General features: G+C 39.6%; 2 protein-coding genes across 2 annotated transcripts; both read right to left on the reverse strand.

Annotated features, from left to right (window-relative positions):
• Nucleotides 1-8,079: 8,079 nt before the first annotated feature.
• Nucleotides 8,080-15,991, reverse strand: CAVIN4 (caveolae associated protein 4). Its single transcript, XM_068553305.1, has 2 exons — nt 15,487-15,991; nt 8,080-8,760 (listed from the first exon to the last, which is right to left on the reverse strand). Exons 1-2 carry the CDS (start codon nt 15,892-15,894, stop codon nt 8,080-8,082), a joined length of 1,089 nt encoding a protein of 362 aa, XP_068409406.1. The 5' UTR covers nt 15,895-15,991.
• Nucleotides 15,992-16,766: 775 nt separating this feature from the next.
• On the reverse strand, nt 16,767-109,666 carry TMEFF1 (transmembrane protein with EGF like and two follistatin like domains 1). Its single transcript, XM_068553035.1, has 10 exons — nt 109,444-109,666; nt 84,175-84,284; nt 66,535-66,664; nt 63,323-63,349; nt 61,046-61,142; nt 46,160-46,308; nt 43,834-43,899; nt 31,919-32,042; nt 20,995-21,153; nt 16,767-17,507 (listed from the first exon to the last, which is right to left on the reverse strand). The coding sequence occupies exons 1-10, from the start codon at nt 109,637-109,639 to the stop codon at nt 17,423-17,425; spliced, it is 1,143 nt and encodes a 380-aa protein (XP_068409136.1). The 5' UTR covers nt 109,640-109,666; the 3' UTR covers nt 16,767-17,422.
• Nucleotides 109,667-121,896: the final 12,230 nt, after the last annotated feature.

Below are 121,896 nucleotides of genomic sequence, written 5' to 3' on the forward strand. Positions count from 1 at the left end.
GAGATGCTCAATAAATACCGAATAAATAAATGTCCTTAATTCAAAGATATTAAGAAAAGATGTCATACTTCAAAGAATCATTTGTTATCATTCAATAACTACTTAGTAAATACCTAATATAAAGAGAGCACTGAATTATGGGAGGTACAAGATAAGACATTATCCTTTTTTTTTTCAAGCTTTGTTTGTTTTGTTTTGTTTTGTTTTTAATTAATTAATTTATTTATTTTTGGCTGTGTTGGGTCTTCGTTTCTGTGCGAGGGCTTTTCTCCAGTTGCGGCAAGCGGGGGCCACTCTTCATCACGGTGCGCGGGCCTCTCACTATCGTGGCCTCTCTTGTTGCGGAGCACAGGCTCCAGACGCACAGGCTCAGTAGTTGTGGCTCACGGGCCTAGTTGCTCCGCGGCATGTGGGATCTTCCCAGACCAGGGCTCGAACCCGTGTCCCCTGCATTAGCAGGCAGATTCTCAACCACTGCGCCACCAGGGAAGCCCAAGACATTATCTTATTGGTGGGAAATACAGTCTCTTGCTCTTAACTCATAAAATCCCAGTGAGCAGGCATGCACAATATTTTAAGAGGCTTTACAAACAGAACAATATGAATATGACAATCATGGCTGCACATTGTAAGAAACTATGGAACAACAAAAATATGATGCATGCATTCATCTCTAGGCACTTCATTTACTACCCTACCTCCAAACAGAAGAGGGTTCAATTCTTAAACCCTCTGAAAATGTTTCTGCACAGTAGGAGCCTTTCTTTGTGGAAATCCCCTGCATTTGAAACCCATTTATTTTGCTTTGTCCTCAGTGACAATGGAGACCACCCATTTACCCTTATTCCTCAAGGTGCACTATTTCAAAGTGTTCCTGGCTTTGATCTTTAATTTGTAGCTGAGAGAGTTGGTTTTTTGCCCAGAAGACTCATGACTAAGTTTCATGATTTCCATGTCCATTCTCTCCATTCCTATATCGTCTGCCCCTGGGAAAAAAAAAAAAAATGTAATAATCATTGCCTTTTGGGCACAAAATTTTGAGAGAAAGTCAAGAAACATAATCCACCATATGTATATGTGGCCTCCATCAAACCATAGGAGTAAATTCAGGCTCCTTTGGTCCCTATAACCAATGATTTAGTCTCTTTCCGGCCCCTCTACCCTCACAGATGCTGTCATTCTGGAGAGGAAAAACAAGGAGAGAGATGTTTAAGTAGATTATCACTGGAAGATGATTATTTAAGAATATGGGAGAATAACTAGTAAATCTTAAGTGATTTTACTCTCCAACACAGGTTTGCCTGTAATGTTGGTGATTTTTTATGTGAGACAGATGTATGAGTTTCAGGCAGAGAATATTTGCGTGCACTCTCCTCATGCATCTACAACCTATGGTTTAATAGGATATTTTCTCTCCTCTTGAAGAAAATTTAGTCCTATTTCTTAACAGTTGACAAGCATACAAATGTTTCCCTCTGAAATCTTCTCTGTTGCTTTGAACTAGAGCCAAGTACAACCCATGCATAATTCTGCTAATTTATTTCTTCTCCTTACAGAAACTTTCCAAATAAATGTGGCCACTTGAAAGGTACTAATACAATTAAAGTGAAAAACTCATTTCAATGGATTTTATTTCACCCTAAAACAACATTATCTACATAACCACAGTCTGAGAATTTGAAGCTTATTCAGATAAAAGGCCTAATGAGACTCTGATAAGTTGTGAATATTAGCCCATGAGATTATAAGGGTAACTTGGCTGCTTTGTAATATTATGCTGTAGGCAAACTTTAGCCATTAAGTAATACCTTAATGGACTAACAGCAAGAAACTGAACGAAACCCTCCAGACTGTGGTGCTCATTGTAGTTCTAAATTTAAGGTTAGAACAATATTTAGTGCTTCTCTTATCCTAAAGTGAATTGTATCAGGGAGGTTTGGAAACCAGACAGCGTTTAACAGAAAATTCTTGCCCTTACAAAAATAGTTAATAGACTGACCAGGAGAAAGTTCTTCTTGAAATAAGAGCCCACGAAGAATTGTTCAGAAGAAAAGCTTAATTTACCAGTTAGCCAACTTCTTTACCCATTCCTTTCTTGAAAGATCTTTATCCACTGTTTCTCTCAAAGTCAAACTGCCAGAACTTTCTCATGAAAACCCACAATTTCACTTACCTGTGCTTCGTCTAACAAGTGTGTTTCTCCAGCCCTCTCCTTTGGTCTGGGATCTGTAGTATCCTACTTGCCTGCCCTCTTCGTGGTCCTCAGTGAAGATCAGCACCTCAATTTAGTGTGTCCAAAATAGGCCTTAGGGGTAATGGCTACCTTCCGTGGGCTAGGTTTAACTCTGCACGTTAGGCAACAGCACAAACCAGGCTATGGCTTCAAATCGGACCCTTCGTTCTGGTATGGTGGGTTTTCTGGGTCAGGAGCCCCAGCCTCCCTGCCTCCCATCTCCTTACTACCTGCCCACCTGAGCCAGGGGGCAGAAGGGGTCCCCCCATCCCCTGCTCCCCCTGGCTGAGTATGTGAGGCTGGCCTGTGGGCTTCATTGCTAGCTGATAAAATGGACCCTGCTTCTGCTTGACAAACCTTGCTCCCTCTACAGCCACACCAAAGTATGCAGGTCCCCAGGGACACAGCGGGGTCTCTCTCTCTCTCTCTCTCCCATCTTAGGTCTAAGCCACATTCTCCAACAGAATCCACCAGATGCTCTGCACTTGGGGGAAGTATTAGACATTTGCCCAGCCAGTAATAAGATGACACCTTGGTCTCCATTTTGCTGGTGATTCTTAAATGAACTCTTCCATCAGCCAGAACCTTGGAAAAGAAGAAAAATGGGTTGCATCAAAGCCCATCTTGAACCCCTAATACATTTGTGATGCCATGACTCAGATCTCATGTGACAGACACCAAGGGATGAGGTTTGAAACCAAAGCACCCATGATGAGATCGAGGCTCTTACTGTAGCCACAGCAGCCGAGTAGCTACATGAACCTGGGTGACTGGCCTTGGCCAAGATACCAGGTTACAGCAGCGTTTACTGTAGTGTCAGCTGCAATACCAAGCACAGCTTTGGCTAGAACCCTTGGGTGCCAAACAACAGCTGAGATTAAAAAAAGAGTAATAAACAAATCAAAAGCATCCATTCTAAGATCAAGGGCAGCTTTTCTTTGGACCATACAATGAGCAAGCAAAAATCTGGCCTTGAACAAAGATACTGATGGGAGAGAAGCTCTCACAATGGCCTTAGATCTGAAAGGCAATGCTGCTTCCCAAGGACTTTTGAGTCCTGGTGGAGAGGGCAAGGCACTTGCTAGAACCAGGAAAGGATCACTCCAAATGAGGCTTTCTTCAAGCATGGGTGAGAGCCACAATGGCTAGACTAGGCAGACCTCTAGTGTGGGAGCTTCTGGAGTATACGCATGGATCCCCTTTGTTTCTCAGGCTATGCAAGGGACCAGCAACAAAGGCTGTCAGAGCAGAGAGTAAGAGGGGCGTCAGGAGAGTACTAAGAGTCCCCGGACAGGATACCACATTTCCTGTCTCAGTGAATGGCAGGACCACTCACCCAAGTCAGAAACCTGGCTATCATTTGCTCCCTGCCACAAGCCACATCTAAGTTTATCCCCTGCAGAGCTCTGTTAATGCTTGAGGTCAGGTGCTACTCTCATCTGGAAAAATGTAAGGGGCCTAGTAACTGGTCCCTCTGCCCCTGCTGTGTTAACAGAGCATCCTTCCACAAACGTCAGTCATGGCACTCCACGGCTTTCGATCTCAATGGCTCTCTATGGCCTTTGACATAAAACCCAAAACATCTTCATACAACCTCTCCAGCTGCATCTTGCCTTGAATTCTGTTATTTAGCTGACTCTTGATTGGTCTTCAAATGGCAAGTGAAGCACCATTTTCTCTAGCTTTCCCTGACACCCCCTCCCCAGCTTGTTAGACGCTCTTCCTCTATGCTCCCATCATCCTTTCTTAGACATGAGGCTCCAATCACATTATGCAATGATGTTGGATTACATGTGTCTTCTCCACCAGAGGAAAAGCTCCTTAAGTGCAGGGTCCATATTTTTCATATTTTTCATATCATGATACCTAATGATGCCTAGCACTTGGAAGGCTCCCAAGTGCTGGGGACCCAAAGATGAATAGAATAGAGTTCCTGCCCCTGAGCAGCACAGTCTAGTCTAGGAGACAATCACACAAATGAACTAAAATGTAATGATAAGTGGTATGACTGACGTATAGTCAAAATTCTATATCAACATCTTCCATCTCTACAGCTCCATCATATTATACACAGCACTAGTCACGTTGCTGAACGGTGGCTTGACGGACTCCTAGAAACAGTGAGTCTGAGGTAAGGGCTGGGAAAGGGGAGGGAAGAAAAAGGGAGAGGGGGAAGGGGAAGGAACAAGGACTACGTTCTATTCATCTTTGAATTCTCAGTGCCTCACACAGAATCTGGCAGATCAAAGGTGCTGTGTATATTGACTATATGGAGTAATTAATCACACCCTTCCTAAGGGGTGGTGGGTAACCAAGGAAAGCTAAAAGAAGGAAATGGACATTATCACTGAACTCGAAACTCATCTCCCAAACCACAAGAGAGACAAACGGCATGAGCAAAGGCATCAAGTGGCAGAGCAGTCTAGCACAGCCCCTGACAAGCACAGCTGATTTTAGGAAGATGCCCAGAGTAAATTCAAAGCCTGAGGATATTCTGCCACTCCATGCTATCCTCTTGGGGATCCTTGGATGTCCTAAGAGGCTCACAGTGAAGAGCTAGTTACCCTAGATCTCCTATCCACCCAAGAAATACCCTGAAGGATTCTGACTTGCTAAGGACAGCTATAAATCCTCAGAAATCACATAACTCAGAAGTGGTCACACGAATGACACACAAAACTCAGCACTAAGGCTTATTCATTTTTCATTCACTACAGACCAGATACTAGCATGCCCCAAATTCCAACAGAACTGAGGATGAGACCACAGTGGTCATTCTCCCTAGTCTTGACTCAGATACGCCACAGCAATTATTTGGGGATTGTAACCTATAATATTTTTAGTAGGGTTCAATAAAAGCTATAGAAAACATGTCTCAAAACAAAAACAGGCCCAGTAATTTCATGTATGGGGACTGTAGAGTTAACAGTGATTCTGTGAAATATTTTACATAACATGACCCATGCTCTCTAGCTGATAGAATCACAGTGAGCTTCAGACTGTTCTGAACCAAACCCTATACGTACATGGAAGGCAAACGATAAAGTCAAAATGAAACACTGTAGTTTGGTTTGTATTTTTAATTTATGAAAACTTGTTCAAGGGAGTTTACACACACCACAAATATGCTCTCAACAAGCTGAATTTTCATGCTCCTCTTATCACTATTTCACATTGGGCCCTTTCCTCTAACCTATGACCCAGAACCAGGCCACCATAGACCCTGAGAGGAAAGCCTCTGGATCCATCACGTGCAGGAGACAGAGTTGCACTTCCCTCTTCTCGCCTGTCTATTCTGTAGTAGAGCCTGAGAGCGGGCTCCATGCCCTGGGTGTCTATGGATGTTGCACTGTTCTGCCTCACAGAAAGAAAAGGGGACAAATCCTGCTAATGGTTTTATTTCAATAAGCTGTTTAAAATCTAACATATAATTTCAAAAACACAGAAGAGTAAAATGAGCAGAAAATCTGTGTTGTCTGAAACTTTAAAAATAGAGAATGTTGACTAGACTATTCCTTGCATTAAATTAAGATGTATGATTCTGCAGCCTATAATAAACAGACATTCTTTACGTCAAGAGAATGGGGTGAAAGGAGAAAAAATCATGAATGTGGAATTGAGGAATGCTCTAAACACGGGGGGAAATGTTGAGAGACAGAAGTGACACGGAGGGGAAAATCCTAGTGCCAAGAAAGCAGTGTAAGTTATAATGAACCTCTGGGAACATGAAATTGTTCAGCGCCTACCATGATGAAGAGCTGACCAGGCTATAATGCCTTCTAAATCAAAATTCAAACATACCTATGTGGGAAATGTTCCATAACATATCAAGTCTGCTTATATAATGGGTCAGTAAGCAAATGGACTTTACAAAAATTCCTTGACAGTGATATTTTGCTCAATTGATATTTATCCTGTGTAGGGCCAGAAAAAAAAAAGCATATAAGTTCTTTACATTCTGCTTAACCTAGAGACATATCTATTATGAGTAGGGTTACTATATCAAATACATGCCATACTGTTTGCATTCATTATTAGTAAAAATATTTACAAATAGGACACTGACATCAAACTTTGCAATAATGTCTTTTTTAAATTCAAATTTATTATGGCTTTAAGGAAATGTGTGATTAGGCATCCAAGCTCTTTCTAAACTGTAACATTTTAAAAATTATTCCTTTTAAAGTATTGTTCAAAGCTGTGTACACTTTAGTTTTCAATAAAAAAAGATAATGAGATTAACAATTCATGATTTTATGTATTCACGCAGAGTGAAGAGGAAATGATGCTGAATCAAACTCTCAAACCCAAACAGCTGGGTAACTGAGTTAAATATTTTAAAGCTGATTTGTGTGTGTGTCTGTGTGTGTGTGTGTGTGTGTGTGTGTGTATACATTACAATTTTTAATTACTACTTGAGCATCCAAAACTGACTGAAAGCTGACTGCTGTCCAAACTCTTCAAATTCCACAATTCCATCATTTCTTCCCTTTTACAAACCAGAAGATTTAAACATACACAAGTGCAGGACCAGTATGACCATTTCTCTTTCTTTAGCAATAATATCTACTTCTAGATTGGCTAGATCTACAGCTAACAAATCAGTGGAATCTGGCTTCCTCCCAAAGCAGTTATGATGAACTCCTAAGAACACTGTTTTGGACGGATGGGCCCTGAGGGGTTCACTCTGGAAATCTGAAGCATCTGAGGTCATTTCCAAGCACTGCACAAGGGCTGACTTTGGAAAGGCCTCTAGAAGACACAGCCACAGTTGCAGGCTTCATGCTGCTCAAAACAATGCTGCTCCGGTCCACCAGAGATCGGAATCAGAAGAAAATCAGAAAAGAATTTTCCAGGAAACGTTTTAAGACCCAACTCAAACCCAAGGTCTGGTTTTAGTCTTTGACAAAAAAGATGTCACCCAAACATTGACGTTTGATTCCTGATTCTGTGAAAACACTTCTGAAGACCAACTTTAGTGTCTGTCCGACCTAGGTCCTCACTGCTTGGAGCTCAGGACTTTTCCAGAAGATGGAATTATTTCGATTCTGCTTTTGAGGAACCAGTGGGGTTTGTTTTCTCTGGAAATAGCTCTTGTTCTCCTAGAATGTATAACATTTCCTTATCTTCACAACAGTCCTCTGAGATGGGTAGGACAGGCGAACCCTCTCCGTTGTACTGACCAGACCATTAGACGACTTGCCAAGTGGCTCCCTGTAAGCAAAGCTGTGATGCCAGAACTGAATGCTCAAGTCCAGCACTTCAATGTTTTTAGGTAAAGCCATCAAAAAGGAGTGTGACTGCTAATTTACTAAAAAATCTATTGATTTGAACATATAGATAAAATCCACATGTGACTTATTCCCCTTTGAGCTTGGCCACAATATTAATCTAGACCAAAATCGAGAGTTCACTTGCAAATAAATGATGGCCATAAATTTGGCCTTCATTTATTGTAGACTACTACCAAACACCTAATTGGGCCTCACTAGGAAACTATTTTTCTGATGGGCAAGAGAAAGGAACTTAAAAATCCACAGCTGCCATGAGAGGCGACCTAAGAGAGAAAGCTGATAGAATCATGTAAGTCCTGGGGGAGGGGAAAAAAAAAAAAAAGAATTCCCCAGGGGAGGGAAAAAAAAGAATTCCCCAGGAAGTGTATATTAATTAAGGAAATGTATATTAATAATTGTATTACCTTTAAAATTTTAAACCTCAGAAAGGAGACAGCCATACCATTTATGTTTTCCTATATGGCATATACATGTAAATGACTATACTAATTAAACTAAAACTGTGTGATTAAGGAGACTTACAATTATAATATACTTAATTCCTCTTTGTAATTACTGCTTTAAATCTAGCAAAAGAGATTCGTCATCCTCTACTTTCACCTGGGGTTTAAAAGTAACTTTTAAAGGCTCGGGGGTGGAGATTTCCCCGCCTTCTCGGGGAGGATGCGAGGCTCTGGCCTCCTCGGGGTCTGTTTCACTGAGCACCTCGGTGTACAGCTCACTGATGGGGCCCAGAGACTCGCTCCTGGCAATGATGTCCACCCCTATCTCCCTGACCTCTTCGGGACCTTCGGCCACAGTGCGGTCTTTAGTTTTCCGAAGGCTACGCATCTTAAAAGCTTCCTTTGAAGGAGCTGCATTAGAAATAGATTTCTTAAACCTTTCCCCTGACTGCTTCAGCCTCTCCCCTGACTGCCTTAACCTCTCCCCCGACTGCCTTAGCCGCTCTCTCCTCTCTGGTGTCACTATTCTAGTCCTAATTCTGTTCACTTTCTTGTCAAAATCCTGCCGTGTCTTCTGCATGTTTTCTTTGGAAAAGGCCTTTTTGATATTATCAATGCGCTCCCTGCCTGACTTTTTAAGCCTGGCAGATCTGCTCTCTTCAACATAATATTCTTCATCCGAAGACAGATCAACTGGGGGATCGAAGATATCGTCCTCCTCCTCTGGACCCTCAGCAGTCAAGCTTCTGTCTTTCATGATAGACAGGGACGTTGGACACTGAATATCCTCCTGAAGGAGAGAGAAAGCGAGCGTGTTAGCGATGGGTTCTTGGACCTTCCAGCCACGCCTTTTCAATCTCCTCCATGGGCTGCTTATCCTACCCCCACTCCTTAAATGCTGGCATTTCTCAGGGTTTTTTTTTTCTTCATCTCCCAAGCTCACCCTGAGCAAACTTATCCACTGCTCTACCTTCAAATCCAAGGAAGCAGACTCACTAATCTTTTACCTTCAGCTCTCCCCTTCCCCTAAGATGAAAACCCATTTCTAAATGTCAGACAGACTTCTCCACCTAGATGTAACACAGGAACCTCTAACTTCACATATCCAAAAATCAAGGCCCAGCCATCATCCTTTCCTGGACCTCTCAGCACCAATACCTCCAGGGGCTACCCAGAGAAACCTCAGAAGCATGGTCCCAAATATTCCCTCTCTTCATCCCATATCCAACTGGTCACTAAGCGCTGTCGATAATATTGCTTAATAACTACTAACTCCTCTGTTCCCACCTCCTTCCTCCTTGCCTCTACCAACGTCTTAATTCAGGCCCTGTCATCTCAGGCCTGAACTCGTGCAATAGCTATACCTCCAAAACATCACCAAAGTATTTCCTGAGAAATGTTTCTAAAACATAGCTCTGATCGCATGCTTTCTCTACTTTAAAACATTGGGGAGCGCACCAATACTCAAAGGATAGAGTTCAAATTCTTCAGCATAATTAGAAGGCTCTTCAGTTTGAGCAAAACCTACTTTCCCACTCCTCCAATCCAGCAACACAACCCCTCTGAGTTCCTTAAACACATACTGTTTTCATCCCTGCATGCCTTTATAAACATGGTTTTTGCTACCTTTCACCTCTTTCCAGCTTCGTGAATAAAATCTTTCTTCGAGTCAATTCAAATATCCCCAACTTCCCCCAGAGGTCAAACCTGTCTCCAATTTATACCAAAATGACACATGCATTCCTCTACTTATAACATTTATCACAGTCTGAATTGAATTAGAACTCTACTCATTTATATATGTCTCCCTGAGGCCTTCACTAAATAATAGCTTCCATGAAAGCAGAGCTGTATCTTATTTATGTCTTATGCCTGGCATCTATCAGAGTGCCTTGTACATAGTAGGTATACTCAACAAATGACTGTTGGAACAAATAAGAAGCATACGCCTTCATTCAACAAATTGTTACTAAGCACCCACCACGCACCAGTCACTAGTCTAGGAACTGAGAACCTCCCGTGAATAAAACAGAGTAAAAGAACTTGTATTCTTGAAGAGAGAAATAAACAAGTTACTTACATAGTATGTTGGATGGTGATAAGCGCTAAGGCGAAAAATAGAGCAGGGCAGGGGGATACACAGTGACTGGGGAGGATGCTTGGAAAGGCCTCACTAACAAGGTGACATCCAAGCCTAGACCTGAAGGTAATGCACGTAACTGGGAGGAAACGAGAAACAGCAAGGAAGGCAGTGTGGCTGAAGCAGAGTGACCAAGGGGCAAGAGGAGGAGAGAGGGTAAGAGAGGTAGTGGGAGGGCCAGCTCACGTAGGGCTCTGTATCTGATCATAAGGACCGTGGCTCTTATTCCGAGTGCGATAGGAAGACTTCTAAAAAGTTTTCAGGAGGATAGTGACATGATTTGACCCATGTTGTAAAAGGGTCACCCTGTTGAAGCGAGGCTATCGAGGGCAAGATGAGAAGCAGGGACAGCAGTTAGAGACCACTGAGCTCAATCAAGTGAGAGATGGATCAGGGTGTTGACAGAGGTGGCGGTGAGAAGTGGCCTGATTCCAGATCCACTTTGAAGGTAGGAGCCAACAGGATCTGCTGCTGCTAGACTGAGATGTGGAGAGTGTCAAGGATGATTCTCTAGTCCAGGGCCTGAGCAGCTGAAGGACAGATTAGCCATTCACTGAGATGGGAAATGATGGGATCTGAACATGCTGACTTTGAGATGCCCACTGTACATCCAAGCAGAGATGTTGAGTGGGCAGCTGAGTACATAAGTCTGGGATTCAGGAGAGAGATCTGGACTAGAGATAAATTTAGGTATCATTAACATAAAGATGAAACTAAAAATCATGAGACCAGATGAAAGAGATCACCAAGAGATTGAATGAATGGGTCTACACTCCATTATTCAAAACTCCTTGGAACCAAGCTACCTTTCAGAAATCAGAATATTTCAGATTTGGGGAAAATAATATATTACATAACATTCCCAGTGAGATCTTGGGAAGAAACCTTTTTGTGGCAAAAAAAATACAAATATTCACTCTAAGGTGGGACAAAGAGTATAAACAGCCTCATGCTACTTGAGGTTGGGTTTTGGCATCCATTGAGTTCAGGTAAAGCTAGGTCTTGCTGCCAAATAAGTTACGATAAAAACTTTATTTTTACAGATTTTTGAATTTTGGTGTTATTGATAGATAAATGGATTTTGGACCTGAAGATAAGAAGGAAGAGATGAGGGACTTCCCTGGTGATCCAGTGGCTAAGACTCTGCACTCCCAGTGCAGGAGGGCCTGGGTTCAATTCCTGGTCAGGGAACTAGATCCCACATGCCACAACTAAAAGTTCACATGCCACAACTAAAGACCCTGCATGCTGCAACTAAAGATCCCTCATGCTACGACAAAGATCCCGCACGGGGCAACTAAGATCCCGCATGCCGCAACTAAGACCCAGCACAGCCAAATAAATAAATAAATATTTTTTTAAAAAAAAAGAAGAAGAAGAGGAAGGAAGAGATGAGAAAGAACCAAAAAGGAGAAGTATCAGCCAGTGAGGCAGGAGGAAATCCAAGAGCGAGAGGCACCCCCAGAAGCCAAGGGGGAAAAAGTTTCGAGAGGGAGGGACCAACTATGTCAAATGTGTCAAATGGATAAGGACTCATCAAATTGGATTTGGGAACATGGCAGACACTGGTAACCTTGAGAAGCAGGCCAGAAACATGGCTGCTAAAGGACCCCAACTTGCTATTTAGGGGTTATTTCTAAAACTAAACAGGAAAAACTTTAAAGATCATGAGATTTTTAACTGAACCCACGAGATGAAATTTCTAAAAGAAACTGTGCTCCTACTTGAGATCCAGATTAAATCTGTTCAACCAAAAAATTTACTATGTAAGAAATACATTTATACGTATTCCAAAACCTATCATCCTGATAGTCAAGAACGTATCCCCAGAACTTTACTTCTCTGGATCCTTATTTAAAATTAAATTCTTTGGCTACAGGATTGGAGAGTCTAGGAACTTAAAAAAAAAAAAAAAAAAAAAGGCAGGGTGGGTATCTCATAGCTCTCTGATGAATCAGAAGCAGCAACATTATTCCTCTCCTTTCCTGACACCTACTACAGGGAGTAGCTTCAGCAGCACTGAGTGGGTGGGTATGGACCGAGTAGGTATAATTAGAAAAGGAGCCAAACAATAATTACTGTTTCCTAGGGAAAAACCCTCACAATCCTGCTGTGAAGAAATCAGTTATGGCTTAACTCAGGAATCACAAACCCTTCTTCAACTGCACAACAAACTCTACAAAATCAGGCTTAAAAACAAAACAAAACAGGGGTAGAGACAGAGAAAGTACCTGCTATGTAAATCTATTTGTTGCAACTCCTATGAGTCAGAGATACCATGAGTTAGTGGTAAATACACTGTAATAATAATTGAAAATTATAGGGCTGAATTATAGTTGATTTCCAAATACAATTATTATACATTTTTCATGTAAAATTCTAGGTAAAAAGATTATTTTTGTAACAAAATGAGTATTATGAGTCAGAGTATAATGGCCTTGATTATCAAAGTAATACTGCTAAGAGAATTTTGAATATTTAGAAGTCCGGGACTTATCATTATGGAATGGCCAAATACCTCATTTGGGAGGCACGGGCATGTGGTTAGTAAGCAAAATTGTTAGAAGATATGGTAAGCCTCCTGGCTTTCTTTCATGGTGAGGAGGTCACTAAGGTGAAAGCACGTTCAAAGAGAAATCAAAATTGTATGATAAAGAGCAGATAATTTTTTTCAATGCCAATGTCCAGAATTAGGTGAAAGCTCTGCCGTACACAATGGTAGGAGATAAAATAGCAATAAAGACTGCCACCAAAAGATATATCTAGGGAAATCTTTTTGAGGAAAAACCCAAATCGAAATGAAAGTATACTACAGCTGAATTACTCAGCTTCAAGTTAATTTTAGTAGAAGGCGCAATCTCAATATAGCCACTTAAACATATTAACTATAAGAATGAATTATAAGAATTTGGGGAGTTCCCTGGTGGTCTAGTGGTTAGGATTTGGAGCTTTCACTGCCGTGGCCTGGGTTCAATCCTTGGTTGAGGAACTGAGATCCTGCAAGGTGCGCAGCTTGGCCAAAAAAAAAAAAAAAAAATATATATATATATATATATATATGTACACACATATATATATATGACTTTTAACTGTTAAGCAATCCCATATGAATGCTGTATACAGTGTTCTAATATCTAATGAATCATTGAATCCATTGGTATTTACTTTATCTTTTCTTTACATGCTCTCCCATTACAAGAGATAGCCACTGCTTATTGATAAAGTGCTGCTTACTCTGAACAACTTAATTTCACAGACTCTTCACAGCATTATGTCTCTCACTAGTGCCTCTCACTTCCTTTTTCATACCATCTTCTATTTATTCAAGTAACTGTAGGCACTCAAAGAAAAAAATAGCAACTTTCAGGGAATAAACAGGTGAATATAGAAACAACTTAAAAAAAAAAATTATGTCAATAGACAAACAAGGGTCAATTAGAACTTCTCAGAAACTCCTCTGCTTTCTTTAGTCTTTGTAAACCTTGATTGTTAACCTGGTCTACTCTTCGCACAAAGGTTCTCAGGAGAAATGCTGGATACCAAGAATGTTTCCTGGCATGCCCCATGCAAGTGGAGGGTGAGTTATACCCATTACTGTTAATGCCCGTGGAAAAGCGAATTCAAGAATGGATACTACATTCTCCAGTACTAAATTTAGATCCCCATTACATATACTACCACTGGCTTCTGAGAGTAAGATGACTGATTTTTTTTTTTCAAAAATTTAAGTCTGGAGAAGGACTTCCAGGGACCTGGGAGGAGAGGGAAATGGTAAAGGCCTTCAGATGGCATAGTCGAACTTGACTACCCTTGAAATAAGAAACCCTCTCTCTCCTCCCATTCTTCCTCCTAAATAACCAACAGGCTCTTAAATACAGATCCAAAATACCACTCTGCCATCCCCGTGTAACCTTATCAGCCAACAGTGGGCTACGGAGAATTGACTAAAGTGTAAAGAATGCCCCGGGAGTTATGGCCCACATCCCTGGTATCTTACAAATACCTGCCAACTGTGTTCCTATTTCAATTTGTTTTTATTCTTCTAGGCCTTTTCCCTATGCACATGGGCATACATTCATTTTAAAAATACAGTGTGATAACACTGCATATATGTACCCGTGAACATGCCTGCACACATTCCTGATTTTATGCTTACAACAAATTCTTTGACATTAAATTTTGGGTCCAAAAGGTTTGCGAATTTTTAAGGTTCTTAACACATACTACCAAAACCGCCCTCCAGAAATGTACCATTTAATATTCTACCAGCAGAATATGAAAGTGCTTATTATTTCCTACTCTTAAACTCTGCGAGTATGTTTCAGTAACTGCAAGTATTTACATAGGTGAAAATGGAATTTTGCTCATTTACTTTGTCTTTTGTGAACTAACTGATAATGACTTTCCAATTTTTCTACCATGAAAGTTCAACTTTTTCCCTTTTAATTTGTAAGAGTTTTAAAATATATTATAGATATTAGGCATTTGCCATGGATGTGTTCCTATTTCAAAAAATATGAGTATCAAGTGCAGAGTAAGATAGGAACTTATTAGCTCAACACACAACGCCACACAAAAACTATCATGTAAAATCAGCTAAGTAGGGACTTCCCAGGCGGTCAGTGGTTAGGACTCTGTGCTTCCTCTACAGAGGGCACAGGTTCGATCCCTGATCAGAGAACTAAGATCCCACAAGCTGTGCGGTGCAGCTAAAAGAATTCAGCTAAGTAAAGACTTGGTAATCAAATATAAGGAATTACTTATGTGACTCCTACATTTATATAACTATAAGAAAAAGAACAACTGTCTGATTGTTCATTAAGAAATAGACCGTTTGTCTTATTATTGTGACTTATACATTATTATAGGTAAAAATTCCAATAGACAAATTATATTCTGAAAAGTTTACATTTTACTGTTTAGGGCTTTCTGGGCTCTCCATAATAAGGGAAAGAACCACACTGCAGGGCTACAGGTCCTCAGTTTCTTTTTCTCTACAACAAAGAGGTGTTTTAAACTGGAGGCTTCTTAGATATCTTCCTAGTCCTAACCTTCTCAAAGGCTTTGAGAGGGCATCATGCTAATATGGCTAATATGCCAAAAGCAGCTTACCAATATTAAGTTTCAAAGGCAAGAAATAGACTCAGCTATGATCCACAGTTCATATTACATGAAACGGTTGAGAAGCTCAAAACACTGACATGATAGTATACCAATTAACACAGAAATGGTTTTATCCTGAGATCTCTGATGATACAGAACTCCACCACACGCATATACACAACAGTTACCATGTGACAGGTCTGATAGGACCTGTTGGCCATTAAAGGATGCAAGAGATAGCAGTAATCGAGCTAAGCACAGGTGCAAGCTTACCTGGAATATTACCACACGGAATTTGTTCTTCTTCATTATTTCCTCTTGCTTGGTTTCAACTTTTTTGACGTGAGTTTGTTGCTTCTCCACTCGGGCCCTCACTTCTTTAATGTGAGCACTGATCTTTCGCGTTTTCTCCAACAACTTGTTAATGACATAACTTGTGTTGCTGTGTGACTGTGAAAACTTCAGCAGGTCAATCTGGACGGACTTTATGGCATTTTCCATCTCCCTGTGTCTCTCCTCTATCCTCTTCTGGCTGGCCTGCACGCTGTCCACGATGGCAGCTACTTTGTCCAGCACAGTCACGATGGTAAAAGCAGCGTCTTGGTCTTCATCTTCTGTCACACTCGACAGGCGATTCTGGTGGATTTTATCAGCATTTGAAGCAGACCCATTATGTTCCATTTTATTTATTTCTCAGTGAAAGATGTCTTAGCACAATCAATTCTGGCACTGAGAGCAAAAAGTTAGCTTGATAACAGGGAACAGGGTTGTTTAAAGGGTTGGAAACCCCACCCCTGGAGACTGGTCAAGTATTTGTAACTACAAATACCCATACGTGACTGTTCTGCAATATGAACCCTTGCAAAAGCACTGGGTGCTGTTCCAAACATGCTTACTGATGACTAAGGGACTCAAATAAGACTGTGTGGGTAGAAGAGGAAAGCTTTTTAAAAAAAAAGTTCCCTAAAGCCACCATGTTACTAATATTAAGCCTAGAAGCCAAATAACCAAAAAAGCAAACTCCAAGCGCTGGGTGAAGCTTCTATCTTTAGAGAATTTCAAGCAGTATTTGTAAAAGCAAATGGGAATTTTGAACTGAAATCTGCTTTTTCTAGTAATTTCACATATTAAACGTACTGATATGTCAATATCAAAGAATGCAGTAAATAAACACACCAAAACAGAGGCCGTATAGTGAAAACATTATATTATAACATGCTTTTCCAAACCAAATATTAAAATTAATATTTTGAACATATTCTTAAATTCTACATGCATACTTCTGAATACCTAAACTACATGTTAAACAGCTGAATACATTCTATTCACACTTCAGATCTTTAAACACCAACAATCTATTAGTATAGCTATTACTACAGGACAAATTTGGATAGAGGTCTTAGATGATTTTTAAGCTCATGTGAAGAGCACCAATCGTTAACAATCATTTTTGCATTTATTCACAAACACTGATACAATTGGTTTATTTATGTTAAAACAAATATTTCTTTAAAAATGAATGTGTATAGAAGTAATTTAAATGATAGAGTAGGCTTTATTCCAATCTGTTTGTTAAACAGACTATTTTCACGACATCTAAATCTACTTTTCAGTGATCCGTTCCATCATTGCTACCATATACTTTTAAAAATTCAGAATTATTTTTTCAAAGAGAGAAAGGATCAAATCCAGTCCACACATCTTATAAATATTTTACATCTAACACACACAGCTTTACAATTCATGCGATAGGCAGTGTCTAAAAAATCGGTTAATAAATCTCAAAAACATTGAAATGTCTAAACACAGAGTCTTCTAGATTTTTTTTTGTAAGAAAAGTAATCTGTAAACATCTTTACCTTCAGTTCATGCTTGGTCATTTGCTGTGGTCATTGTGGAAGAAGTGGGTCTGACTTTATAACCATTTGTGAAGTGGTCCATCTTTGCAAAAATATTACATTCCATGGGTAAAGAACAAGTCTTAGAATTACCATGTGGTACAAATTTGTGAAATCAATTTCTGTATTTAAAAACATAAAACAAAGACTACTAAACAGTCCAAAACTGTTGTAGCTGAATATTCTAAATACAAGCCAACAGTACTACACTAAAAATGTCCAAAAATAAGGCCTCTGAAATAAATATTTCCATTCTTTAAAAAAAGACAAATGTACATCACATGGTCAGTGTACATATAAAAGTCATCAGTTTAAACCATTCTGGATGATGTATCTGAAGTAAAATGACCTAGGTTTTGCTTCTGTCGTCGTCCTCTATTGTTTTTAGGGCATTTTCTGTTGAATTAAGGAAAAAAAAAAGAAAAATGTCATTTTGTTTAGGATATTTCAAATGTTTCCAGAGTAACACACACTTCACACGTAAAGCCATATTGCATGTGACCACATGAAAGGGAAACAGACGCTATTTGATGAGAGACCAACATGTCAGACTGCCATCTTCTCCATAAAGCTGGGAGGTGAGAGGGTTAGATATATGATGCAGGTATGAATACAAATGAAACTCACTCCTGGGGTCTCCCCTGTTGCATGTGCATCCCCGAGAGGAATCCCCACCCTTCTTCTGGGCTGGCGGCTCCCAAGACACAGTGACTGCTAACATATAAACAGAAAGGCTCCTGGCTTATGTACTTTCCCTGAGCATGATGACACGCCCAAAAATGACAAGGACAGCTTCAATGAAGGAGAAATCAGGAAGAAATGTGCTTATTAACCTCAGATCAGAATACACAGGAAATGCCTAGCGATTTTAGACAGTAACTAAGAAGAAGTCATTCCACACCCTGCTAGGGCACACCACAGAACCCAGAATAGAACTGCCCTCCGGGGCATGAGGGATATTCCTCGACTCTGCTCTCACTGTTCCGTACATGTTCCTCCGCGGGGGTATAAAGCTCATGGTGCCGTCACTGCTCTTGTGCCTGCCCCCACTAGAATGCAAACATATCAGCTCTCACTGTGCACAAAGTGCTATGCTACACAACATGGAATAAAGGGACTGAGATGAGTTCCAGTAATTCTGAGTTTGGGCTCTGCTAGAAACTAGCTGTGCAACCTCCTCTTCCTATAAGCAAAATATTAAAGTTGGACGAACCTCAAAAATCTCTGCCAGCAAGGAACTTATAATCTAATGGAAAGAAAGTCTTGAGAGAATGAGTGCTTCTACTGTAAGGTTCCAGGTTTTTATTCAGTTTCAAAGAGCACTACTTTGTCTTGACTTAAAAGCCTTGATGGTAACGCTTCCATCTTACATACTGTTTTTCACAAATTTTATCTTACTCATCCTCATAAAAACACTTGGAGGTAGACAGTGATGGAATCATCTCCATTTCATAAATGGGGACACTGGTTGAGAGGGCAAGCAACCCTCTGCAACTGTCACAAACTCACCTTGACACTGGACAAGTTCCAACTTCCCAGGACCACGGTTTTTTCATCTATACAATAAAGGGGTTTGGCTAAGGTGATGTTCAACATGAAAGGAGATTACAAGCATAAAAGAAGAAAATTTCACTTATGCAGTCTTGATAAGTGGGTCAGTGAGAACATCCTTTTAAAGGAAGATTCCTCATATGTAACAGCCACCCCAGGATAAGCGAACAGCTGTCCCGTAATGGACTATGTGGGAGAGGCACTCCTTAAAAATGCAATGCAGATAAGTCCAAGTGCATAATTATAATATCCTAAATCCACATGAGCAAGACATTCTAGAGGAGAAAATGCCACAATAAAAAGCCCTCAGGGAGAGATCTATGATAAATTCAATGAGATGACCCTTCAGACATAGAGATGGAGGGCAGTGAAGACACTGTAACGCAGTTAAAAATAAATATGTGGCAATGCTGACATGTCTGTGAAGGCAGCAAATGCATTTGGGGTATAAATTGGGGGGGTTACTACCTTGAAAACTACTTGCCGGGTATCTTTAATTTAGTCGTTGAGGATTACAGCACAGTGAGAATCAAAGCAGAGAGTTGGACAAAACGCCGGACAGGATTTGTAAAACGGCTGAACTATCTCTGTGATCTTGGCTAAGATACTTCCCATCCCAGGGCTCCAGTTTCCTCACTTCTCTAGAATGAAGGGGTTGAATGCAAAATAACTTCCTGCTGACTTTAACATCCTTTGATCTTAAAGATGGCACTATCACTGGGCCTCAAAATCTTCCCTTACCTTTACCTTATTACCTTATTTCTTTCGTTCATCTTCCAAATCATCTATTACTCCACTCCTGCTTTACTCTAATAATGTCCCAAATGGTCTCCCCCAACCTCACATTTTCTCTCCTCTGGTGAATTTTTCAGATGACACTCAGATTAATGCTCTGGAAAAATGGGTCATACCAAGTCCCTCCCCTGTTCAAAAACCCTGAACCACTACAAAATCAGGTTTGAACCTTGCTCCCATGCAATGGTCATACTTGGCAAATATATTTCCCAAGATGACTCAACATAGACCCTCCTCCTCTTGGTGGTTCAGTGGAAAGAGGAATGATTTAGGAAATGAGGCAGCACCAAATCCAAATCCAGACACTTCCACTTGCTATCTGGATGACTACAGGCAAATTACTTAATCTCTGAGCCTATGTTAAATAGCCAGAGGCAGCCCTGCTGTTACATGGTAGTTTTTTTTCCTATTTTCTCTTTGTGCTGTCATTATTTTTTATAATATTATGTCTCTACTTTAATCTACTGTCAAATTTTATACTCAGTAGTCCTGCCTAAGGGCAGATCATCTGTTCTACAGAATAAAGTCCACTGGCTTTAGTGCTTAAATCTTATGAAAAATATCTGCTACTCAGAGAATATTTTTTATCATTTCTAGATTTATAATTTTAGCTCCAGATGGCTGAGACCACTGAAGATCTGCTTCTATCCAGACTTTGGATAGAAAAGCCATAAATCCATTATGGCCTGCCAATATCTGCACTTGATAAATTCCAACCCTCTGCCCAGAATAATACAGAAAAGTATAGAGATGATGTTTATGGGACTCTGAACCAAGCCTTAAACGAGGTAGGACAAAGCAAGCAAGAAGAAAAGACATGAGACTGGGAAGCATAAAGACAAGATGAACTTAATTTGCTTTGACTTCTCCCAGGTCCAGTTCCGTTCTGACTTACATATTTCCACTCAGCCTGGAAAACACCCATTTTTAGGCTAACTGCACTCCAAATATGTCCTTTAGTTTGGGGGTTAGTTATGATAAACTCCAACAGTTTTAGTTATGATAGAGAATTTTGAAGTTTAATATTTATGACTGTATTCCAGAAAATGAAGTAATGTTAAGACAACATATAAAAAAGCAGTTTTCTTTAACCTCTGATTTCTTCCCTTATTATATTTACTATGGATAAAGTATATTCTTAGGGCATAAGACCTAATCAGTTCTGCAGGACTTAAAAAGTTTCTGCATGGCTCTTACGTGCATGTGCAGACCATTCTGCTACCATCGCTGTCCCTAAATTCAGTGCTTGAAGCACACACATAGTTCTAAGATCTCGAAATTCCTTTAAGCCACTGAATATCCTCACGCTTCCTCTGCTTGCAGCCTGTAACCCTGGGAGTGAGTTCTTGACCAAATTCTAAAGCAGCACGACACTGAGAGGTCAGACCTACATGGAAACCTTGGAGAACTGATCCTAGGATTTCTTCCTAATAGGCTGGTGGACGTAAAGTCCCTATCATTTTGAGTGTTTCAAGGTTTTTCTTTAACAGCCACCCACCTCTAATTGAAAGTTGGTGTTTCTTAGGCCATTACCTACCTTGTTATGCACATGACAATTGCTACTATAATGGCAATCTGTACAGCTCCAATAATTGCTGCAATAAGAACATGAGTGAGCTTTTGCCTACTTGGCACTACATAGAGAATACTAAAGTCTGTCTTTTCACAGTGCTGTCCAGTGTAACCAGATTCACATCTGAAAAAGGGAAAAAAAAGGATTCCTATAAATTTCAATAATTCCAGGTTTTAAAATTAAAACATACAAAAGAATGACACACTTAAACAAAAACAGCAAATCAGGCACTCTCCCACCATCTAAAAAAAACACTGCCATCATTGTATTTCTTTCTACTCTTTCTAATATGACTATTTTATAAAGTGCTTCTTCCACTTATCATTATATCACATTAACTTTAAAGCTGCTAAGTAGTCTTTATACTACTTTATTACTGCCATTTAAAAATGGATTCACAATATCCCATTCAGTGGCTATAATACAGCTAACTTATCTATTTCTTGCTCTTAGACATATCAGTTATTTTCCATTTTTCAGAATTATGAATTAGGTGTGGTGGATATTATGATGAATGTTCACTTTTCTGTATTTAGTGTTATCCCTTAGGCTAGATACTTGGAAGTGGGATTATTGAATAAATAGGTATAAACATTTACAGTTCTCTGAACATAACACCAAATTATATTCAAGTTACTTTTCAGTACACATAATATAATCATTTAAAACGCAGAGGGGGAGATGAAAATAAGTTATTAATGACAGAAACACAGCCAAGCAGTCAAATAGGTGCGAATCTTAGAAATTATCTGAATTCCAATTAAGAGTAAATAAAAAGGCGACATCAGGTGATGATAGTAATTTGACAGGGGGAAACATTTAAAATACTTAATAGAAAATTCACATTTTTTAGTTGACAGAAGCAAAATGTGTAAATTAGCCAGCCTTCAGTTAGAACTGATTAATAAAACATCTGACGTATAAGGATATTTACTAATGACCCACACTTCATTACAAAAAAAAATTTTTTAATAAAACACACATAGCAAGAAAGAAACCTGGAAGCAAGTAAACAGGGGAAGCCAGGGGTGATGTGAGTCCACCAATCCTACCCTTGAGGTTCCTAGCCGCCTGCCAGAAGGTTGCACACTCGGTTCTAAGCTTCCTAGCAGACAAAAAATAGTAGTACAGTAGATATACAGATCAGAAAACATAATTGAGAGCCCATAAATACACCCATACATCTATGGTCAACTGATTTTCGACAAGGGTGCTAAGACAACTTGATGGGAAAAGAACAGTCTCTTCAACAAATGGTGCTGGGACAATTGGGGGCATCCACATACAAAAGAATGAAGCTGGACCTCTTTCTCACAACATACACAAATTAACTCAAATGGATCACAGACCTAAATGTAAGAGCTAAAACTACAAAACTCTTGGGGGGGGGGGGAAAGGAAAGTAAATATTCATGACCTTAGATGAGGCAATGATTTCTTCATATGACAACAAAAGCAACAACAAAAAAGTTAAATTGGGCTAAATCAAAATTAAATCTTTTGTACATAAGGACACTATCAAGATTGTGAAAAGATAACCCACAGGAGAAAATTTTTGCAAACTATATATCTGATAAGAGACTGTATCTAGAATATATAAAAAAACTATTACAATTCATTAACAAAAAGACAAAAAAATACAAAATAGGCAAAATATCTGAATAGACATTTCTCCAAACAAGATAGATAAATGACAAATAAGCACTAACATCATTAGTCATCATGGAAATACATATCAAAACCACAGTATGATGAGGTATCTAATATACCCATTAGAAATCAAAAAGTCAGATAATAACAAGTGATGGCAAGGTTACTGTAGAGAACATAAAATGATGCAGCCACTTTTGATAATAGTCTGGCCGTTCCTCAAAAAGTTAAACACAGAGTTAGCATTTAGCCCAGCAATTCCACTCCTACGCAATTACCCAAGTGAAATTAAAACATATGTCCACACAAAAACTTGCAAAAAATTATTCAAGGCAGCATTATTCATAATAGCCAAAAAGTGGAAACAGTCCAACTATTCATCAACTGGTAAGTGGACTAAAAAATGTGGTATTACCCATCCAATGAAATATTATTCAGCCACAAAAAGGAACAAAATACCGATATATGCCACAACATGGATAAACCTTGGAAACAGTATGCTAAGTGAAAGACACAGAAGACCACATATTATATGAATATAATCCACTTAAATGAAATGACCAGAATAGATAAATCTATAGAGAAAAAGTAGATTATTGGTTGTCTAAGGCTGAGGAGGATGGGGAGATTTGGGAGTAATAGCTAAAGGGTATAGAGTTTCCTCTTGGGGTAATGAAATGTAAAACTGACTGTGGTGACTGCACAATTCTGTGACTATACTAAAAACCATTGGATGAAGGAAAGAAGGGGAGAGGAGAGGAGGGGAGAGGAGGGGAGGGAAGGGGAAGGGAGGGAGGGGAGGGGAGGGGAGGGGAGTGACGGGAGGGGAGGGGAGTGAGGGGAGGGGAGGGGAGGGGAGTGACGGGAGGGGAGGGGAGGGGAGAAGTAAAGGGGGGGAGAAGGAAAGGGGGGGAGAAGGAAAAGGAAATGGAAAAGGAAGAAGAAAAGGAAAAGAGATAAAATCACTGATACAAAATACAATCTCCACAAAATGAAATCAAGCCAGTTGTTCAAAAGAATCACAGTAACTGGACAACTACATGTAAAAGAATAAGATTAGAACATTTCCTCACACCATATGCAAAAATAAACTCAAAATGGATTAAACCTAAGCATAAGACCTGAAAACCATGAAACACCTAGAAGAGAACATAGGCAGAACACTCTTTGACATAAATCGTAGCGATATTTTTTTGGATCTAGCTCCCAAGGCAAAAGAAATAAAAGCAAAACTGAACAAATGGGACCAAATGAAACTTAAAAGCTTTTGCAAAGCAAAGGAAACCATAGACAAAACGAAAAGACAACCTACTGAATGGCAGAAAATATTTGCAAATGATATGACTGATAAGGAGTTAATACCAAAATATAAAACAGCTCATACAACTCAATATCAAAAAAAAAAAAAAAAAACAATCAGAAAATGGGCAGAAGGGACTTCCCTGGTGGTCCAGTGACAAAGAATCCGCCTTACTATGCAGGGGACGCAGGTTCGATCCCTGCTCAGGGAACTAAGATCCCACATGCCATGGGACAACTAAGCCCGCATGCCACAACTACTGAGCTCACGCGCCTCAACTAGAGAGACTGCGTGCCACAAACTACAGAGCCCACATGCCCTGAAACCTGCGTGCCACAACTAGAGAGAGAATACCCACACGCCACAGCTAGAGAGAAGCCGCGCACTGCAACGAGGAGCCCTCGCGCCACAACGAAAGATCCCGCATGCCTCAACGAAGATCCCGCGTGCCGAAACTAAGACCCAAAGCAACCAAAAATAAAAATAAATTTTAAAAATTAAAAAAAAAAATGGGCAGAAGACCTGAAGAGACATTTTTCCAAAGAAGACATACAGATGGCTTACACATGAAAAGATGCTCAACATCGCTATTTATTAACAAAACGTAAATCAAAAAAACAAAAAAAAAATGAGATATCACCTCACATCTGTCAGAATGGCAATCATCAAAAAGTCCACAAATAGGGCTTCCCTGGTGGCGCAGTGGTTGGGAGTCCGCCTGCCAATGCAGGGGACAGGGGTTCGAGCCCTGGTCTGGGAGGATCCCACATGCCGCGGAGCAGCTGGGCCCGTGAGCCACAATTACTGAGCCTGCGCATCTGGAGCCTGTGCTCCGCAACAAGAGAGGCCGCGACAGTGAGAGGCCCGCGCACCGCGATGAAGAGTGGTCCCCACTTGCCACAACTAGAGAAAGCCCTCGCACAGAAACGAAGACCCAAGACAGCCAAAAATAAATAAATAAATAATTCTTTAAAAAAAAAAAAAAAGAAGTCCACAAATAACAAATGTTGGCAATGATGTGGAGAAAAGGGAACCCTCCTACACTGTTGATGGGAATGTAAATTGTGCAGCCACTATGGAAAACAGTATGGAGATTCCTCAAAAAACTAAAATAGACCTACCTTATGACACAGAAATTCCACTCCTGGACATATATCCAGAAAAAAACAAAAACACTAACTTGAAAAAATACATACATCCCGATGTTCATAGCAGCACTATTTACAATAGCCAAGATACGGAAGCAACCCAAGTGTGCATCAACAGACAAATGGATAAAGAAGATGTGATATATATATATATATATATATATATATATATATATATATATATATATATATATATATATATATATATATATATACATACACATACAATGGAACACTCCTCAGCCATAAAAAAGAATGAAATTCTGCCATCTGCAGCAACATGGAAGGACATAGAGAATATCATGCTTAGTGAAATAAGTCAGAGAAAGACAAATACTGTATGATATCACTTATTTGTGGAATCTAAAAAATAAAACAAATGAATGTAGATAGCAAAAAAGAAACAGACTGACAGATATATAAAACAAACTAGTGGTTACCAGTGGGGAGGTGGAAGGGAGGAGGAGCAAGATAGGGGTATGGCATTAAGAGATACAAACTACTATGCTTAAAATAGATAAGCAACAAGGATATATTGTACAGCACAGGGAATTATAGCCATTATTTTGTAATAATTTTTAATGGAGTATAATGTATAAAAATACTGAATCACTATGCTGTATACTTGAAACTAATATAATATTATAAATCAATTATACTTCAATTTAAAAAAATAAAGAATCACAGTTACTATTTTCAATAAATTTAAGGGAACTTTATCTCATTAGTCCTCACTTAAAGAGGGTACTTTCTGGGAATTCCCTGGCAGTCCAGTAGTTAGGACTAGGTGCTTTCAGTGCCAAGGGCACAGGTTCAATCCCTAGTCGGGGAACTAAGATCACCACAAGCTGTGCAGTGTGACCAAAAAAAAAAAAAAGGAAGGTACTTTCTCATATAGAGAACATCATCCTCAATAATATAGCTGCAATAAATTCAATAATGAAGTCTCATAGGATTATTTAAAATAATGTCTTTCATGGTAGGCTAACAGCCAAAACTCAAAGCTCAGTGAAATAAAAATAGTTCCATAGGGAGCTATAACAATGTCCTAGTTATTCAGCTCTGACACTTTAGCTTAACCCAAAGATTAAAAATCAGAATATCAAAAAGAATGTATAGGCCATATATGATTCAGGCAATCCTCCCTGGACATTATTTTCTGCACCTGACTTTAGGGTTATACTCTCCAAATACCCAGAGTATTAACTTCTAGGTTAGCACTACTTCTTCTGTTGCTGATTAAAGGCAGATCCAGACATTTGGTCCTCTACTGCCTATTCTTTCATCCCCATACCCTCCATAGTAATCTCATTCACTCCCATGGCCTCATGGGCTGACTCATTTACTCATCCATTTAACACACTGATTGAGCACCTGACATGTGCCAAGTACTATAACAGGCATTTGGGATACATCAGTGAACAAAGATCTCTGGCTGTCTACCCTCTAGTCAGGGAGGGAGGGTCAAGAAACACGATAAGCAAATTAAATGGTTATGTTAGAAGGTGACATGTACTACACAAGAGAGAGAAGAGAGAGAACTAAGGGATAACATGAGTGCCAGGTATGGGCCAGGAAGGGAGGACTGCAACTTTAAGTAAGGTGGTCAAGGTAGGCTTCAGTAAGAGACATGTGAGTAAGGATGTGAAAGAGGTCAGGGAGTTTGCCATGTGGACAAGTGGGAGGACAGCATAACAGGCAAAGGAAGAGTCAGTGCAAAGGCCCTGAGGTGGGAGCATGAGTGCATGGTGTGTCCAAGAAATAGCAAGTATGGCTGGAGTGGGCCAGCCGAAGGGAAGCAGGGGACCAAGACAGAGAGGTGAAGGGGCCCACCTGTGAAGTTCTCCTCATTCAGAAGATGGAGGAGTTGCTGGAAGGGCGTTAGCAGAAGAAGGACATGAACTGACTTTCATTTTAAAAGTCTCACTCTCGCTGCTGTGGTGAATATGGACTATTTAGGATACAATCAGGAAGGCTACTGCATAATGCCAGAGGGGGAAAAATGGTGCCTGGACTAGGAATGGCAGTGACAATGATGAGAAGTAATCAAATTCTGGATATATTCTGAAATAGAGCGAACAGGAGCCCTCAACTGACTAAATATGGAGTATGACAGAGAGAGAAGTCAAAGATGTATCAGAGGTGTTTTGTCTAAACCAATGAAAAGACGGAGTTGGCATAAACTGAGATGGAGAAGTTATAGATGGAATAGGTTTACGGGAGGGTAGACAGATCAGGAGATCAGCTTAGGTCCTGTTACCTTGGGGTGTCAGACAACCAAGTGAAAATGGCAGTGAGGGAGAGAGATCTGTGAGTCCCACATTGAGGAGAGAGGTCTGGGGGTCATTAGCATATGTCATGTAAAGCCCTGAGGCTGGATGGAATCACTAAGGAAAAGGACCAGGACTGGATCCTGGTGGTACACCAACACTGAGAGACCAGGAAGCAAAAGAGGACCCAGGCAAGAAGGCTGAAAGGAATGGCCAGTGAGGTAGGAGAAAACCAAGAGAGTGTCGTCCCAGAAGCCAGGTGAAGAATGCCTGTCACACAGGAGATCAAACGCCACTGATCGTTCAAAAGTAATTTAACGGCTTCCCTGGTGGTGCAGTGGTTGAGAATCTGCCTGCCAATGTAGGGGACACGGGTTCGAGCCCTGGTCTGGGAAGATCCCACATGCCGTGGCGCAACCAGGCCCGTGAGCCACAACTACTGAGCCTGCGCGTCTGGAGCCTGTGCTCTGCAACAAGAGAGGCTGTGATAGTGAAGAGGCCCGCGCACCGCGATGAAGAGTGGCCCCCGCTTGCCGCAACTGGAGAAAGCCCTCGCACAGAAACGAGGACCCAACACAGCCAAAAAATAATAATAATAAATAAATAAATAAATAAAATATGTTATAAAAAAGTTGTTTCAGTAAGGTGGGCAAATCTATTCTCTTTCACTCCATCTTGGTTGAAAGCTGAAGTCTTGGATTGCCTATCATCTTAAAAAAAAAAAAAAAAGTAATTTAAGACTGAGAATTGACTAATGAATTTAGTAACAAGAACAGTCTCAGTGAAGTGCTGGGTGGCAAAAGCCTATTGGGGTGGATTCATGAGAGATGGGAAGTGAGAAACTGGAGACAGACTATAGACAACTGTTTTGAGTTCTTCTACAAAGGAAAGGACAGAAATGGGACAGTAGCTGGGAGAGGTAAGAATGAGAAATATCTTTCAGGATAAAAGAAATAAAAATATATTTACAAATATATTAAAAAATATATGTACACAAGAATATATGATAAGAAGAAAAAGGGGGAGCACTGCTGGCAGTGATAGTAAAAAGTCTGTGGGCATTCTCCTCATCTTGCTTCAGTTTTCTCAGTGAACTTGGAAACAAGATCATCAGCTGAGAGTGAGGATGAGAGAGATGTTGACAGTCTGAAGAGAGCGGTGACGGTGTAAAGCAGTCACCTTATCTAGGAGAGGAGGATGAATGGACCGCAGTTATAGAGTGACTGCCGGCAGCATACAGGGCCCACGGAGTATAAAGTTCAGTGAGACCAGTCAGTCTGGTGGGTGTAGGTATACAGCAGGCGGGAAGCTGGAATGAACCTGGATTATAGTTTTGTCAAGTGAGTATATGATGAAGCAAGAGAGGGACTGCAAGGATTGACCACGAGTTAAGCTGAGTAAGGAGGCGAAGAGGACATGCAGGGTGAGAGATCAATCAATTGGAGGCCCAGTGGGGTGGAAGGACTGCTGAGTAGGAATTAGAAGGGATATGCTAGAGATGGAATGATTCCCAAACACACCTTCAGTGTGCATCTGTCTCATGAGTTCCAAAACCACAGCTACCCAGTAGCCTACTAGGTAAGAGGATACCCCACAGGCAACTGAGACCAAGCACTATGAAGCTCAGTACATCATGTCCCCACAAACCTCCTGCCCCCATTCTCTTTCCCCACTCAATTTTGCATCACCCAGAAACCTGGGAGACTCTCTTGATTCTTCCTTCCCATGACCCTCCACCAACTCCCACATTCCCATCTTCATACTCAACTGGTCACCAAAACCTATGGATTCAGCCACCTATTTTCTCTCTGCAACTTATCTTCTCATCTCATTCCCACTACAACTTCTTTACTTGGTTCAGGCTCTCACTCCTCACTCATACACAGTCTCCTAACATTAAGTCTTCTAATCCATTTTTCACCAAGCCACCAGGGTGGCTTTCAGATCTGACCACATCGTTCTTATTTAAATCCTTAAATGGCTTCTCACTGCCTTTAAGACAGAGGACAACCTCCTGGGTTGGCACAACTGTCCCTGTAAGACCTGCCCCTCCTCCTGCAATGTCCTCCATGCCCCCTTCAGGTTGAAGTGCTTTTTTGAAGTCCCAAATCACCTCATGCGTATCTGTGTATGATAGCATTTTTCATATTATATTTTAATTGCGTATTATTTGTCAGTCATTGCCACCAGACTGTATGTTTTTTTGAAGGCTAGATCCATGTCATATTTGAATTTGAGACCCCAGTGCCAGGTAGGATTTGGTACAAAATAGGCAATAAATAAACAAACTAATGATGGGATAATGCTAAAAGATTTTAACCTAATAATAGGACTGTGCCTAAAGGGCGTTTATCCCTGCCTGTTTACTGCTACTCAAACACATACACCTACCAGTGGAAATGCACGTGATACTATGGCCTGGTTCTTGTGGACACTATAAATGCTTAGACTAAAAAAAAAAAGATCACCTGCTTTTTGGAGTTACAAGAATGCAGAAAAGAGATTCTGTAGCATTTAAGAAACACCTCTGGTCTGAAGAAGAGGGAAAAGTTGGCCATCATCACATGTCATTCAAAAACTATTTACTGAGTAGCTACTGGAAGCGGCCCTATGCTAGGCACTAGGGAGAGAGTGGTTAGCAGAGCAGAGTCCCTAACCTAATGGTGCGTACAGTCTAATAACATCAATTGCTATTTCTTAAACACACATTGTGTAACAGGCATTGTGCTCAGCACTTTGCATACACTAGCTCATTTAATTTTAACAACACTAGGAAACAAGTACCATTACTATTTTTTCTACAAATAAGGAAAATGAGGCTTAGAAATTTTAAGTAACTTCCAAAGGGCATAGCCAAAAACTGGCCAGTCTGATATATCTGATTCCAAAGCCTTTAACTACTAAACCATTCAGTCTTCTTTTTTTTTTTTTTTTTTTAACAAATTTGGTCTATTCTTCAGTTCTCTTTTCTGTTTTTGTTTTTTTATTTTATTTTATTTATTTTTATTTTTGGCTGTGTTGGGTCTTCTTGCTCCATGAGGGCTTTCTCTAGTTGCGGCAAGCGGGAGCCACTCTTCGCCGCGGTGCACGGGCTTCTCGCTGTGGTGGCTTCTCTTGCTGCGGAACACGGGCTATAGGCATGCAGGCTTCAGTAGTTGTGGTGCACGGGCTTAGTTGCTCTGCGGCACGTAGGATCCTCCCGGACCAGGGCTCGAACCCATGTCCCCTGCATTGGCAGGCGGATCCCCAACCACCGCACCACCAGGGAAGCCCCCATTCAGTCTTCTTACTGTCAATGAGTAAAATACTACAAAGTGACCTGGTATCACTTCATTATCAGGACATCATCCTCTCTCATCCCTCAATGTTAGGTATCTTAAAAGACACTCTATCCTAAGAGGACAACACGATCTGATCTTCTTTCAAGGTATGTATGTCACTGTGAGACAAGTACGAGGAATCCACTGTATGATTTTATTTTAAAACTGGTCTGTTCTCCCTTGCATGGCTGTATTTTCAATGTTCAGGAAAAGGGGTGGGGTGGGGGGGAGGCTGGTGCTAGCTCCTTCAAAGACAAGAAAACCTTTCAATCAGGAAGAAGCGGAAAGCTTAACAAAGAATTCTTAATAACCATTAAAACAGTTTATAGTGTTTTGTTTTGTTTTATTTTTTAAGGAGGAGGAGAGTGGGGCAGCGGGGGAAAGAGTCAGGAGGATGGAGCTAAAGGAATAGAGGAACCAGGAGACCTGGTTTCACACAGCTTTCTTTTACTTCTTGAGAGAAAGATTCACTGGCCAAACTGCAGGGGGGCAGGAGTGAGCAGAATGAGAGCGATCTCCTTCAGTCTGGAAACACTGCCTGGCCCACTAGACCATCCTGAGGTGGAGGACAAGCTCCCAGAAGCAGCGGCAAGAAGTGTTATCAGCACAGACACAGAAGAGCAAAAAGCACAAAGATCATCAGGTTGAGTATCAGGAAATTTGAGACCTAGTTTTGTCTCAGCTCTATTCCTAACTTGCTACTGAGTTTGAACAAGTCACATAGCCTCTCTGGAATCACACAGCTGAAGATTCACACCCTTTCTGTTACCATCTCTCATATCACACCTGATTCTACATCCACATTCCCTTATTTTTAGAAATCTATTTTACTATAAATTTTATTTGAGTTACATGTCCTCGGTTCTTAACACATTCTCTAGTCCCTCAAACCACTCCGTGATAGATTGCCTAAAAACCAAAATAATGTTGGTTTATGGCATATTTTTATATTAAAAAATACATAGCATAATATTAAAAATGTTAAGTCCATCTCAAAACCCTAATAGAACATCTGTTTTTGTTTTTACATATTACTTGCCAGTTTTTTCCAAATGATGCTGCTAATTTATTTTTTAACTCACCTGCAAATAAATACTACCTCTTAGTAATATTTTTAATCCACATTTCATTGCATTCTATAGAGCAGTGACCAATGATGGAAAAAATGTCTCACCTCTGATCTGGAGGTACTCTGACTTACCTACAAGAAGCCTTCTGAGTAGAATAAATGAATTCACATTTTCCATGGATGCAGTAACCGTTGAGGTTTTCAGGGCAAGGCATGTGGTTTCCAATATAAACATCTTCCCTTTGATCACTAGCATCTTACAAGAACATAAAACAGGTCAATAAACAGTGAAAGCAAACTGAAAAATATGGACTTTTCAAAGGTTCTAAGGCAACAAATAAATTCACCCCTTGCTGGGTAATTTGGAAAGGAAATGTATCAGATAGGAGGCTGGACAAGAACCAAGGTCTCATTATGCCACAAACACAGCAGGTAGGCTCTTTAGACTCAAAGCATTTAAAAATACTTGCAGGATGTGACCACTGTGAGCTACTGCTGTTTAAAAACAATCTGCCAAAAAAAAAAAAAAAAAAAAACCTTCAACATCTTTGCTATAAAAATAAATGTTACTTCCAAAAGAAATCTCACCTCTGTGACAGAGAGATGGTGTATACAGCATTGGCTTTTGGAACACTGACTTACTGTACCCATTCACCTTGAGGCTATGAAACTGAGGCCAAAGAACACTGGTATGGCAGAGAACAAGTATGAGATTCTGAAATTTTAGGGTAAAAGGTTTATTTTGGAATGAAAACTATCCAGCATACTGATTTTTTCCCAAATGAAAATGGTTTTGCTGTTCTTTTTATATAGCTTTTCTTCGTATATGTTACTATAAAAAAATTCAAATAATACAGAGAACAAATAAAAAAGAAATTTAAAATCACCTGAAATCCCTCTAACCGAAGAGAACCATTGTAAACATGTTAATGAACATCTGTTTGGACTTAGGCATACTGATTTGAACTGAATTGTGTTGAACTGAAGAAAATACGAAGGGTGGTGAGTAATACCACTATCAGAAATGGGAAGAGAGTCAGGAAGGAAAGATAGAAAAGGGCAGGAAACATGAAGGCATGGAGACCCAGTCTTCTAAATAAATGATATTCATTCATTCATTCATTTCTCTCTCTATCCTTATTTGTCTCTTTCTCTCATCTAGTTACATACACACGTACACATTCACATACTCACACAATCTGGAATGGATTTTTTTTTTTACTTTTTTTTCTGGCATATACTTAATACTTTAGTCCTCAGCTCTATGGACCCAGAGTTCCCCAATGTTTACAGGCCTGTCCGTGTGTAGGAAAAATTCCCAGGCTTCCTGCCGTTTCGTACAGTTCCAGCTTACAGATTCTGTGCATAATTAGCTGTGTGACGTTGAACATACCACCCTCTCTAAGCCTGAGATTTCACAACTGTAAAGTTAGGACCACAACAGGACTATACTTCATGCAGTTTTGAGAGGATTATGTGAGATAATTAATGCACATACAAGACCACTAAACGAACCAGCTCTCCATGTAGCACATCATGCAACAGCAAAGGCTTATCTCCCCAAAATACAAATAAAGTGTTAATATAAACGGAAGAAAGTTAATGGAGACAAATTAAGAAGGAATAAATAGGAGGCTATGTGTATATCTGTTTATATAAGTGTGGGGAGAGGAAAAGCAAGGGAGAAATGGGAATAGAAGTACCAAATGTGAAAAAACTGAGAACTGAACATGTAGATTTTTCTGGAGATCAAAATTTACATACAAAAGGAAAAAAATTTTAATGATTATTAAGCTCAAAGATAACTACAGCAGAGAGTATCACGTCATCCTTAACAAGACAAAACTTAAATCACTTTACCTCAAATTTTATATATTTACATTACACTAATTTATGCCTAGGAAGAGAACTAAACTAGGAGAAATCCAACGCATAAAGTCTCAATTTTAAGGGCATCTCTGCTATTTTGTAACCTTAGTCAAATCATTTCTAAGAGAGTTGAATGAGATCAGCAAAGTCTATCAGAAGTATAATACAAGACATGTACATAATTTTTTATTTTCTAGTAGTCATATTTTTAAAAAGTAAAAAGAAATAGATAAATTAATTTTAATCATATATTTTATTTAACCTAATATATCAAATAAATAGCATTTCAACATATATAATCAACACATAAAATTTTGATAGTTTACATTCTTTTTTCTCAAATAGGTCTTCAAAATCTGATGAGCACTCCACACTCACAGCACATCTCAATTCCTACTAGCCACATTTCAAATACTCAATAGCGTCACATGTGGCTAGTAGCTACCGTATTGGACAGCACAGAATAGATGACTTACTCATTTATCATCATGCATCACCTTCCATATGCCAGGGACTCTGCTAGGTGCCAGGGATAGAAAAACGGTTAAGATATATCCTGTCCTCAAAGGGCGTATAGGGTCTCCTCCAGCTCCCAAACTGTAATTCTGCCGTGGCAAAAGAAATCAATCCCTCCTTTGGGCTGCTATAACTCTAGCACCCACTTCTGTACTACAATACTCACGATATTGTCTTATAACTATTTAGGTTTTTTAAATCAGTCTCTACCATAAGACTGTGAGCTCCTTGAGAATCTAGATGCTTGTATTACTCATTTCTGTATAACTCCTGACACCTAGCATGTAGTACTTTCTTGCTATGGTATCAAGCCAAAAGTACTATTCTACCTTCGCAATCAAGCCATTAAGTGACTTGAGAAATGCAACTGTCTCCCACAGTGCTTATCACCACCCTGCAACTTCTCAGAACATGATATTTTCATGGTATGGTATACCAGGAAGTATATAATAATGGGATTATAGAGACTGAGGTTATGTACTAACCTATAATAACAAAGTCCTATAAAGTGTATAACAAAAAGACCATATTGGTCTACAGAGGCTGTGGTAATGTACTAATCTACCATAAGAGAGTCCTAGAAACAGCAGGAAATTTCAAGAATAATGCAGAGCTGAAAGCGATCAGAGAATTCACATGCATGATAGCAATAAGAAAAAGTTAACTAAATTAATAATGGGTTTTGAGAAATTAATAGACAAAGTATGACACCAACAGCATTTATTGAATGAATTAATAAAGAATGTGGTCTCAAGCTCTAGACAAAGCAAAGCCATATAAAACATGGACACGTCTATTAAGACTTTGAAACCTGTGTCTATTCCAGAGTCCAAATTCAGCATCCTGCTCAGTGCCAGCACTATTCATTCCTTTATCCTTACATACTATTTCTGTGCACATCCATATGCTCAGCTAAGCTACAGAAGGTATAAAGAAAAAGTGGTCACAGTCCCTGCCCTTAAGAAGCTTATAATCAATTTAGGGAATCACACAAAAAGCTGAACAACAAAAGGGAAGGGGTCCCACATGAGAGTGCACAACAAAATACCAAAAGAAGGTTTTATAATACTAGGTGCTAAGGAAGTTCACATGCAAAGGAGAACTCATTTTAGGCAAAATAACCCAGGGAAGGATTCATAGAAAAGGTAGGACTCAAGTTAGGTCTCAAAGCATAGACAGATTTAGATAGAGGAATGGTGGAAACCAAAAGACAGGTATAACGCACCTGTTCTCACTCTCAAGAACGAGAGTGAAATGGACCTAGCAAGAGCTGTACATTCGGACTGGAGAAAGGTGTAAGTCAAAGCTGGAAAAATAAGCTGAAATCAGAGTACAGAAAAATTTGAACCTCAGGTGAGAAATGTTTTCTTAATCATACGGACAGAGAGGACCCTGAACTCCTCCTAGCTGGAAAGCAACACAATGAAAGCCACGTTTTACAACAGAAGTTAACTGAGAGTGGTTACCTAGGGCTGGTGGTTTGGAGGCAATGAGGAGTGACTAATGGGTGTGAGGTTTCTTTTGAGGGTGATGAAAAATGATCTAAAATTAGATTATGATGTGATGCTAGTACAACTCTGCAAATATACTAAAAAAAACACTGAATTGCAGTCTTTAAACAGGTGAACTTAATAGTATGTAAATTATATCTCAAAAAGCTGTTAAAAATTAATTGGAAGATAAAGGTAAAACCAGGTGACCAATTAGGAGGTTACTACATAATCCAAACTGTGGCACTGAAAAGCTTGAGCTCAGAAGTAGGAATAGATATTAGAAACACAGAAAAAAATAGATATGGCTGGAAGATGCTTTGGAAAGTAAATGAGCTCAGAAACTCAGATCTGAAAGGGTCCTTGGAGGCCATTTGGTCTGATGAAGGAATTTCTTTAGTTATAGCCTCGAGATCCCATTTCTACTTAAATACTTCCAGAGATAAGGAACTCAACATAATACAGTTAATTCCAATACTATCAAATTTTCCTCATGTTAAGTGAAATCTCTCTCTCATTAACTTTGTGTGGATTTCCCCATGTCTGCTCACCACCTAACCCACTGCCTACCAATTTTTTTTCTTAAGGTCAAACTCCCCCAGTTCCACCCTTTATATAGTCTGAAACAACCAACCCACTAACATTTAAGTGCTTAGTACAACAGAACTGTCCTCCTTATTGAAGATGCTCCTAATACAGAATTGTGTAAAACAACTTTACTTCAGAGAGGATAAACAATTGGTCAATAAACATACGAAAAGATGCTCAACATCACTAATCATTAGGGAAATGGAAGTCAAAACTGTAAGATAGCACCTTAACACCCATTAGGATGACTACTACCCCCCCCCCCAAAACCAGAAAATAACAAGCATTGGCAAGGATGTAGAGAAATTGTAACCCTTGGGCACTGGTGGTGAAAATATATAGCAGTACAGCCACTAGGGAAAACAGTATGGTGTTTCCTCGAAAAATTGAAAGTAGAAGTACCTTATGATCTAACAATTCCACTTCTGGATATATACCAAAAAGAACTAAATGCAGGGTCTCAAAGAGATAGCTATATACCCATATTCATGGTAGCATTATTCACAATAGCTAGAACAGGAAGCAATGCAAGTGTCCATCAATGGATGAGTGGATAAACAAAATGTGGTATATTCATACAATGGAACATTATTCCGGCCTTAAAAAGGAAGGAAATTCTGACATATGTTATAACATGGATGAATCCTGAGGACATTATGTTAATTGAAACAAGCCAGTGACAAAAAGACAAACACTGTATGATTTCTACTTATGTGAGGTACACAGAATAGTCAAAATCATAGAAACAAAAAGCAGAATGGTGGTTACAAGGGCTGAGGGGAGGGGGAAATGAAGAGTTGTTGTTTAATGGATATAGTTTCAGTTTCACAAGATGAAAAGACTTCTAGAGATGGATGGTGGTGATGGTGGCACCACACCATACATTTATTTAATGCCATTGAACTATACACTTAAAAGTGGTTAAGATGGTACTAGTTGTTATATATATTTCACCACAATAAAAAAAATTGCAAAAATGACTCTAATGTGAGCCTAACGACAGGAGAGAGAATGTAGTAAACTGAGCTCAAATTCAGACCTCCAGTCCTCCAAAAGGTATTTATTAAGCACCTATCATGTTCCAGGCAAGACGGTAGTTCCTGGAGGTTCAGGCAATGGCAGTTCAAACAAAATGTAAGTGCAAAGACCCACTAGGCAGCTGAACGTATGAAACTAGTTCTTAGAGAAAGATTAAAGCTAGAGAACAAGTGTTCGCCAAGGTGATAGCTGAGGGCAGATTAAATATTCTGAAGAAAATTAGAGAAAGCAGGCATTATTTCCACAAATCCCTACAGTTAAGAAATTCAATATATTCTTTCTTGCTTCCCCTATACCACCCTGCACCCCAAGCTTCATCACTAACACATCCTTCCCTAACCCGAGTCTCCCTGGACCCCAACAGAGAATTATTTACCTAGGTAGAAACTCTTACCTACCCTCCAACACCCCCTATTCTCTCATGTCTAAATCCCACTCTTTTCCTTATCAACCCTAACTCTTTCTTTCCTGGTCTTTCTACTCTGCCCAGTGAAACACCTTTTCTAACGTGCAGAATTCTGGAACAGTTGTGATACAAGAGAAAGAGCACCAGGGCTTAGGGTCAGAAAGTCTGAATTCTGATCATTGCTCTGCCATTCTACATGAGCCACAAACTCTCACAGTTTCAGCTTCTTCATCTGCAAAATGCCAGTAACACGGCTGTGATGAGGATTAAATATGCGTAAGCACCTGGCACACAGTAGGGCGGTGCTGATTAAGAATGGTTGAGTGCATGAACACCCTGTCACTCATGAACCACATGAAACATGCTATAGACAGGCAGACTCACCAATGGCAAGAACTTTTAACACAGCCAGGCTACTAACAATGAAATTAGAAAACAAAAATATTTACAATCACCATAATAACATTGATAAGGAATTCAGTGACACAGCATTTAATACTTAAAGTAATCCTAGGTAGTAGATATCACTGCCCCCATTTTATAGAAGTGATCACTGAGGCTCAGAGAAATCAGGCCACACAGCCTTTAAGTGTAGACCAAGTCTGACTTCAGAGCACAAGCTCTTAACCATCACACTATTACTTCACCAAGCTACGCTGGGAGATGGGTAAGGAATGGACAAAAGTGCTATGTCCAAGCACCTGTTCTCTAGGCCAAGTAAATCAGATAACTTCAAAAAGGAAAGATTAAAAGGCATTAAAGATGTAATAAAGCACAGTTTCAGAAACCACAGCAGAGATGTAGCCTCACACAGCAAGAACTGGGCACAGTCCAGCACAAACAATGCCTTTGGGCAAGTGGTGACAGGCTCCATGAACAACAGCTGCAACTGTTAGTCTCTGAACAATTATAAAAAGTGTGCTTGGTCACCCATCGGCTCCTTCCACCCACAGAGGCATGCAGAAACAAATCTGCCACCAGCGGCAATGTTTTCAAATACAAAGGGGAGTATGGTTCTAAGTGATAGTATTGTAAGAAAGCCCAGCTCCGGATGGCTTATCTGCAAAGCCATGTTTCACTGGCAATCTGTCCTGGTCCATCCATGCTCCACTCAAATAAAGCATCAGGAGTTGCTATTAACAACCAAGACATGCACCTAGAAGGTGCTGCTGAGGCGGAAACAACATCATCAATACTGCATAGGTAACTCTAGGGCTCATTATTTCCACAAATCCCTACAGTTAAGAAATTCAATATACTCTTTCTTGCTTCCCCTATACCACCCTGCACCCCAAGCTTCATCACTAACACATCCTTCCCTAACCCAAGTCTCCTCGGACCCCAACAGAGAATTACTTACCTAGGTAGAAACTCTTATCTACCCTCCAACACCCCCTATTCTCTCATGTCTAAATCCCACTCTTTTCCTTATCAACCCTAACTCTTTCTTTCCTGGTCTTTCTACTCTGCCCAGTGAAACACCTTTTCTAATGCACATAAACTCATCCATCTCCACAGCTGTTTGCTTAGGAAGTACTCCTTTCATCTCCCTGATATACCAAAATCACATTACTCCTCCATCCCCCTTCCTTTCATCTTCCCCTGCTGTGCTCACCACCTGTCACCTCCAAATCAGCATCCCACTCTCATCTCCCAACGACCACCCTCCCGTAGGGGTCTGTACCATCCACCTACGCAGCCTTCTAACCATCCTCCTCGTTGACTCTCCACCACGCTCCACAACACACACTCTCACCTTCCTTCAGTGATTTTAGCAACCTTCTCAGGCTTACCTTTTGATGAGGCAAATTTATCAAGGCCATTTTTAAAAGGGCATATCAAACAAGCTGTATTAATATGGTTAGATTTTAGGCTGTATGAAAACGTCTTTGGATAAAAATGGCCACATTAAAATGTCATTTGCCACAAAGGAACTTTCTGGGTAGATGGAAACGTTATAGACTACGATAAGGTGTAGTGCAGATGGGGTATATCCATTTGTCAAAACTGATAGCTAACATTTGTGCATTTCAGTGTATGTAAATTACACCTCAAAAAAAAACACCTGTAAAATAAGAATAATGATAATCCACTGGGTAGAGACACATAGGCAAAACAAGAAAGACAGAATGCTCTTAACCGTTGATGGTGGTTGGGTACATGAGGGTTCATCATACTATCCTGTTCGTTCATGTTTGAAATTTTCTACAATCAAGTTTTTAAAATGTCACCTACCCAGCTCCCACACACCTCATGCTCTGCCATCATATCCCTTTATGACTTCAACATCTGCAACCAAGCTTCTAACACTGCAATTTCAATATTTACCACAGGTTTTCCAACAGCCCAAGAAAAGCACTAATTCAGCCACCATGCTGGACATTCAAATGCTCCATTTTGGGAGCGCTCTTCTCCAAGAGCTCAGCTTTACAACGTTCTTTTTTTCTTTTTTTTTTTTTTAAATAAATTTATTTATTTTTGGCTGTGTTGGGTCTTTGTTTCTGTGTGAGGGCTTTCTCCAGTTGCGGCGAGCGGGGGCCACTCTTCATCACGGTGCGCGGGCTTATCACTGTCACGGCCTCAACTCACTGGGATCTTCCCAGACCAGGGCTCGAACCCGTGTCCGCTAAATTGGCAGGCGGATTCTTAACCACTGCGCCACCAGGGAAGCCCTACAACGTTCTTACTGAGCACTATCTTCCAATTTTTCTTGCTGATGCTGTGCCCCTGCTTTTCACTTTGTAGCCTCCATTCCTAGACCCTGCTTACCTAGTCTTGGTTGTGTACTGGGGACACGGATATTTACTAAGGGGCTCCTATAAATGCTTGTGAGAACAAAAAAAGCAAAACAAAAGCAAATGGGGTAAACATACAAAATAGAGTTACCTCTGACCTCTATTCCTTACTACTAGCACATGTGTTAACTCTTACAATCTGGATTTCATCTTCACAACTCTATAGAAACTCCTTGGTCCAAGATTACCAATGATCCCCTTGTCTTCAAATTCGATGCTTGTCATCTAAGTCCTTCATGCAGCATTTTAAACTACTAGGCAACCTTTCTGTTTGACTTCTGTGCCACTGTATTCTTGATTTTTTCCCTCTGGATCCGCTTTCTGCTTCATCCTGGCCTCCTCTCCTTTCTTTTTTCTTTCCTTCTTTCTTTTTTTAAAACATTTATTTATTTATTTATTTTTATTTTTGGCTGCTCGGGGTCTTAGTTGCAGCATGCGGGATCTTCGTTGTGGCATGTGGGATCTTTAGTTGCAGCATGCGGACTTCTCAGTTGTGGCATGCAAACTCTTAGTTGCGGCATGCATGCAGGATCTAGTTCCCTAACCAGGGATCAAACCCAGGCCCCCTGCATTGGAGGCGTGGAGTTTTACCCACTGGACCATCAGGGAAGTCCCTAGCCTCCTCTCCTTTCTAAATAACAATGCTGTCCAACAGAACTTTCTGCAACTCTTGATATGTTCTATTTCTGTGCTGTCCAATACGGTAGCCACGGGTCACATAGGGCTACTGAACATTTGAAATATGGCTAGTATAACTGAGAAACAAAACGTTTAATTTTATTTTATTTTAATAAATTTAAATTTAAATAGCCATGTGTCCAGTGGCTACCCTACTAGACAATACAGCTCTATAATCTCTCTCACTTGTTCTCATGACTTCGGTTATCACCTTGACTGACTCACAAATTTATGCTAATAAGCAAAGTCACCTGGGTGAGTTCCACAAGCAACTCAAACTCCAAAATAAAATTAATCACCTCCTCCCTTACCTTACCCCAAACACCTTTCCCCTCCCAACATTCTTACTTCTACAAATAGAATCCATCATCTAAGTCATCTGAGCTTGAACTCTTTATCCCCCATATCTAAGCAGGAATCTATTCCTTTTGAGTTTACTTAACTGATCTCCCTGCCTCTAGTCCAAAGTATATAATAAGCACAATTCCTGCCAGATATAATGCATTCAACTGGTTAACTTTGTTGTCTTGCCTTTTTCAAATATATAATGATTCTGCCACTGCCCACAAATGAAGTTTAAATGCCCTAGGATAACACAGCATTCAAGACTTTACACATGGGAATTCCCTGGCAATCCAGTGGTTAGGACTCAGCCAAAAAAAAAAAAGGCTGTACACAATCTGTCCCCAAGCTACTTTTCCAGTCTTGCCTTCCACTTCTGCCTCTTAAGCCCCCTACTCTCCAGCCAAAAAAGGATTCCTTATCATTCTCCAATACATTCTCTATCACAATGTTTCTTTGCATCCATACCTCTAACTCATGCTCTTCCATCCTCCTTAAATACCCTTTTGACCTCTGTTCAAATCCTAACCATCCTTCAAGGTTCAGCTCAAATTCCACCTCTTCCATGAGTTCCTCAAATCTTCACCATCCCCCACCAAATAGTAATCTCTTCTTTTCTGAGTTCTCACTGCACTTTTTAACAGCACTACATTTATGACAATAACCCATTTCTACTTTGTTAGAATTAGGTTATATTCATTTCTTATTGTATCACAAGCTCTTTAAAGATGGATGTCATGTATTAGATATCTTTCTATCCACCAATAATTTCTGGTAAAATAACCAGTATAAAGTAGGCACTTAGTAAATTATATCTACTGATTATGATAATTTCATTTGCATTACAGACAAATTCTTATGTGTAAAGAATGTTCAGTATCTCAAAAATGGCTTAGGCACTAAATTATCCCTGTAATTTTATCAAAGGCAGACAAGTATTTTGGGTATACACAATTCCCCAAATTGCCTTAAGTAGGAGCTTCTACCTACTGAAAAAGAGCCTTCTTATTCTGGTCATGTACTATCAGTATAAAGAATAAAACTAGCACTGATCTATTATGTCTCCTATGAGAATACAGAGACTTCTTCTTTTAAATATAGTACTTTTTATCAACAGAGGAAACTGATATGTCAGGGGCTCATGGGATATAACTGATTCAAGTGACAGAAATAACAAATTATTCAAAGATAATAACAGCTACCATTTCTTGCACACTTATGAGTATGTCAGATACTATTCAAAGCACTTGACACGCATTATCTCATTTTACTTTTATGACACTCAATGAGATAGGGCCTGTTATTCTCATTTTATATATTTTTTAGAAATTAGCCATAAAAGGTAGATCACATATCTTTAAAAACTTGTCCATTAGTATAACCAAACAAATGCGTAGAAGATGCACACGTGGAAAAGCAATTATACAGAAGCCTTGGTCTAGGATCCCAAGATGGAGACCTGCTTTGGTTCACTAGATATAACCTCACTGAGCCTCAATGTTCCCACTGGTCCTCACCCCTCAGAGTAGTTGTAAGAATCAAATGAAATAATGAATATGAAAATGAGGAGTGAAAGAGCACTGGCCCTGCAGTCGAAGGACCTAAGAATCTGACCTTTACTACACATAAGACTTTGTACAAATAAATCCTACAGCTTCTTTGAGCTGCATCCATTCTTTTGACAAGTGTGGAGCATCTATGTAAGTACCAGACATTCTGCTAAGTGTTAGGAATCCCAAAGTGAACATGATAGATACAGTCTCCTGTCCTCACAGAACTCATAGCCTAGAGGGGGACACAGATGAGTAGAACAGACGGTTATACTTAGAGCAGGTTAAGGGCTTGGATAGGGGAGCATGTAGGAGAGGCACCTAATCTAGATTTAAGGGTCAAGGGACAGTTCCCAAAAGGAAATGACTTCTAAGGTGAGACTGGAAAGATGAATATTAGGCAAAGAAGAGGTCCAGGCAGAGGGAACAAGGTTCAAAGACCCATGCACAGAGGGTAAGCGTTAACAGTAGATTCTAGAGAGGTAAAGAGGATTTTACAAGCAAATATGAGAGAACTTTCCATATAATTTCTTACAACTGCTTGTGAATCTATAATTATCTCAATAAAAATTTCAATTTAAAAAAATCATATGTGAAAGTGCTCTGTAAACTGAGAAGTACCTTAACTATTTCAGTATTATTACTAATATTCAACTGTATATTGCTACAGAGAGCAAAGTTAGAAAGGTCGTTATAATGGAAATAGAACTACTAAGGACAGCTAGTGACCATATTTCAGTAGTTGGCCAATATTTGGGAAATTGTGATTCAGTACCTTTCACATCTGGTCGATATTGTAGTCCATCATCTTTCTTTCCCAACAAACTAGTGTCATCTGTGTCTGTAAGAGAAGAGTTTTCAAATTAAGATACATATGATGTTTAAGTCACATCATGAAACTCCTAAATATTCCAAATGCTCCAGGTCCTTCCCAACTCTCTCCACTTATCCTGCTCACATTTTCTAACACTCTCTTGATCTATTGTGCCACTTCTATCTCCGTCTCAAGGCATCCCAGATATAAATGCACTCTGCGTGATGAACAGTCTAACTTCATTCAGACTTCAGCTCAAATATCATCTCCTTAAAAAGTCTTCCCTGAAAAAAAAAAGTCTTCCCTGTGTTAACTGAAATAACACATACCCTGAAGAGAAAGGATTAGCCCTTTCTCCAAGGGACAATGGTCTCAAGATTTACCTTCTCCCACCAGTTTCCCTGGAAAAATATCAGATTAAGATAAACGTGGAACCTCAACTGTGTTACCAGACAAAATTTACTATAAAAATGACCGCTGACTGATTAATTGTAGTAGGACAGGAAGACTGTACATGAACAATAAACACCTGTTGAGAAGCACAAGCTTCAGCTTCCCAGTACTAGCGGGGGGGAAAGGGAAGGAATACTCAGGTGTAAATGGGAACCAAGACAAAAATTAAGGACCAGCTACTCCAAACTCACTTCTAAATCGGCATGAGTTTCAATTAACAAAATCCTCAAACGACCAACTGTTCTGAATTTGAAATTCCAGACAGTACCATTCAATCATGTACCAGTTCCTCAAAAAAGATATTCTCTCTCTAAGCTACTCTTTAACCTACCTACACTCTAAATGCCACCCCATGAAAGAAAAGCAAACCATACTACTTCTTCCACCTATAAGGGGTCCCTATCAGCAGTTTCCTGTACCATGTGTACACCTGACCCCCACGTGGAAACCCTATGATGAGCTTCTTGGGCATTCTTCGGTAGCTTAGACCACAGATATTGCAATCAGTTGTTCAGTATTTCACAAATAGCTTGCTATCAGTATAAAGTAGCAAACTTTGGCTTGCAACTTGCTTCCCTTAGCTCAGATAAAAACATATCCCTTTAATAAGTCCAAAAAAGGGACAGGGCTTAGAGGGAGGGTGGTTAGACCTCGTAAGCAGGAAAGATGCACAATCCTAGGCCATGAGAATGTGTGGGGCCCTTGTTTGTTACTAGGAAATGATATATTATTTCAGCCCATGGGTGTATTACTGAGGAAAAAGGTTGAAAACCTGTGCCTTTAGTGACTGGATATTTCTAGTAGGAAAAGAAACCAAAATTCATTCTTAGTTGGTATCATGGCTTCTAAATTATGGCAAGAAGAGAAAAAGAATTTTAAACTGAAGGTAATAAATTTTCCTTACATTCTATAACTTCACGCCAAAATCTCTAACAGTGTATAATATGTAGGAGCAAAAGCTACAGAGAAAATGTGAAAACAAAGTAAACTATTATTCTCTAGAAAAAAAGATGAAAAAAAATATGGTTGGGACTTTCCTGGTGGGCCAGTAGTTAAGACTCTGTGCTCCCACTGCAAGGGCCATGGGTTTGATCCCTAGTCCAGGAACTAAGATCTCACATGACACGCGGCACGGCCAAAGAAAAAAAATATGGTAATACTTATAGTTTTACTATAATTAAAATAAGCTAAATCTTAAACAACTAAAATCATTACAAATTTGAGACAACTTTTAAGAACTATAAATATATCTACAAGTCCATGTTAGGATCAGCTTAGTAACTAAATAAATAAACCAAGACCAATGTTTGTATCTTGAGATAATGAAAATAAATGGGAAAAAAAAGCTAAGTTAGTAACAGAACAAAGAAATTCTAAAATATATAGTAATAAAAAAATAAAGCATCAAAGATTTTTCATTTTCCGGGGCTTCCCTGGTGGCGCAGTGGTTGAGAATCTGCCTGCCAATGCAGGGGACACGGGTTCGAGCCCTGGTCTGGGAAGATCCCACATGCCACAGAGCAGCTAGGCCCGTGAGCCACAACTACTGAGCCCGCGCGTCTGGAGCCTGTGCTCCGCAACAAGAGAGGCCGCGATAGTGAGAGGCCTGCGCACCGCAATGAAGAGTGGCCCCCGCTTGCCGCAACTAGAGAAAGCCCTCGCACAGAAACGAAGACCCAACACAGCCAAAAATAAATTAAATAAATAATTTTTTTAAAAAAATAGATTTCTCATTTTCCAAATTTGGAACACTACCAAAATGTACAAATAAGACTGCAGACATGTGATATTCAATATTAAAGACAGGTCTCTAGATAAGTAGAATGAATTTTACCTGTGCAATGACCAAGATGCCTTATATCAATTTGTTCTTGTTTTATACAAGATGCTTCTCGAACAAAACAGGGATTGTTATAGGAACTCCCATCAGAAGCACACACAGGATTAAAACTGTATCCACTGCAATCTATATTACATACACACCTGTTGGAAAAAAACAAAAATTACCTATATTTTACAACAAAAATATTTCACAATGCTGTAACAGCAAAAATGAGCAATTTTTTTTTTTAACTTTTTTATTGAGGTATAGTTGATTTACAGTATTACATTAGTTTCAGGTGTACAACACAGTGCTTCAATATTTTTAGAGATTATTCTCCATTTAAAGTTATTACACAATATTGGCTATATTCCCAGTGCTGTACAATACAACCTTGTAGCTTATTTATCTTATACATAGTAGTTTGTAAGCAATTCTCTTTTTCTGCTTTCTGTAACAGAAGTCAATACATTGTTTTAAGTCACTGATAAAAGTTTAAGCAAAGTGAACGCTCAGCTAACAATTTCTTTCAGGTGAGAATTTAGAGATAATTTCATCCAGATATTATTAATCCAGTGGTTTCTCTAAAATTTTCATATCTAGAGATAATAATCAAGAAATGTCAAATGTCAATGACATTAGTTAAAAAGCAACATGGTATAGCAGAAAGGACACAGAATTATAAGTCAAAAGTCATGAATCTAAATCCTAGCCCAACTAATAACCAGATTTGTGTCCATATTCTCCTTCTAAGTCTTAGTTTACTGATCTGTAAAACAGAGGTAATAATATATGTAACCTTACCAAATAATTGGGAAGATTAAAAACCATAATAGATATAAAACATGTAAAATAGAAGACCCTCAAAATTGTTTCCTAGCTGCACATCCACCTGTAAAACTGAGTGTCCACTTAACACTGAGACTGCATTATAGAGAAGGCCAAGAAAGTCCAAGGTATGGTCACTCCTCTCAAGGACAGTAAAATCTAACTGGGAATATAAAAATAAAAAACACAGAGACTCTCCTGCTTCCAGCAATATGGTGAACTCAGAACCTGTACTAATCCTCCTAATGAAAACAACAAAAAATACTGGACAAAATATTTCAAAACGTCCTCAAATGCATCCGTAAGTTGTCAAGAAAGCAAGGAATTTTAAGACAAAAGTTATATGAAGACAGGAATAGAGAAAGCTCAGTTAAGTTTACTAAAGCTGATTTTCACCTTGAAGGCATTTACCAAACTAGGTAAATTCAATTATCAATTTTTTGGTTTTGCAGGCCTCTGAGAACAGAAGATGAAGAATACTGACCTACCTAAGGTGGAGAGTCTAAAGACCCTAGAAAAAAGCATGAGGGTAGAGTATAAATGAGTTGCCATAGTCCAAGGGGACTGTTTTAAAGGAAAAAAATATACTGCTGTGGTTTACACAGCATTGAAGAGAGGGGGAAAAAAAACATCTCCCCAAGAATTCAAAACTATAAACCAGCCTTCACATGAGTAATTACGACTTAAAATACTACTTGGGTGTTCTGAAAAACCTCAAGTCCAGAATTTATTTTAAGAGTCAAAGACTGGAAGGGGCCCTAGACAACTGACAAAAGTAAATGCAATCCTCTCTGCAGAAACACAACTTTATTATCCTAGACCTCAAACATTTCCAAGATACAGTTCTGAGAAAAACAAGTATATCACACACGTGCTCACTCACTCCCATACCCACAAGAGACAAGGAAATAAAACACCATGTGGGGCTTCCCTGGTGGTGCAGTGGTTGAGAGTCGGCCTGCCAATGCAGGGGACACGGGTTCGAGCCCTGGTCTGGGGAGATCCCACATGCCGCGGAGCAGCTGGGCCCGTGAGCCACAATTACTGAGCCTGCGCGTCTGGAGCCTGTGCTCCGCGACAGGAGAGGCCGCGATAGTGAGAGGCCTGCGCACTGCGATGAAGAGTGGCCCCCACTTGCCGCAACTGGAGAAGGCCCTCGCGCAGAAATGAAGACCAACACAGCCATAAATAAATAAATAAATAAAAATTAAAAAAAAAAAAAAAAAAAAACCATGGGCAGAGCAAGCTGATATGAAAAAGAAGCAAAGAGAACTTCTAATAAATAAAGAATGCACTGTTAGAAATAAAAAATTCATGGGCAGATTTAACAGGAGATTAGATAAACTAAAGGTGAATCCGTGAACTGGAAGACAGGTCAGAGGAAACTACCCAGACCATGGCAGAGTCAAAGAGACAGAATATATGAAGAAAAAATTAAGAGACATGGAAGACAGAGTCACAAGAGCTAATAAAAATCTGACTGGAGTTCCAGATGAGTTAAAAGAATAAGGTGGGGGCAATATTCTCAGCAATTTCTCAAACTTTCTAAAACTAAAGAAAGATACTAATCTAAATAACCAAGAAGCCTAATAAATTCTAAACAGGATTATTAAAAAGGAATCCAGACAGTGAAATATCACAGTGGAATTTCTGTAACAACAGCAACAAAATAATATTTTAAAAGCAGCCAGAAAGAAGAGAAAGATTACCTTCAAAGAAGCAAGAAGAGAGATAGGTGTCTTCAAAAGCAATACTGAAGCCAAATTGTTTATTTATAGCCAAAAGACAGTGAAATAATATCTGCAATGTGCTGGGATAAAATAGAATTCTATGTAAAAAGAACTATCTTTCATGGTTAAGTGTAAAATAAAAATAATTTGGAAGAAGTAAAAATTTAGAGAGTTTGTCACCTGCCAACTGTCAATAAGGGAAATTATAAAGGCAGTAGAAAAATGATCCTACAAGTGAGATCTGAGATGCAAACATAAATGAAGAACAAAAGTGTAAATATATAGGTAATATTAACAAAATACTGACAATATAAAATAATGACAATGCTCTGTGCTGCTAAATTTTTTTAAAACAGTAAATTAAAATATTAATAATGATAGCATACAAATTGGGAGGGACTGAAATTACAGTATTTTAAGAAGAGCAAAGATATTGATGAATTTTAGACTGTGATAAGTTGAATAAGCATGTTAATGCTAAGGTTACCACCAAAAGGAGTATGTATAACACTGAAACTAATAGAGAAAAAAAAATCCAAAAGAATGCAAGAAAGGAGAAAAGAAGGGAAAGCAAGACAAAAGTACAAAATAAGATTTTTTAAAAATCAAAGTACATCAGTATTTGTTATATATATATATATCTTTTTAAATTCTTACCTTTTATTTATTTATTTATTTTGGCCATGCCATGGGGCTTGTGGGATCTTAGTTCCCCAACCAGTGATTGAACCTGGGCCCAAGGCAGTGAAAGCACCAAGTTCTAACCACTGGACCACCAGGGAATTCCCTATAATATATTTAACTGAACCAAACTTTCTAGTTAAAATACAAAGATAGTTAGGCTGGATAAAAATACAAAAGCCAGCTATATGCTGCTTGTAAGGTACATATTCAACTGTAATGATATGGGTAGTTGCCAGGGGCTGGGGGGAGGGGGGAATGGTGGGGTTACTGTTTAATAGATATAGTTTCAGTTTTACAAGATTAAAACAGTTTTGGAGATGGATGGTGGTGATGATAGCACAACATTATGAATGTATTTAATACCACTGGACAGCACACTTAAAAATAGTTAAGATGGTTAATTTTATTATGTGTATTGTACCAAAATAAAAGAACTGTGAGAGATATATCATACCTGGAATGGAAGAAACCTAGTATGGCTATATATCTATATATATGTCAAACATAAGAGGCTTCAGGGCAGAAAAGATTTATGAGAAAGAAGACCCCTCATAATAAAAAATTTTATTCACCAGGAAGATATGGTAATTCTAAATATTTTTAAATAGCCTCAAAATCTATAAAGCAAAAACTGATAAAATCACAATGAGAAACAGCCAAATCTACCACAGTAGATTCTAACATGCATCTCTCTGTAACTCACATATCAAGCAGATAAAATATCAGTAAAACTGAAATAACTAGAGATGAAAGGACATAATGTTGGGATTTTCTTTAAAATATTTCCCCCAAAAAAGGTGGAGGGAAAAAGAGATAAAACAAAATTGGATTTTCTACACTAACTGAAACTGAGTGACGGGTATATGGAGAGGGGTCCACTTTATTTTTTTCTCCTCTTCTACATGTTTGAAGATTTCGTTAATTCCTGGTGAATTAAAGACCTAAATGTGAAAGGCAAAACTACAAAAGACTTAGAAGATCAAATGTAAGAGAACAACAAATTTAACTTTGAAATAAAGAACAGCTCACAAAGAGAATAAAAATGACAATCTGCAAACAAACAAAAAAGCTACAGCCCATGTAACCAGCAAATAATCAGTATCCAGAATACATATAAAAATTAATTTAAAAAATGACATAGAACTTGGAAGCATATAAAAACAATATATGTAAAAAGGTGTTCAATCTGTTCAATAATCAAAAAAATGTAAATTTAAACCACAGTGAGATACCATCACATTCACTAAACAGCAAAAATTAAGAGAACAATACCAAGTGTTGACAAGGATGAGGAGCAAAGGGAATTCTTATCCTCTGCTGAAGGGAGAACTTACTGGTACAACCACTTTGCAAAACAGGCATTACCAGGAAAAGCTAGACGTGCACATGCCCAATAATTCCACTACTGAGTAAGGCTCTTGAAAATCTCTTACACATGTGCACCAGAAGACATGCATAAGAATGTTCACAGAACATTATTCATGAGAACAGAAGACTGGAAACAATCCAAATGTCCATCAACATTAAAATGGACTATAAAAGGATGTGGAAATCTTAAGCAACTGAATTCAGCTAAGCAACTATGAGCATTAACATGAATAAATCTTAAAAACATAATGCTGAGCAAAAGAAGGTACACATAGTATGATTCCACTTATACAAAACTCAAAATCAAACAAAAGCCAAGTAATATATTATTAGGAGGGTTATCATGTGATAAAACCATAAGGAAAGCAAAGGAATGATTTCCACAAAATGCAGTAGAGTGGGTGGATCAAAGAAAGATGCAGTTGGGGAGGGTAACAGGGCTGGGGGCAGCTCTAAAGTATTGACAATACCCTATATTTCTTGGCTTGGAAGGCAGGAGTCACAATTTGTTTCATTTTTGCACATTAAACTAAATGTGTAAGTTTTTCATAAACTTTTCAATATATGCTCTGTTTCACAATTTAAAAATTAAGGCACCATAAAAAAAACTTTAAATTCATAAGAATATTTACGAACAAGTCAAAAATGGCTTTTACATTTTTAAAGGGGTGGGGATGGAGAATATGTGACAGAGACCATATGTGGCCCCCAAACCGTAAAATACTTACCATCTGGTCCTTTATAGAAAATTTTTGCCAACTCTAAGTTTAAGGAATAAATGGTGACCAATGGAAGAAAGTATTACAGAACAGTTTCAGGGATGAGAAAAGGCTGAGCAACAAAGGCAAGATCCTGAACCAATCTAGTAAGGAGAAACGAGTGACTCAGAAGAGGGCACTGCAGCTCAACAGGAACCTCCTTGATCACGTGTAGAAAAGGTCCATGTAAGACCAAGAGCTGTGAGAACAACCATTGCTAATGTTTTCAATAGCACGTGACGAAAGAAAATGAAACCACCATCTCAAGGAACGTCCAGCTCAGTGAAACAGTGAGGAGGGGAGGACAGTATTAGACCCTAGAGGCCGCTGACACTACTGATTACAGCGGTTCCCGGTGTTTGCACACTGGCAACGGCAGCAGAGGGCAGGATGCTCAAGCACAGGAGTGTGCACTAAAATGGAAAGAAATCGCTTCAGCAAACATGTCAAATTCCAAACATTTAACAACCACTTACTCTGTACCTACTGTGCAGGGATAGTCACATTTGCCTCTTTAATCACGACAACAAATTATGAACAGGGAAGCTGAATATGAAAGACGTTAAAAACCCTTAGATCACAAATCTAATGACTGACTGAGATGGTGTTCTCCCCACTCATCACAGCTGTCACATAAAACAGACATCTCAGCAGGGAAAGTGACAGATGAAAGGAGATAAGTAGTTATTTTCCACATTTATATCATGAAAAATCTCTTCACTAAATTGGTCTTACTTTTCTCTCAAACACATCAGGAACACTCCTGCCTCAGGGCTTCCCCTTTTCCCGGAACACTTTTCCCTCAAACATCCACTCAGTTTGATCCCTCACCTTTTTCAAGTTTTATCTCAAATATTAAATGAACAGCCAAAAGTTAAATCACTAAGCATCCATTTAAGAAATTAGAAAAAGAGCAATGGAATAAATCCAGTGAAAACAAAAAAAGATGACATGGATATGGATATAGATTTATAGATACATCTAAACAGAAATAGAAAACAAAGTTACAACAGAGAAGATCAATAAAGCCAAAAGTTGGTCCTTTGAAAAGACTTTCAAATCAACAAAGCAGGATGAGAGAAAAAACAGTATCTGGACTTAAAAAGACTACAGATTATGGTTTAAAAGATAGTAAAAGTTTATTGTAAACAACTTTATGCCAGCAAATTTGAAAACTTCGGTGAAATGAATAACCTTTAAAAAATATTAACTATTAAATTTGACCAAAAAAGAAATAGAAGCTGAATGGTACTGAAATCATTAAAGAAATCAGTTTAAAAAATGTCCCTCAAAAACAGCATCAGATCCAGGTGTTTTTTTAAAAAGAGTCCATGAACACATTCATTCCAGTCATTCAATAAATAGACATTTCTGTTCTTACACAAAATCATCCAGAGAATAGAAAGAACACTTACTAATTCATTTTATAAGGCCATATAACCCCCAAAACAAGTTAAAGTAACAGATTAAAACTCACTGAATAAAAATGAATAAAAGAAAACCTCATCCTTATAGCAGATAGAATACCAATAATGCAAGCCACAAAAAGATACTGCAATCATAAAACAAAAATAGGATGCTATGAAAAAGCACCATGAGAACAAAAATGAGCTCTAAGAAATTAAAAAGTACAGGAGAAATGACAAATTCAAAAAAACAGCAAAAATTTTTCTAAATAGAAAATAGGAGAGAAAAGAAAATTAAAAGACTAGTCCAGAATGTCCAGCATCCAAATGACAGAAGTACCAGAAATAGAAAAGAGAGGAAAGGAAGTCATCAAAGAACTAACTGAAGAAAATTTCTCAAATCAGAAGTCAGTAAGATTCTAGGAACTGTGAAATTTCATTATACTGAGGACCAAAAGGAGATTCTACATGCTTCGAGAGAGAGAAAACAAATCATATACAAAGGACCGTGAATCAGAGTGGCTTCAGACTTCAACTGGAAGCTAGAAGCCAACAGAGCAATGCTTTCACAATTCTGAGGGGAAATTATCTGCCACCTAGAATTATGCACTCACCAAGTTATAAGTCAAGTATTAGGTGTAGGATAAAAACACCTTAAATATAAGGTCTCACCTTGTACCCTTTCTCAAGAAGCTACTGAAAGATATACTAAAATGGGAGAGTAAAACAAAAAAGTTAAAGGTAAAAAATGCAAGAAACAGAGTATCTTATGTAGGAGAGAGGTAAAGGAATTTCTAGGATGCTTGTGGTATAACAAAAAATAAGTTTGGTCTTTGTCCCCTGTTCCTGGCAGAGCTCCTAAAACCCTTGGAACTTTGACAAAAGAGTCTTTTGTATGCTAATGAGATGACTCAGCTCTTTCCTTAATTCTAAGTCATTTTAGCAAATTACAAAACCTTAAGGGAGGTCTTAGGAACCTCCAGATTCGTAGTATCCTGGGCAGGAGTGCAAGGAACCTCATTTGCAGCTGGTGTCTAAAGCAGGGGCAATTTGTGGGTCTAAGCCCTTACCCTGTGGGGTCTGTGCTGACTCCAAGAAGTGCATAAAAGAAATGAACTGTAGGACACCCAGTTGGTGAAGGAGAGCTGGAGAACTGATTGTTGTTGGAAAAGACACAACATTGAAGGAAGATTCCAAGATGACAGCTATATTAAGAGGGCAACCAGTCCACTCTGAAGTTTTTCTTTTTTTTTTTTTTAAATTTTTGGCTGTGTTGGGTCTTCACTGCTGCGCACGGGCTTTCTCTAGTTGCGGCGAGTGGGGGTTACTCTTCATTGCAGTTCGTGGGCTTCTCATTGCGGTGGCTTCTCTTGTTGCAGAGCACGGGGCTCTAGGCACGCGGGCTTCAGTAGCTGCGGCACGGGGGCTCAGTAGTTGCAGCACGCGGGCACTAGAGTGCAGGTTCAGTAGTTGTGGCGCACGGGCTTAGTTGCTCCATGGCATGTGGGATCTTCCCGGACCAGAGATCGAACCCGTGTCCTCTGCATTGGCAGGCGGATTCTTAACCACTGCGCCACCAGGGAGGTCCCCACACTGAAATATTGATAGTTTCACTCTGTGGACAGTCATATTGCTAGATGTCATTACCAAGATGCCTACTGCCCTCTTTTTAGCCAGAGGACAGAATGCCCAGGTAAGCCTGGCTCAGATTCTTAATTGTACTTGCCTTGATGAAGTTCCTGCTGTCCCCTTCATGTCAACTACCTGAACCAAACGAGCACTCTCATTTAACTGACGTACTCCTGAGAGCTGGAGGTAGAAAACACAGAGCAGTCCACTCTCTGACCACATTTCTGCCAATCATCCATACCTGGTGACATGAGAATCCTGCCAGATGTCTCAACTATGAGCCCTATGACATTCCCCATAACTCACTCAGGGTCTTGCCCACCCACTTCCCCAGAAGGGAATCTTGTAAACCAGGAAGCCAAAAGTCAGACTCTGACACAGAGACTGTTCAATGTGTCTTTTTCCGTAAGCCTTCATCTAACAGTGCCGGCTAAGTCAACACTCGGTACTGTGAATTTGGCAATATTCTATTTTGTACCCGAGGTGTTACGTACATAGGTGTAGTATTCTCTAAATTGCATGTGTATGTTTTAAACACATCTGTATGCAAAATGTACATTTTACAGAAAAAGTTTTAAATAAAGAGTAGAGCAGTATGTATAGTGCGCTGCCATTAGTTTAAAAAAAGGAAAGAAAGAGAATACGTGTACATACCTGCTTGTACCTGCAAAAAATACCTCTGGGAGATTAAGAAACAGGTCACAGTGACTGCCTCTAGTGAAGACAATTGGGTGGCTGAGGATCAGGGGTGGGGTGGGAAACAGACCTTTTACTGTATAGCCTTTTAAAGCTTTTGAATTTCTAACACTATGAATTTCAGGCATGAATGCATACATACATACATGAATAAATTCAATGACTTCTCTGATTTAGCTCTAGGATTTTGGCAAATCACAACTCTGAGTCTTTAATAATAGCGATAATACCTCAAACACTGGTGACAGAATCAAATAAGCTTTTGTAAAAAGCCCTTTGAAATCATCAAATACTATGTACATCTGAAAGGTATGATTATTGAAAAATATCTATCCTGTCTCTTCCTTTCTCCTTACTGTACATAGAAAGTGTCATTCCTTCTCCATATGGTAAGTTTTATTTAGCAGTTAGGAAAACACTGGCTTAAACTAATTCATGTGAAGTTATTTAGATTCCAGAAACACCTAATGAAGCCTGCAACAAGTTCACCTGCTACAAATTCCTCACAATACTACTAGTGCTTTTCACACATGTTAAACCATCACAACGACCCTTTGTGCGGCTCTAAGTGAACAGGAAAGCCCTGTGTGAACTGCCACGAGTTCAACAAGACCTATAGAGGGACCCTAAGATACCCAACCTTATGGCAAGTTCATCCAACACAGAAACCAGCAAGACAAAGTCCCTGTACTCAGGGAGCCCACAATCTGTTAGTGATCCCAACAGTGTAAGTGCTATGTGGAGGTTGTTTTTCTCAAGACCAAGGGAGGAACACAGAGTTAGTCACCTAACTCATAGGGACTGCAGAAACAGCAAGGGAGGCTGCTAGGAAGAGGTGCTGAAGTCATACTTCAGCCAAGCTGGAAGGAACAGTAGGAATTAAACAAGTAGGTATACAGGGGTGGGACTTCAGGCAGACAGAATAACAGTGGCAAATCACCAAAGAGTAACAGAGCATTCAGCAAACTGCAGGAGGCCATGGGGATACTGTGTTCTGCATTTCTGGACAAATGAGCCTGTCATTATTAACATCTGGGTTATACTTGGTATAAAATAATGTTTAATAGTGTTTATTTCCTGTTATCAGAGCATAATGGACAACATACAATTATTTTTCCATTATAATCTAAGGGGCCTTGGTAGAAATTTATTAAACCTAAATAGTTTTGAAAGTCTAGATTCCAAATATCCAGAGTCAGGCAATGTTAAATGATGAAAATTATTGTCATCTCTGATTAGGAGGAAATCAGAAGCGAAGAGTAGATAATGGTAGAAAAGTACTCCTTTGGTTGTTCTTTTTTTTAAAAGTATATGCAACTTCCAGAAAGGAGGACATTAATGGAGACGACAGATGTATAGCATTACTCTCTCTGTTTAAACAACAACAAAAAAATTTCATTCCACATTCTGAGGGAGAGATTCATCAGACTGTGATAGCGGCCAGCAACTGTGTCCAAACAGAAAATGGTACCATAAATGACAAAGATGTCCAACAGGTGAATTAACTGCTTCTCAACGTTGTCTGTCATACTGCACACCTACATGATTCTTTCTCTGAGCAACTCTGAGAGCTTACATCACTCAGGGGAAAAGGGAAACAGCATCTCCAAAATGACTGACATCCAAGAGGCAGAAGAGCAGGGACAATTTCCATAAAGCACATGGCAGACAAAGTTCAAAGGAATAATTGGAGGTTTTTTATAACTCGCCTGTATTGACATTATGCCAGATGATTTTACAGACTATTCAAATCGTTCATGTCAGGGATTTAGGTCAGGTATATAAAAGGTCTACCTGGCTGAAGCAGTTCTATGATTACCTGGCCCCACCGTCCAGACAAACAGCTGAGGGCTATCTTGCAGCAATAACCTCAGCCTTGGACAGGTTAGAAATAAAGTTTAGATAAAGAGGGGGTGTGGTTGCTACAATTATGTAGTTTAAGAAATACAATTTTCTGTAAAGCAGGTATTGTTTCCAAGTTTTAAGACTAAGCAGAAAGTCTAGCCACTGTATGTCACAACGGTCGCAGTGGAATACTGAAACCTCACCCATGTGGGAGTCAAATTTCTTGGAACCTCAACTACCTTGCTCTAGGTATAAATTCAAAAGGTAAGCATCAGTGAAGATAGCCATCACAAACCCATGCAAAGTCCCATGATGCCATTAGAGAGACACAGTGTGCTTCAGGAAGAAATAGGAAAAAAGCCTCTCACAAGCAAAAATAATTTAAATTATAAATAAAATAGCCACTGAGCAGACAAGAGAGACAAAATTCATGCAATATCTGAAGTTCATACACTTCACTAAGAACCTATTTAATCTGATTTTACATTTAGAATTTATTCCTACATTTGATATAGTTTCTACAAGCATACTGTTTCCTATTTCAGGGAAGCAGAGAGGCAATTAATAAGTTGGAGTCATCTACAGTCAGAATCACTGACAAGGCATACTGACAGCACCCAGATGCAACAGCGAAGAGCCTGACATGGGAGAAGAAAAATCATTTTTATAAAACAATGTAGAACCCAAAACACAAAGCAGAATGGAGCCTTTAGTAGGCGTGAAACAGCTACCACTAAAAACAGCAGTGGCCTCTGAGAAGATCATCGTATTACACACATGTGTGCACAACAGAATGGATAAATCTCTTGTCATGAGACCTGTGTTCTGGTTCTGCTGCTTGATCACAAGCCATTCAGCTACTTCTGAGCTCAGCTCCCCCAGTAAAATCAGGATAATACTTCCTTGCCCTACCCACTGGACAGACTGCCATAAAGAGCTGAAAAAATAATCTATATAACAGCATTTGAAAAATGTAACAAACTATACAATATATGACTCTAAGAATATGTTAGAATATGTTTTGTATACTCTAAGACAATATATTTAAATCAATTTCTATTTAAATGGCTAAATAAAAAACTATACTTCTCTTAATAGCAGAAAATTAACTTACATGGTACCATTTATCCCCTCCCCCAAATAGCCAGTTTTCTTTCCTACTATTAGCAAGAAAAAAAGAAAAAGTTTTAAATCAAGAGAAAGATTTTAGCATCTGAAATAGGATAGATATATATACGTATAACTGAATCACTTTGCCGTACACCTGAAACTAACACAACATTGTACATCAACCATACTTCAATAAAAAAAGAAATTTTAAAAAATAATAATAAATTAACCAACTACAAAAGGAAAAAAAAAGATTAGCTGCCCTTTGGAAACCAGATAGGTTATATATAGCATTTCTTTTGATAGGAAAGACATTTCAAAATGAGAAAAGATAAAATATTTTTTTAAATGAAAAATGAATACCCATACCTAAAAATGTAATATGAAATAAAATATCTATTATAGTTACATTACAGAGCAATTTTTTTAAACTGTAGGTCATAATCAGTATGGAAAATATTAGAGTACATTATTTTTAGTAAAGGTTAAGTATCATTTTATAGAATTTTGTTTTACTTAATATCTATTATTACTATGTATGTATGTACTTATTTTCTAGGTAAAGGTACAGTTTACTTCCTTAATGTTCTCCTATTATTGCATCAATTTCCTGGCCTGGTCTTGGCTGCCTGTCCCAATCTATCCATGTGCTCCTTAGGAAGCTCCTCAGCCTGCATGCTCCTTACTATCGGTAAGCCCTTCCCTGGTCTATGCCCACTTTCTTATGCTTAGAGCCTGTACCTGCAAGAACAGCAGTTACAAGTTCTCAAATAGACACACACAAAATGAATTTAGTATATACAACAGAGTTGCTCTGATTGGGCATAGGCTACATATTCCATCAAGAGAAGGGGTACATAGAAAGATGTGTATTTTATCATACAGATGTCATACTTCGGGCCACCTCTGAAACTACACAGAATCCATTCTACTTCCCAGCAAAAGATCTCTATCTCTTTCAGTTAAGGGATGAAAAATGAAAGCAGAGAAATGTAAAAAATAGGACTGAAGAGAGGTACTGTCAAAGGAATAACAACAGATCAACAGACCAAGCCAATCAATCACTGACAGCTATTCTGAATCTGAACACTATTATAGAACAGTCCTGAGGAAAAATACTGAAAAGAACTAAATAGCTACAAAAATACACACACACACACACACACAAATGCTGGTGTTTCATCATGCATGTCATTAGTACAAAGAGAGAAGAAGAGAACATAATACCTATTACCTGTTCTCTCTGCAAGTCCACATTGCTATCATTTCTCTCATGTTCTACAGGCCAAAATCTACTTTGGAAAACATGTTCTTACAAATCAATCCACTCTGATTGAAACAGATGGACATGTCAATCCAAGTGACCAATATGCAGAAACAGAGCAAACTCAGGGTTTGCTGAATTCACTTTTTATTGACCGTGTCTTTTGCCAATTCTCACCTACTTTCAAACATCTATCAAGTAAATTATCAGACATTTAATTTTACCAAGTGCCAGACAAATAGGTGATTCTGTACCAAAATACTGAAAATGTGGTTATCCTGATTTGTAAAACTCATTCCAGGCATAAATGCTAATTAAACCATACTACCATTGATCAGTAAAAGGCTCAAATAGGCATTTAAGGGCTGAATAAAACACGAGTCTGGAAATTCACAGTGAAAATACATATGAGTAAGAAAGAAAGTGCAAATCTCTATAAAATAAGTGTTGTAAAATACGCACTAAGGGAAAATTGAGGAAGTGAAGAAGATCCATTTGTGCTACAAAAGGTCCTAAAGACAGCATTAAAGCTTCTAGAATCACCTATGCAAAAAGCAAGCACCACAGAGAAATGAAAGAAGGTTGAGACTGGGAATAAACAAACAGGAACCTGATGAAAGGAAGAAACAAACATGACTGTGTTGATGAGGTCTATATTGTTACTACTCCACCAAACAACACCCTTCTCACAGGGAGTGCACAGGAAATTGGACAAACAATGCTGTCCAGCTACAAAACCCACCTTAGTGAAGGCTGAACATGAGTGAGAAAATAAAACAAAATGTCAATCAGTGCAGCTGAGATTTCCAGAAATAATTTTTACTTATTATGTAATATTTACTTACTATCTCTAAAATTTTGAATGTTTTGAATTTTTCTTAATGCACTGAAATACATGAAAAGTTTGTGTATAAAAATGCAAGTTAAGGAAAAGAAAAACTGTTTATCATTGATACTAGTTAAAAATATAATAGTAAGATAATTCCAAATAAGAGCAATTCTGATGAATAAAATTAGCACTTGGTATAAAATATGTAAAACTGGGCTTCTCTGGTGGCGCAGTGGTTGAGAATCTGTCTGCCAATGCAGGGAACACGGGTTCGAGCCCTGGTCTGGGAAGATCCCACATGCCGCGCAGCAACTAGGCCCGCGAGCCACAATTACTGAGCCTGCGCGTCTGGAGCCTGTGCTCCGCAACAAGAGAGGCCGCGACAGTGAGAGGCCCGCGCACCGAGATGAAGAGTGGCCCCCACTTGTCGCAACTAGAGAAAGCCCTCGCACAGAAACGAAGACCCAACACAGCCATAAATAAATAAATTTTTTAAAAAAAATGTAAAACTATCAGTGAAAAAAAGGCAGCGGTAAAATGAAAAAAATTATAAATGGATTTCCATTCTAAAACACTTAAATAGCTATGGTATTACATCAATTTAAAAGCCAATAGACGAGCATTAAACAAAAAAAACATAGAAGGCACGCACAAAATACACAGAAGCAAATTAGATGATACCTTTCTATAATATAATAATGCTGATAATTAACCTCCAAGTAAGTTTATCCCCTTCCCTCAGTCAACTCACCCAACATTTTCTGCATCTTCATCACACTCAGCTTTATACTTGCAAGGTCCACACTTGGAGTGTTTTCTGTGAACTTCTGCCCCTGACCCTTCCTCTTCTGTTTAAAAAGAAAAATTAAATTTTCAACCAAAAGTTGGGATCCTGTCCAGATATGCTTCATGTTTTCAGCAGCCATTATCCTATTTCTGGGGAAAATGCACCCAAGCTCTTGAAAAAAATCAGTTCCAAAAATCTATCAATGCTTGAGTCCAAAAATGTTGACAATACAGAGTACAACATATTCTGTGGAAAAAAAAAAAGTATTGGGGCTACAAAAATAATCCCTTAACCTATGTACAGTGGAACAGTATGCTAGATTTTGTTGATTCTTTAAAAGAATTACCATAACATTAAATAAGAGAGAGGAAAAAAAAACATGAGCAATAAATTTAGTCCAGTGATTACCCTATCGAAATAGCCTGTGCAATCCTGGTTAGCAAATAAGTGATTAAACAAAGCAGAGTCTAACCACTACCTTTTCCTCACATCAGTTTCACACCTGCCTTAAAAATTATCTCCAAATTTTAAAAAGGAAAGGGGTCTATTTACAAAGGACTGGCCCTTTTCTACTTTACCACCTAGCACAGCCAACAACACCCAGAATACAGAAGGGTACGCGTCTCCCATGACCCAGCACAAAAAAACAGTGCATACCACCAGCCCCCAACTCAGCTCATATCCCACATTTAGGGAACCCTACACTTCTGGGTCTTAACTAGAGTGGATCCTACCCTGATAACCGCAAACTGGGCAGGGAGATCAGTTCTGAAGCCAATTTAGGGATTACAGTTTACTCAAGGGATTTCCCAGTCTGGTTTGGGAAAGCACACCTTATTGAGGCGGTGTCAATCAGCAGAGAAGATGTTATAAGGAAAGCACACAAACCTAAGTGCCTGTTTGGTACTATTACCAAACTTGCCATTTTGTGTTGTCTGCCTACACTTTAAGTAGAAATCCTCCCCAAATTCTAATGAATACTCCCAAAACAATTCCAGGGAGCATAATCCTAAGTATTTCTAAGCCCTCAGAAACATAATGAGATCTAGAAATCATACAGCCACCATGAGCTCACTAAAGTTTGTATATTAATCTGAGCAAACCACTTAGCCTTTCTAACTCACACTCCCTAAAAAAAAATTGCCAACAACCAACATCCTCAGGGCAAGATATCCAGTATTTGTACCATATAAGCGAATGTGGAGATCAACTTCCACTTCTTTAATATAGTAACAATGACAGTTTCCTAACTGAATATCTGACCACAGGGGCTGGACCACATGATCCTTTAAAGTCCTTTCCAGCTCTAAGATCCAGAATTTATGATCTCATCCTTCACACATGATCAAGAAGTTTCTGCTTGAACATGTCCATTTAAATTAAATTCTACTGTTGGACAGTTTAAATCTTTTTTTTTTTTTTTAAGGTCAAACTGTCATCCTTGAAATTCTTTCTCAGAACAGTTCTTCTACTCTCTAGGTGACCTTCAAAGTCCCTTCCAACTCTAAAATGTTAGGATTCTATGAAATGTAGAAGGGTGGAGTAAGGTTTCAGATAGTACTGAAAGGATCACAACTGTAGTTTTCATTTGCATAAGTGTGAATTTTACCAGAGTATGTTTTTTCTTTTAGTGCATCCCCAGAGCACCTCAAACTTACTTTGCATACAGTGGATACTCATTAAGAATTACAGCCTCATTAGACCATGAAATAGATCAGTCATTCTTAATTCTAATAATTCAGAGTAAACTGAATTACCAAATATTAGTTTTTAAAACAGTTTTTAAATATTGTACCTTGAAAATTCCTTATGAGCAAAAATTTGTAAGCAAGGGATGGGAGAGTGTTACATATACTCTGGTCCAAGCTAAAATCATCTGGGGATGATCCTAAGGAGAGGGAACCTTGGTGTAACTTCAGTTTAACAGGTGCAACATTTCCCCTTTGTCTGACAACAAACCTATAATGAAAAATAAATGCAGGAAAAAAAGAATGCTAAGGGCTAAGGGGGATAGAGGGATTGGGGGTGACGGCTGAGGGGTACAGGGTTTCTTTCCGGGGTAATGAAAATGTTCTAAAGTTGGCTGTGGTGATGAATGTACAATTTTGTGAATATACTAAAAGCCACTGAATTACATACTTTCAATGAGCAAACTGCATGGTATGTGAATTTTATCTCAATAGAGCTGTTTTTAAAAAGTGAAAGAAAAAAAATGCTTTTTAACGGGTATTTGAAACTTACCTCCCTCTCCAGATCCAGAACCATTATCTGAGAAGAAAAAGAATGAATATGAATACTTTTCCTGGAAATCTCATCTTATCAAATAGTAAAATTTCTTATCAAAAATCAAACTGTGATATCCATTCTCATGTAGCCCCTTTTCTCATTTTTTCTGGCTATCTAACAGTTTATTCTTATATACTTATTTTGTACCTTTCTTCAAATATGAATTACTTGGACATACATAATCCATACCTCATACATCTTTGTAGCCCATTCAGGAAATACCCAGGTGCCTTGTACAGAGTAAAAACCGATAAGTATTATAAAGTAAATGACTAAATAGAAATAACTTTAAATAACTCACTTAAAAGGTAGAAGAAATTTTTAATTTTGTTAAAGCTTGAAAGGAATAAAGAATAAACTGCTTTTATTAAAAAGGGAGGAAAAGAGCTTTGGGTCTTGCTCCAAAAATCTTCTGCATTAAATCTGTGGATAACAGCCAAAAGCCAAAAGATACGAAAAGCCCCAAGGTTTAGAAGGAAAGACCCTCAAGGCTGAGGTTTTCATATTACTGATGAAATTAACTTCCTCTAGGAAACCTCACCAGAGGGAATCTCACCAAGGTGTAGGTGAGAAACTTGTTACTAGTCAAATTAAAGAGCCTCCCTCAAAGTTACCAGCAAGAAGCCAGAGTAAAATGTAATTAATTTAAAATATGTATTTTATAATCCTAAAAGGAACCAACATATGGTGCAGAGCATGTTGAAAAGAGGGCAGTGGTGCAGTATCATTAAGTGTGGAACAGAGATGGCAAGTGATGAACTAAACACTTTACCCAGCACTTTCTAGGGAGGAGGATTTCCTAGAGAATCCATTCCAGTTCTTCAAATAGTTCTCCAGAGTAGGAGACACCCTCAACAATATCGCTCCCTTCCCCCCTTCCCTTCAGTCTCCTGCAGACTATAATAAAAGTCCCAAACGTGGTAGAAACAGGAAGAACTGGAAAAAAATACATGTTTTATGTAGCATCCACTTCAACTCTTCATGGGATTTTATACAAAGTCTTACATTGTATCCATTTTGATTGATCAACCATAAAAAAATTATATCTTCTCTGAGAAAGTAAAGAGGAAAAGAAAGAGTAAAAGAGCAGAAAAAAAGACAAGGAAAAAGGGAACTCAGAAGTATTTTTATTACCAAACTTTTCTTAGGAAAACTCTCTTTGTCCCTTCTATTCCATATACACTGACTGGGTACTTATTATGTGTTAGACAACATACACATAATAAGTAAAAGGTAGATATAAACTGATAAATAAGACAGTTCCAGTGCATGACATACTTACTCACTCCCAATCTTTTTTCCAACTAATGTCCAATTTTAATAAATATATCTCACACCTTCCTTAAGGGTCATTTAAAATTGTGAAATAAATTAAATATACTGTGACTATTCTGATAATGAGGTTGAGTTCTTCTTGTCAATCATATTTTCGCTGGACACACGCCTTCCCCTGCCCCAACCCTGGGATTATGATATACCTCCCTAGGCAGGACATAGTACTTTCCTGTTGAGAAACAGGATCTGGCCAAAGGCAGATGTGTTGGATAAATGAAATACAGTACGATATTTACATAGAGATATGCACAAAGTGTGAATAAATTCTGCCAGGAGATACCAGAGAAGAAAGATTTCACAGAGTAGAAAAGGCTTAAGCTCAATCTTAAAGCATAAAAAAGTTCTCAAATAAGCAAAGGAGAATGTTGTTCCTAGCACAGGGAATAGGACCAACACCAGACCAAATGACATGAACAACTCTGGCCCCAGTCAGAAGATAACAAAATCAATATAGCACCTTATAGCTTAGCTCATTCAATTCTCACTTAACCCCAGGAGATGACATCCATCTAACAATTTAGGTATGTAACTGGGGCTCAAAGCAGCTAAGTGACTTGTGTAAGGTCATACAGTAAACAAGAGCTGGAGTTACTTTAAAGTCAAGTCTTGTAACCCTAGTGCAGTGCTCTTTCCAGCTCTTTCCACCCTGCCTCCCAATGCTTAATATTCACTGCTTATCAAAGCAGTTGGTGTCTTAAACTTCTCATAAAGGATGCATAATTAATTTGGGATTATAAAGAACACCATATTCCTTTTTAGTTACTAAATCAAGTCTGTGAAACATAATGTACTTAGAGAAGTGTATAAGAACCATATCAAATGATAGTCTATTGGCCTAAGAGCATCTAATTATTTAGTGTATGGAAAAGAATTTGGCCTTGCCCAAAAAGAGTTTTGGCCTTCGCCCTCAGCTTCTGGAAGGCAATCGATGTTTAGGAAGGGTGTTGACCACATCAGACCTTAGGGTGGGACAAGCCACATTCAATACTCTTAGGGCAGGGGCTGGCCACACCAGAAATACCAACCACACAGTTCAGAGTGGGGGCTTTGAGTCATGTGGTATTAGTGTACCTGGAGTTTGAGATCAACCACATGGGCCATCAATCAATTACGCTTATGTAATGGAGCCCCAATAAAAACACAGGCACTGTAATATACAGGGAAAGAAAGGAAATGGAGTAATCATATAAGAATAGTCTCCACCTTTACTGCTAACCTTCATACAATAATTCTATTACAATACCTCACTCTGCATCCCTGCCCCCAAATACAAACGCAAGTAAGATACTAATATTAATGCCTTCTAAAATTAACCATTACCAATTCAGGAAGGAAAAGACAAGGAAGTAAATACAAACAATTGGGGGGGGGGGGGTGGATGACGAGGGCTAGCAAACAGAAATGAGAAGATATAAAAAGAGAAGAGATTGGACAGAGACACATCCTGGGATGCCACTAATGACTTCCTATGGATACTCCCCACTCCTTCCCCACCCCCCAAGATAAAAATCAACAGAATGGATCCCATAGCATTTCCCACCCCAAATCTTATCCTGTCTTATATTCAAACCATAAGGCAAAAGATATGCAAAGTCCCCACCAAAAAAAAGCATTAAGCATTAAAAACATCCTGAGAAGTAACATAGTCGGTACAAGACTACCTGGGGTTAAAAAGCAACATGAAATGGAGGCAAAAAAGAGCTCCCCCATTCCCCACATAATCATCACCAAACCATACAGCAGTTTTGGGAATAAACCTCTGACTGGAAACTTCCTCTTACAAGTATGGCAGAACCATTTCTAACATTTTTTCAGAAGAATATCACACATACCAGAGTAGCATGGTCCCCTTGCTACTACTGTTATCTCTTTCTGGTGCTTACAAGCAGCCCTTCTGAGGAAGCATTCATTTTGGTACGTGTCCCCATTTGATCCACAGACGGGAATATAATTTGTATGGCACTGCAAAAGAAACAAAAATAAATTCTCAGACTAGGCATGAATATTAATAGTTCATTTCATATTCATGCATGCAATACTATAGTATTATGACATACTTCTACTACAAAAGAGTTTGTTCTTTCATTTGGTTTTTAAAAAGAAGAGTTATGCTACTTTCTCATACCTTTTTTCACATTCATAATGAAAATTAACTATCAACTATCCATAAAAATGAGAATGAAAATCCCTATCCTATCTACATCATTTGCTTGTGATCCAGGGAGATAATATAAGAGGAAATGCTTGCCAATGTTTGTCATGAGCACTAATGATGTAATGTCATTTCATTATTATCAAAATTCATTTATTCAATACGTCTAGTACACAAAGTCTCAAGGTAAATACTAGAGTAGAAAAATGAACTCTGTTCTCAGAGACCTTACGATCTTGGTAGCGAACCATATAAATAGGAAATATATATATATATATATATATATATACACATATGATCATGTACTAAATCAAAAGTATAGACAATAAATGTAATATCTAATACCTATTACTGTAAACTGAAGTATTCAAGAAAAGCCTCCTCAGAGAAAGTGAAATGTGAACTGGGTCTTGAAGGATTAGTAGATGAAAAGAAAAAAGATGATTCATGTTTGAGAAATGACACTGAATTGGTATGTTTAAAAAACTTTAACACTTCTAAATGTCAAAAATATCATAAAGAACTAAAGTTTTAAAATCTGGGGAAAATAGTATAATATGACATAACTTATTACTAAAAGAGAGACAGTACAAATTAATACAAAAGACAAATTTACAAAAAATAACAAATGGTCAATTAATATATAAAAAATGCTGAGGGGCTTCCCTGGTGGCGCAGTGGTTGAGAATCTGCCTGCCAATGCAGGGGACACGGGTTCGAGGCCTGGTCTGGGAAGATCCCACATGCCGCGGAGCAACTAGGCCCGTGAGCCACAATTACTGAGCCTGCGCGTCTGGAGCCTGTGCTCCGCAACAAGAGAGGCCGCGACAGTGAGAGGCCCGCGCACCGAGATGAAGAGTGGCCCCCACTTGCCGCAACTGGAGAAAGCCCTCGCGCAGAGACGAAGACCCAACACAGCCATAAATAAATAACTAATTAATTTTTAAAAAAAAAGAATATTAAAAAAAAAAATGCTGAGTTTCACTAGCAATCAGAGTGGTACATGAAAACACAATGCTATTTGTAGCTTATAAAACTGGTTATTAGACAAACAAAAAATTCAGTTTGGTGGGCATACCAATATACCTGTTGTGCTAATTTAAACTGGCTCAATCTTTTGAGAACATAATTTAACAATACATTTCAAGAGTTCTAAAAAAGAAATGTGATTTTTTATCTAGAATTACACACTTAGGGATATATCTGAAGGAAACTATTATAGATGAAAATTTATTACAGTCATTTCAAATAGAAATGTATTCATATCTAAAACATAGAAACAACCTAAATATCCAACAAGGCAATATTTATTTAAACCATGCTATATCTGTTCAAGGAGTCACTGAGCATTACCCTTTATAAGAATACTGTGTGACAGAAAAAGATGTTAGGTGAAAAGTAGGTGATAATACCATATACGTAACTTCTGAGAATTTTGTGCCCTTTTTCTTTTTTTGGATGCGTTGGATCTTTGTTGCTGCGCGCGGGCTTTCTCTAGTTGCAGCGAGCGGGGGACTACTCTTCGTTGCAGTGCGCGGGCTTCTCACTGCGGTGGCTTCTCTTGTTGCGGAGCACAGGCTCTAGAGCACAGGCTCAGTAGTTGTGGCTCACACGCTCTAGAGCGCAGGCTCAGTAGTTGTGGCGCACGGGCTTAGTTGCTCCATGGCATGTGGGATCTTCCCAGACCAGGGATCGAAGCCGTGTCCCCTGCATTGGCAGGTGGATTCTTAACCACTGCGCCACCAGGGAAGTCCCTGCCATTTTTAAATGTATTATCTAGTCCACAAAACTGAATGCAAATTTCTTAAATAATTTGATAATATAAAATAAAAATATAGCAAGAAAATAAATTACATATATATACACATATATATCTCATTTAGAAAAAATGAATATTCATAGAGTAAATCCTGGAAGAAAACACCAGTAAATTTTTCACATTACTTGTCACCATAGTTTTTTATTTCCATGTATATGGTTTTCTGTATTTCTCAATTTTTCTGCAAAGAACAAGGCTTATTTTTATCATTTATTTACTTTTTAAAAAGTGGTCAACTTACTTTATGAATCTTAAATATGGCATGCTACCCCAGGTCAAACATTGGTAAAAACAATTTCTAATAAAATATTTTATAACCAAGTTGATTTGCTATACAATATCAGCAGACTCCTACATCAACTTTAGTTAAAATTAAAATTTTACTTTAGGATGCCTTCCTATACTCCTCTAATTCTTCAAGGATCACTTACTTTATTCTCTCCCCCCTAAAATGTACACAATAACTTGTATGATGTCTGCAGGAATCAATGTTACTCTGTAATTATACAATGTATAATTAGCAAAAAAGACCATAAGCTCCAAGATGTCAAATGCTAAGTCTATGGACTTCTCAAGCCAACTCTTCACTCAACAAACATTTAATAACTTTCTAACGTAGTGCTCGCAAAGGTGCTAATATCGCCCCCTAGGGGTGGGTGCCCCTATGGAGGCATTTTTGGTTGTCACAATGAGAAAGGGACATTACTGTCATTTAGCAGATGGATTCCAATGGTGCTCGGTGTACTGCAAAGGAAAGGATAGTTCCACACAACATACATACCATACAATTTCTGAATGCATCTCTAGCCAGTCATGTAGGAACTACGGTAAGACCATATACAAATAAGACTGTCCTAGCTTCTCCTAATAGCTTTTATTCTAGCATCCACCATACCTCTACTTTTTTGTTTTCAAATACTACTACTATGAAATTGCTACTGATGATCTTTTTAAAAATCCAAATATTCATTATAGGTAAATATAAGCATCTGACTACTATATTGTCTTCTAGTGTAATCATGCCCAAACATTTACATTTTGAAATACTTATTTTACTATAAATTACTTTCATTTCTCCTTTACATTGCAAGTGTATATTATAGTGATTTCTTTAATTATGTGTTTATGTAGGTTACATTATCTACAAATTTCATTTAAGAATAGAAAAGAAATGGAATACAAATTATTGGTTATAAAAAAGGGTTATTAAGTCTGATAGGGCTGAGAATCTATATGGTAATAGCTAAGATTTATTGAAGAGTTTCTATCTAGTAAACACTGGCTACAACTTTAAATGTCCTAAACTAACTTAAATATAACAATCCTGCAAAGCACATGACTTAGTGCTTAAAGCTGGGGCTCTGAAGTAAAATGCTGAGTTCAAATCCTAGGTTGACCATCCATGTGACTATGGGCTAGCACCAGTGCCATTACCCCTATCTATAAAATGGTAATTATAATAGTATCTACCTAATAAAATTGTTATGAGGATTAAATAAGAGAAATCCATCTTTAGCATTTACAGCTAGCCATAGTAAATTCTCAACAAACATTAGCTGGTTCTGCTACTGCTATTATCATTTCTGAGTCTTAAGTCTTGCCCAAGGTCACAGCTAACAAATGGAAGACCCACGACTCCTGACAAGTGATGTTCTCTAACCACTACACACCAGTTTTTCAGCAGGATCTCACTATATGTCACTTGGTGGTAGTGAGTAGGAGGCTTAAAACAGTGTAGGCAATGTCCCTGAAATGCAACCTAACGAGCACATACCAAGGAGTGAGCATGAGATGGGAAAAGCAGACCTACAGTTCTTTGGCCATTCTGTTTCCAGAAGTCTCTTTTAAGAGCCTCTCATTATGCTATGGAAAAATTAAGGGATTTGGGCAATTTTAACAACATACAACTTCTGACTTGGGCACTGACTCTAACCTAAGGTCTGCCTCCTCTATACTGCCACTCTTGCTGGGGGAAAGAACTCTCCCCTACACCTTCCCTTTAGCTGCAAGAGTGATTTGAAGTAGTTTACAAAGGTGCAGCAGTGTACAACTCTGCAGCCACATCCATTCAAGCATTTATTATGTACCTACTGTGTGTCAGGAACTGTGCTGAATGCAATAAATAATATTAACAAAGTTGCGATGGTTAATTTTACGTGTCAACTTGACTGGGCCCCAGGGTGCCTAGATTAAATATTATTTCTGGATGTATCTGTGAGGGTGTCTCTGGATGACATTAGCATTAAATCAGTGGACTGAATAAATGCCCTCTCCAATGTGGGTGGCATCATCCAATCCATTGAGGGCCTGAATAGACCAAGAGGTGAATGAAGGGAGAATTAACTCTCTGCCTGACTGGTGAGCTGGGACCTTGGTCTTCTCCTGGTGCTCAGGCCTTTGGACTCAGACGGGGACTTATATATCAGCTCCCCTGATTCTCAGGCCTTCACCCTCGGATTGGAACCACACCACCAGCCTTTCTGGGCCTCCAGCTTGCGGACTGCAGATTGTGGAACTTCTCAGCGTCCATAATTGAGTGAGCCAATTGCTTATAATCTCTTTCTCTCCTCTCTCTCTCCATATATATATCCTGTTGGTTCTGTTTCTCTGGAGAACTCTGACTAATACAAAGGTCTAATAAGTGGACACAGTACCTAGCAAGAGCAGACACTAAAAAACTCAGGAAAAAAGACATAGGCCCAAGAACTCCAGTCAGAAGAACAAAGAGAAAGAAAGAAGAAAGAAAACAGGGAAAAAGCCACAGGCACTCTTCTTTGTATATTACCCAGGTTTTAATGAAAAGATGCAATACTGATCATTTTTCTTTGTTCAACATTAATAAAAGTAGCTTTGCTTATATATGTGGCAAGATGTAATAGCTCCTATCAACAGGCTGAACAAAACAATTTTAGAATTTAAAATCCTGTTATTATCTGTTAAAATGTGTTTAAATTATGTCCCAGAAAGCTTATATTAACACTGAAAGCATAATGAATCATAAGCAAGGGGTTTTTTTTGAATTTCATTTTATTTTTTTATACAGCAGATTCTTATTAATATCTCTTTTATACATATTACTGTATACATATCAATCCCAATCTCCCAATTCATCCCACCACCACCCCCCTCCCCCCACTTTCCCCCCTTGCTGTCCATACGTTTGTTCTCTACATCTGTGTCTCTATTTCTACCTTGCAAACTGGTTCATCTGTACCATTTTTCTAGATTCCACATACATGCGTTAATATACAATATTTGATTTTCTCTTTCTGACTTACTTCACTCTGTATGACAGTCTCTAGGTCCATCCACGTCTCTGCAAATGGCACAATTTCGTTCCCTTTTATGGCTGAGTAATATTCCATTGTATATAGGTACCACAACTTCTTTATCCATTCGTCTGTCCATGGGCATTTAGGTTGTTTCCATGACCTGGCTACTGTAAATAGTGCTGCAATGAACATTGGGGTGCATGTGTCTTTTTGAATTACGGTTTTCTCTAGGTATATGCCCAGTAGTGAGATTGCTGGATCATATGGTAATTCTATTTTTAGTTTTTTAAGGAACCTCCATACAGTTCTGCATAGTGGCTGTATCACTTTACATTCCCACCAACAGTGCAAGAGGGTTCCCTTTTCTCCACACCCTCCCCAGCATTTGTTGTTTGTAGATTTTCTGATGAGGCCCATTCTAACTGGTGTGAGGTGATACCTCATTGTAGTTTTGATTTGCATTTCTCTAATAATTAGTGATGTTGAGCAGCTTTTCATGTGTCTCTTGGCCATCTGTATGTCTTCTTTGGAGAAATGTCTATTTAGGTCTTCTGCACATTTTTTGATCGTGTTGTTTGTTTTTTCAATATTGAGCTGCATGAGCTGTTTATATATTTTGGAGATTAATCCTTTGTCCATTGATTCGTTTGCAAATATTTTCTCCTATTCTGAGGGTTGTCTTTTTGTCTTCTTTATACTTTCCTTTGCTGCACAAAAGCTTTTAAGTTTCATTAGGTCCCGTTTGTTTATTTTTGTTTTTATTTCCATTACTCTGGGAGGTGGGTCAAAAAATATCTTGCTACAATTTATGTCAAAGAGTGTTCTTCCTATGTTTTCCTCTAAGAGTTTTATAGTGTCTGGTCTTACATTTAGGTTTTTAATCCATTTTGAGTTTATTTTTGTGTATGGTATTAGGGAGTGTTCTAATTTCATTCTTTTACATGTAGCTGTCCAGTTTTCCCAGCACCACTTATTGAAGAGACTATCTTTTCTCCATTGTATATCCTTGCCTCCTTTGTCATAGATTAGTTGACCACAGGTGCATGGGTTTATCTCTGGGCTTTCTATCCTGTTCCATTGATCTATATTTCTGTTGTTATACCAGTACCATATTGTCTTGATTACCATAGCTTTGTAGGCTGAAGTCATGGAGTCTGATTCCTCCAGCTCCATTTTTTTCCCTCAAGATTGCTCTGGCTATTTGGGGTCTTTTGTGTCTCCATACAAATTTTAAGATTTTTTGTTCTAGTTCTATAAAAAATGCCATTGTTAATTTGATAGGGATTGCATTGAATCTGTAGATTACTTTGGGTACTATAGTCATTTTCACAATGTTGATTCTTCCAATCCAAGAACATGATATATCTCTCCATCTGTTGGTATCATCTTTCATTTCTTTCGTCAGTGTCTTATAGTTTTCTGCATACAGGTCTTTTGTCTCCCTAGGTAGGTTTATTCCTAGGGATTTTATTCTTTTTGTTGCAATGGTGAATGTGACTGCTTCCCTAATTTCTCTTTCTGATCTTTCGTTGTTAGTGTATAGGAATGCAAGAGATTTCTGTGCATTAATTTTCTCTCCTGCAACTTTACCAAATGCATTGATTAGCTCTAGTAGTTTTTTTGGTGGCATCTTTAGGATTATCTACGTATAGTATCATGTCATCTGCAAACAGTGACAGTTTTACTTCTTCTTTTCCATTTGTATTCCTTTTATTTCTTTTTCTTCTCTGATTGCCCTGGCTAGGACTTCCAAAACTATGTTGAATAAAAGTGGCAAGAGTGGACATCCTTGTCTTGTTTCTGATTTTAAAGGAAATGTTTTCAGATTTTCACCATTGAGAATGATGTTGGCTGTGGGTTTGTCGTATATGGCCTTTATTATGTTTTTCTGTTTTGTTTTGTTTTTAATTTTATTTATTTATTTTTATTTTGGCTGCGTTGGGTCTTTGTTGCTGCGCACAGGCTAAGCGACGAGCGGGGGCTACTCTTCATTGCGGTGCCTGGGCTTCTCATTGGGTGGATTCTCTTCTTGCAGAGCACAGGCTCTAGGCGTGCGGGCTTCAGTAGTTGTGGCACTCAGGCTCAGTAGTTGTGGCTCACGGGCTCTAGAGCGCAGGTTCAGAGGTTGTGGTGCACGGGCTTAGTTGCTCCACGGCATGTGGGACCTTCCCGGAGCAGAGCTCAAACCCGTGTCCCCTGCATTGGCAGGCAGATTCTTAAACAATGAGCCACCAGGTAAGCCTGGCCTTTATTATGTTGATGTAGATTCCCTCTACGCCCACGTTCTGGAGAGTTTTTATCATAAATGGATGTTGAATTTTGTCAAAAGCTTTTCCTCCATTTATTGAGATGATCATATGGTTTTTATTTTTCAATTTGTTAATATGGTGTATCACATTGATTAATTTGCATATACTGAAGAATCCTTGCATCACTGGGATCAATCCCACTTGATCATGGCGTATGATCCTTTTTTTTTTAATAGATCTTTATTGGAGTATAATTGCTTCACAATACCATGTTAGTTTCTGTTGCACAACAAAGCAAATCAGCCATATGCATACACATGTCCCCATATCCCCTTCCTCTTGAGCCTCCCTCCCATCCTCCCTATCCCACCCCTCTAGGTCATCGCAAAGCACCGAGATGATCTCCCTGTGCTATGCTGCTGCTTCCCACCAGCCAACTATTTTACATTCGGTAGTGTATATATGTCGATGCTACTCTCACTTCACCCCAGCTTCGCCCTCCCACCCCATGTCATCAAATTCATTCTCTATGCCTACATCTTTATTCCTGCCCTGCAACTAGGTTCACCTGTACCATTTTTTTTTTTTTTTTAGATTCCATATATATATATGTTTGCATATGGTTATTTGTTTTTCTCTTTCTGACTTACTTCATTCTGTATGACAGACTCTAGGTCCATCCACCTCACTACAAATAACTCAATTTCATTTGTTTTTATGGCTGAGTAATATTCCATTGTATATATGTGCCACATCTTCTTTATCCATTCATCTGTTGATGGACATTTAGGTTGGTTCCATGCCCTGGCTATTGGAAATAGTGCTGCAATGAACATTGGGGTACATGTCTCTTTTTGAATTAAGGTTTTCTCAGGGTATATGCCCAGTAGTGGGATTGCTGGGTCGTATGGTAGTTCTATTTTTAGTTTTTTAAGGAACCTCCATACTGTTTTCCATAGTGGTTGTATCAATTTACATTCCCACCAATAATGTAGGAGGGTCCCCTTTTCACCACACCCTTTCCAGCATTTATTGTTTCTAGCTTTTTGATACTGGCCATTCTAACCGGCGTGAGGTGATACCTCATTGTAGTTTTGATTTGCATTTCTCTAATAATTAGTGATGTTGTGCATCTTTTCATGTGCCTCTTGGCCATCTGTATGTCTTCTTTGGAGAAATGTCTATTTAGGTCTTCTGCCCATTTTTTAACTGGATTGTTGATTTTTTTTGATATTGACCTCCATGAGCTGTTTGGATATTTTGGAGATTAATCCTTTGTCTGCTGTTTCATTTGCAAATATTTTCTCCATTCTGAGGGTTGTCTTTTCGTTTTGTTTATAGCTTCCTTTGCTGTGCAAAAGCTTTTAAGTTTCATTCGGTCCCATTTGTTTATTTTGTTTTTATTTCCATTACTCTAGGAGGTGGGTCAAAAAAGATCTTGCTGTGGTTTATGTCAAAGAGTGCTTTTCCTATGTTTCCCTCTAAAAGGTTTTTTTTTTAATAAATTTATTTATTTATTTATTTATTTATTTTAAGCTGTGTTGGGTCTTCGTTTCTGTGCGAGGGCTTTCTCCAGTTGCGGCGAGCAGGGACCATTCTTCATCGCGGTGCGCGGGCCTCTATCGCGGCCTCTCTTTTTGCAGAGCACAGGCTCCAGACACGCAGGCTCAGTAGTTGTGGCTGACAGGCCCAGTTGCTCCGCGGCATGTGGGATCTTCCCAGACCAGGGCTCGAACCCGTGTCCCCTGCATTGGCAGGCAGATCCTCAACCACTGCGCCAACAGGGAAGCCCTCTTCTAAAAGTTTTAAAGTGCCTCATCTTACATTTCAGTCTTTAATCCATTTTGAGCTTATTTTTCTGTATGGTGTTAGGGAGTGTTCTAATTTCATTCTTTTACATGTAGCTGTCCAGTTTTCCCAGCACCACTTATTGAAGAGACTATCTTTTCTCCATTGTATATCCTTGCCTCCTTTGTCATAGATTAGTTGACCACAGGCGCATGGGTTTATCTCTGGGCATTCTATCCTGTACCATTGATCTATATTTCTCTTTTTGTGCCAGTACCATACTGTCTTAATTACTGTAGCTTTGTGGTATAGTTTGAAGTCGGGGAGCCTGATTCCTCCACCTCCATTTTTCTTTCTCAAGATTGCTTTGGCTATTCGGGGTCTTTTGTGTTTGCATACGAACTGTAAGATTTTTTGTTCTAATTCTGTGAAGAACACCACTGGTAGTTTGATAGGGATTGCATTGAATCTGTAGATTGCTTTGAGTAATATAGTCATTTTCACAATATTGATTCTTCCAATCCAAGAACATGGTATATTTCTCCAACTGTTTATGTCATCTTTAATTTCTTTCATTAGTGTTTTATAGTTTTCTAAGTACAAGTCTTCCACCTCTTTAGGCAGGTTTATTCCTAGGTATTTTATTCTTTTTGTTGCAACGGTAAATGGGAGTGTTCCCTTAATTTCCTTCTGATTTTTCGTTGTTGGTGTATAGGAATGCCAGAGATTTCTGTGCATTAATTTTGCATCCTGCAACCTTATGGTGTATGATCCTTTTAATGTGTTGTTGGATTCTGTTTGCTAGTATTTTGTTGAGGATTTTTGCATCTACATTCATCAGTGATAGTGGTCTGTAATTTTCTTTTTTTGTAGTATCTTTGTCCGGTTTTGCTATCAGGGTGATCATGGCCTCATAGAATGGGTTTGGGAGTGTTCCTTCCTCTGCAATTTTTTGGAAGAGTTTGAGAAGGATGGGTGTTAGCTCGTCTCTAAATGTTGGATAGAATTCACCTGTGAAGCCATCTGGTCCTGGACTTTTCTTTGCTGGAAGATGTTTTAGTCCCAGTTTCAATTTCATTACTTGTGATTGGTCTGTTCATGTTTTCTATTTCTTGCTGGTTCAGTCTTGGAAGGTTATACCTTTCTAAGAATTTGTCCATTTCTTCCAGGTTGTCCATTTTATTGGCATACAGTTGCCTGTAGTAGTCTATTAGGATGCTTTGTATTTCTGCGGTGTCCGTTGTAACTTCTCCTTTTTCATTTCTAATTTTATTGATTTGAGTCCTCTCCCTCTTTTTCTTGATGAGTCTGGCTAAAGGTTCATCAATTTTGTTTATCTTCTCAAAGAACCAGCTTTTAGTTTTATTGATCTTTGCTATTGTTTTCTTTGTTTCTATTTCATTTATTTCTGCTCTGGTCTTTATGATTTCTTCTACTAACTTTGGGTTTTGTTTGTTCTTTCTCTAGTTCCTTTAGGTGTAAGATAAGATTGTTTATTTGAGATTTTTCTTGTTTCTTGAGGTAGGATTGTATTGCTATAAACTTCCCTCTTAGAACTGCTTTTGCTGCATCCCATAGGTTTTGGATCGTCGTGTTTTTGTTGTCATTTGTCTTTAGGTATGTTTTGATTTCCTCTTTGATTTCTTCAGTGATTTCTTGGTTATTTAGTAACGTATTGTTTAGCCACTATGTGTTTGTGTTTTTTATGCTTTTTTCCCTGTAACTGATTTCTAATCTCAAAGCACTGTGGTCTGCAAATATACTCAATATGATTTCAATTTTCTTAAATTTACCAAGGCTTGATCTGTGACCCAAGATGTGATCTATCCTGGAGAATGTTCAGTGTGCACTTGAGAAGAAAGTGTAATCTGCTGTTTTTGGATGGAATGGCCTATAAATATCAATTAAATCTATCTGGTCTATTGTGTCATTTAAAGCTTGTGTTTCCTTATTCTCTGTCTGGATGATCTGTCCATTGGTGTAAGTGAGGTGTTAAACTCCCCCACTATGACTGTGTTACTGTCGATTTCCTCTTTTACAGGTGTTAGCAGTTGCCTTATGTATTGAGATTTATAACTGTTATATCTCCTTCTTGGATTGATCCCTCCTACAGTTATGTAGTGTCCTTACTTGTCTCTTGTAAAATTCTTTATTTTAAAGTCTATTTTATCTGATATGAGTATTGCTACTCCAGCTTTCTTTTGATTTCCATTTGCATGGAACATCTTTTTCCATCCCCTCACTTTCAGTCTGTATATGTCCCTAGTTCTGAAGTGAGTCTCTTGTAGACAGCATATATATGGCTCTTGTTTTGGTAGCCATTCAGCGAGCCTGTGTCTTTTGGTTGGAGCATTTAATCCATTCATGTTTAAGGTAATTATCGATATGTATGTTCCTATTACCATTTTCTTAATTATTATGGGTTTGTTTTTGTAGGTCCTTTTCTTCCCTTGTGTTTCCCACTTAGAAAAGTTCCTTTAGCATTTGTTGTAGAGCTGGTTTGGTGGTGCTGAATTCTCTTAGCTTTTGCTTGTCTGTAAAGCTTTTGATTTCTCCATCGAATCTGAATGAGATCCTTGCTGGGTAGAGTAATCTTGGTTGTAGGTTCTTCCCTTTCATCACGTAAATATATCGTGCCACTCCCTTCTGGCTTGTAGAGTTCCTGCTGAGAAATCAGCTGTTAACCTTATGGGAGTCCCCTTGTATGTTATTTGTCATTTTTCCCTTGTTGCTTTTAATAATTTTTCTTTGTCTTTAATTTTTGTCAGTTTGATTACTCTGTGTCTCAGCATGTTTTTCCTTGGGTTTATCCTGCCTGGGACTCTCTGTGTTTCCTGGACTTGGGTGGCTATTTCCATGTTAGGGAAGTTTTCCACTATAATCTCTTCAAATATTTTCTCGGGTCCTTTCTCTCTCTCTTCTCCTTCTGGGACTGCTATAATGTGAATGTTGGTGCATTTCATGTTGTCCCAGAGATCTCTTAGGCTGTATTCATTTCTTTTCATTCTTTTCTCTTTATTCTGTTCCATGGCAGTGAACTCCACCATTCTGTCTTCCAGGTCATTTATCCATTCTTCTGCTTCAGTTATTCTGCCACTGATTCCTTCTATTGTATTTTTCATTTCAGTTACTGTATTGTTCATCTCATTTGTTTGTTCTTTAATATTTCTAGGTGTTTGTTCTTTAATTCTTCTAGCTCTTTGTTAAACATTTCTTGCATCTTCTCGATCTTTGCCTCCATTCTTTTTCCAAGGTCCTGGATCATTTTCACTATCATTATTCTGAATTCTTTTTCTGGAAGGTTGCCTATCTCCACTTCATTTAGTTGTTTTTCTGGGTTTTATCTTGTTCCTTCATCTGTCTTTCTGTGAATGTGGTTTTCATCCACAGGCTGCAGGATTGTAGTTCTTGCTTCTGCTGTCTGCCCTCTGGTGGATGAGGCTATCTAAGAGGCTTGTGCAAGCTTCCTGATGGGAGGGACTGGTGGTGGGTAGAACTGGGTGTTGCTCTGGTGGGCAAAGCTCAGTAAAACTTTAATCTGATTGTCTGCTGATGGGTGGGGCTGAGTTCCCTCCCTGTTGGCTGTTTGGCCTGAGGCGACCCAGCACTGGAGGCTACAGGCTCTTTGGTCGGGCAAATGGCCGACTTTGGGAGGGCTCATGCCAAGGAGTACTTCCCAGAACTTCTGCTGCCAGTGTCCTTGTCCTCACGGTGAGCCACAGCCACCCCCCACCTCTGCAGGAGACACTCCAACACTAGCAGGTAGGTCTGGTTCAGTCTCCTGTGGGGTCACTGCTCCTTCCCCTGGGTCCTGATACACACACTACTTTGTATGTGCCCTCCAAGAGTGGAGTCTCTGTTTCTCCCAGTCCTGTAGAAGTCCTGCATTCAAATCCCGCTAGCCTTCAAAGTCTGATTCTCTAGGAATTCCTCCTCCCATTGCTAGACCCCCAGGTTGGGAAGCCTGACGTGGGGCTCAGAACCTTCACTCCAGTGGGTGGACCTCTGTGGTATAACTGTTCTCCAGTTTGTGAGTCACCCACTCAGTGGTTATGGGATTTGATTTTATTGTGATTGCGCCCCTCCTACCATCTCACTGGGGCTTCTCCTTTGTCTTTGGACATGGGGTATCTTTTTTGGTGAGTTCCAGTGTCTTCCTGTCGATGACTGTTCAGCAGTTAGTTGTGATTCATGTGTTCTCGCAGGAGGGAGTGAGCACATGTCCTTCTACTCCAACATCTTGAACCAATCTCCTCATAAGCAAGGTTTTTAAATGAATCGAAAGATACTGCCAAAGCATCCGGCAGAGGAGTGTTTAATGGGCATGTGAGGTCATTGTTCTTAAACTGGCACGAACCTAAGTCTAACTTGAACAGATTTATAAGCTTGTAAGAAGGCAGAGGAGTCAAAGGAAAGTTCGCTCAGCAGCAGGATCAAATCACACTATAAGCCCTTAGGCAGTTTGCTCCTACAAGGCAAGCAACTTGTCTTTAAACATCCTCATATCCCTAGCACCTAGCCTAGTGCCTAGCACAAAGTAAGCACTGGATAAATGTCTACCGATCTAAACTCCTAACTTTTATTTTCCTTTCTTGCTTTGCCGCAAGGTAAGAATACAAGGGATTCCAGACAGATCATGAGAAGATTCTCTAGCTGGTCAAAAGGTCAAAAAGGCTTCATAATCTTAGAGCTGCAGGGAAAGACTTTCAAAGAATGAAAAGCAGAATCATAAAGACAAATATAAATATGAAATGAAAATTTAAAACTTCATTATATCAGAAAATATAAACAAAATGAAAATTAAAGTGATACTAGGATAACTTTTTTAAAATACAGAACTCTTTTTTGTAATCTATATAAACTAAAAGTAACCATCTCTAAGGTAAATACTATGAAGTGATTTAGTACTTAAAAGAGAAATTAAAACACCTCTGTGTTTGTATTAACAGAATATTTGTAGAAGGAAGTATAAGAATTAACAGATGTTGCCTCTGAGAAGAGCAACTGGTATTCTAGAATGGAAGGAAGACATTTTTCATTATATATCTTATATAATGTTCCAGTTGTTTACTATGGGCATATATCACTCTTCTAAAAAATGTGTCAAAATGGCACCTACATCATAGGTTCTCATGAGAGTTTATGAGTTATGTAAACTTATATATATATATATATATAAAATATTTAGAATAGTCAATGGATATAAAATGCTCAGCACAGTAAGCAATATTATAAGGACACAAATAGTATATTTTATATAGTGTATACACATGTCTTCCCAAATCAACACAAGGGAAAAAGAAAATACTAAAAATGGACAAAGAATATGAAATATTAATTCACAAGAAATGGTCAATAAGTTTATGGTACATTTCCAATTTCCCTAGTAATCAAATGCAAATAAAAAAGCTTTTTCCCTTTCAGATTTATATAATTTTAAAGGATTGACAAAATCCACTACCAAGAGGTTGAAAGGAGACAAGCAGCCTGATACATTGCTCTTGGTGAGAATGTTAACCTGTACATGAATATCTCATTGGCCCAACAATTCCACGTCAAAGAATTTAACCTAAGGAAATATAAGACAGTTGGAAGAAGGGAACAGCCCCAGTTTTCCCCATACAGGATGCCTGAAACACCAACAAAAACCCTGCAATCTTTGTGGCATGAAGAACCAAAGCCACTGGAAAGTGAGAGAGAAAATCCCAGAAAGGAGAGAGGGAGCACGGAGTCCCAGATTCTGTGGCTGACCTCTGAACCAAGCACTCAGGGGGCACACTCCAAGTAGCCCACCTAAGACTAAAAGAAATGATATTTGTGTTTCTACCCACAACGGGAAAGATAGAGTCTGCAGTGTAAGTTCAGCCAATTTAACTGTTTCAAAAATGACAATACTCAGAGGAACATAACATAATTCAAACACTCAAAAACATATCATTCACAACATGTAGGATATATTCAAAATAAATATGAAACAAAACACAAGAAAATATAATGCGTTCTCAAATGAAAAGGCAATCAACAGAGATGATCCCTAAGATGTCCCAGATGTTGAAACTGGCAAAGATTTTTAAAGCAGCAATATCTATGCTCAAGGAAAATATTCTTGTAATGAATGAAAAGACAGGAAATCTCAGATAAATAGAAACTATAAATTCTTAATAAAATATCTGAAATTAAAGACTCACTGGATGGGCAGAATGGAAATGACAGAAGAAAGGATTAGTGACCCTTGAGATAGGTCAATAAAACTTATATAATGTGAAGAATAGGAAGAAGTAAAAGTTCATGAGGGCTTGGTATACACCATGTACACCAACACCTTCTTTTAAGGAAAGAAGCCCACTTCAGTTACTATCATTTTTAAGAAGGTTTAGGGAGAAGGAGGGCAGTCAAACACATCACCACCTATTTTTTTTTAACTTAATTTTTATTTTATATTAGAATATAGTCGATGTACAATTTTGTGTCAGTTTCAGGTGTACAGCAAAGTGATTCAGTTATACGTATACACATAACCATTCTTTTTCAGATTCTTTTCCCATGTAGGTTATTACAGAATAGAGTTCCCTGTGCTATACAGTAGGTCCATGTTGATTATCTATTTTATAAATAGTAGTTACACTGGCCTGACTATTGTTACATAAGCAACCATGGAGGGGTGGGCATAAGGTTAGCTAAGTGACTTCAAAGGTGGCTAGTGTGAATAAATAGTGGATTGTAAAGTCCCTTTTGACCAAGAACAACCTTTTTGGCTGGTCGACAGTACACTCCCCAACCCTTCTTCCTTTACTTAAACTTTCTACTTCTTTTAATGAAAATAAACATGATAGTTAATAGTTTTCAAAGAGGCTTCATATTCAAGCTCCCTTTCTGATTTTAATTCTCATTACAATATCATAAGAAAGGGTGGGAAATATGCCTTCTCTTTTCAGATGGATCATACAGAAACATGACTGAAGTTATAGGGTTACTAGAAGTAACTGACTATCCTATGCTTTTATTCCTGATCTGTTCCCTTTCCTACCTTTAAAAATCCAAAATGGTGGGTACAGTTAGAATAAGATTATGAGTTTAAAAAATTCTAGTTCCTTCTTTGTCTCATCTCAAATTCTTAATAAGGGACCGTCTTGTGAACAATATTCTGAAGCCAAATTATAACTTAATCACAAAAAAAAAAGAATTGAGGGAATTCCCTGGCAGTCCAGTGGTTAGGACTCTGCACTTTCACTGCCTAGGGCGCGGGTTCAATCCCTGGTCAGGAAACTAAGATCCCTTAAGCCAGGTGGCGAAGCCAAAAAAAAAAAGAAGAAGAATTGAATGTAACACATTTCATTTCCATTCCTTTTCTTTTTTTAAACAACAAAATCACAACTAAAACAACATTTGAAAAGCAAAGATATTCACACTCTTGGTTTGAGGTTCCCCTTTCTAGTCCATCTCTAACCCTGATCTACCCTGAGGTACCAAATCAGTCATGTTCTTTGGCCTAAAAAGATGAGACAGCAGCAAATAAGAATGGAAGGGAAAGAGATAGACTAGAAAGAGAAGGAAATGGGAAAAAAAGGCCAACATTTTAAATAAGTGACTCTACTGCAATCTGTCCTTTATTTCCTTTCAGTGACAATTATACCTTACATTTGAATAGAACTTTAATATATTTTTCAAGGCATTTTCACATTCTATTAGAGCCAGTCTGCTCCCATAATTCAAGAAAAGAAGCATGGAAGGTACAAATAAGAGCGCTTCATCTGACAAAAAAGAATCTGTGGGCTGTGAACCCAAATTTCTTGTGGGGTTCAAGGTGTTTTAATAAGCTTTTTTTTTTTTTTTTAATTTATTTATGGCTGTGTTGGGTCTTCGTTTCTGTGCAAGGGCTTTCTCTAGTTGCTGCAAGTGGGGGCCACTCTTCAACGCGGTGCACGGGCCTCTCACTATCGCGACCTCTCTTGTTGTGGAGCACAGGTTCCAGACGCGCAGGCTCAGTAATTGTGGCTCACGGGCCTAGTTGCTCTGCGGCATGTGGGATCTTCCCAGACCAGGGCTCGAACCCGTGTCCCCTGCATTGGCAGGCAGATTCTCAACCACTGCGCCACCAGGGAAGCCCCTTAATAAGCTTTTTAATTTGAAAAATGTGGAATTATAAAATATGACAAATATAAAAGTTTTGAAAAGAGGTTTGATTTCCTTACCTGAAATTGACATGCACATTTCAAACCATCTCCATCTTCTTTACAGACTCCTCCATATTTACACGATGATTCATCACAAACCCTTATATCAGATTCCCTCACATTTAATTCTGTAAAAGAGGAAACATTGTTTCATATATATTTGTCTTTTTTATCCAAAGGTACATATATAAATAAAAGAAAAAATCCTTACACCTCATTCACAAGTATAATAATAAGACACAACATACAAAAAAACATGCACCAAGTTCTACAGGACACAAGATGTTCAAGATTCCCCAAAGAGAGTCCTGCATAATATGCCCAAAAGCATATAAAAGCAAAGAAAAATAAAACTCAAAATTTCAGGATTTCACATAATTCCCAAAGATAAATCCAAAGAATCTTTCTATTTTGCCTGCCAAGAGCTTAAGACAGTCTTCTTACTATTGTCTTAACATTTTAGATTATTTTTCTAGTGTTTAAGTTACTTTTAAGGATAAAAAATAATAACTAAAAAGAATCTTGATTCTTCTGGTACCCAAAATAAGTTTTGGATGATCATTATTCACTCTAGAACAAACAAACAGTTTTAATTACAAAAGAATTATGAAGTAAGCTTGAATCTCATACAATAGGTACATATGGAGCATTTACATGCAAAGAAGGATTCAAAATCTTTCTAAACTTAAATTTTTTAAATGACTGATTTAATTTTACTACCACAGGAAGCAGAGCCTATCAATAATACTAGTATTCTGTGGTCATTCTGTGCCTGTTCCAAAACTGTCAGTCTTATTCTGGAACTATCAAAATAATCTCTCTAGGAAACCTAATAAACTGCTTCCAGGTTAGTGCTAAGTAAAGCAGCCAATCACATGGAATTGGGTGAAAACCACTACAAAGACAATTTTCATATCCTCCCTACTGGGAATGAGAGCTATAACAACAAATACACTTACACAAACAGTAAACAAACGGTTGCTTAAAAACTCATCCCAGTGAACTCATGAGTCTGGGAGCAGAGAGGCCTAAGTTAGCTTCTGACCCTGTGGTTCAACAGCTGAGAGACTCTGGAAAGAGCACAAGATCTCCTGCAGCTCTAGATGGAGACAAGGTCTTGGCAAACAGATCTCAGCGAGCTTTTCTCCAGCAATCCTTCATCCCTGGTTGTTTTCTACTTCTAGACTTCAAATCAGGACTCGGTGGACTAAGTCAAGGAGGTTCTACTTCTCTATCTAGTGACATCTGTCCTGGATGACCACCATTTCCTCTCTCTGCCCCACTTGTCCTCAGTGCTCTGCAATGTGTCTCAGGTCTCCTCCTCCTAGCTGACCCTCCAATGAGTTGGCAGTCAAGTGCCTAAATACACAAGGAGTTGATAGTCACAGTACTTATTTGAGAAACCACTCTGCACCAAGCACTGCACTAAAGTAAGCATATGTCTATGTAACTATTGGTTACAAAAATTTTTTCTTCTTTTCCTTAAATGGACCTCAGGTGCACAAAATTGGATTGCTCTAAAGTTCAAGCATATGTGTAAAATTTTAAAAAAAAAAAGATGAGTAGAAATGAAAACTACAGGAAACTAATGCAGCTGTTTTGTTGCTCTCTCTGTTTCTCTCACTATTCAAGGCACAAATGACCATCTTTCTCTTCTTTCATCCTGGCTCTGGAGGCTTTATGTTCTTGGTTTTCCTCATCTCCCACTTTTTGCTTGTTCTTCCCTTCCCCCCTTAACCTCTTGCATTACCTCCTGAGGCTCAATCTTAAGTGTGGGGTTTGCTTTTTTTCAATCTGCCTACATTCCTACTGGGAACCTGCACAAGGTCCGGGTTCCAGTTACTGTCTAATGTACATTTTAAAACCCAAGGAAGATAACTATATATTAATAAAGAACTGCTCTGGAAAAGAAGATAAGAATGCATAATATCTTTGCTCAACCACATCAATTTAAGGGACCATAGAAATAAAAACAACTGCACAATTTGAGAAATAAAATTTAGTGTATTTCTCTTATTTCTTTTCTTTGTAGCCTTAAAGTTCACACTGGGTTCCAATACAATCACACATACCAAACAAGAATAAAGTTTTTATTTTGTCCATGGGTCAAGATCATGCTCTGAGTTAAGACTTGCTATCCTGGCTTGAGATTCTTTTGAGTTGCAGTGTTTTACCTGTTGCATTTTAAAAGCACAACGGGATTGCAATCTAGAGCCTAAACCCTCCCTGCCACTAAGATTCTCACATGTCTGTGAGAGTTGTTCAGGCATCTGTTTGCATGAGGGATGAAGGAACATTTTTAGAGAATAATCATCCTTACTAAAGTAAGGCAGAAAAGCTCAGCCTGATAAACAAAGCCTTGGCTGGAAAGGAGGAGTGATCCCAAGCACAGGGTGGTATCTCATCCAGACTGCCCCAAAGGGTCATCATGACGGAGACAGAGAGGCTAACAATGAGAAACTAAAGAATGCCTTTCACTGAAAACTCTGAAGCACCCAAACAATCCCACTCCTGGGCATATACCTGGAGAAAACCATAATTCAAAAAGATACATGCACCCCAATGTTCACGGCAGCACTATTTACAATAGCCAGGACGTGGAAGCAACCTAAATGTCCATCAACAGAGGAATGGAAAAAGAAGATGTGGTACATATATACAATGGAATATTAGTCAGCCATAAAAAAGAACAGAAATAATGCCATTTGCAGCAACATGGGTGGACCTAGAGATTGTCATACTGAGTGAAGTAAGTCAGACACAGAAAGACAAATATCATATGATATCGCTTATATGTGGAATCTAAAAAAAAAGGGTACAAATGAACTTATTTACAAAACAGAAGTAGAGTCACGAATGTAGAAAACAAACATATGGTTACCAGGGGATGGGGGGGAGGGATAAATTGGGAGATTGGGATTGACATATACACACTACTATATATAAAATAGACAACTAATAAGAACCTGCTGTATATAGCACAGGGAACTCTACTCAATACTCTCGTAAGGGCCTATATGGGAAAAGAATGTAAAAAAAAAAAGTGGATACATGTATAACTGATTCGCTTTGCTGTACACCTGAAACTAACATAATATTGTAAATCAACTATACTTCAATAAAAATTGAAAACAAAAACAAACCAAAAGAAGCTCTGAGGCAACAAGACACAAAGAGCTCCACTTTGATACCCACATGACAAGATATAAGAGGGGTAGAAAAGGGGCTAGGACACCTCACCATCCCCAGCCCAGCACACCTGGGCAGGCCAGCACAAAGCCAAGGAGGTAGTGGTGTCAGGCTCCAAGGTACACCTCTGATATCTAGGGGGAGGTACCAATGCGCAACTTCAGGGGCAGCTAACATCACAAGAAAAACAAGACATGCTGTGTGGCAGCGGCCAGAATACATTAGTGAGCCTACATGGTACACCCCTGGGTAACTCCAAAAATAAACTTGGCAAGGAGGCATTCTGTGGGAGCTAGAGGTCCTACATTAACAGGTAAGGGTGAAAAGTCATGAAATTCTGATTATACTGGTTACTTGTCATGTTTTATTTTACACCTATCTTGCTATCAAATCCATGCTATTTTCATGTGTGTTAATGTGGTAAATGTGATTATGTAGTTAGTTGATCAGGAAGCAATTATGTATCTCCTATGTATCTAATATTATGCTAAGAATTTGGTATACACTGGAAAGAACATAACAGGGAGCTTATGATCTTGCTAACATATGGAACAATAAGCGATTAATTCAATATAAATATAGTCTATAATAAGGGGGAAATTGTGTTGTACAGACTATGTTTGCTCTAGGAGTTTCAAGAAGTAGGAAATAAAAATGGATTTGAAGTATAGGGTGCAGTGTCAAAGACAGCAACACTTGCACTGACCTTGAAAAATTATTAAGACTTTTTCTGATTATAAAACTAATATAGATAGGATCATTACACAAAATTTAGAAATGGCATTGTTTTAATTGCCCACAACATGTGGTAATATTAAAAGAGAGAGAAAAGAATGTTCTTATCTATGAACAACATAAGTGAAAGCAGAGACACAAATAATTTAATAGTACACATAAACATTAATTATCAGTGGTTCCCAAACCATGTTCCTTAGGAAAACTCGTGTCCTAGACTATAGTGTACCTTCATTAAAATCAAGTAGAATTTCAGTTTCTCATTTGAAAGGGAAAAACTTCAATGGAGAGAATTTTCTCATTTTAAGTGAGCTTTTTTTCACTTAGATTTCTTTTTTTTCACTTAGATTTTTTTTTTAAGATTTATTTATTTTTATTGATTGATTGATTGACTGATTGATTGCTATGTTGGGTCTTTGTTTCTGTGCTAGGGCTTTCTCTAGTTGCGGCAAGCGGGGGCCACTCTTCATCGCGGTGCGCGGGCCTCTCACTATCGTGACCTCTCTTGTTGCGGAGCACAGGCTCCAGACGCGCAGGCTCAGTCGTTGTGGCTCACGGGCCTAGGTGCTCCGCAGCACGTGGGATCTTCCCACACCAGGGCTCGAACCCGTGTCCCCTGCATTGGCAGGCAGATTTTTAACCACTGCACCACCAGCGAAGTCCTCCAACAGTGTTTTATGAGAACACAAGATAATGAATGTCACAAGCTCACGAACATACACTTTAAATTGTTTTGTCATTGTGGCCGTCGTGGCTAATTGCCTACTTTGGATCTATTCTCTCCTTCTTACTTAGTAAGGGAACCCCAATTTTGTTCTGGGAAACAAGGTACTCAGCTAAGTAATCTATTTCCCCAAATCCCTTGCTGTGTACCACAGTTGATATATAAGCACTGTCCATTCCTCCTTCCTTCTTCCATTCTTTGTTCTGTTTGGAAAGTAAACCTCTTGCCTAAGGTTGTGGAAACCATCTTACATGCGTGAAGGTGAAAGCTACGAGCTAAAGATGGTAGACCAGACAGACAGGAGCAAGAGTGTGGAGAGAATTATGGAATCACCACACCCACCCTGGATTTCATCCCTCCAGACTTACTGTTACGGGAAATGAACACATAAAGTCCTTATCATTTAAGCCACTATTGGTCAGGTCACTGATACATGTAAGTTAAAGACAATCCTGACATAATGATTGCATGTAAATTTAAGATAAACATTTCTAAGGAAAGTCTTAAATAATCTGGTGCTACATCACAGTTTACATGATAAAATTACATTATCAAGAGCATCATGACTTTCCGGTGCTCTGACTCCTCCCAAATTTGAGAACTACTGCCTTAGCTCAAACTCAGTACAGAAGGAATTCTATATTGGGATCATCTTCTGAATGTTATTTCTTTTCAAGTATTCTGTTCAGTACCAGGCATCAAGAGGGCACTCTACTACCTGTCAGTGATGATGATGATTACACACCTGCCTTCCTGAGCCCAAAATGGAAATTCAGCAAAAAGGATGAGCCATTTCTAAGGCCCTCAAAACTCAGTTCTCCAAATAGAAATATTTTACACAAGGAATCACTCAGCAGAGTGGCTCAAAACAGATATACTTTGCTCTGGTTACAAATGTGCCAGTCATATAATTCTCTAAATGTAAAACTTGTCTCAATTTTCATTAACATTTCAAAGCTGGGGAACAATACACAGTAAGGGAAGGAACCCTACTTACTGTGAACCTGAACTGCCAGAATCCCCAACTTTTGGCAGCACTAACTAGGTTCAGGCTGCAGTTCAGAATGAGACCTATTAGCACTCCAGAATGATGTGACTTTCCTACCACCGTTCCAATTAAACAGAAGGTAGCTAGAGGATCTTATGAGTCAGCTAGTAATTACAGGAGCCAAAAGTGAATTAACTTTGGAAATGTTAGGACAGAATTGAGGGCTTCTCAATCTCGGCACTACTGACATTTTGGGTTAGCTGCTTCTTTGTTGGGGGTGGGGGCTATCCTGTGCGCTGCAGGATGTTCAGCAACATCCCTGACCTCCACCCACTAGATGCCAGTAGGACCAGCTGTAACAACCAAAAATGTCTCAACATTACGAAACGTCCCCTAGGGAACAAAATCACCCCCGGGTTAGATCCACTATAAAAGATAAAATGAAAGGCTTTACATTCAATTCTCTAACACAATCATTATAAAGAAAGTGAGTCAAATAAGCAGCAATCTGCAAGATCTCTGCACATTACTACGGCTGTTTTTCATTTCAACAGGAGGACCTAAATATATTGCCTCCAAGTTTATGTCAAGTCCTGGCTCAAAGTGGGTGTCCCTCCTTTAATAATGTCTTAACCTCTAGCAAGCCTGGCTTCTTCCCCCTTCATATCAAAACTCTATCAAAGGTCAACATGACCTCTATTCTAAAGATCCATACCTTTTTTCTTAGTCTTACAACTCTTTTCTTGACCTTTCTACAGTAGTTGACACACCTGGCCTCCCCTTCCAAACTAATAATCTTGATTATCCCCCCAACTCTCTGACCACTTCCCTTTTAATCACTCCTTTTCCCTTCTCCTACTGCTCAGTCCATGTCACTCTTAGAATTTATTCCCAATTTAATCAACTCTCCAGATTAACCAAAGTGTGCTTTTCTCTGTAAAACATACAAACCAATGCCCATGGCTCAATGAATCCTCAAGGCTACTAGGTCACTCTCTAGAACATTCATGAGTACTTTAGCTCCAACCAGGAGAGCAGCTCTTGTGCTTCAAGAGTCAGTTATGTATGTTATATAGCTTGTGTATGCCAACTGTATTTGTTATTGTAATTCTGTGGTTTCAACTCTTCATAAGAGTGAAAATAAATTGTTTCTATGAAAGCAAAATTGAATGCTACAGAAAGACTTAAGATGAGCTGCTTTTTACAAATAGCTATTGCCTTAGGTGTAGGCAAGATAAAAATCTAGATTTTTGTATACACAAGTCTTTAAGTTCCTTTTTAAAGACATTAAAACTGGAATGTGTACTCAATGCATTATGAATCTGGTTTATTCAAGAAAGGGGAAATTCCAGCTATTCTCAAAGAAAAATTCTGGGCCGTCTTTCAAAATACTGTTTAATAAGTATATATTTTTAAGTTAAAATGTTACATGCATTTATGAATTATTTTGTGACTCCACACTTAAAAAACTTTGATTAACCAACTACCAGAATCTTAAAGCACTGAGACAAGACGGCTCCTACCATATATAAAAATATTCTGCCCTCAGCCATCCCGTTGTGATATCTCATTTTACTTCTTCTCTCTCAGCATTCTCATGCACTCCCACCACTCAAGTCTTCAGTTGCTTTTCCCCAACTTTATTAAAGCCATTTCATCTGCTTTTGCCAGTGCTATTTCCAGCCTTCAGAGAGCACTGTTAGGCAAAGTCCTATAAATGAATACTTAAATAATACTTAACGATAAGTATTCTTTAAGTACTTATCAACACGTGGAAATTTTCAGTTCATCGCCAGTTGATTCCTTATTGACTCCCTTTCAGGACATGTTCAAACTTTGTACCTTGTTCTTAAGAAAATTTCAATGGGTTTATTCTCATTCTCTAGATGTTAATAGTATTTGGGAAAACCTGTATACCAATCCAGTCTTACAGGACCCCTGTAGGATGCTTTCACTCCCAGAAAAACCCCAGCTTGTTCATGACCCCATATCCAACTGCCTACAAGACAGTTCCATGATCTCTACACTGAAAACAGTGGAAATATTAAGAATATTTAATGTTTAAATATTAAATATTTAAACATTAAAATATCACCAGGAAATGGTGTGACACAGCCACAAAACATTTAACAGCTGTTTAAAAAGGCTGTGTATATTATATAGCAATGTGGAAATAGCTGATGAATGTCAAGTGAAAAGGCAGAAAACAAAGCTATACACCAAGATAATGTATAAAAAACACATATAGGGGCTTCCCTGGTGGCGCAGTGGTTGAGAATCTGCCTGTCAATGCAGGGGACACGGGTTCGAGCCCTGGTCTGGGAAGATCCCACATGCCGCAGAGCAGCTAGGCCTGTGAGCCACAATTACTGAGGCTGCGCGTCTGGAGCCTGTGCTCCGTAACAAGAGAGGCCGCGACAGTGAGAGGCCCGCGCACAGCGATGAAGAGTGGCCCCCACTTGCCACAACTAGAGAAAGCCCTCGCACAGAAACGAAGACCCAACACAGCCATAAATAAATAAATAAATAAATAAATAAAAATTAAAAAAAAAAAAAACACACATATAGGAAAATCCAGCCAGGAGAAAACAAAAATTGGTTAACAGGGGTTGTGTTTGCACCAGTTGAACATGGATGATTTTTTCTCTTTAAAAGGTTCTATACCAGTTATATTTAACGGGGGAAAAGACTCAATGTGATTTCAAACAACCCCAGAGACAGCTTGCCATACAATGCACAAAGCATGAGTTTGGGGGACAATACAGGCCAGGTTCACATGCTGGTGCTTCACATTGTAGAGTATACCACCTTCCCTAGGTATTGTAATGATTAGATGAGATAATGTATTAAAAAGCAACAGTGCCTAGAACAAGTAGGTATACAACAAAGATTCACTTCCTCTCTTTCCCCAGACCAGTTTGAGAGATACCTTTAATGACACAAATCATTGAAAATCAAACAACAGATCTATCTAGTAAATGTTGACTTCAGTCTCAGCAAATGAGATGAATTAGGAATTAAATTCTCTTCAACTTGTTTACTAAATTAACCATATTACATTGTGATTTTCTGCTATAAAAATATGAGGGGGAAAATAAACTGTACTCATACTTCATGATAGAAAACCAAAAACAGTTTACATTAATATTAAACAGCATCCGCAGCAGAGATGACTAAAAGTTCTCTAAGCTATATTTAACGAAAGAAATTCACATGTGCCACATAATTATCTGACTCCAATATTTTTCATCCCATTCTGCACACTACTGCCAAACCACCCTTTGTTAAACACCACTTTGATCATGTCAATCCTCTACCCCAACACCTACAATCATTCCCTGCTGCCTACTTCAATTCTAAATGCCTCTATGCCAGTATGCTTCAGGCAAGGTGATGGGGAGGACAGTCTATTGCAGGATCAGAAAGAAATACCTAGATCTCGAGCTGGGTATTAATGGTACCCAGGGTCTTTCTAGCCCTATCAAAGATCTCGAACTTCAACACTCTCTCCCTTACTATTTCTCACTAGCTTGGCAAACCTGTGTGCTTCACTCTCACAGATCCATAAACTGAAGTCCTATATGGTTGCCAGGGGACAGGGACAGAAGAGTATTGGGACTGTTAATAGGTATGGAAATTCTTTTTGGGGGCAATGGAAATGCTTTGTAATTAGATAGTAGATAGTGGTGATGGTTGTGTAACATACTGAATATATTAAAAAACACTGAATTGTATACTTTAAAATGGTGAGTTTTATGTTATGTGAATTTATATCTCAATAAAAAATTTAAAAGTTTAAGAATAAGAGAAAATAACCATGTTACCTAAATTAAAAAAAAAAAAAAATGAACAGGCATTATAATTCAGTGTTTAAGAGGCAGACCCTAGAATCAGACCTCCTAGATCAGTATCCTGGCTCTGTCACTTATCAGCTATGTGACACCTTAGTAATTTACCACTCTGTGCCTCCGGTTCCCTCATCTGTAAAATGGGGACAATAACACTAGGGACAATAACAGTACCCATCTCATAATGTTGATGAAGGATTAAATAAAGATAGGGAAAGCACTCAGAGCAGTGCATGACACATCGTAAGTGCTATGTTAAGTGTTTGCTATTATTTTTTTATTAACACCAGCTCTGGAGAAGGTGTGGAAAATGAGCACTCAAACCAACTATAAAAGTATAAATTGGCAGAACCTCTCACAGGATAATATGGCTGTATACATGGAAATTTTAATTGTCTCTATGCCTTAACCCTACAATTCTATTCCTAGGAAATTATGATAGGGATAGAAGACAAAACATATAAAAATGTAGGTACGAGATTGGTAACATCAGCTTTTTTTTTTTAATAGCAGCAAAGTGGAAAAAACCCTAAGTGTCCATATGTTGGGAATTAATTAAATAAGTTATTGATGAAATATTATGCAGCCATGAAAGTATGCAGCAGAAACACATACACTGATATGGAAAGACCAAAATCCATTATGAAGTGAAAAAAAGCAGGTTATAAAACTATATAGGGACTTCCCTGGTGGTCCAGTGGTAAAGAATCCGCCTTCCAATTCAGGGGAGGCGGATTGGATCCCTGGTCGGGGAACTAACATCCCACGTGCCGCAGGGCAGCTAAGCCCGCACGCCACAACTGCTGAGCCCTCGCGCCTCAACTAGAGCCTGCATGCCGCAAACTACAGAGCCCACGAGCTCTAGAGCCCACGCACCACAACTAGAGAGAGAAAACCCGCACACCACAACTAGAAGGAAGGCCGTGCACCACAACGAAGAGCCCTCGCCGCAATGAAAGATCCCACATCCTTCAACGAAGAGCCTGCATGCCACAGCTAAGACCCAACGCAGCCAAAAAAATAAAGAAAAATAAATAAACTATATAGTTATAATGCAATTTATATTTTGCAACATATACATGTTTACATAAGTATTTTAAAATTCTGCATGTATATTCAGTGTATTTCCTCCATCAAAAAATTTAAAATATCAATAAATAAATCTAATTACAAAAAAACACTCTCTGGTTCTATTTCTTTTTTTCTTTTTTTTTTTCTTTTTTTGGCCCCTCCACAAGGCTTGTGGAATCTTAGTTCCCCGACCAGGGATCGAACCTGGGTCCACAGCAGTGAAAGTACTGAGTCCTAACTACTGGACTGCCAGGGAATTCCCATCTCTGGCTCTATTTCAAACCACTATTCCTTAGTGTCTGCAATACCAAATGGAATGGGAGGTAGCCAGAACCCAGAAGTCACCCACAAGGACAAAAATCTACAAAACAACCTGCAAATTGGCACTGAAGAAACTGATATTAACTATTTTAAAAGAGAACTTTAAAAGGACTTCACAAACTCTGGTGCATTAGAAAGAGCTCCAGAGTCAGAGTTTTGATTATTTGATTAAGTAACTATATAATCTTGGCCAACACTAAATCTCTCTGAGAAATCCCAGTTCCCTAGAGTAAAAATGGGTATAATAATCCCTCCTCACAGGGTTGCAAAGATTAAATGACATCTTTACAAAAGACCACTGGAAACTGTAAAGGGTACTTCTCCCCTTTGGGACAGAAACTCTGATACAACCACAACCTTAAACCATGGCAAACTGTTACAAAATAGTGAATAATTTTTTTAAAAAACTAAGTTTAATTAAATGGTAATTAGGAAGCACTTATGTTCTGAACATGGAGACGGAAACAACGGTAAACATAATGGCACCATCTAAAAAATATCTCAAACTACTTTAAAGAGAAAAAAACTATGAAAAAATGAACACAAGACACTAAAAGACTGAGCTGACTTGTGAACAATAGAGGATCTAAATATACAATAAGGCTATAAACAACAGAATTGAAATAGAAATATCAGCAGTTTAGATTCACTTGTAAAACGGTATTATACGAAAGCTGACAAGGCAAAATAAGCTAAACTTAAAAATTCCAAAAGATCTGTCCTGTGAACAATAGTGGCTCCAGGTTAAACAGGATATGCCAAAGCAAACACTAATATCAAGGAAAAAGTTCAAACTTTTTCTGGTATAAATTGAAATAGTTTCAGCATAAACATTAAGATACTGCAGAGGAGAATGGCAATCATCACAGACTTCTTCTTTACATTTTTCCATATTCCTCAAATTTCTTATATCAAACAAATATGCCTTTATAACAAAGAAAAAAGGTGTGGGGTTCTTTTTCCTTTTTCTTTTCTTTGCTTTTTTTTTTTTTAAACCATGGAAAAGAAAGACTCAGAATATTTGCACAAAAATGAGAGGAATGGCGCCATGGCTAAAAAGTTTCTGAAGGCAGCAGAATATGTTAAGAACTTCAGAATTCAAAAAATGATGAAACTACTGAGCCATGAAAAATACATGACACTTGTAAAAGGAAAAAGATTCAAATAGTAACAAAAGATTAACAGTGAATCATCTAATAAACTAAAAGCAAATACTGAGGGAGTTTTAAGATTTAAACATAGAATTTCAAAGTGCATGAGAAGAAAAATATGCAAACTCCTAAATGCTTCATTTCTCCCATGAGAGAAGCTAATAATGGAATTAACAGTAAGAATAATGAAAATAGTTCTGCTAAAACAATGTTTCTAATAATGTAAAAAAGGGGGGAGAGGGAAGGAGGAGGTAAATGGGTTGACAGTATCTCCCAATTCAGCTTTTAAAAAATTGAAAATTTACACGCCATTAGAGAAATCACATATATAGGGGAAATGAGGGATAACATATATTAACTTAAAAGATGGTTGGTTATAATAAAAAAGACAATAACAAGTATTGGCCAGAATATGGAGAAATTAGAACCCTCAGACATTGCTGGTGAAAATGTAAAATGGTGCAGCCACTTTGGAAAACAGTTTGGCAGTTCCTCAAAATGTTAAACATAGACTTACCATGTGACCCAGCAATTCTACTCCTAGGTATGTACCCAAGAAAACTGAAAACATACGTCCACACAAAAAAGTGTACATGAATGTTCATAGCAGCATTATTCATAACAGCTCAAAAGTAGAAACAAACCAAATGTCCATCAGGTGATGAATGGATAAACAGAATATGGTATTATCCATACAATGTACTATTATTTGGTCATAAAGAGGAATGAAATTCTGATACATGCTATGACATGGATGAACCTTGAAAACATTATGCTAAGTGAAAGAAGCCAATCACCAAAGGCCACATATTGTATGATTCCACTTGTATGCAATGTCTAAAATTGGCAAATCTACAGCAAAAGATAGATTAGTGGTTGCCTAGGGATGTGGGAGTGGGGTTTGGGGAGTGACTGCTAAAGAATATGAGGTCTCTTTGGGGAGGAAAAAAATGTTCCAAAATTGATTGTGGTGATGGTTGCACAACCTTGTGGCTATACTAAAAACAACTGGATTTTACATTTTAAAAGATAATCACAATAATGGAGGGTAGCACAAATATCATAATTACTTCACTTAATGTAAATGGGATGAATACCTATGAAAGCAGAATGGTCTACATATACACTGGGAAACAAATCCCAACACTTAAAACTAAAAAACAAACACAAATCCAAAAAGGAATGGGCAACATTATGACTTCAGGAGATTCTTTAAATCTGCCTTGCACAAAAATAAAAAGTACAACAAAAAATGAAACAAAAACTATTCAATGTATATGTCCCTAAGAGAATAACATAAAAACAAAAATATAAGAAAAATTTTGAAAAATAAACCTGTATTATAACTGGAGGCTTCAATGTTTCATTAACAATAGATGACAACACAAAGAATTAAAAGTACAGAACTGATATAAAGCATAAATTAAACCATTTCCCTTGGTAGGAGCCAACTTGGCAGAGTCAGGTTCAGAAAAGAAAGATTTAGATACATAAATATAGATATAATATAGATACAGATATAGATGTAAGGTAGATAGAGACATACATACATATAGATAGAGATAGAGATAGATAGACTTAGATACAGAAAGAGACTACGATAGAGCAAATGTGGTGAAACCTTAATTGGGAAATCTGGGTATACTACATCAACTTATCTCAAAGTTTGAAATTCAAAAAATTTTTTTAAGTTTAAGTAAAATTAACAGTTATATAATAGGAGACTAAGAAGCCAAGGAAATAATACTTTCTTTTCTGAGGTATAAGTATATTTCATAAAATGTGTTCTCATACTAGAACGCAGAGACACAGCTAGTTCTAATGTGAAAACCTAGAAATTCTATGACACATTCTTAGACCATAATGCAAAACCACAAAACTATCTGTAACATATCTAAATTCATAAATTTTACAACAATGATGAAAGGAGTGTTATCACAAATGCCTGTGGTCTTAAGGGAAAAAAAACAATGATCTGTTTCCACCTCAAGAATTTAGAAAGAAAAAAAAGGGAAAGTTGAAAAAGAGGAAGTACTAAAACTAAAATATAAAATTAATAAAGGAAAACTAAATATGATAAAAATATCATTAGAGAGTGTTTCAAGGAAAATGGTATAGTCAGAGATAGCAGGGTAGCTTTCAAATACGAAGAGGTAGGAGGTGGATTCAAGGCAAAGGTTGAGAAGGAAAAGAACAGAGTGCAGCACTGTTGGTGGGAATGTAAATTGATACAGCCACTATGGAGAACAGTATGGAGGTTCCTTAAAAAACTAAAAATAGAACTACCATATGACCCAGCAATCCCACTACTGGGCATATACCCTGAGAAAACCATAATTCAACAAGAGTCATGTACCAGGGCTTCCCTGGTGGCGCAGTGGTTTAGAGTCTGCCTGCCAATGCAGGGGACACGGGTTCGAGCCCTGGTCTGGGAAGATCTCACATGCCGCGGAGCGACTAGGCCCGTGAGCCACAATTGCTGAGCCTGCACGTCTGGAGCCTGTGCTCCGCAACAAGAGAGGCCGCGATGGTGGGAGGCCCGCGCACCGCGATGAGGAGTGGCCCCCACTTGCCGCAACTGGGGAGAGACCTCGCACAGAAACGAAGACCCAACACAGCCATAAATAAATAAATAAAATTTAAAAACACTGCTGGATCTGATTTGCCAATATTTAAAAAAAAAAAAAAGAGTCATGTACCACAATGTTCATTGCAGCTCTATTTACAATAGCCAGGACATGGAAGCAACCTAAGTGTCCATCGACAGATGAATGGATAAAGAAGATGTGGCACATATATACAATGGAATATTACTCAGCCATAAAAAGAAACAAAATTGAGCTATTTGTAGTGAGGTGGATGGACCCAGAGTCTGTCATACAGAGTGAAGTAAGTCAGAAAGAGAAAAACAAATACCGTATGCTAACACATATATATGTAATGTAAAAAAAAAAAAAATGGTTCTGAAGAACCTAGGGGCAGGACAGGAATAAAGACGCAGACGTAGAGAATGGACTTGAGGACACGGGGAAGGGGAAGGATAAGCTGGGACGAAGTGAGAGAGTGGCATGGACATATATACACTACCAAATGTAAAATAGATAGCTAGTGGGAAGCAGCCACATAGCTCAGGGAGATCAGCTCGGTGCTTTGTGACCACCTAGAGGGGTGGGATAGGGAGGGTGGGAGGGAGACGCAAGAGGGAGGAGATATGGGGATGTATGTCTATGTATAGCTGATTCACTTTGTTATAAAGCAGAAACTAACACACCATTGTAAAGCAATTATACTCCAACAAAGATGTTAAAAAAAAAAAAAAAAGAACAGAGTGCAGCAGAAGTTGCAAGGACTACAGGCAGGAGAGGTGCTCAGATGGTAAGGGTTTGAAACTGCAGAAATAAGGATTTGCATTTAAGTTGGTGATGGTGAGTAACAGGAATGAGGGAAGGAATACACACCAATTTGACCCTCCTCCAAACAGGCTCTCCATCCCAAATCAAGAGCATCACAGTTCATCCCGCCTCCTATGGCAGGTGATCCAGAAGCTAAGGGAGAAAAAGGTCAGTGAAAGGATGGCTGGGTAGGGACTAACAAAGTGAACAGCTGATGCCCCACTAGACAACTCTGGAGGATTTTTGCCACGTGGCAAGAACCTAATGTTACCAATACCTCCAAGTTTAGAAAGGCAGACCACAATCCAGATTTTTTTATTTTTTTTAAAGAAATTCACGTTCTTTTATTTATTTATTTATTTATTTATGACTGTGTTGAGTCTTCGTTTCTGTGCGAGGGCTTTCTCCAGTTGCGGCAAGTGGGGACCACTCTTCATCACGGTGCGCGGGCCTCTCACCATCGAGGCCTCTCTTGTTGCGGAGCACAGGCTCCAGATGCGCAGGCTCAGTAATTGTGGCTCACGGGCCCAGTTGCTCCGCGGCATGTGGGATCTTCCCAGACCAGGGCTCGAACCCGTGTCCCCTGCATTGGCAGGCAGATTCTCAACCACTGCGCCACCAGGGAAGCCCCACAATCCAGATTTTTAAGTGACACCTCAAGATTTTTAATGGTTAACAACCAATGCAATTTTTAAAAATACAGTGCAGGCCAAACAAGTCCTCTGAGTTCTCCCCATTTCTACTATTGTTATCTTTCACCATGCTCCCAGTCTCTTCCCTTCTCCCTTTCATCTTCAACAATTCCAGACTTTGTTTTCTAAAACCACAATGTCACTCGAATCCTTTAAGTTTCCCTTTGTCTTCAGAGCAAGTGCCAAATCTTCAGCTCAGTCTTCAAGGCCTTCCTCTAACGTGGTGGCAGTTGTGCGACTCACCTCCTGCCTTAATCCCCACATCCCAGTATCCCCAAATATTCCCCTCGCTGTCGCATCTTTGTACCTTTTCCAACACCATTCCCATGGCCCAGAGAATACTCTTTCCAACTCTTCTCAGTTTCTACGTTCATTCAGTCATTAATTCCTCAAATAAATATGAGATGGGGGGCTTCCCTGGTGGCGCAGTGGTTAAGAATCCGCCTGCCAATGCAGGGTACACGGGTTCGAGTCCTGGTCCGGGAAGATCCCACATGCCGCGGAGTAGCTAAGCCCATGCGCCACAACTACTGAGCCTGCACTCTAGAGCCCGCGAGCTACAACTACTGAGCCCACATGCCACAACTACTGAAGCCTGCGTGCCCTAGAGCCCATGCTCCGCAACAAGAGAAGCCACCGCAATGAGAAGCCCGTGCACTGCAACGAAGAGTAGACCCCGCTCACCTCAACTAGAGAAAGTCCGCATGCAGCAACAAAGACCCAACACAGCCAAAAATAAATTAATGAAATAAATTAATTAATTTAAAATATATATATATATATGAGATGGGCATCTAATTTTGTGCCAGACACAGTTCTAGGCACAGATAATACAGCAGTGAAAGAAACAGACAAAAATCCCTGCCTTCATGGATCTACACAGAGGAGTCGGAGAATAAGTAACATGTATAACAGGTCACACAGGAAAAGGTGCTTTGGAGCAGGAAGAAAACATAAATGAGGATTAGAGTGGGAGAGGGGCAGAAGGGGTGGAAGGTGGAAAAGGGTGCAATTTTAAGGCATCATTTTGAAAGTGATATTAAAGACGTGAAGGAGCTGAGGGGATAAATAACTGGGACAAGAAGGTTACAGGCAAAAGTGGGGCTGGTGTTTCAGCCTGACATTCTGCCTGTAAAGCCCAGCTAGAGTGTCACTTATTCAGAGAAAGTATTGTTTTGATTCCTAGAAATCAGAATTATTCATTTCCTCAACACTTTATCTGTATCTTCCTTAGGGCACCCTGAATAGTGCAAACTCTCACTGATGAATTAATCATAAAAGTCAGGTAGAGCAAGGAATCATTTTTTTAAATGACACATACATATTATAACCATTTTTAACTTTAAACATATAAATGTACATTCATTTCCCCATGTAGCATCAAGACCTTTGGGTCTGCCAAATGCAGCTCCCCCCTTCCTTGGATAAACCACACTCATAATCCATTATCTACAATGTCCGTTTTCCTCTCTTTTACAGTAGAACAGGACTTAAAAATACTTGCAAAGTTTTCTAGGAGCAGAGTCCTTCCAGAGATTTATAAGGTTTCCCCAATCTGTTTCAGCTGTCTTGACCACAATGTAATTCATTGAAAGGCAATTCTTTCAGCTTCATGCCTTTATCAAGTCTTTCCAAAGCAATGCATAAAAACAATTCCTCGTGCATTCACATTTCATCTACTTGAGTAATATTTATTAATTTATACTCACAAGTACCAGTGGTATAAGTAAATCTGAGAACAAACACAACTGATTCTTGGTAAGCAGAGAAATCAAATGATACACAGACAAACCAGAGTTAACCTACCACTGGAGCATTTATGTGCTGTGGGATTTGGACAGTATGGTTTACTAAGGGAATGTTTAATACAGAAAGTTAAAATCAAGCCCAGCAAAGGATCTGAATAGACATTCTTCCAAACAAGATATATAAATGGCTGTTACGCATATAAAAACGTGCTCAACATCATTAGGGAAATGCAAATCGAAACCACATTGATCCACAACTTCAACTAGGACTCCAACTAGGATGACTGTAATCAGAAAGACAATAACAAGTGTTGGAGAGGATGTGGAGAAACTGGAACCCTCATACAGTGCTGGGGAAAATCTAAAATGGTTGCAGCTCCTTTAGGAAAGTTTGCTAGTTCCTCAAAATGTTAGAGTTAAACAAGAAAATTGAAAACATATGTCCACACAAAGACTTGTACATGAATGTTCACAGCAGCATTTTTCATAACAGCCAAAAAGTGTAAACAACCCAAATGTCCATCAACTGACAGAAAAACAAAATGCGCCATATACATCCATACTGTGGAATATTACTCAACCATAAAAAGGAATAAAGTTCTGATACATGCTACAACATGGATGACTCCTGAAAATGTCAGGCTAAGTGAAAGAAGCCAAACACAAAAGGCCACATACTGTATGATTCCATTTATATGCAACGTCCAAAATAGGCAGATCCATAACGTCAGAAACAAGATTAGTAGTTGCTAAGGGCTGGGGGGAAAGAGGAACATGGAATCACTGTTAATAGGTATGGGACTTCTTTTTGGGGTGAAATGTCCTGGAATTAGATAGTGGTGATGACAGTACAACTTTGTGACTATACTAAAAATCACTTAACTGTACACCTTTTAAAAATTCCAATGCTGTCAGTGTTCAATAAATGCTTACTTTTGAGTGGGGCAGAGGGAAGAGGGAGAAAGCCCAGGTCTAGTAAATAGAAATTTCCTGTGTATATTTATAAGAGGCTAACTAACCACCTCTGTTGGAACATAAGGCCCTTGAAGGCAGAGATGACCTCTCATATATTCCCTTAATATCTAGTATATTAGGTTATACTAAGTAGGTATTCAATCAAGTTTCATTAAATAAGTTAATAAACACCCACATATTACATACCAGGGATCTAGAAGTGTTCTGATCAAGATTTTATACTAATTAGGAAAAATTCACTTTTTATTCCCCAAAATCCTGAATTGCCACTAACAAGGCACTTCTCTTAGGTCCCATTTGTTTATTTTTGTTTTTATTTCCATTACTCTAGGAGATGGATCCAAAAAAATATTGCTGCAATTTATGTCAAAGAGTATTCTGCCTATGTTTTCCTCTATGCATTTTATAGTATCTGGTCTTACATTTAGGTCTTTAATCCATTTTTAGTTTACTTTTGTACATGGGGTTAGAGAATGTTCTAATTTCATTTTTTTGTTTATTTGTTTGTTTATTTTTTGCCATGCCACACAGCTTGCAGGATCTTAGTTCCCTGACCAGGGATCAAACTTGAGCCCCAGCAGTGAAAGTGCCGAGTCCTAACCATGACCACCAGGGAATTCCTTCCAATTTCATTCCTTTACACATAGCTGTGCAGTTTTCCCAGCACCACTTGTTGAAGAGACCATTGTATATTCTTGCCTTTGTCATAGATTATTTGACCATAAGTGCATAGGTTTATTTCTGGGCTTTCTATCCTGTTCCATTGATCTATATGTCTATTTTTGTGCCAGTACCATACTGTTTTGATTATTGTAGCTTTGTAGTATAGTCTGAAGTCAGGGAGTGTAATTCCTCCAGCACCGCTCTTCTTTCTCAACATTGCTTTGGCTATTCAGGGTCTTTTGTGTTTCCATACAGATTTTAAAATTTTTTGTTCTATTTCTATGAAAAATGCATTGGTAACTTGATAGGGATTGCACTGAATCTGTAGATTGCCTTGGATAGTATGGTCATTTTATTTATTTATTTATTTTTTAATTTATTTATTTTTGGCTGCGTTGGGTCTTCGTTGCTGTGTGCAGGCTTTCTCTAGCTGCGGCAAGTGGGGGCTACTCTTTGTTGCGGTGCATGTGCTTCTCATTGCGTTGGCTTCTGTTGCTGCAGAGCACGTGCTCTAGGCGTGTGGGCTTCAGTAGTTGTGGCTCACGGGCTCTAGAGCGCAGGCTCAGTAGCTGTGGCTTACGGCCTTAGTTGCTCCGCAGCATGTGGGATCTTCCCAGACCAGGGATCGAACCTGTGTCTCCTGCATTGGCAGGATTCTTAATCACTGTGCCATCAGGGAAGTCCCAGTATGGTCATTTTAACAACATTGATTCTTCCAGCCCAAGAACACAGTACATCCTTCCATCTGTTGTGTCATTTCAATTTCTTTCATCAGCGTCTTACAGTTTTTGGAATATAGGTCTTTTGCCTCCTTAGGTAGGTTTATTCCTAGGTATTTTATTCTTTTTGATGTGATGGTAAATGGGAGTGTTTCCTTAATTTCTCAACAAGGCACTTCTCTTAATCTGAAGTTTATATCATCCATTTATACCATCCTTACCACCACCACAATCCAGAGGATCCACTTCTAATTCCCGTGACATTTTGAAAACCTACTTCAAATTCTCCACCTTACGTCTCTCACCAACGCAGCTTGTTGGTCTCTCTGAATGTTTTTCTTTCTCTTTAACCCCATTCCCTAAGACATCTATGTCTCACATGTTTAGCCTCATTTTTTCTTCTCTAACACCCTAGAGCCAAAAAAGACTATGATAAAGATAATGATAAATTATCTTCACATTATAAATGAAAAAAAGGGGGAGGGGGGGCATGTCTAAGGTTACCTGGTCTCCTGGGTTCAAGGTTCATTTTTCTTCACATAAATCCTGTATTTCCGAACTTTTTTCTCTTTGGATGGACATGGAGCTTTCTGATAAGTTAGATTTTTAAAAGAATAAGTACAAATAAAAAGATATAAAATCGAAACAATAAATATAAAGTCCAGAATGAGTGGAGAACTGAGACAGAGGACAATTTTTTTTTAAAGTCTTGTTTAGAACAAGAAGAGATAAACAAAGGGCCCATTGCTTAGGGAAGATGTTGTAATATCAAGAGATAACAGGGATAATACAGATCCTTTCAGTTTCTTCTTTGTTTACGTAATCTTCTCCAAAGAGCATGACCTTCAAACTAGGAAAGGTAGAACTCTGATAAAACAAAGCTAACATCTAAGGTAAGTGGCATGGAAAGTGGACAGTAATGGAATAGAGAGCTAGTTCAAAAGAATTTGCTTTCTGATCCAAACAAATCATACTCCATGGTACTGAAAAAACTTTAAGATCTGACTGCTGATTATCTAAGCTATTTTGACAAGGTGCCAGAAGACCAGAAATGAGAGAATGCATTCTCAATTTTCAAAAAAGGAGAAATGGAAATCCAGAAAAAAAATCCATAAGTAAAGTTGTCACATATCCACTGAAAAACTCTAGAATGGGTAAATAAGTTTTTGAACACAATAAAAAGAAAAAGCCACCATGTGCTCTTGATTAAGGCAGACTATACGACATTTGCTTTTTGATGATTACTAAAATGGAAAATGGATGATACAGACATATATATATACTGATTCAAACAAGACAATCTGACAGAATCTTTTAATGATAGGCTGGCGAACAAAATGGGAAAATGTTGAACAGCAGAAGCTCAAAAATCTGTTAAATGCAACTAGGAGGATGCATAGCTGGCTGAACATCTGGTTGATTAATGTATCAACATCAACCGATTTAGAAGGAAGTCTGCAGTAAAATATCACATAGTTCCATTCTTTTCCACAATCTAGACAACTTCTATTAATTTAATAAAGCCACAGATCTGCTCTTCACATTTACAAGGGCCACAAAGCTGTGAGTGACCCAACTCACACAGCCAGACAGAATCAGGCTTCAGAAAGGTCAGAGTAAGCTGAAATGATGGTCCAAAACCCAAAATGAAAATCAACAGGGAGTCGAGGCCAGCATTTAGATTTTAAAACTCAAACATGTAAAGGAGTAAACTTTGTGGAAAATACCTGGGTAATAAAAGCTACTAAAAAAATCTATGCACAATCTCAACCTGCATTAATAGATGCCTATGTTCAGACTGGAGTATTATAGCTTTCTAATTAATCAACTTTAAAAAATTTATTTTCCGGGGCTTCCCTAGTGCCACAGTGGTTAAGAATCCACCTGCCAGTGCAGGGGACATGGGTTCGATCCCTGGTCCGGGAAGATGCCACATGCCGCGGAGCAACTAAGCCTGTGTGCCACAACCACTGAGCCTGTGCTCTAGAGCCCGCGAGCCACAACTACTGAGCCCACATGCCACAACTACTGAAGCCCGTGCACCTAGAGCCCGTGCTCCGCAACAAGAGAAGCCACCGCAATGAGAAGCCCGCACACCGCAATGAAGAGCAGCCCCCTTTCGCCACCGCAATGAGAAGCCCGCACACCGCAATGAAGAGCAGCCCCCTCTCACCACAACTAGAGAAAGCCCACGCACAGCAATGAAGACCCAACGCAGCCAAAAATAAATTTATTTTTAAAAATTTTAGGGCTTCCCTGGTGGCGCATTGGTTGAGAATCTGCCTGCCAATGCAGGGGACACGGGTTCGAGCCTTGGTCTGGGAAGATCCCACATGCCGCAGAGCAGCTAGGCCAGTGAGCCACAATTACTGAGCCTGCGCGTCTGGAGCCTGTGCTCCGTAACAAGAGAGGCCGTGACAGTGAGAGGCCCGCGCACCGCGATGAAGAGTGGCCCCCGCTTGCCGCAACTAGAGAAAGCCCTCGCACAGAAACGAAGACCCAACACAGCCAAAAATTAATTAATTTTTTTTAAAAATTTTATTTTTCATATGAATCATTCTCAGATCTTCATCCTAGAAAGAGTTAGGACAAGAATCTACAAATATCATTTAGTTAAAACTCTAGCTTTAGACCCAGTTATTCAAGTATATCTTAGCATTAGGAAACATTTTATTTGATGAGCCTAATTTACTGTTATATATATCAAAATATCAATATACCCTTGAAAGAAGGCTCAGATATTATTAAATCCAAATCCCTCTTTTAATAAAAGAGGAAACTAAGAAAAATTAAGTAACTTGCTCCAAATCACACAGTTGCTTAGCAAGAGCCAAAATCCCCAAATCAGTCCCTTTTTTCCACACCATGTGGGTTTCCAGCCCTGTATGTCCTTTCTTAAAACTTGTACTATCCACAAAGAGTTAGAATGCATACACAAAAACATCCCTCAATACACACTTTATTTTGCTAAGGACAAATTAGCTCAGCAAGAACAAATAAGCACATTAGCCCATAAAACATTTTGACATGGTGTGATCACTTACTAGTTTGATAACCAGTATTTGTTACAAAAAGGCACTCTATTATACAAATGACTTTTATTTTTAACCATTAAAGTGTGATTAATGGTTAAAGTATTATCCCATATTCCACTTAACATTAGAAAAATAGGGACTTCCCTGGTGGCGCAGTGGTTACGAATCCGCCTGCCAGTGCAGGGGACACGGGTTCGAGCCCTGGTCCAGGAAGATCCCATATGCCGTGGAGCAACTAAGCCCGTGTGCCACAACTACTGAGCCTGCGCTCTAGAGCCCGGGAGCCACAACTACTGAAGCCCACGTGCCACTACTACTGAAACCCGTGCACCTAGAGCCCGTGCTCCACAACAAGAGAAGCCCGTGAGCCCCAACTAGAGAAAGCCGGCACGCAGCAATGAAGACCCAACACAGCCAAAAATAAATAAAGTTTTTTTTAATTAGAAAAATAAAGTAAAAGTTGTTTCATGGATGGAAAAGTTTTAATGGACACACTGTTGTTTACTATGCTAACCCCTCCCCCATCATAAAACATGCCATTATGAAAATTATTAAAAGATTTTTAGACCTTCAAACCTTAACAGCAGGCCAAAGGTTTTCTTCATGTAGGGTAGCATAAGCATCTGTGCTGAGGCCCTCTGGCTCCCTCCTCACTCCCCCAAAAACAATGCCCCTTCAAGAGCCCTTTGGGTACAAAGGTTGTCTGGCAGGCAGACCAGCGGGATTCCCTGTGGCCTGTCCACCCTCTCTTTCCCCCTCTCCCCCATCCCCCGTGCTGCTTCTCCCACCCTTGGTTCAAAGAAGACAAGTGGAGAATGAGAACTGATAAAAGGGCAAGTTAGCAAGGCTGTGGCTTATGATCACTAGCATCCGCCAGGCCAGCTCCAGGAGGACCTACCCACCCCTAAATGAGACCTGGAAGCGTCTCCTTGCCCCAGGGCTCCTCTGGGACCCGTTGTGAAAGGAAAAGGGAACTTCACGGCCAGGATACCCTCCTCCACAGTCTCGTCCCCAGCAGGCTCTTTGTTTCCAGCAGCTGCGGGGGTGCAGATGGCCTTGGAGAGAGGGGAGAGGTCACTCCCGTGCTCCCGTGGCTGCCAACCTCCAGGCCCTCCCGCAAAGCAGACAAACGCACGCACACGATCACTCCCTCGGAACCGCTTCCCTCTTTCCACACCACCTTAACCCGGCTCACACCTTGCTACACAGAGGCACTCCCTGAGACCTAACTGCCTCTTTCTATTAGCCAAATCCTACACAGGATGATTCCCTAGCTAACCTCCCTCTGAATCGACACAAACGAGGTTCACCCCAGGACCCGCACCCTTCCTGCTCAGTGCATACCCCCGGCACATCCCAGAGCTCCTGGCTTCACCCAGCGCAACACACAAAAGCAGAGGGTCACTTCCCGGGCCCCAGGACCTTCCCTGCTCATATCCACAGACCCGGGGTCACTCCAAGCTCCGAGCGCCCACCTCTCAACCCAAAAGACACACACACACTGTCACTCTACTTGGTCAATCTGCGTCCTCTGGGCCACCCGTTCCCTTTACCCACACGACCCCTCTGAGACCCGAGTGCCCGAAGAAGGAATCTCCCCAGCGCACGGTCACTCCCCTGGCCCCTCACCGTCACACATACACACAGAAAATCCCTGCCTGGGGCCGCCCTCCCTCCCCTGAGCCTTCACAACACAAACACGCGCTCCCGCGTGTACACCCACGATCACACCGGGGGCCCCGGCCGCTGCCTCCCCTTCGCCGGCCGGGCCTCACCTCCTCCCAACACTCCCGGCCGCCCGCGCCCAGCCACCCGGCACACACGGACGCACGCACAGCCACTCCCCGGCCCCACGCCGGTCCCCAAGCCCGCACCGCGCGCTCGCGCCCTGCCCCGCGCCCTCGCTCACCCTCGGCCCCGCTCCCGGGACCCCCACGCCCGGGCCCGGCCCAGCCGGGTCGCGGGGACCTGCAGGGAGGCGGCAGCGGGAGCGGAGGGAGGGAGGGGCCGCAGGGGCGCGCTCCGGCCAGTCCTACCTGAGCAGTTGATGCTCTTGCCTTTGCCGCCGGGACAGTCCCCGCCGCCGCCGCCGCCGCCACCCGGGGGCTGGTTGGACGCACGGCTCCCGGGCAGAGAGAAAGCGAAGAGCAGAAGCACCGACGTGTAGCAGCAGAAGGCGAGCGGGGGCGCGGCCGGCAGCCGGAGCGGCGCCTCAGCGGCCGCGGCGCCCATGACTGGCGCCCCTGGACGGCGGGAAGCGCAGGGAAGCGCAGGCCCCGGGCATCCAGCCGCGCGCCGGGAGCCCCGCCGCTGCCTCGGCGCCAACTACCAGCCGCGCCGCTGCGCCCGGGAGCAGCCCCCCAGCATCCCCGCCCCACCCGCAGCGCCCGCCAGGCCCGGGCCCGCCGCGCTCGGGACGGAGTCGGAGGGTCGGGACGGGTGCGCGCGAGGGTTCGAGCCCGCGCCGGGGAGACCGAGGCCGGGGGACGAGCGGGCGCGCGCGCGGCGGGAGGGGGTCGTGGGGCGGGGGTCGCGGGGCTGGGGCAGGCCCAGCCCCTCGCTCGCCTGCTTGCCTTCCCTTTGTGTCCGCAGCCGTCGCCGCCGCGTCACAAAGACCCCGGCCCGCCCGGTGAGGGGAGCGTGACAGAGCCGCCGGCGGGAGGGGTGGCTGCGACCCCGCCCCGCGCACACCCCCAGCGCTCGCGCCGGCAGCTCCGCCCCCGCCCGCGGCCGGCGCCGCCTCCGGGGGAGCTATTGTTCCTGCGGCGGGGCGGGAGCGCGGGGGGCAGGAGGTGCTGTCGCCCTTCGGTCCGGCCACTGGGGGCTGGCGGGCGCCGAGGAGGCTCCGAAAGCATTACCCTAACAGACGTTTTTGCCGCCCTTTGCGAGCATTTTTGAAGCGTTTCTTTGGCCCAGCAGTCGGGGTGGGAAAAGGGCAGGTGGTCTATGATATAGCTATTTTCTAGGTGAAGAAACTGAGCCGCGGAGAAGTGAAGGTGACTTGTACAAGGTCACCTACGAGGAAACGGGCAGGACCCCAGAATTGGAACTCAAGTTCTGACTCCAGCTTTGTAGTTCTTAGAGATGGGGATAAATGGCTAAAGTACTCGGATCCTCATCCCCACCCTATTCCCACAAACGCCAACTGAATTTAAAATAGTTTTTAAAATTCTATACTGCCCTCTCCCCCTAATAATAGCTAATATTTAGATAGGATTTGCTACATACGAGACCTGGACAACGTACTTTACATGAATCCCCTCCAGTTCTTTTTTTACAGCCTGCAAGGGATTTTTCATTCTCATCCCCATTCTACAGAGGAGGAAGTTGAGACCCAGAGAGGTAAAGTGATCTGAATCCCAATCCAGTGCTCTTCCTACCACATTGTGCGAAATGAGACCCAGCCACAGGCAGTAAGAGTATGGACTGAATTGTTTGAAATTCCTCTACTTTTTTCATTCTATTATGCTGCCTCTCACTTCAGAAGGAATTTTAAAATCTCGTTGAAAAACTGATAAATTTGACTCATAAAATTTTTTAATGTGTGGAAAGCCACTACAAGCAAAGCCACATTAGGGATAATGTCTTCAATATAAATAGGAGACAATATGCTTAATATAAATCAGGAAGAAAAAGTTGATACAGTAGAAAAATGGGAAGCTAATGTCTTATTCACATAAAATACAGACAGTAAATGTATGAAAAGATACTTAAACCCATTACTAGTAAAAGGCAGATTAAACCTACAAAACTTTTTTTCCTGTTGATGACTAACAAGAGTTAAATGACAAAACCTAGCACTATTAATTTATATGTTTCAGGAGGGCAATTCGACTATGTATCAAAACCTTTAAAATGTTTATCCTTTAATCTAGCAATTCCACATATTGGAATTTTGCCTAAAGAAATAACTGGACAAGTACACAAAATGTCTGTGTGGATATCCACCACAGCCTTTTTATAATAGTAAATATAATCTAAATATCCATCTATGGGAACTAAAGTATGGTACCTCTTTTTTTTTTTTTTAATTATTTCATTATTTTTGGCTGCGTTGGGTCTTCGTTGCTACGCGAGGGCTTTCTCTGGTTGCAGCGAGCGGGGCTACTCTTCGTTGCGGTGCACGGGCTTTTCATTGCGGTGGCTTCTCTTGTTGCAGAGCATGGGCTCTAGGCGCGCGGGCTCAATAGCTGTGGCTCGCGGGCTCCAGAGCGCAGGCTCAGTAGTTGTGGCGCACGGGCTTAGTTGCTCCATGGCACGTGGGATCTTCCTGAACCAGGGATGGAACCATGGAATCTTCCTGAACCAGGGATCGAACTCATGTCCCCTGAATTGGCAGGCGGATTCTTAACCACTGCGCCACCAGGGAAGTCCCAGCATGGTACCTCTTTGTACGATGGAGTATTATGCAGTTTTAACAGTGATGATTGGTTAGTGTTTACTGACATGGAAAAAAATGATACTAATGAGTATGTATAAGAAAATCCTATTTTTCTGAAATAGGCATGTGTGTGTACACATCCATAGGAAAAACGTTCAGAAGAATACACAGCAATATATTAGCAGTGGTTATCTCTGAAAGGTGGGCTTACGAATAAAAGATTCCTGTTCTTTATACTTTTCTATATTGTTCAAATTTTTGTCAATGAAAATTTTTATTGTTATAACTTTAAAAAGCTATTTTCTTTTAAATTATACTTTTATCATGCTTTTTATATAAATTCACATTTGTAACATTTTATTAAGATTGCCTCAAACCTCTAAACTGGGCAGTGGCATGGCAATTATTCAGCTAAAATTCAGCTGGCTTCTGCATCAGGTGTGATCTCAGGTTCCTAATTGCTAAGCCACAGCTGAAGGCTCCTCTCAGACCACTCCTTCAGCAGCTTCTCCCCTAAACTTGACCTCACCAGTAATTTTTTTCCTGCCATGTGTTTTGACTCTCCCAGCCCCAGTCTTCTGCTTTTAATTTTCATTTGACTGCTAACCGTAGCCCAGGCAGAAATACTAAGAGGAGACAATCCTTAAATAAAAAACAAAACTCCTATGGCCATAAATCACAGCTAATTTACTTCTGCATCTTTCTCTAAATCAGCTAAGAAAAATTCAACACAGATTTCTCAAAAGTTTTCAAATTGAAAAGGATTGTACTTCAGAAACAGGAGTTCTCTGACTTCAATCATCCAGTCTCAGAGACGAAAAAAGATCTTAAGAGGTACAAACTACCATGTATAAAATAAATAAGCTACAAGGATATATTGTACAGCACAGGGAATATAGCCAACATTTTATAACAACTTTAAATGGAGTATAATCTATAAAAATTTTGAATCCATATGTGGTACACCTGAAACTAATACTGTAAATCAACTATAACTCAATAAAATTCTTTTTTTATTGCTTTTTTTATTTGAATTTTAATTTATTTTTTTATAAGCAGGTTCTTAGTTATCTGTTGTATACATAATTAGTGTATATATGTCAATCCCAACCTCCCAAATTAAAAAAATCTTAGTGGTCACTTAATAGAACCCCCATCACATGCTTTAATATTGGTGACCCCAAAATGTCAGATAACAAAAGAGTGGGGGACTCACTACATAAAAACCACACAGAGAGTTTTAAAAGAATATAGATTTCTGAATACCACTCCAGACATTCTGGGGGAAGCTCAAGTATCCCTTATTTATTTTAATGTTCTCTGAGTAATTCACATGCACTGCCAGTTTGGAAACCCCTGGCCTAACCTTATTAGTCAGTTATTGCTCCATAACAAACAACCACAAAATGTCAGCAATGTGCTATAGGAAACATTCATTTCTCATAGGGCTGGGGCTTGACTATAGGCTTGGCTGGATGGCTCTGCTCTAAACTGCAGGTTCAGCTTGTCTTGGCTCCTGTGTACAGGTTGAGTTCTGATCTTCTCCAGGAGTATTCGCTTTGGGGTCCCAGCTGAAAGGGCAGAAGCCACCTGGGGGAACCTCTTTTTGTGGAGGAGGTAGTGGTACAAGGGGCATGCCCAACTGTGCAAGCACTTTTCACACCCCTGTTTGTACATGTCTGCTAACATCCCACTGGCTAAAGCAAGTCTCATAGCTGAGCCCAAAAAACATAGGGGTAGAGAAGTCTATTCTTTTTATGGAGGTAAGAAGGAGTGACTATGGAATGAACATTTTTTAACAATATTCTATCAGAGATCCCATACTTGAACACCATTAGTTATGCTCTATCAGAATGTTTTCAGTTCCAAGTAATAGAAAACAAACACAACCCGAATTAACTTAAACTAAAAGAGATTTATTGGCTCAGGTTAAAAAAAAAAAAAAAGCCAGAGGTAGTGCCCTCTCCTGTGAGTTGGTTTTTGTCCCCAGTAAAGCTTCATTCATGGAAAACATTGCATTCCTTCAGGAAATCTTTGTGAGCATCAGCTGCATGCTAGGCATCACAATAGCCTCTGGGGGAAAGAGATAGTCCTTCCTTGCTGGGGGAGGGGGAGGGCGTACATCTAAAAATTAATCATTACAACTCAGTGTGATAAACACTAAACAGACATAGAGTGGGGGCGGAGAGGAGGAGTAAATGGCAAATCCTACTTCACACTCCCAACCCAGCCAAAATTCAGGCCTTGCTGGACCTCCTGCTGGAGGGTCTAGCTGCATAATGAAGCCCTGATAAGCAGTAATGAGAACTCTGGGACTGACAAATTGGCCCTGGTAGGAGAGGATCACAGTACTTGAGTTCAGTCCAGAAACACTGGAATGATTTATGGTGCAGCCCCAGTGCAAGCCTGGGACTGACCTCTGACCCAACTCAAGAAATTGGACCCCACTTCCTAGGGGGGGGGGGGGGGGTCTTTTTAAAAAATGAAAAAAGTGAGAAGTTCCCTAGTGGCCTAGTGGTTAGGATTTTGGGCTTTTACTGCCGTGGCCTGGGTTCAATCCCTGGTGGGGGAAATGAGATCCCACAAGCCTCAAAAACAACAGTAACAACCAAAAAAAAAAAAAAAAGGAAAGAATGGATAAAGTCATTCATTCATTCAGCAAATTTATACTGAAAGTTTACTCCTAGTCCCTGAAAATACAGTGATGGATACAACAGATCTGGTCCCTGTCCTTATGAAGTTTACTGTCAAATATTAATCAAACAGTTATACGAATAAAAGTAAAATTGCAACAATGTCGACAGAGGCTATGAAAGGGAAGGTCAAGATCTGAAAGAGTGATACTTGTGCTAAAATCAGGAGGATGAGTAGGAGTTAACTAGGTGAAGAAGGATTGTTCCAGGCAGAAGGAACATCAGAGCAAAGGGCCTGTGAACAAGAGGGTCTGAATGCTGGCCAGCATAGTGGGGACAGAGAACAAGATAACTGGCTTTAAACTTCATTCAACAAATATTTACTGAGCACCTACTATGGACTATGCACTGTTCTAGATGCTGAGGAACAACAGTGAACAAAACAAAGTCTCTGCTTCTCACAGAACTAATAGTCTAGTCGGAGAGACCCCATAATAATATTGGTGGAAGAGAATAATTGTTGGGTTGAGCCATGACAATAGTAACTATAAGTCACTGAAGACCTGCTACATCCCAGGTACTGCCAGGCACTTCCTATTTGTTGTCACTGATTTTCCCACCTACCCTGTTGGTAGGTATTAGTTCCATTTTATAGATGAGGAAACCGAGGCTCATGAGGTTAAGTAACCTACCTAAACCACAAAGCTAGGAAGTTGGAGTCACCTGGCCCCATCTGACTCCAAAGCCCCACCACATCACGAGCTTGAGCAGGTGGAGAAGCATCATCACCCGATACAAGATGGAGCAGAGAGGGCTTCCCTGGTGGCGCAGTGGTTGAGGGTCTGCCTGCCAGTGCAGGGGACACGGGTTCGAGCCCTGGTCTGGGAGGATCCCACGTGCTGCGGAGCGGCTGGGCCCGTGGGCCACAACTACTGAGCCTGCGCGTCTGGAGCCTGTGCTCTGCAACGGGAGAGGCCGCGATAGTGAGAGGCCCGTGCACCGCGATGAGGAGTGGCCCCCGCTCGCCGCAACTGGCGAGAGCCCTTGCGCGGAAGCGAAGACCCAACGCAGCCAAAAATAATAAATAAATAAATAAATAAAAATTTTAAAAAAAAAAAAAAGATGGAGCAAAGATTGGCACCACTAATACTGCACCCACCAAGGGGTGTGCACAAGTCATCCTGAGCCCCCTGCCAGCACGTCAGGAGACTTTTGTTGGGGCTTCTTGTGATTACATGCAGGGATTATTGTGATTGCAGTGCTTGTAATTACCACTCCAGTTGAAGGCACCGTTCTTGTTACCCACATGGCCTTAATGGTCCTCAATTCTGTAGATGGGCAGAAGCCAAGGAGGCCAGGGTTACAGACATCTGAACAAAAAAGTGCTATGGGAATTCAAAGAGTAGCCTTACTCTGCCTGAGGAGAAGAGAATTCAGCACTATAATTCTGTCGATTTGAAAGGCTTCTCACCCAAACAGTCCCTGTGAGTGGGTAGAGAGACTGAGGAGGCATCTCTGGGTTTTGCCTGCAGGTCTTCTTGTCATTCAATTGTTCGGTATTGCGCTGAATACAGAATGAAGATTTTCTCCATCTTTCAGCAAATGGAAATTTTCAGCTGCAATTCAAAAATTTCTCCAAGGGTTTAACTCATAAAGGATTGTACCAAAGAAATAGCTTCTCTGACAAAGACAATCACACATAAATTGCAGTAAGAGGTATAGCATAGTAATTAAGAGTGTAAGCTCTGGAACCGAAGCATCTCGTTTTGCATCATAACTCTGCCACTTGCTAGTTTAATGACCTTGGATAAGTTACTTCAATTCTCTGGACCTCAGTTTCATAATCTGTAACATGGAAACAGAATTTTTACTTACTTCATAGGGTTGTTGTAAGGATAAAATGGGTTTGCATAGCAAAGTGCTTTGAACAATGCTTAGTACATTGTAAGTATTCAATAAGTAATTGGCTAGAGGTAGTAGTGGCATAGTAAGCAAATAAATGTTAGCTGTTATGAGTGGCAATAGCCATTAACTGCATTTATATACTAGGCTAAGAGCGCCACTTGTATTATCTAATGTAATGCACCCAGAAACCTAATGGGGAGGGTGCTATTATAATATGATCCTCATTCTGTAGATGAGAAAACTGAGGTTTGGAGCAGTTAATTATTTGTCCAAGGTTACACAGCTAGTGGGCAGTAGGACTGGGACTCAAATCAAGGTCTGTCTGACTCCAAAGCCTATGGTCACCTTAAGAGTTAAAGTCAGCAGTCAAAAGAGCTCATCTGACCTGGCTGGCTACTAGAGAGACCTGCAGGAGGGCAGCCTGGTGACTGGCAGGGGCAGCCAAGCTACTGGAGGGGAAAGTTGTGACAGTTAGCCAGGTAGGTCAAAGGGAAGGGACACGAGGTTACAGGCAAGAGCCTGGGAACTTGAGAATGGCATCCATTGGGCTAAGAATCATGAAAGAGAGATAAAGCAAGGAGTTAAGTACACGGAGGAATTAGAGCGAGTCAAATGGAGCTAAATAATTCTATTTTACCACTGTGTATGTTTAAGTATGTCAGCTTGACTCTGTATGTACACATATGTACTGAGCATATGTCATTTGCCTATGTGTATATATATATGTAATGAGTATATCAGCTTGCCTCTGTACATATGCATAAGTGCCAAGCATATGTCCTTTTACTCTCTGTGTGCATATGTAGGGAATGAGTATATATAAGGTTGCCTCTGGGAGAGTGTGTATGTCTGCATATTTGAGTGTGACAGCTGGACCCTGTGTTTGTACATGTATATTTAAATGCGTGTATCCATGCACACATTACTGTATACAGCAACTCATCAGTACATGTACATGTGAAGTTGAATTGAGTCGGTGGTTTTCTAACTCTTCTCCCTTGGCAACCAGTTGAAAATTATTCCCTACAGTCTGATAGCCTTGGGACTCAGCATCAGGGTCAACATAGACTTGGCACTTAATCTGGGTTCCTAATTAAGGGAGTTGTAAAGGTGAAACAGCAAGACCACATCCTAAAGCTGTTTCTCTCAAAGCAGAACAATAGTGGTGAGACTTTGGGCAGCTCTGATAGTGGTGACTTCAACAACAATGGGAGCAGGGGTCAGGGCAGGGCATGGAAAGCAGTGACAGTAGCCGCATTCATCCAACAATATATAGAGATTGCCCATTATGTGCCAGGCAACCGTGTTAGGCAGTGAGGATGCAGAGGTGAATCAGATAGACACAGTCCCTGTCCTATTGTCTAACAGGAAGTCACACTTTAAACAATCAACTAAAATTATGAAGGGTTTTGCAAAGGATGTGTAAAAGCACCAGACAGGGACCCCTTAACTCCTAGGGGTTGGGTACTAGTACCAAGGAAAGCTTTCCCTAAGATGTGATATTAAGCCAAACCTGGGAGACTGGTGAAGAGTTAGAGAGGGGTAGAGAGGGAACAGTATTCTATGAGGAAAGTTCAACATGTAAGAACGATAAAGAATAGGGCAAGTTTAAGAAACAGAGAAAAGGCAGCTGTGGTTGAAGCCTGGAGAGTGAGGAGTCAGATGACACAAAGGATGAAGTTAGAGACCAGACCACACAGGGCCTTTTAAGCCAGAATAAGGATTCAGATTTGATCCAAAGATTATGAATGGGGAATAACCTGCTCAGATTTATGTTTTTAAAAGATTACTTGGTTATGAAACACTGTAAGTCAACTATACTTCAATTAAAAAAAAAAAAGATTACTTGGTTATATGCATGAACTGTAAGGTATGTTAATTGTATCTCAATGACACTGTTGAAAAATAGCTTGGGCTGTAGTGTGCAGAATGGATTGGAAAGGCAAAATGTACCCAAGAAAATCATGGGAGAGCTATTAGTGGTCTAGGTGAGTGATGATGGTGGCTTGAACTAGGGAAGATGGAGATAAGTAAATGAATTAGACAGGTTAAAGAGGTAAAATCAACAGAATTTGATGACTGGCTAGATGTGGGAGCTGAGGGAGAGAACATATCAAGCCATGGTTATCCCTAGGTTCAAGGGTGTTTACTAAAATAGCCACCTCTGGAGAAAAAGCCAGTTTGGAGAGAGGATGAGGAGCTCAGTTGTAGGCACACTGAGTTTGAGGGGCCACTGAGGCATCTGTAACAAGACATCCAGTAGCAGTTGGATGTATAAGTCTGGTGCTCATGAGAGATTTACAATGGACATGTAAGTGTGGGAGTCATCAGAGAAAAAATTAATTGAAGTCATAGAAGTGGGTGTGACAACTTATGAGATACAGTTGACCCTCGAACAACATGGATTTGAACTGCAAGGGTCCACTCAATTTTTTCAATAAATAGGTACTACAGTACTACACCATATGAGGTTGGTTGGCTCCTCCAACGCAGAGCTGTGGATTCGGAGGGCCAACCATAAAGTTATACTCGGATTTTCAACTGTGAGGAGGGTTGGTCCCCCTAACCCCAGTGTTGTTCAAAGGTCAACTGTACCATAAAATTAGAAGAGGGTCTAGCCTGAATCCCTGAGGAATTCCAATGGAGGGAAATGTGAAAGAACTGCCAGAAAATTAGGAGGAAAACCAGGGAAAGAACAGGGTCACAGAGACCAAGGAACAAAAATGTTTCAAGAAGGAGGACATGGCTAACTGGTCAAATGCTGCTAAAAGGTCAAGCAAGACGGGTACTGAATAGTGTCCAATGGATAGAGTCACTTGAAGTCATTGGTGATCTTAGCAAGAGCCATTTGGTAAAGTGGTAGGGGCAGGATCCAGATTGGAGCCTCCTGAGACATGAGTAGGAAGTAGGAAGTGGAGACAGAACGTTTGGACAGCTTGGCTGTGAAGAGAAGAACAGAAACAAAGCTAGAGGTGACTGGGTGGAGGAGGGACTTTTCAAGATGAGACTGTAAAATACTTAAACAATGATGGAAAAGATCCTGGGATGGGGGAGTTGACTATACAACACAGGAAAAAGGATAATCAGATGTGTAAGATTCTTGAGAAGACAAGGAGGCGTGGAATTCAAAGCACGGATGGAGGGACTGACTTTGAGGGAAGACACTTTCTTCTTTGAAACAAGAGGGAAGAGTGGAGGCTGATATGGGGGTGGGGTTGGGGGTTGTAGGTATGGTATTGTTATTGAGACACTGAGGAACATCCTGGATCTTGGCTTCAGGGTCTCTTTCTCCAAAGAGAAAGGGGTGGAGTGGGGATAGTGGGTGGGGGAGTGGCTGCATCAAAAGGTAGCTGAAGGCAGCTTTGGCCCCCTGTAATCTCCATCAGCTCCCTCTTAGCCTTTCCACCCCAGTCTTCATTACCATCTTTGCTGTGGGCAGTTGCAGTCTCTCAATCTTATGTAAAAAGTTACTTTCTCTTTAAACTGACTTCTGACATGCAATATATACAGCAGATACCACTTCAGATCAAGTACCCCGACCCCTCCCTTTCAATTGGATTACTGCCCCCAAGTCCCTACTACACAGCAATTTGGGGTCAGATTTGAGAAGGAAGAGAAAATTGTGAAGTGGTCATTGATGATAAAGGAAGAGAAAGCACATGATTTTCCCCAGTAGCGCTCAGGAGAGATCGACAGCACCAGAGGCAGACACGAGAGGAACCCTGGAGTAGGCGTGCTTAGAAGGAACTCAGGAGCCTTTTCTCTCAGGTGGGCATTTATTGGCATTGGAAAAAGAAAACAACACCTCCTACTACTCACCTCTGGCTCGGGAGTTCTAAGGGAGATGGCCTCTTATGAAAGTTGGAGCAAAGTGGACCCTATGCTTTCTGAGTAGCCAGGCGTGACTTGCGGTGACCTAAATTCAGATTTTCTCCAATCTGGCATACCTTCTTTCTGTATAAATGCTGGCAAATGGTCAAGATTGGTTTAATCACCATTTTGAAATCCCCATGAAATAATTAATTTGAGTAATCATCATTGATGGATGCTAAAACCATGGGGTGAAAAGTGGCTGGGGACAGGATATTCAGAGAGACTTAAACTATCACCCCACATATAACTAATTAACTATGAGTGAAAGGAAGTAACTTTATAATGGAGAGATCTAGCAGATGCTGCCTTCTCCAGGTGATCAAATTTAGCCTCACCAATGGTGGGGCAGCTTTAGACCATGTGGCTCCTGAAACTATGTAAAGAGAGGTACATGACGTTATCTATAAGATAGTCTTGCCAAAGAAGTTTAACCTGAATCTAATCACGAGGAAGTAATCAAATAAATCCAGAATGTGGGGCACATTGACGAAGCCTGGACTTTATAAGAAATTTAATGTCATGAAAAACAACAAAGGAGAGAGATTTCTTCTAGATTAAGTTAGACTAAAGACACAAAACAACCAAATGCAATAAACCTTGATTGGATCTGAGAAAATAAACAGCAATAAAAGACATTCTTAAGACAACTGGATAAATTTGAATGTAGACTACATATAGAAGCTATTACTGAGTTAATATTAATTTTCTCCAGTGTAATAATGGGATTGTGGACGTAGGAAAATGTTCTTATTCTTAGTATACGCATGCTGAAGAATTTAGGGGTGAAGTGTCAAAGTCTGCAACTTTCTTTCAAGTGGTTCAAAGAGAGAGAAAAGCAAACTGTTAACAATTGGTGAATCCAGGTGAAGGGTAAAAAAAGGATTTTTAAAAAATTCAATGCAATCTATTTTATTACTTCAGACTTTTTTTTGCCATGACCTTGGATAGCTTCATGCTTATAAGCATAAACTGTGCTTCTTAATATGCTAAATTAGATTGAAATCTTTAAAAGCATCATAGAAAGAAAATTGCTCTGCAAAGCTTTTTAGACATAAAAGAACTTCTAATTTGTGTAGGACTATAAGTGAAGATATGGTACAGTGGGAGAGAGAGCCATGAAATAATAAAAAGAAAACTTTCTGGGAGTTGAAGACCTTTGGGTCTAGCACTTAACCACCGGTGATGTCCGTTTCCTCATCAGCAAAGTGGGGCTAATTGTATCGCCTTCATTATCCTGCTGTACAGGCACAGGAGAAACAGGATATAAAAAGACTTTATAAACTGGTAATGGGAATGGAAATAAAGTGATTTTTGTTATCATACTATGGTGATGTCCTATTAGCAGTGGTTCTTCAACTTTATTACACCTAACAAGCAACAGGGAAGCTGGTTAGAAGTTTAGATTCCCAGTCTTGCCCTCAGAGATTCTGATTTCAGTAGGTCTGGGCAGGGGCGCAGAACTTGCTTTGGGAAAGCACCCCAGATTCTCTGATGCAAGGGATCTGAAACACTTAGAGAGCTGCCCTGGAAGTTCCTGTGATCTAAAATCCTTGCTACTCAATGTTTAGTCCATGGATCATCAATATCACTGGTACCTGGAAGCTTGTTAGGAATGCAAAATTTGGCCCTAGCCCAGACTTACTGAATCAGAATCTGCATTTTTAACAAGATGCCCAGGTGATTCTTATCCACGTTAA

The sequence above is a fragment of the Eschrichtius robustus genome, chromosome 10 (assembly GCF_028021215.1).
Source record: "Eschrichtius robustus isolate mEscRob2 chromosome 10, mEscRob2.pri, whole genome shotgun sequence".
Classification (NCBI taxonomy): Eukaryota; Metazoa; Chordata; class Mammalia; order Artiodactyla; family Eschrichtiidae; genus Eschrichtius; species Eschrichtius robustus.

What these genes read in the sequence shown, in the direction of transcription:
- CAVIN4 (XM_068553305.1), bottom strand. Translation starts at nt 15,894, where the DNA reads ATGGAACATAATGGGTCTGCTTCAAATGCTGATAAAATCCACCAGAAT. An exon ending in TCCGTGTGGTAATATTCCAG is followed by an intron (nt 8,761 to 15,486) that starts GTAAGCTTGCAC and finishes TCTCTCCTTCAG; the next exon opens with GAGGATATTCAGTGTCCAAC.
- TMEFF1 (XM_068553035.1), bottom strand. Translation starts at nt 109,639, where the DNA reads ATGGGCGCCGCGGCCGCTGAGGCGCCGCTCCGGCTGCCGGCCGCGCCC. An exon ending in AAGGGGACCATGCTACTCTG is followed by an intron (nt 63,350 to 66,534) that starts GTATGTGTGATA and finishes TTTTCTTCTCAG; the next exon opens with ATAATGGTTCTGGATCTGGA. An exon ending in ACTCAGAAGGCTTCTTGTAG is followed by an intron (nt 21,154 to 31,918) that starts GTAAGTCAGAGT and finishes TCCCTTTTTCAG; the next exon opens with ATGTGAATCTGGTTACACTG.